The 139,147-nt window shown below is 44.0% G+C and overlaps 6 protein-coding genes and 1 long non-coding RNA gene across 13 annotated transcripts; 4 read left to right on the top strand and 3 right to left on the bottom strand.

The window, feature by feature from the left end:
- Positions 1 to 10,125: 10,125 nt before the first annotated feature.
- Positions 10,126 to 26,518, bottom strand: capn12 (calpain 12). Its single transcript, XM_023813649.2, has 20 exons — positions 26,124 to 26,518; positions 25,561 to 25,630; positions 24,474 to 24,592; positions 22,657 to 22,790; positions 21,386 to 21,557; positions 20,552 to 20,635; positions 19,790 to 19,875; positions 19,622 to 19,699; positions 18,587 to 18,765; positions 17,890 to 18,143; positions 17,134 to 17,342; positions 17,000 to 17,036; positions 16,501 to 16,575; positions 16,320 to 16,365; positions 15,717 to 15,778; positions 15,550 to 15,618; positions 12,126 to 12,204; positions 11,056 to 11,172; positions 10,847 to 10,899; positions 10,126 to 10,581 (listed from the first exon to the last, which is right to left on the bottom strand). The coding sequence occupies exons 1-20, from the start codon at positions 26,316 to 26,318 to the stop codon at positions 10,555 to 10,557; spliced, it is 2,145 nt and encodes a 714-aa protein (XP_023669417.1). The 5' UTR covers positions 26,319 to 26,518; the 3' UTR covers positions 10,126 to 10,554.
- Positions 26,519 to 30,727: 4,209 nt separating this feature from the next.
- znf296 (zinc finger protein 296) lies at positions 30,728 to 39,522 on the bottom strand. 2 transcript variants are annotated; one of them, XM_023813650.2, is made up of 3 exons: positions 39,048 to 39,522; positions 36,842 to 37,207; positions 30,728 to 34,028 (listed from the first exon to the last, which is right to left on the bottom strand). In XM_023813650.2, exons 1-3 carry the CDS (start codon positions 39,097 to 39,099, stop codon positions 32,560 to 32,562), a joined length of 1,887 nt encoding a protein of 628 aa, XP_023669418.1. In that variant the 5' UTR covers positions 39,100 to 39,522; the 3' UTR covers positions 30,728 to 32,559. The 2 variants fall into 2 exon arrangements, with proteins under 2 accessions (XP_023669418.1, XP_023669419.1); XM_023813651.2 differs by having other exon boundaries at positions 30,728 to 34,025.
- Positions 39,523 to 41,607: 2,085 nt separating this feature from the next.
- On the bottom strand, positions 41,608 to 53,520 carry clasrp (CLK4-associating serine/arginine rich protein). Its single transcript, XM_023813645.2, is given in 22 exon segments — positions 41,608 to 42,567; positions 43,029 to 43,053; positions 43,158 to 43,246; positions 43,353 to 43,399; positions 43,614 to 43,672; positions 44,041 to 44,101; positions 45,610 to 45,649; positions 45,738 to 45,822; positions 45,825 to 45,916; positions 46,975 to 47,268; positions 48,289 to 48,486; positions 48,639 to 48,680; positions 48,783 to 48,856; positions 49,014 to 49,092; positions 49,797 to 49,893; positions 50,005 to 50,144; positions 50,244 to 50,328; positions 50,433 to 50,512; positions 50,754 to 50,855; positions 51,069 to 51,166; positions 52,157 to 52,299; positions 53,399 to 53,520. Coding segments are annotated over 21 exon segments (1,929 nt in total). The 5' UTR covers positions 52,256 to 52,299; positions 53,399 to 53,520; the 3' UTR covers positions 41,608 to 42,524.
- Positions 53,521 to 57,515: 3,995 nt separating this feature from the next.
- On the top strand, positions 57,516 to 66,761 carry LOC111844897 (uncharacterized). The gene is made up of 10 exons (XM_023813790.2): positions 57,516 to 57,577; positions 57,656 to 57,675; positions 57,934 to 57,953; positions 59,493 to 59,571; positions 60,040 to 60,111; positions 63,108 to 63,218; positions 63,424 to 63,930; positions 64,042 to 64,193; positions 64,274 to 64,380; positions 65,011 to 66,761. Exons 3-10 carry the CDS (start codon positions 57,948 to 57,950, stop codon positions 65,177 to 65,179), a joined length of 1,203 nt encoding a protein of 400 aa, XP_023669558.2. The 5' UTR covers positions 57,516 to 57,577; positions 57,656 to 57,675; positions 57,934 to 57,947; the 3' UTR covers positions 65,180 to 66,761.
- A 4,960-nt stretch (positions 66,762 to 71,721) lies between these two features.
- Positions 71,722 to 115,958, top strand: LOC111844837 (uncharacterized). 2 transcript variants are annotated; one of them, XM_072701016.1, is made up of 7 exons: positions 71,722 to 71,894; positions 72,739 to 72,825; positions 76,672 to 76,779; positions 77,375 to 77,686; positions 77,783 to 77,934; positions 78,122 to 78,219; positions 114,153 to 115,958. In XM_072701016.1, exons 1-7 carry the CDS (start codon positions 71,837 to 71,839, stop codon positions 114,283 to 114,285), a joined length of 948 nt encoding a protein of 315 aa, XP_072557117.1. In that variant the 5' UTR covers positions 71,722 to 71,836; the 3' UTR covers positions 114,286 to 115,958. The 2 variants fall into 2 exon arrangements, with proteins under 2 accessions (XP_072557117.1, XP_072557116.1); XM_072701015.1 differs by lacking the exon at positions 114,153 to 115,958 and adding an exon at positions 80,019 to 81,367 and having other exon boundaries at positions 71,725 to 71,894.
- Positions 82,682 to 86,185, top strand: LOC140579181 (uncharacterized). The gene is made up of 2 exons (XR_011983345.1): positions 82,682 to 84,759; positions 85,816 to 86,185. It is a non-coding gene; the product is annotated as an uncharacterized lncRNA (long non-coding RNA).
- On the top strand, positions 88,657 to 135,404 carry LOC111848815 (uncharacterized). 5 transcript variants are annotated; one of them, XM_072701020.1, is made up of 8 exons: positions 88,657 to 88,760; positions 88,851 to 88,951; positions 89,887 to 89,970; positions 129,232 to 129,339; positions 129,943 to 130,254; positions 130,357 to 130,508; positions 130,696 to 130,793; positions 132,406 to 135,404. In XM_072701020.1, the coding sequence occupies exons 2-8, from the start codon at positions 88,894 to 88,896 to the stop codon at positions 132,539 to 132,541; spliced, it is 948 nt and encodes a 315-aa protein (XP_072557121.1). In that variant the 5' UTR covers positions 88,657 to 88,760; positions 88,851 to 88,893; the 3' UTR covers positions 132,542 to 135,404. The 5 variants fall into 5 exon arrangements, with proteins under 5 accessions (XP_072557121.1, XP_072557122.1, XP_072557120.1 ...); XM_072701021.1 differs by lacking the exons at positions 88,657 to 88,760; positions 129,232 to 129,339 and adding exons at positions 111,334 to 111,441; positions 112,031 to 112,066 and having other exon boundaries at positions 88,820 to 88,951; positions 129,979 to 130,254; XM_072701018.1 differs by lacking the exons at positions 88,657 to 88,760; positions 88,851 to 88,951; positions 89,887 to 89,970; positions 129,232 to 129,339 and adding exons at positions 95,217 to 96,633; positions 98,318 to 98,404; positions 111,334 to 111,441; positions 112,031 to 112,066 and having other exon boundaries at positions 129,979 to 130,254.
- Positions 135,405 to 139,147: the final 3,743 nt, after the last annotated feature.

Here is a 139,147-nt window from a genome sequence, read left to right as displayed (position 1 = left end):
CATTTTATATTGCATCAGCAGACAGACCATTTACACATTTTGTGACCTTGAATGCGCTTTGTATCGTTCTCTGCCACGTTTTGTAGGTGAGATGAAATACGAGAACTTGACGGTAGTAAACTATGGATACTCTCTTTAAAAAAAACGCATTCAGGGACACGCCTTTTTTGAGTCCCAGAGCATTCAGTGCTCGCTTCTGTGCAGTTTGATTCACTGCGTTACACTGGGCGTATCGATTCTTCATAAAACACTTGCTGAGGTAAATTTTGAAGAAAATACAAAAATATCAGTAATTGAAATCGCTTATTGTAATTGCTTAAAATATGTGTTTTACTGAAACATGTTTATTTGATGCGTATAGGCCTATAGCGAAGGGTAAACCCCTTATAATATAGGCTATTTCCGCGTTTCATCATTATAGTAACCAAACCTCCGCTGTTTGTCGCTGGTACTCATTTATTGTCGTTTATCATTGATCCATGCTAAAGTTTTTGATTAAAACTAACAATTAGATTGACAAACGTTTCATGTTATCGGAGCCGTGAATTAAAACTAACATCACCGTTATTGACTTGTTTCATTTATACGATAAGGAGAAAAACGTGTATTTTCAGGTGCGTTACAAATAGAATATAATATTGTTAAGGATCAATGTACCTTTTAAACTGTTAAACCTTTTGAATTATCGATGAATAGAATATCTCTAATAGTTTGAAATGAATTATGTTGATCCTTGACGGATTTCTTTGACATCGATATAGCGTAAAAGTTAACTGAAAGTAGCATATGTTTTTGTTTATGTCTATGTGTGTATCCATCCATCCATCCATCCATCCATCAATCCATTCATTTTCCATGCCCGCGTGTCATAAATGAAAATCATGTAGCCTAATCTGTACCTACTTTCTGGAGAATGTGCCACTGGAGAAAAATTGTAGATCTCGAAGAAAGAGCACAGGATTGTTTTTATTTTCAGCTGGATGTTTTACAAGAAATGTGCACGTAAACAGACTCTCGTGTATAGCGCTTCAACCTGGGCAGTGGGTTGGAATGACGGAAATAATAGCCAATGATGCTGTCAATATAGCATCATCCGCTTCCGAACTCCAACGGACAGATAGTGATTCATTGTTAAGTACTTCGTAGAGAATATGGCAGGTGGGAGGTGGAAAGGGGGCTGCAGATAGACAAATGCTGAACAACTTGGGTGGAAAAAAAATAAAAAAATAATTGAAATGCCGCGAAATGTCACTGGGAGGGGACCGTGTATTCGCGCGTGTAACAGCGCTAGGAGCGAGAGGGGGTAACAACAATTACTCAGCTAAGCAACGTCACCGACGGGGAACGTTCAGTCCTGTGTCAGTGTTCAATCGAGATGAGTAATCCGGATAGCCGATGTTCGTGAAAGATCGACGAGTGAGATCATAGCAGCCCAGCCGACTGTCTTGTGCCCCGTTAAACCGGTTGCCCAAACTCCACGCAGTGCAGCGCTGGCGAATAGTACGTCATGCCTCATGCAATGCCTTTCACACGACTACGGGACAAAACTGGGTCTGCAGCTGGGCATTTTGGGTCAGTGAGATAACATGCAAGTATGTTTAAATCTATTGGCCTAAAGTAACGGCCTAGTCCTGGTATATTCAAGTTCAGCGAGAATATTACTGTACGCCTTGTCATAAAAATCAACATTGCTACTTGTTACTCTTTGTCATCTAAATCCGCTCCTAAATAATCTAAAACCCCCCGAAAACGACAATGTAAGAACCCAGTATAGCTGTTCACATTAAACGAAATTAACAATACGTAAGCAACTAGGGAATTTGCTGTGTTGCTCTATTACTGCATTTTGTCGTGCTTTGGGTTAAACTAAACGTAATTAAACGCACGATGAATTCCGGAAGAAACATAAGTGAGCATGCATTCACCATTATTTAGTTGTTTAAAATACTGCTGAAAGTAATTTGAATACATGTACTAATATTATTAGAACTCATCCGAAAGCTTCGCCACTCGGCGCCATGTGATTTTATTCCAGCCCCTCTCTACCACAACGAGTCTGCATGTGTACACAACGTTGTGTTGCCATAGCGACGCCGTTACAAAACGCCTGACGTTAAGACGTTCGAGTTGGGTCTTTTTTTGTTTTTGTCACTTAGCAACCAGTTTCCGTAGTAACGGGCGCGGGGAGGGACACAAAGAGTTTGAGTGACAAGCGTAAGCGTTAGCGTTTGTCGAATCGTATACACAAACTAATCAGATAGTACCGCCAAAGGCACTTGGACAAACTCAGGTTTTACTGAAGTGTTGCAACAATTAACATGCTTGTGCCTAAAATTTGCAACGCCTGTGACCCCAAGAACAACAGGCTGGGAGACGATTTGGAGTATATTTCTTGCTGATAAGCTAAGCTAGCTAAAATAGCATTTCCGTTCTATACAGCTGTTACTTCTTCCGTTGTTTATAGCAATATATTTACTTTTAGTCTGTGAATAATGTGTAGTTTAACAAAGTTTATTGACATATGTTGTGTGCATGTATTCAGTTGTGTAGCACATATAAACAGTTCAGGAACGATAAGTTTTAATGCTGTGGTTCAGTGGTTAGTACTGTTGCCTCTGCGACCTGAGTTCGAGTCTCCGCAAGGGTTCCATGTTGTGTGGAGTTTGCATGTTCTCTCCGTGTCGTCGTGGGGTTTCCTCCGGGGACTCCGGTTTCCCCCCACTGTCCAAAAACATGGTAAGGCTAACCGGAGTTACTAAATTACCCGTGAGTGCCCTGCAATGGGTTGGCGCCCCGTACTGGGTTGTTCCCTGCCTTCCTCCCTTTGGCTCCGGACCTCCCGCGACGAAGCGGTTACAGAAAATGGATGCAAGTATAAATGCTGCAAGCTGACGGTATTTCATAGCTAAGACAAATGTTCACGCTTTAGTGATGCTATTTATGTATAGTGTGTGCCACTTAATTACAAATGCACACAGTACGGGAAATTTACAGATGATAATTAACCTTAAATGCATGTTTTTTTTTAACTGCGGAAGGAAAACTGCTCAACTTGGAAAGAAAAGTTAAACTCCATAAACATATTGTCCTCTAATCTCGTGGAAATGGGCCTGACATTGTTCTTTGTAAATTCCACTCTATATATATTTTCATTGTATACTAAATGCAAATCTATAATTCATTAAATCTATATTTGAACTACGCATGACTATTTAAATCCTTTCAAATGCAATGACGTAGATGTTAACGTAGGGTGTGATATTAGATTGCAAATAGATCTTGCCTTGCAGCAGTATGGATTAGTGTTAGGAATGCTTAACTGAAATCTATAGGATTGACATCCGATTTATTCTGAAAAAATGCTCTACCAAGAAATAAATGAAATATTAATAAACTAAGTAGTCATCTTAAAAGGGTGTTATTGCTGTATAAAAGGTGTGTGACAATTAAGCACCTGTGTTAATAGTGAGGAACCACAGCATAATGCCCCCCACCCCGCAGTCACAGGAAGACATGACTTTTTGCTGAGTTGTCAATCTTGTCGTGACCATGAGGAGAATTAGGCAAATCACATCCAGTTTATATGTGTTCTGTCCCAGTCCTGGCTCTATGCATCTTCTGTTTTGAGTTAGCACAGTCTGTGTCGTATGTGTGTATGTTTGCCCATGTACAATGAGCAAAACAGACTTGTCTCTTATTCAGTAAGATTTTCCATGGGTTGTGTTGGGGACTGGTTTGAATCTGGTGAGGGGTTGCATAAATAAAGTTTCTGATTTTCTGGTAGGCATGTATCTGTATGTGAGAAAAAACAGGAGAGTATAGGTATTAACAGGAACCATATAAAAACTACACAAGCCATGAATCCTCTGGGCTTTGCATCCGTTTCTTAAAGCAGCGTGAGAAGCTGCCTTCAGGAAAGTCTCACCCTCGTCACATGACCTGCCCCCACCCAAAACACAGCCTGGCCTACTTTTCCTGTCCAAATATTTGTAACCAGGCAACCAGTCTCGTTTTGCTGCAGCGCAGAGCTGTTGAGACTCTGTCTGCATACCCGGACTGTTGTGTTACATAACTATGTCAGTTTTCGGCACAATCCCAGCGTAACTAGTTGCTCTCTTGCACCTCTTCTGAGCGTTATGGTTCTTACACTTTGTCTTCACCTCCTTCAGTTTCTCAGACAGTTTAAGACAGGGCTGTGCAAAGTACCGCAATTCTAAGGTATACTGTCACGGCCAGGATCATGGGCACAATGACCACTGACTCGGCCCACACCAGCCTCACAAAACTCATGTCATTCGATACGCTGAGGTGGATCTCTGGTCTTGCTGTCCCCGATTTGCTTTTTGCCTGTGAACACAAGCTCAGATGTGGCCATATTGGCAAGACAGAAGTCTGCCATTTTTTCTTTTTGCCTAGGAAAATACAGAGGCATGTGTAACTTAAGAGAAATGCTATAGGAGTGGAAAAAAAAGAAAAAACAGTGTCTCCCTTCTCTGCAAATAGCCTTTAAGCTTACCGGTTTCAACCACTAACTGCTAGCTTTTCATTATGTTTTATGTCTGAATAAAACAGTAAAATGTATTTCTGTGTTCAGTGTACTCATTGTGTTATTACATTTCTTTACTGTTTTCATTTACGTTGGAATGGACATAAATTAATTTTCAGAGTCTGCAGTGCAGACAAATCAAAGCCTCATTACATTTACATTTTTTACATTTTAAGTTCTGAATACAAGCTGCATTCTACATAAATTTACCTGATACTTTTATCCAAAGTGACACCCTTGAGACAGAGGTCACAATTAATGTGTATTTTTTGGAATCTGAACCCACAATATTTGTGTCGTTAGCATAATGCTCTAGAGCTATAGGATTCTGCTGTTCTTTAAGTGGCCCGTTCTTGTCTGTGCTTTTGTCATCTTTGGTCTGCTGTCTGAGGGTGTCTGGTTGGGTCAGGGAAACACGCTGATCTGGCTGGAAACATCTGGGTTGGTGGAGAGCAACATGAGGTCATCGCTCCCTGTCTGTCTGTGTTATGCTTGGCTGCTGGACTTGGGGGGGGGGGAGGTGGGCTGTCTGCACAGCAGCAAATGAAAGGCAGGGTTTCCAGGTCACCATGCAGATTTTTGTTGTTTTGCGTTACTGGTTTTAGTGGGTCGCCACAAGCTCGGTAAACAAGAGAAGAATTCCACTGATTTGCTATGAATTATCTCACAGCTTGGTTCCTTGGGAGCTGAACTCCCAAGGAACGTACTGCTCATAACTGAGGCCTTAACTTGTCTGCTAGGTTCTAGAATCTTTCCAGAGTTTCATGCAGAATTTGATTTTTATTCAATAATCAGATATCCAACTTTCACTTTCTTAAATCATTGGTGTCTATCCTCAAGTGTTATTTGTTTAAGGTGCCAGGATAACATCTTACATGCCTTTTCAGGAAGTGTTATGTGCCGACCTTTTGTTTTTTAAGTATTTATTATAAGGGTGTGACACTTGGCTTGCGTTACTAGTGTAGTTAATGTAATAATAAGTCACAATGGAAAAGGGTGTTAGCTGGGAGTTCCTGAAATTTGCTGTTTCAATGTATCATAGTGCTCTTTGATGTTACACCTATTTTTTATGACGCAAAAGTGCCAAACTGCTATTATTCTGAATCTCAAAGCACAGGATAAGTAACTGTGCAAATTTCAATACTTGATTATCTTTCAATCCCCTCTTTTAGATGTAATTTAATCATATTATAATTAAAAGATTGGGATTCAAAGATAGTTTAAAAGAATAACTGGGAATGTAAAACTTATAGAAAAATAATGTCTATATATTAAATGCATTGTATTTATTTGTAGGCAGTTCTTGGTTTTAGATACTGACTGGAGGTAATGCCACACATTAGCATTGCTAATATTTTCATCATTTTCCAGGAATTAATGGAGCTTTTGCTGTGGATTGCGGTGTCGTTTCATTTAAGGGATTGCGATTAAATGCGCATATCCTCCCAAGCATCGCCATGCTTATCACTGGGTTTCAATGGATGGTTAGTATTCGGTAGCGCAATGTGACTCAGACAGCAGTAACCTCAAGCACGTCAAATGTATCCTACTTTCAGCTGGCCAGCTGCCAGGGAGGGAAGCACAACTTGAGAAGGGAGGGAAGGAAAGGGAGATAAGGAGTGGGCTGATGGAGCCAAACTGATTCCCCCCCCCCATCCCCGGTTCCCGTCGCATCTCTCACAGTGTCTCTGTTATGTAACAGCTATAAAAAGTGCTGTTTTTTTGATGGATTAAGAAGCGGCAGAGGAGGGGGAGCAGGTGGAAGAAGTGGACAGATATGTCACCGAACACGTCAGGTGAGACGAGCGTTTTTTTTAACGTTCTTTTTAACGTTTTTTTTTTTTTTTTCCCCGTCCCCCTCAGCTCGTCTTTTTCTTCCTGGCCTCCTCTTGCCTCCTTCCCGCTCTGCATCTACTTCAAAGTGAGGGTGCTCTCCTTCGGCGCGCCCTGGATGAGACAGCCATTGGCTTGCTAGCTGAACCAAAAAAAAAAACACAAAAAACATACATCAGCCAATGACAGAGAAGCCCAACCAAAGGAATGTTCTTAGAAAAGAACTTTCTAAGGCGCTATGATACGCACGGGGCAGGTAATACAGTATTTAAGGAATTTGTCTCAGTTTGTGTTTTATAGACTCGAGTAGAGCATCTCTTGTACCGAATACTGCGGTATTAAACTGAATTTAGTACAACAACGAATTGGAAATGTCAGTTATTTATGGACTATAATTGAGGAGCAAATTTCCAAAACAGTCCATTTTTTGTTGTTTTTGAGATGAGACCGCCAGTGACGTAAATTCAGACTTCATCATCATATGTTACAGCATCAGGAACCAAAACTCACTCAGCCGTCATGTAATCAAATGATGAACTTCTGTTACACATGAACAAGTCCACAGCAATTTCCTTGAGCATGTATCCCATAGACCAGGGGCGTTGGCAGAAATTCTGGGACCCCTGAGGAAATTTCACCTAGGGGGGAGCATTTTGGGGCCTGACAATGAATGAATATAACTTTGTATATATGCAACTTTAAATACCTTTCGAGTGGCGGACACATGGCGTGCAATAACTGTTGTTGCAATTAGCAACGACAGCTTCCAAACAACACTGAGTGCGTAGCATGAGCTAATCGTGCAGCCATGCGTTTGGTATGCAGCTAATAGGAAACCTGACTGTTGGTCATTAGAAGCCTAGACCAGCCATGACTTAAACATCTGAGCCAGGCTTGGATGGGATCATCATCGCACTCAGATGTAGTCGATAAAGAAATCAGGTCAAGAGGCCATATGCTAATGTTGTTGAGTTGACCCAGTCATTATATCCAGAAAAAATGTTTTGATATGTTCTTTTTTGTTCACTTAATTTGCTTTCAAAGAACCTGAGTATCTGACCAGTTCTTCAGCTGTAATAAAATAGTCATATTTCATTGATTCCCATGAAATATTGTCTTTTTGCCTCCCCCATCTTGTGCTCCATGAGACACATACAGGTGAGAGCAGGCTTGTAATGTAATGGTGGCATCAATCCACCAGCCCTGGGGATTTGAACTAATGACCTTTCAATAATGGACACAAGGCTTAACCCACTGAGCCACCCCCCCTCCCCGAATCAATAAATTTGCTAACATGCTTAATATATCGACACTATATTCCGAGAAAATATACTGTGGTAATTATTGAACTTAGTATGATCACTGGTGAAGCTTTCAGCTGTGCGTTATAGGCCTAGGTGACCCTCGTTGGCGCACAGAGCACCCCACAACCAGAAGCACGTCAACCCGGACTGGGCGACGATAAAAAATTTTGACCGATCCCCATCACTACAATTTTAACAGATTTTCAAAATGGGCCATGGCATTTTGTTTTTGAATATGGGATGATCCCGTAAAATATGGAACAAGTGGCAACTCTATGTTTAAAGTTGTATTAAACAGGGTTAGATGAGGCCCCGTTTTTAGCGGGGGCCTGGGTAAGCCTGTGCATCAAAGCACCCCGGGCCTAAACTAACGGGGGGGGGCACACATACCCAGGAGTGAGCGGCACAGCGTACATCCACATGTTATTTACGAAAAACGCTGTATTACGCCAACAGATGAACGACAGAGAAATAAAGGAGTCTAATAATTATACATAGTCGCCTATCTTAAAGCCACCTTAAAACCCGTTGGCAGTTCCTTGGATAGAAATATACTTTGTACGTTTAAAAGAAGTGGGCTGCAATCAGTACATCTTTAAATACATCCTCTGACGATACCTTGGTAGTATTGCGTGTATCAACATTGTGAGCCAGAACTAAATTTACATCTTGGCAGCGTTTTTACGTGCCGTGCCATCGCCATGGATGCATGACTTTCGCAGTACCCACCCTCCCCAGTACCTCCCCCCCACCCCAGCGCCTCCCCCATCCCCCCCCCCCACCGCCCGCCTCCGCCCCCACGTTACACATTACAACTCCAGCACTATTCCTGTGCCCACCCCCGCTATTACCGCACAGAAATACCAGCTGGGCTAAGAACAGACTCAGAGGGAGGCAGAGCAGCTAACCCGACAGAGGCAGAAGAGGGCTGGCAGGGCGGGGGGGGGGGCTGAGAATGTGGCAGAATGGAGGGGGAAGAAGGGGTAGGAGCAGAGAAGGATGGCAGAGAGGAGAAAGCCGACCGAGGTAAAAAATCCACAGGGTGTGAGTATAATTAGGAAAGCGAGTGGCATCGGCCAATGGTAGCGGGGTAAAATCCTATGCGGGGAAATGAAGTTACCCTATCAAACCTGAACTGGTTGCAGTAAATGGTTAAAGCAGGAAGCCTTTCAGTTTTTTCATTACATACGTCAAGAGCACAAAGCACAGGACGTGTCCTATAAGCCGTACGTGGGCCGGCTTTATGCCCCGGCCGTGTCATTAGTCACCTGCGGCGGGGCGTAATTGGCATCTGAGAGGAATAGGCTTCTCGGCCATCCTGCTGTATCGGTACCTCCCAGGGATCTGTGAGGCTAACTCTCCGAGAGGAGCAAGTATGGGGGGGGGGGGGGGTGGACAGCTGACTGCACAGTACAGTTCGAGGAGATTAAACTTGAGCGGGGAAAAAATAACATAAAAACAGGTAAAAACAGGATACGAGGTTGTATTGTGAAAGTACGTGATTTTCACGTGCAAAGTAATGGGATCGTTAAAGTACTTTCATTTTATACCCGTTATGAACTGTACCTATATAACCACATTTTTAACATTTCCAATGATTTCTTTTTGGGCGAAATGTGTTACTTCGTGCACAGACAGTCCTGCACATTCTGTGCTCTCCTTGGATTTTGGGGGAGGAGTGGAGAATGTCATACATTATGTCTGCGTTTTGTCCCAGAAGCATTTTAATCACTTTTTTTTAGATATATACTGCAGCCACATCATGCCAACGGCAGCCCATCGTGACCAGAGACTCGTCCGCCGCAGCGTGAATCTTATGCTGGGAGGGAGAGAGAGAGAGAGATACAGAGTGAGGGACGAATGATAGAGGGAGAGGCGGAGGAAAGGAATGTCGCCCTCTCGCACACGTACGTGCACATCTGCGCCCGTCTCCACTCCCCCCCCCGCCGCCTCGTGCTCCCACACTGCCTGTCCCGAGGCAGTTGGGCTGTTGCCGAGGGCAACCCACTTGCAGCCACCTAACGATGGAGAGGAAGTCATATGAGGAAACGATGCTATAAATAGGAACAGGAGCATATGTGTATGCATGTGTGAGAGCGAGGGGGAGAGAGAGAGAGAGAGAGAAGGCGGGAGGAAGAGTGGAAGTGTGAGATTGAGACAGTTACTAGAGTGTGACGGAGGAAGGGATGGAGGGAGGGAGGGAAGGGGAACATGGCGGAGGTGGGGGCCGCGGCGTTGTGACGCGGCGTGTGGCGTCAGCGTGATAAGAATAGAGACGTTGCGTGCAGTGCTTTTAATTCACGCTGTCACTCTCACCCTGATGGTGGCACACTGCATGCGCACGCATGTGTGTGTCTGTGTGTGTGCGTGAGAGCGTGTGCAGGCGCCCGCCTGTGCATTCTGGGAGATGGCATCCACGTGTGTATCTAAAAGAAAATCACGTTCTTAAAAGGATAGGAGTTTTATTTCAGCTTATTGAAGATCAGTTTATAAAAGATTACAGATTTCAGGGCATTAAAAGGGCATGAAAAGGACAAAGGAGGATTACACTGAAACAGTATTCATCTACATATGATCTAATAATGCTAATAAAAATGTGGGAAAGTAGAAAAACCCAGAATATCATTGTCAGCCACTCATCTAAATAAACTAATTGCAATTCTATCTACAAAGTGCATCTTTTGATCTATGCAATTCCTTTAATGAATCCAAAGCCTGCCAAGCTGGTATTTATGCATGATTGCAAAAAACCAAATACTGTATGAGAAATTAAGGAGGAAAACAGGGGATTTGAAGGAGAGCAGAGTGAGAGGAAGCCCTGATGACATCACAGTCCTCGCTCCTGGTATTACTCTGGCACCCGGGTCCATCTCACACTGTCAGGAACTTTAGCAGCCACTGAAAAAAAGGCAGATTTCGTGACATTCGACGGTTGTTTAAATGGCTGTGTTTATAGTAAGCAGAATAAAAACATATTTATTTAACAAAATGTGCAATATTTGTATATATGCATGATGGAGAGAAGGATGAGGTCTCATTGGAAGGGAGAGAGGGGAGAGTGGTGGATGACCGCAAGAGAGGAGGGTAAAGCGGGGGGGTGGCGGGCAGGTGAGGGTGATCGGAAGGAACCGGCGGGAGGGGACACGGGAGCGAGTGGACTCACCGCGTTGATGCCACGCTGCCTCACCTCCTGGCTCCTCTCTGACTCATACAGCGCTGCAAGAGAAGGAGACGCAGCGGAGGAGGCTAGCACAATTAGCAGGCCGGGCACATCACGACATGGCGGTGCCCTTTACAGTGCCCGCCCGTCAGGCCGCCGGGCCGGGGGGGGGGCTGGGGCACGTTAACAAGGCGAATCGTACACAGGCTTACCGAAGAGTACGCGCAGCCGCGCCACGCAGGAGATGAAGCCATAGAAGGGCAGCTGGGTCAGGCCGGCGCCGACCCGCTCCCACAGAACCTCTTGGACCGCCCTGCTGCACTGTAGACCTGGAGGGGGGGGAGGGGGGGGAGGAAGCAAGAAATTAAAGACACGGAGGACCATTAGCCAACCGGACATATTTTGATCGATCAGATCAGTAACGATAGTGGAAAGGGGTTAATCTGCTCTTGAACGGGGCTGAAGTTACAATGATTCCAGGGGCCACTGACTGAGGGAAACTTTGGAATGTAATTTGATTAGGGGCCCAATATGATGTGGCTTTATGGGGGCCCAAAATCTGTTGCGGCACCCTTGCTCGTAAAAACATCTCAGGGACCAACTTAGCCGATGACCAGGTGCCAAACAGATGTGATACCTCAGCTTATCCCCCTCCCTCTGACCACCCCCCCCCCCCCCCCCTCGGACCCTGTGCGCTAGAGTTCTGGGGCTCCCCCCTGATTCACTGGACACAGCAGTCCCATTCTTCCGCAGTGACAGCATGCCTGATCACACGTTTGCACGCCCGCATGGTGCACGCCTGTACTGCTGCTCACATGCAAAAGTGCACTCTTGTGTCTGAGTGGAGATGTGACCTCGTGCGCATGCCTATCCTTATGGGGACACAATGTCCCCATAACGTGATAAATGTCCGTTTTTTTTCCCTTATGGGGACCAGGAAACTGTGTGTGTGTATGTGTGTTGGACTGTGTGTGCAAACTTGTACAGCGGAAACGCGCGGAACAGGCCCTGGAGGACCAGATGGTGCACGGTTTTCCAGCTGAGCCATTACTGGCTGCCAGTTCAGTAAAGGAATAGCAGACCTGCTCTGAATATATACATGGATAAATCTGTAAGGATTCATATTAAAGCTGAGGGTAAGTAATGAAACAAATCAACACTGTGTGCACCCCCACCCCCACCCCCCACCCGGGAGCTCCTCCCCGCCCGAGAATCGTCCCGGTAAACAGATCTGGGTACCGGTGGCTACCCTACTGAGGCGGGAGAGTGGGGTTTCAGTCACCGGCAGCTTGGAGACTGAGGCTCAGGTCAAAGGGGCTCATTGTTCCGGAAGAGTCCTCGTCGTACTTGAGGAAGATGGACTAAAGAAATAGAGAGAGAGATGCAATTTATAAGTAGCTAGATGCGAAGTGAATGAGTAGAGAGAAAACAAGAATGGGAATCTGAGCTATGAATAAGAACAGTTTGTTATATCTGAAAACAAGCTTCACTGGATGATTTACTGCCTGTCAGCTGTGTTTTATGAAATTTCTACGCATAGGATCCACTCATGGACAATTGATAGATACATGGACTGTGGAACAGAATGCAGTGATAAATGATCATGAAAAAATTACCTACAAATAATTTAAAGCAAACTGCTAGAACTTGATAAAAGCCTGAATTATATCCATCCAACCACCCATCCAATTTCTTGTCCTACTCAGGACTGCAGGGGTCTGGAGTCTATCCCAGAAGCTATGGGCGCAAGGCAGGGAATAACCCAGGATGGGGTGCCAAGCAGCCTGAACATATCTGTGCTTTAAAACAAAAATGTGATTTTTCGGCGAGACAAATGATACTGGTTACTCACTGAATGTGAATTAAAATCTAAAAATTGGATTTTCAGACTGTGCATTTAACGTTACATCATCGGCAGCATTAGCCAAATCGCCCCACTCCTGCCTTGAAATTATCCCCCCCCCCCATTCAGATTCATTCTGTGGTCCATGGATAAATAAGTATTAGATCACTGTGTATCCAGGTCAGGTTTGCAATGAGCCCATCCCAGGAAACACAGGGAAGACACGTCAAAGGGCACTGAAGCAGTGTCACCATATCCAGACAGCAATTCACCGAAACCGCATCGCTTTGGGCTACGAAAGCAAACTGAATTACTCAGAGGAAGGTCCCAGAGACACGGGGAACACGTGTTAACTCTACACACGCATAGCCAGGTGCAGAAATCCAATCCACAACCCTAGGGACCGTGAGGTCACGATGCCAGTCAGCGTGCCGCCCAGTCATTTAGAATGCCATGCGGCATTTTATACGTAAAGCAGTCACGTCTGTTTCACAGACGTATCACATTACCAAAGACAAATACACAGAGCACCAAAAAACAAGACAAAACAAAAATATCAAGGGTATACTAAAGTAAAGGGATTCATCTGTGCTGCAAAGACATCCTGGGCAAACTCAGTCAAAACAAGACTCCCCTCAACCATTTCATGGTTTCTGGTAACTTTATCATAGAAATGAGACTGCAACTAAATTATAGATCATACTCAAATACAGCATGCTGACCAAATGAAATTGCAAAGCTCTTTAATTTACAGGTTTTTTCAAACATAAAATTGACTGGAAAATTGGAAGACAATACTTTTGCTATAAGAGAAAAAGCACTGGATAAAGACCACAATCATACCCGTCTGCTGTCGCCGGTATATAAACACAGCAGGCCCTGTGTAGGTCTGTGTGTGGCTGTAGGCATGCGTGTCGTGTAAACTATGCATTTTGTCTTTTTGGGTGGCAGGGTGGCTGAGTGGGTAGCAGTATGGCATCCACGTCCAGTGTGTCTGTGTGCGTGGGTTTGCAGAGATCACATTTGGGGTCCAAAATGTCCCCAACGTGTGGTAAAACTTGAAACTTCATTACTTTTGGGAACATTTTTTCAGGTCTCCATTGGGATAAGCTCAAATTTACAAAAAAAAATCTGACTGCAGTCAAAAAAGTAAGTAAATGTAAAGTAAAAATGCCGAAAGTCTGGTTACTTATGTTTAAGGTTCAGGCTGGGTAGGACTTAAGGTTGTCATTGCTGGGATTAAGGTTTTTCCCCAAAAGAAATTAATGGAAGGTCCCGATTTAGATAGGTATGCCAACATGGGTGTGTGTTTGTCTGTGTGTGTGTATGGGTCAGATATACTTTACACATTATACATTACATTGTGAAGACCAAGAGTCCCCACAGTGAGATAAGAAACCTGTTATCTTGACGTTGTGGGTACCATTTTTTCGGTGCCCACAACGGGAATTTCAGTTTTATAAAAATCTGTGACTGCAATCACAGTATGAAGGCAGGAGGTTCATTAACATCAACAAATTGCCCCTAATGTACAAACGCGTTTTCTATAATGGACGGGCATCTAGGGCAATATTTCCCAATCCAGTTCTCAGACAGTTCATGTATTTGCTCCCTCCCAGGTCCTTACTGGGAACAAAAATGTGGACTATCTGGCAGGGAGCGAGAACTTGGACCGTTTGTGGGTCCCCGAGGACCGGACTGGGAAACACTACCCTGGGGGGTTCAGCCATCCTTGTGCCCCGTTCTTCCTGGGAGAGGCTCCACACACATTGTGACTGTACTGGATACACAATTATGCTAAACGGAAGGGCTATGGGTCATTAGTACAAAGACATGGTCATATTTTCTAAACCACCAGTCGCTTTGACTGAGCATCAAAGCTGGCTGCCCAAAATTACTATCAATTATTGTCATCTCATGAGGATGCCACCTGGTTGGCTCACATGGCAGCTGTTTGGGCATGTCTTACTGGGCAGAGGCCTCAGGGCAAAGTCTGGACTGGCTGGTGATGTTATAGCTTCCAGCTGTCTTGGGAATGCCTGGAGACCCCCCAGAAGGTTCTAGAAACTGCGGCCTGGTCTTATCCAATCAGTATGCGGCCACCTGGATCCTCACCAGAATAAGCGGTTTGACGACAGATGGATTGATGGCTGGATGGACGCGGCGTCTTAACATCTGACCTGCCGGCTTGTGTTTATCTTAGCGGAAGATTCCTTCCGCTTGTAAACGGGATATAAAATCACGCTTCGTAGATGGCCGGCCTTTGCCTGAGGCTGGATTTAGACCGAGCCTAAGGTTTCTGTTTTTTTGTCAGGTCAGCGGTAAGCCGGGGCGACTCGTGCGAAGCAGAACGCCCCCCCCTGGCCAGACCGCAGGTTTTTCTCTGGCAAGTCAGCAAGTCACTGAAGCGTGTCCGTTTATTGGCAGCGGAGGAGCCAGGGAGCCGAACTGCACAGGCGATGCAATTTCGACACTCTTGTAGGACTAGGATTTTTTTTTTTTTTGGGTTCATTTCCACCCCCCCACACAGTTTCAGCTGAAACGGCACTCCTCAGAAAGGCACACCCCTGCCAAGCCAAATCCTTCCTTTACATATCCTAGATCTACTGCGCATGCCACCCTCTGTCGCAGGACTCGAACCCGGTGCCAGATCGCATTCCGTCCCTCAATTACCACTTTAAATAAATAATCCATCGTTTCACTACCATCTCCGCGACATGCTCTCCCGACACTGCAGCTCCATTGTGATTAAGCTTAGTCATAACCCTGGCACAGACTTTCCTTAAGTTGATTTTAAGGATGATGATGGGGGGGGGGGATTTGCTGTGCAGGTACTGGCTGCATCCCCCGCATACACACGTACTTGCAGCTTGCGCAGCGAGGACAGGAGCTGCACGGTCTGTGGCAGCGTCAACCTGCTCCTCCCTCCGGTCTGACAGCAGGGGAGGTTAGGGAACAACAAACATCGGCGCAGGGAAGGACACGGGAAGGGGGACGGGGCGGCGGCTGGACGCCATGGGCGAAGGATACATCCTCTGCGAAAATGAGCTGCCTGCAGGTCTCCAGGGGGAGGTGGTAGTCCTTGTTGAGCACTGAGAGCGGTGCAGGGAAGGGAGGAGGAAGCCACAGCCAGAAAGGAGCAGCAAAGATCGCCCCAGGGACAGATTAGAAATTACCGTGTACTCAGGTGAAGTGCCTTCTGGTTAATGACGCGGAAGTAGGAGTGTTTCTCTGATTTAATAAATAGTTATGAATAATTAAAAAAACAAATTATGAACATAATACTACTACAAATTACAACTATTATTAACACTAATAATACTGTTAGCAATAATATTAATTGTAAGAATAGCAATTCATCATCGTCATCCATTTTTAACAATAGATCTGGATAAGTCAACACGCTGTTCTAGATATATTTTTAACTGAATCATGGACACAAAAATAAGCCCTCGACCACGTCACAGCTTTCTTGGCTCTCCCCTCGCTTTCCTAGAAGCGTGGCTCACCACACGGAACCGGACGCCTGTGGTCCACCTTGTGGCCAGTGTTGGTACTGAACTGCGCAGCACGTTAAGACGCAAGCACCGACTGAGCGGTGAAATCGCCCGCGTGGAAGAGCTGGTGTCTGACCTGAGTTCAACAACTTCATGAGCTCCAGCGCATCCAGCCGCTCATCCTATAAGGAAAGAAATGTAATATAAAATAAATGAGTATCGTATATGATATAAATGCGCACAGCGGTGTGAGGGTGGACCTTATAATAATGACATCATAGGAGTGAATGATTTTGACCAATGAACTGTGTACATACTGCCCCTGCTTCCTTGATGAACAGCTCCTCAACTCTCTTGTAATCATCTGCTGCCACAGGCTGTGACTGTACCACCTGTGACACACAGGCATGTTCCTTCACACACTCACATGGAGCATGACCACAGGTGGATAGTTCAGGTCCAGAACGTAAAAATCCAGACCAAGATTTTGTTTCAACCAACCAGCTGAGTACTCCGTGACTCTGTCTCTTTATACTCTATTGTTTGGTTGAAACAAAATCCTGGTCTGGATTTGCACTTTCTGGATCTGCTTTATTCTCCTATAAGCAAAACAGACCACTATCGTCCTACAGCAGCTGAAGCCAAAGTGAAGGATGCTCATGTTATTCTAAGGTAGCAGTCCTAAGATTTTGGAATTCATGAGAAAATGCAGAAGAATGAAACTGATAATATGGCTGCAACCATTTCCTTAACAGCCCATAATTCATGGCCCCACGTGCGTTATAGTGTAGAGCAACTCCGCCTGAGTATGCTCACCGTGTTGAAGTTGGAGGAGCAGGTGCTATCGAGGTCCCTGCAACGCAAAGTTATCGAACACAGCAGTCAGACATGGTTACAGGGTCCCATCCCAGTGCAGAACCCTCCCCCCCCGTTCATATCGCTGTTCGTACCCCAGCGTGTTTCCGCTCTTAGCGAACAGCCGCAGGAAAAAGTCTCCTGCCTGGTCGGGCCGGCTGGTGGAGACCACGACCACGTAGTTACCCGGGTTGAGGCGGACCTTGCGGCGAACACCCCGCACCGACTGGTACGACCCGGAGGAGGCCACCGGCTTCCTGGTGGAGAAAAATTTCTCATCCAGGGTACTGGGGTTGCCGTCCACCTGCGTGGATGGAGAAAGGGAGGGGGGTTCATGATGTGTGAGGAGCAGATGGAGCTAGGGAGGGACAAATTCATCATCAAAAAGAAGGATAGAAAAACAACGAACAAAATGAACGACTATCAAGCAGAATTATGGGATAGATGCACTTCTTGAATGTTTGCGTGGATGGAGATTGGGGGGGGAGGGGGGTTACGACACTATACAGGGACCCTTCAATATGCCAAAGTCAGGGGCATAAATTATAAGAGATGGAGGGATTGTAACCCCCCAATAATCAAAACCAGCCAATACACCCCCTGGACCTCCTTAAATGGATGGAGACCTCAACCCCCCCGGTGCTCAACCCAAAATGATGCCCTTGGCCAAACTGACATTTTATCAGGAGGCCCAGACTTTCTAGCCACGCCCCCTGGGCAGCAGGGTCGAGCTCATGTATTACTCTCTGACAAACTGTCCGGCAGTTTGCTATTCACTAAAGAATGAAAACAAGCAATAAAGCCACTGAGAGACGGCAGTGACAACGCAGCCAGTCTGTCTCCTCGCTCACTTGGTAAACGTGGAAAGCGACCTGGAGGAAATTGATCTTGTCTTTCTGCCTCCTGTTTTTCTGCAGCACCTCTGCCACCATGGTGCATTTCATTGTTTTCTCCTTTGGTTTCGGGGTCTCCTGGCCCGTCGGTTTCACACCTCCCTTGGCATCCGTGTCACCCCCGCCGCCGTTGACGGGGCTCTCGTCCTCGTCCTCGTAGTCGTCAAGCTCCGAGAGGACGAGCCTGAACTGTGGGTTCCTCCAAAAGGAGCCTGAGATAGACGGAGGAAGGCTTTGTGGCTTGCAAGCAACCTGCCTTGGCTATTAACCCCTACCCAGCCCTAACCTTAACTGTAAGTAACCAAACAAAATGGCATTTTTAGTTTTTTTGATTGCATTCATAGATCTTTGTGGGGGCCTGAAAAATTGTCCCCATAATGGCAAAATATGGCCACAGTGTTACCTGCTGATTGACCGTGTCGCCACTTAAATCTGTGATCATTCTGGGAGCATTTTAACTGCAAAATGGCTGAATAGAGGGAGTATACAAAGGGCCTGATTAGTAAGTGCTTCTGAGTTTGCCTTACTCATGTGTTACTTTGCCTGGGTGTGAGTATGTAGTCAGCAAATCCTCCCCTTCACTTTTAAATCTTTACTAAAAATTGTGAAATCATATGCACGAATAAGCATGTAAGTCACAGAAGCACACGCTTACGGGGGAATTTGGAACTGCCCCCCGCGGTACAGCCAGGGACCCAGGAGCCCTGGTAGGAGGTGATGGTCCAGGTGGAAGACAGGGGCTCCTGTCCTATTTCCTCCTCGGAGAGGCAGTCCGGGCTCACGCTGCACAGCTCCACGGAGTCGAAGAGCGATCTGAAGTCCTCCACGCTGATCCTGCACGCAGAAGAACAGCCACACAGTGTCCTGCTATTTGCTCTCATCTCATTACTGTTTGCGACTATCTATCAATTTGAATTTATTGTACATTGTTTAAAAAAAAAATCACAATATGCAAGTTCATTATTATTATTACAGTCATGCTTGGCTTAAGGACAGGAATACGTTCTGAGAAATGCACCATTAGGCAACTTTGTTGTTGTGGGAACATTATAGAGTGTACTTACACAAACCTAGATGATATAGCCTAATACACACTATAGCCTAAGTAATGATAAAAGGTACAGTATAGTAAATACATAAATCAGTAACATAGTTATCATTATAAAGTATTGTGTACTGTACATAATCGTTGTAGGGTTGTTAACATCAGCATCACCACAAACGGGTGAGTAATGCATTGCGGTACGACAGCTATGATGCCACTAGGTGATAAGAATTTTTCTGCTCTGCTGTAATCTTAAGAGACCACTGTTGCATATGCTTGACCGGAACGACATTACGTGGTGCATAACTGTATGATTATCAAATCAGTTGTATCTCCAGCAAAATATCATCAACTAGATTTTAATTATTTTACAGATGCTTCTATGCAGAGTGGCATACATGTAATGCATTTTTGGGAAAGCAGGGATAAACACTGTAACAGCTGGGTCCTTACGGTCCTTCAAGGATCCAACAGCGAAATCACTCTGCTGACCCTGGGATTTGAGTCCGCGACCTTCTGATTACAGGCACAGTGCCCTAACCTCACACTATCACATTGGTCCTTTGCAAATAGACTTGGATATTAATCTGTATGTGTTATGTGTGTGTGTGTGTGTGTGTGTGTGTGTGTGTTGGGATAACTCACCAAAACTCGCCGTCCTCTGCCTTGATCAGCTGAATTCGCTTCTTTTCAGCACTGTCCACATCGTTCCAGTTCTTACACCTGTGGGAGGGACACAGACCCCCAGAGCCCAATGCTGCAATCGTTTGGCACGGACAGCCATCGACGAGCCCCGCGGGGCGATGCTCGTACTTATCGCTCCAGGGCCCGGAATACTCCACGAATCCCCAGGGGTTCCTCAGCCGCAGGAGAAGCACTTCGCCCGACTTCTTCTGCACCTGCAGACACACACAAACATGCGTACGCACCCACGCGATTCGCATGACGCAGCTCTACAGCCTCCATTCATACCGAGGATATAAAGCAGAGAGTGTCAGACAGAGTGTGCGAATGGCAAAGTGTGATGTCTGTAACACTCCGGGGTCAGTGTGCCTGCACCAGTGTCACGATAGTTTTCATTCATTCATTTAGTTTTTGTTTTAATATGAATTTCAATTTTCATTTGAAATTCAGTTCTGTGTTTGATAGTTTTCAGTGTGGCTATATTAGTACTTATTTGAAAGATATATTTCTATTTAGTTTTTTATATATTGTATTTTCAGTTTAAGTTATTAATTTATTTTAGGGAAAGAAAGATGTGGAGATATTTTATGTTTTTGATCTTTAGAGAATCCAACATGAAGACAGAGTGCGAACGATCTACTAAAATCCTCAAAACGGGCAAAACATATTCTAAGTATCACTAATGGTCATTAAAGATAAAAAAAATTACTTTCGGTTAGTTTTGGAAGTAATATATATATAGTTTTTGTTTAGTTTTTAATTTTCATTTTCGTATCTGATTTTATTTCAGTTTGCTAAAACGCTTTCTTATGCTTTGAATTTGCGTTAATGATAACCCTGGTCTGGGGTGTGACTGTGCGACAGGGCGGCGTGCGGTCAGGCCTCACTCACCCGATCCGTGTTCGTGATCGCGTATGCGTGACCCTTCACCAGTCCCTGCACATTCACAGTCCCAATCTCCTGCAGATTAGCAGCCTGTAGACAGAAGAAATAAGTTCAGGAAGTTTCAGGCAATGGACCAGAAGGATCTGTTAGCTACTGCTAACAGGGAACCGCATGAGCGTGTCTGTCAGTGTGTGCGTGGTGTGATATGAAGCAGGTATGTTTTAACAGCAGGGAGAGAGATGGGTTAACGTATATGTGAGACGGGGGTAGGGGGTGAATGCTCCCGGGAAGGGACGGGGTCCAGGGACAAGCCCAACCATGCACAGGTAATCAAATATTAATCCTTCATCACCATCATCTTCATACCATTTCCCCTCATGAGGGTTGCGGTGGCAGAATGGCAGCCAGGCCGGATCAGACCTCCCTGTTCAAAGCGACAGATTCTGGGGGATCCCCCGGATAATTCCATGCTCAATTATTAATTTTTAAGCACATAAAGCAGCTGTTTTCTTTAAGGAAGAATGGGGGGGGCGAGTAAAGCAGAAGCTATGCTGCTTTCCTGCCAGCTTGTCTTTGGTTAGATCCTGAGAGATGTTTGCTCACCACTATATCCTGAAGGCGAAAATAAAACATCCCTTCCTCACTGGCTGGGGTTACGGGTTTAGCTCAGCTGACTGGCAACCCTGGGATTCAAACCAACAACCTTCTGATTACAGGCACAGTGGTCTAAGCCATTACCCACATACCACCGATTTCACATCTACAAAAAGAGGGGAAAACACAGAGGTGTGCATTATTTGTGCGAGCCGGACGGAGGACTGCGTGCACACGTGTGCGAACCTGTATGAAACAGCTCAGCAGGGTGCCGCGGGACAGCGAGGCGGTGAGGATCTTCCACAGCCCCGTGGGGGTGCGAGACTTCACAGGAATAGCGCGAGCAATGCCCCCCGTGAAATCCTCCATGCCTTCGGAAATATTGCCCCCTTTCAGGCTGCCGTAGCATCCAATCATTCTGTAAGGGGTGGAGGCGGGAGATTGGGCAACTCAGGTGCATGGGGGGAGGAACGAACTTGAACAAAGGGGGCATATAAAGCGCAGGGGGCATAAATTCATTTCTGTTTGCTTTTGAAAAACTCAGATATAACCTTCTGCCTCATGTTTTTCTTCTACATTGCCAAAGCCTGCTCTCCTCTTCATACACGTTTTTGCTGTGTGATACATGCTGACATTTGGCTAAAGTTCCCAATGACATTAATTAACGGCCTTAAACAGTGACTCTCAACTAGTTTAACCTCAGGACTCACATTATTCCTCAGTCATTAAGTCTTTTGTTTGTGTTTATTTGCTTGCTTATTTGTTTCACTAAAAATGGTGGGGGGGGGGGTGGGGGTGGCGGGTGTATTGGCAGTACAACAAATAATTTCTGATAATTTAGGGGACGACGCTGCACATCGGAGATGACTGCAGAAGTCCGACATTACAAAAAATGTTACGTTTTTTTTTTGACCACACAATCCATGACCCAGTGGAAATGGTTCTGCGAACCACTTTCAGGTCGTGACTTACTGGTTGAGAATCACTGGTCTAAAATACAGTGGAATGATAGATATCAAATGAAAACACTCAATGAGTAACAAGTATTGTTTGCCATATCATTTTTAAAATAAAGGGATATAATCCTGGCTTTTATTAATAAAGTTTTATCGGTTTGCATTAAATAATTTGTAGGTGATTTTTTCGTGACACACACACACACACATGCACGCACACACACACACACACACACGCACACACACACAAAGCACACACACACGGCTTTGTAATATTTTTGTGGGGACTCTCCATTCATTTCTATGGGGAAAACTCTAATCACAACATGACGACCTTAACCCCTACCCAGCCCTAACCTTAACCATAAGTAACCAAATAAAATACAAGCCTTTTGGCATTTTTAGTTTTTTTGATTGTACTCACAGATCTTTGTGGGGACCTGAACAATAGTCCCCACAATGTCAAAATAACAGGTATTTATCATATTGTGGGGAACATTTGGTCCCCACAATGTAATATAAACCTAATCCACACACACACACACACACACACACACTGACTTGGCATAAGCTTTCTCCACCAGGGCGCTCCAGAACTCATTGAGGGTCCGGGAGTGGTTGAAGAGCAGACGACCACTGCGGACAGGGAGCAGGTCATCCACCACCACCTCCACCCACTCGCCATACTGCCAGAACTGCAGGGGGGAGACAAAGGAGGTGAGAACGCCAGGGGGAGAGGGAGGAGGGTCGGGGTGGACGAACGCGTAGGAGACGCACATGCGCGGGGCGGCAGTGAAGCGGGAGGACGATGAATCAAGAGGGTGGAGGTGGGGAAGTGTGTGATGTCACAGGAATAAAAAAAAACAACAAAAAATGAGTGAGCGAGCGAGTGAGCGTGGAGGACAGTAGATGTCACTGTGACCCGGTTTGTGCATCTATGTCATAGGAGCCCCCCACGAGCGAATGAGTCTGCTTTGTCTGCGTGTTTGCGGGGGCTGTTGGCAGGACTAGCCAATAAAGCCCCGCTCCTGCAACACAGATGGTTCGTAGGGGCAAGCCCGGACCGGTCGATCGGCGGGGCCAGCCAGGGAGCGCATTCACGGTCCTGGGCAGCAGCGACTTGCCTGGATGGCAAAGACAAACCCCCCCCTCTCCTGTCAGACGAGCCTCCTATCTCGCTCGTCTCATCTCCAGCCCAAGACTAAACCCAACAGTTTGCTTTCATGTAAAGTCATGCCACACATACTTTAGTAACTGCCATTACTACGGACAAAATCATCTACCAGGATACCATTAAGTTACACCCCATCACCACTTAATAAAATGTACACTGTGCCTTTTTATTTTTTTTTTTACACATTGTCTTCAAATTAACTTATACAAAACCTTAGCATGGTATATAACAAAGAGTGTGAATTTTAATTCACCCCATAAGAATATTTATGTCATTGTTTAAAAAAAACAGGTTTACTTGAAAAAAAATAGGAGAGATTCCAGGAAAGACCTTATTAAGCACATTTTATTGTTTTTGAACGTTCTCTAGTGGGTCTTTGATCAGAGAGAATAAATTATATTACATCATTCAGTATTGTGAAATTTTTCCATGAAGCCATGTCTCGAAATACTACATTGTTTATTCAATGTTTATTCAGTTAAACTAGGACAACAAATAATTTTTTAAAAATGCCTTCAATGTTCAGTGTTTGGATCTGGGCTAAAATGCTATCCTTAAATTTTTGGTTGGCCATCATTTCAGCCATAGGACATTCCTACAGTTAAGAGGGCAGCTTGAGGAAGCATATCAAGGTTGTGCTCCAGCATTCGATGGCCTTCCCTGGAGCGTTATGGTCTGCTGGTGGAGAATTATATTGGAAGTGGAGGCAGCTTGTGAAAATGGGAAGTGACAGTTAGAGGTCTGGAGTTGGTACCAGCTGGGGATGGGAGTCAACTGCTCAGAGAGAGCAAATGCTAATTTGGGGGCTCTTCTCATTAGTGCCTGGAGAATGGCGCCAGTCCAGGAGGGTAATTACACAGTGGACTTGCTGAATGCATCCAGTCTGGTTCTCATCCACATCTGTTTTCTGGTGCCTCTTCCGTCTTGGTGTCCACTTTCATTTTAACTCTCCCTCAATCCCTCTGACTGGCATATCACTTCCACATTAAAACACCTTGACATATTCCTCCTATCCCCTGCCTGACATAGCCCACATTTACATAACATTACCGTTAATGTGACCTGATCATTTAAATGTTTTTATTGGGAAAAAAATATAGAGAAATAAAGGTAAAGACTGTAAGTGTAGCCTTAAGGTAAGCGACGGCTTTGATATGATTTGTGGAGAAACACACGGATTGGCTAAGTGGACCCCCAAACCTACCTTGAAATGGAAGATTCCGGCATAGGATTCGCTCAAGCTTTGTTCGGAGGGAACCACCTTTGCGAAAAGGGTGGGGTGCATGGTTAGGCTAGACAGGGCAGCCAGTAGCCAACAGTTACCTGCAGTGTATAAATAATGGGGAAGGGAGGGATCGAAGAAAAAAAAAACAGTTATGGACAACATGGGGAATGTTTACAGACGATCAGAAGCTTGTATCTCTGTAAATGCCATTCTCCTATATGAACATCTGTTCCAGCTGGCCTGTCACAGCTGTAAATGACTTCCATCATGTAATGACAGATATATGCCTATACCATGTTTTATTTATACCTGACATCGGTTACACGTAGACCAAGGTACTTTAATATATAGTTGCGCTGTTGCACCATCTTTTGCAAAATTATTTACAATGTTGCATTCCTGAAGGCTATTAAATCTTCATCAGCGGTGTGTTTTTGTAATCGCACGTATACATAAAGCAATTCTTTTAATCTTTCTTTTAATCTGTGAAATTTGTGTCCGGAGGCTCTTGTATTCACATGTGGGTAGGCATGTCCTTTTTATGGGCGTGCATGTGTGTTTACGTCTTTCCGCTCGTGTTTGTCCAAATCCCCCAGAGGGCTTTAATGCTGCTTTACGATGCTGCCTGATCACACTCCAGCGCTCAGCGGGGGTCCGCACTGTTTGCTAGTTATTGGTAACATACGCTGGCGAGCGCGCGCTCAGGGCACCATCGCGAGCTGTGAAAACGCAGCAGATCAGGATGCGCTCCTCCTTTCTCAAAAACAGATGCTACGCCTCGACGAATAACAAGCAGAGGAGAGCTGTATAAAAGGCCTTTACGATCCTCCGGGAAACGTTCGCGTCTGTTGCTCAGCGGAGGGTGAAGCTGGGCATCCAGAAGGGAACAGGGTTAAGTGTGGAAGTGTCGCAACAAAGATGTCTGGGAACTGAGCCAGAGGGGATCCTCAGTTGGTTGCTCTTTCTCTTGGGAGCAGTTTGTTTATCAAGGTGCAGCACGTTTTCCTACGGCCATATCGCGGCTGGGCAAGCCGTGCAGGTCCAGGCACGGTTGCATTAGACTCACCCAGTTGGCCTTGGCAGATGTCTGTTGTGCCTGTGGTGTCTTCAATGAAAACAGCATCCTTGTTGATGTCCTGCGTATAAGCAGGGACGATTTGATAATTGCAGTTGAGTCAAAACACACTTAAGTACATCGAAGTAATATTTAAGCAGTTCTACTAGCAGTAAGACAACATAAAATGTTCATTTAAGATTAACAACCCCACGCAGAGACCCCCTTACTCTCTTCTTCAAAGACACTAAATTTGTAAAGTGAATCCAGCTGTATGTTTCAAATTCCTCAGTGTTCCCTCAGTGCCTTTGTGTTTCACGAGTCCATCTGCTTTCCTGTTGCATCAGTTCATCATCGAATCACACACAGAAAAACAACAGTCAGCCTGCACTTTTATAATATGGAATATGTAAGGCGTCCAACAGACACCCGTAGATTACTGTCGAAATTGCTTTTAAAATGTGCACATTCAGCTTTTCCCACACTGACTGCATGCATTCCAAGCACCCAAGAATTAGATCCGCTTACAGCATGTGATACATGGCATTACATAGCATCATCAATGCGGACGGTACCTTGGGTCGCATCCATTTCACTGCGTTCTTCGGGTCGGGGTCAGCCGGCAATCCGATGGAGCTCTGATCCGCCGCAAACAGCGGGTCGGAGAACAGAGTGCCGGACTTCATGCACTCATCTCGTAGGGACTCATAGTCCTGGTTCCGAAACTTCAAGGGGTTGAAGTTGGAGCCTTCAGCCTTATTACACTCCATGGCACTCGCACTTTTCAAATAGGTTTAATAAGTGAAGGCTACTGCTGTCAGTATAGAGGAAACTGTGTGTCTGACAGGAGTGAATCTACTGCGCCGGAGTATCGTACCCTAATGCAGTGACTGAAGAAGCCCGGTGCTTTAAGTTAGGCGATATTAGGGAGCCTCTTAACTAGAACCAGCCCGCAAAGGAATGCATGCCCCATGGGCGGGGTACTGGGTAAAAGAAAAACGCCTTGCCAAATAACTAATCACCCAACTTCGTTTACTGTTTTTCACTGTTTAAACGGAATACGTTTTATTGATTTGTTATGTACGACGACGTAGTCTATAGATTTCACCTGCGTTCCAACTAATTCATACAGCTGCAAAATGTGTAAACATAAATCATGCAACGTCTTTTTGTGGTTTAAAATCAGTAGCGCCACACTTTTATTCAGCTGTTGCAAAACTTCCCTTGCCAGCCCGTCTTTAAGTGTCAGGTTAAGTAAGATAAATGTGTTCTAGGTGAGAAATGTGTCAAGTGTCAAACTCAGAACTGGGTCCCATACTAATCACGTGCCACTAGGCGGCGCTCTATCTCCATTACAAGGTCATTACATACAGTCCGGCAATTGAAATTTGAACATCGCTTATTAGAGCGTCCAGTGTTTTGTTTTTGTTTCGTAAGATCAACGGCTAAATACATTTTCTCACATATCCTTTTACATCATTATTAACACATTTATACGACGTCAGGAGCATTATTCAAACACGAGCAATGTAATAGTAAAGAGTAAAATCGTAATGTTCCCGAAAATACAAGTTAAAAACATAAACATAGTCTGATACTGTCAAATTATATATTATGATAAAGCATAAAATGACAGCAATTTTGCTCCACCTATTCTTTAGATGATTTCGTACTTGCACCTCTGTCTATAGTGGTAGGTCTATAATTATTTGTAAACATTTACCTAAATAAAATAAGCCTGTCTGCACAGCATAACTCGTTTTCTTTAGACACAAAATATTGAGATGTCAGTCATTAAGTCCATTTCGCCTTCATATTCAATAGTTTCTACTTTATACATAGCCATAAGAAAGCGCAATACAGCTAAGCAAAAGAATTAAACTACAGATTAAAATAAGGATCCTTGTTAAAATCCATTATATTGCACACCATTCTTCCCCACGGACCTTTGTGCTCCCGGATTAAATTCGGAATTGTGAGGGTGGGGTTGAGAAAAAGGGCCGACGATCCGCCCCAAACACTGTCCCCCCCCTACACCTTCTGCCCTGTGATCCGACGACCCCTGCGCCAGACAAAGCCGCTAATCAGGGCGTAATTAGCGCGGCCCCGAGCCCAGGCTGAAGCAGAAGGACGCGGCTCCCGGAAAGCTCGCGCACGTGGGAGGGGTCCTGAAGGTGCACAGGGGGTTAGAATATGACTCTCCATACCAAACATGCACTTTCTGCGCAACACTGCAAAGCCACATCCTTACTTTAAATTCAAACTCATTTACATGTACATGCAATATAATGACATATTTTATTACGTAAAACGTATTTTAAAGGGAACTAAAACACAGTTTAAAATAAACGAACATTTATATGTCATAATCTATCCCGAAAAAAGTTACAGAAAATCGATAGATGGTTGGATGAATAGCTCAACTTCTCAAGTGTTTTACACACCATTTTCACTGACAGTGGGTCCATCTATAGACTGAAATACGGGCTCCTTACACCTTGTACAAACACCTCACAGAATCTCCTGGCCTCTTTGACAGTCAGGCCGGCTGGCCGGAGGGGTTCAGGTGTCAGACAGGCCTGTGAGCAGTATTGTGCTAGGCCAGTTATTCTCGTTCCTCATTAGCCGGAAGCCTTGACCTATGTACGACCAGTTGGCCGCAGGCCAGCACTAGTGTGAGGGTCACCAGGTGCAAGGCGCTATATAACAGTAAGAGCCGTCAGTTTCAGAATACCGGTTCCTGTTTAGGTTACTTCGATCAGGTGGCAGTCACGGGGAAAAGGTAATTATGCAGAAACGTTTTCACTGACGGTTTGGGTAGGAAGCTAGAAAAGAGGCAGATGATAGATTTCTCCAATGGAGGTTTCAGTCAAAGAGTACAAACAGCTTTGTGGTTTTCTAACGTCTGTCCAGAGCACCCACTATCCACCCTGTATCTGACCAAATTTTCCTAATTTCCTAATGGAAGAAGAAGACCAGGCATGTTTGATACAGTAGAATACTAGCGAAGGACAATATACAAGACAGCTCCTAATGAATCGGTGACCAAACATGCTAATTCAATACTGCCATACAATGGCAAGTCACTGCAACTACAAATTTAATCAAAACTGAGTTATGACTGAAATCGGCTCTGTTTTATCTTGTGACAAAATATCATAGTTCAGCTATGCTTTGTTTGGAAGAAAAAGCTATGATTGGCCAACCTACCACACATACAGGTGGACAGTCAAAAGCATTTCAGAAGTTTTTGTATCAGTTTCAGTGTCGGTAAGTATAGTTGCTGTGTTTTGCCTTCGTAGGGCAGATTAGCGTACATAGAAACACCAGTGTTACTGATATAGAATCGGTGCCTTTGATGGCTTAGCTGTTAGCATTAGCCCCGGTCGCTTCCCCTCCCACTCTCCAAGAGAAATCCTCTTTTCAGTTCCAATTATCACCTGCCAGTCTGGTTGGGGATGTGAGCCCAGGCTGCTGTGGCTGTCGGCACAACACATCCGACAGAGAGAAAGAGAGAGAGAGAGAGAGAGAAAGAGAGAGACTGAGCGAGAACGAGCAAAGCCGCAGGCAGGCATCACAGAGCCGGCCTGCAGACGTGCAGGCAGGCCTTGCACACACATCCACAGGGGCAGCGCACCGACCTGCCACGCTCAGCACGTCACCTCTCCTACTTGCAAGCCTCCATTTTACCAACCACATGGGCCAGCTCTGCTGTCACACTTTACACCATCACAAATACTCGGGGACTGTGTGCCATTGGGTCACAGCGCTTCAGGCGACCGAGAACAACGACAGCAAACAGGACGGTTATGAAATACCTGTCATCCAGACTGAATTACAGATAGCTGCTCTGAGGGGGAGCTTTGTGAGATGAAAGAAATTTTACAGATGCTTTTGGGCACACTCTAACACATGCTGATTTTTGTCAACACAAATTAGCATCCCAGATTGCTTAATGTTCATGCTTCATTTTCTGGGTACACAGATCCAGGGTTTATTTTCAGGACTCTTGTTCGTTGAATTACTTGCAGGAACGGGTCAGATTGGTAATTCTAGGGCTCAGGTTTCATGTACCGGGGGTGGGGGTGGTGTACAGTCTGTGCGAATGTTGGAAGTGGGGGTGTAAGCATTTAACAAGGAATGTTGACTGTAGATGTCATTTTCAAATGCTCTTTCTAGTTATGTAGTATAATTAGCTGGAAAACTTTAAGGGGAAATGTTTGTTTTTGCAGCATTACATTGTAGGACAACGCTGTCTTTTTCCCCCCCCCATTGGTGAGATTATTTCCGGGTGACTTGCACAGCGACAGCGTCACTGTCTACAAAAAGTGTCCTGCCTTCGCCACAAGATCTACTCACCTCACCCCAGATGAACAAAAGGCCTCTGTGCCAGTGTGATATGGCCGTCATGTCTCAAAGTCCACGAACCGCCGGGGGGGGGCTTGGGGCACAGCGTGGTCAGATGATTATATCACTGCAGAGCACGACAGCGCCCAGCCCGATAAGCAGAGGGCCACCATTGGTCGGCCGCAAATGCCACTGGTTTGGGAAGATCTGCGGAAGGTGTGGAACTGGAGAAAGGGGACAATCGGCTGGGAACTCACCCACCTGCCTGAGGCTATTATATTCTATATCATGTTACCTTATATAACTTCCACACGGCAACCAAATGGTGTAGCATTTTGTTTTGAGTCCACTAGAGGCCCAAATGTTTCCTTGGGCGTCAAAGCATAAAAAATAACTTTCTTTAATTTAAGTATAATGACGAATAGTGACACAGGGATGTTTGTGTGAAGTGGCTGGGGGTACGGTGAGGTCACATATGGTCCTCCCTCACCCCCACCCTGTTGAAAGCTCATTAAACAAGCCTGCTGTTAACGAGGCATCGAGAACATAGAGCTTCAAACTCATTAGAGGGGGCGGGGCCTGGTCCAGAGTTGCTGGCACAAGGTTTTGTGTTCTCCAACAATGGAGTCAGCAATTAGCACTATTACCCCCCCCCCCCCCCCCACTCACCCCACACGCAGTGCCTCACACATACCCGGCAGCAGCACCACCCTCTCACCTCCACCTTACACTTGTGTCACGAGTTCTAAGATATTCTAAGCTCACCTTCCCTTTGAGGTGCATATACACAAAGACCCTCAGAGCAAAGGAACGGGGGTGTGGGGGGGGGGGTTGCACTTATACGTTTCGCTAGATCTGGATTAAGATCAGAAACGGCTTACTGCGCGGGTGGGATTCCTCCGACACGGGAGCAACATTAAACATTCATAAGCTGAAAGTTAATTACAGCCCAGGTGAGCGGGACTCCACGCTCCGTTTTCTGAATGAACGTGACAAACAGGCTGCGACACGCCTCACCTTCGCCGCACGACCCGGCAGAAAGACGACACGTCTCCCTTTTGTTGATCTCTTTTCTTTCTTTTTTTTTTTTTTTTTTTTTTTAATAGTCCTGCTCACGTTTACATCAGTAACAGTATAGAGTCAGTGTACAAGCAAGCTGCCCTCTGCCCGCAGGACAGGGCTCGGCCGCTGGGCAGCTGTCGGGGAGAGTACAGGAGGCAGCCAGCAGACAGAGGCATAAAAGGAACCACAATAATGACAGGAATGACGACAAAAAGGCTCTCCTTGTACCTAGTCTACAATGCACTGGTCCCTGAATAAGCCAATTAATCAATTAAGCTGGTCACAAGCACACACTTTTTCCATAAATGCTCTATGCCCCAAAAACAGGGCTTCAGAAAAAAAAAAACTCCCTGCCATCAGTGTACAATTTCAATTCAATACAAGAGAAAAAAAAAAACAATATTACTTTTCCCTGCATACACAGAACATTAAACAGACACAGAAGTGCTCATATATCAGAACCAGGAAGCTCTTTGGCTCACCAGCACCTACTAGAACTTTCTGCCCTGACTTTTCACAACAGTTCAGCACTTCGTCAACTACGGTCACTCAAAGTGCCCATATACAAGTAAAAAAAAAATTCACATGTGGGTAAATATATATATATATATATATTTTATAATAATATATTTTTCCCATTCAGCAAAACATGCGTAAGTGTTCAAGCACTTCATTAAGTACATGTGTGTCTGTGTGTGTGATTGTGTATATTTTATATATATATACACAAAAAACCCCTCACAAATACAAAATTCACCCGTTTCTTATTTTCTTGGATAGTACAAACAGCAATTTGTCGATGCATAGAAAGGCAATAGAAGACGAAGTAGAGATAAAAAAGCATGAAAAACATAAATTAGAGGAGAGCGTCCTGAGGCCATTCAAAGTCAGTCTACTGTGCTTGCAAACCGACAATCAACTGTGAATTTCAATTTAATTCCCCGCCCCCCCGTGCAAAGGTTCAAGCTTCTGTCCCGGAAACTACACCATTCCACTGGGCTCTTTGCCACAGACGGTGGCCCACGTTTGCAGGGCTGTGTCTGTGAGGAGGGTCTCTGAATGTCACCATGGAGAAAAATAATGGAAACGGGCCACACTCTACAGGGTCACGGTAGCCGTAATCAAGTTGGCTGGTTACCCAAAATGCATCGCATTCCTCCATGATTCTGGAGGTACGTCACTGGTAGTCCTCTCCAGTCACAGGGTTCCAGTCCAGACAGGTCAGTTCACCCCCCCCCCCCCCCCCAGTACATGTATGAGGTCAGCCCTTTGCGGGGTAATTGTTAGTTTGCTGACTGCATCCTCCTGTGGATCGAGGACTTGGGGCATCCGGATTGTTGTCAGGATGGTACGGATGTCGCCGAGGTCTTAGGTCAAAGGTGCTTCTGTGCCAAACACCACGATGCTTGAAAATGGGGGTGGGGGTGTCCTGACTGGCCACATGACAAGTGCTTAGCAGAAGTGTGTGTGCTGGTGTTCTTGCTGGTATCAGGTTATTGCTACTGGGATGGGTGGTAACCATCAGTCGGCTCTGCCGGAGAGGCCAGGGGCATGGAGCGACCCCTCCCCCCCCACCTCAGGCTCTGCCGGACAGCGAGGTCCTCAGACGGAGGCTGTGGCACGCTCTACGGCGTCATCCCCGGCGACCACTGAGGTATCTTCTCGCTTGCACGTCTCGGCGTAGTCGTCGGCAACGAGGCGCATCTCGGAGTAGGCGGCGACGCCGGGCTCCAGGGCGGCGTCGCCGTCGGCCTTGTGGGTGCCCACGTCGGCGTGGCTCAGGCCGTGAGCCTTCTTCAGGTGCTTCTCCAGCGTGGCGTAGACGGTGAACGGCACACTGCAGAACTGGCAGAAGAAGGGGGCACGCGTGCCGCGGGCGCCGTGCGTCTTCATGTGCCGCGTCAGCTTGCTGCTCTGGGCACAGGCGTAGTTACAGAGGCCGCAGTGGTAAGGCCGCTCGCCCGTGTGGCTGCGCCGGTGCACCGTCAGGTTGCTGCTGTTGCGGAAGCGCTTGCCGCAGTACTCGCAGGCCTCCTCTCGCTTCTTCCTCCCCCCAGCCGCCACCAGCACGGTGGGGCCCCGCATGTTCTCCCCCTCCCGCTGCCAATCCCGCACCACAGCAGCCTGTCCGGTCTGCCACTCCGCTTCCCGGTCGCTCTCCCACTCTCGGGGCCGCTCGTCCCGCTCCCGCCGCTTGGGGCTGCAGTCACCGCTGGCGATGCCGCTCTCGCCGCTGCCTCCGGTCTCCCCGCTCTCTAGGGAGCCATCGGACGGGCTGCCGCAGGGCGAAGCCTGCTGGGGCTCCCCAGGAGCCTCCGTCTCTCCATCGCCCCCATGTGGCTGGACCAGGCTTAGCAGGCTGCGCCCACCGGGGACCCTGCCGGGCTCTGGGCCCTGGGCCAGAGACACCAGCCCATGCTTCAGGTGCTCCGCGGCGTCCCGGGCTGCCATGATAGATGCCTCGCCCAGGGCATCCTGACCCCTCGACTTGATGTCCCGCTCGTCCCCGGGTCCCTCCTCTGCCGCTCCCTGCCGGTGGGTCCGCATGTGCCGGGCCAGCTCACCGCTCTGGGAGAAGGCCTGCTCACACAGGCCACAGCGGTAAGGCCGCTCGCTGGCGTGCGTGCGCCGGTGCGCCGACAGGCTGCGCAGCGACTGGAAGCGCTGGCCGCACAGTTCGCAGGCCTGCAAAGTCTGCTGGCGGAGGGGCTGCGGGAAAGGCGAGGCGGCGGGCGGCGACGGAGAGGGCGACAGGACCACGCCCCCGGTGGTGCCCTCGGCCAGCTCGCGGAGGCGCACCGAGAAGTTAAGGGCCTGGAGGTCCTGGCCGGACGAGGGGGAGGTGGCCACACCGATGGGGAGACGGAAGGAGGTGGGCGCAAAAGCGGAGGCCAGGGTGGAGCTAAGGTGCCGTGGGTCCAGCGTTGCTACGTCGGGGGGCTTCAGCCAGTCGGCGTCCTCCTGGTAGATGCTGAGGGCGTGGCCGTGCTGGGCATGCTGCAGGAGCGCCCAGGCACTGTGGAGGACGGCCTCACACACCTGGCAGGTGAAGCTCGAAGGCTCCTCGTCTGCTGTGCACAAACACAAACACCGGGGGGAGGGAGGCCGTCAGACAAACACAGAGCTCTCAGGTGACAGCCAGGGGGGGCACTCTAACTTTACCATGCTCATTACCACAAAAAGGTGCGAATTGAAGATTAATCTTATTACATCCGGTGAACCACAAAGTTTACATCTGGTTGAAACATCAGGTAAGTAAGACCCTCTTGAAACTGTCAAACGTCTGTACCGGGGGGGGGGGGGGGGGGGGGGGGGTTTATTTAAGGTGTCCCTGTGTTTATGGATCAAAGCAGTGGATGATAAGACAGGAGAGTGGGGGGTGGATGGATACTCAAATACATCTGGAGATATTTTTAAACGTCGTTAGCTTTGTCGTCCTTTTTTTTTTTCTTCCTTCCAGCCACTCGCCAATTAAAGCTGCAAATTGCTAATTAGTGGAACGGAGAAAACGAAGGCTTTATGCAAATCAGGCCTGAGTCAGCCCCCTTGACAAATGAGCTCTTTCCGCATAAACCGAAATATGAAGAGAAAAAAAAAATTCAACTAAATTGAGATGGGGCAAAAAAAAAAACACTTTTTTGTTGGGTTCAAAGCGAGAATGGTATAAGCCTCTTATGTTTCGTAAAGTCAAAATCCTTCTGTCTTTTATTGGGGGGGGGGGGGGGTGTGTGGATTAAAAATGGGAGAGTCTTCCACTCGGCCTGGAGTGAAATAAAATCCCTGAAAGCAGTAGTGAGGACACGTCATGAAGGATGGAGGGAAGACAAAAGAGAACAGGAGGGAAAAAAAAATACAAAATGCTTAACAGGTTGAGAAACGCTACAAAATACCCCCCCATTCCCATCCCAGTGATGGGAACTCCCACCCTTGTACAACCTCCTCTCTCACCCTTGGGGGTGGGGGTGGTGAGGGGGGGTGCTTTGTCTCTGTATCCTGGGGTGAAATACAATACCTAGCTGGCTTCTCTCTTTTTGTCTCTCTCTCTGTAAGGATTCCCATTTGGCCTGAGGATGCACTTGAATATTAAGCAGCGGCAATAACTGCTAATTAAAAATGCAGATTGGCTGTGAGCTCTAACGAGTCGCCTCTCCCCCGGGAATGGGGCAGCGGGGGGTGGGGGGGGGGGGAATGGAAGGGAACCCTGTAATACATTCTTTTAAATATGAAATAAAAGCAGAAAGGAAGTGGGTGGACAGACAAACGTTGGCGGACGGTTTGTCTCGCGACTTTCTACCTGTTTCTGAAGGGACACTTTTTGCGTGAAACATGTTTCAGATTGACTGCATCTTTTGCTTTTAAAATTCAGCTCGGGTCCCTCACAGTCATTTCTGAACACACTGGCACAAATGCACGGGCCCATCATCCAGGAGATGGTCACATTTTCTGGGCAAAAAAAAAATAAAGAATCATTTCACTGAAAAACTAGATTCGTTTTGTTTTGGGTTTTTTTTTTTTTTTTTGCCTAAGCTGGAAAATAAAAATGTAAACAAGAGAGAGGACTGAGAGGCGATATCTCGCCTTGGTCCGCGCTCCGCCACGTTCGTACAGCCGGGGTGTTTGAGAGAACGAAAGATAGGGCACTGAGCGCCGAGGGCCAGACCGCACGAGTTCACGAGCCGAGGGTGACGGAAACGAGAAGCGGGGCAAGGGAGGGACTGAGAGAGAGACGGGAGGCTGTGGACTGACAGAAGCAGAGGGCGTGACGGAGAGCAGCCGCACTTCAGTGGGGCTCGGGGAACATTACACAAAGGAAGGAAGTGCGACCATGTGCGGGAGCGCGCGCACGGGAGTGTGCATGTGCACGTGTGCCAGTGCAGCCAGGCGTGCTGGTGAGCGGGGAGACCTGCACACGTACGGGTGTTTAAGACCCGCTCCCCTGCTCTGCACATGGCCACCGGTTCTTTGGGTGCATTTTCTGCATGTCTCGCCTCGCTGGTTTGAAAATACCTCCTCCCCATATCTTGAAAGTGTCACTGCAAAGTCAAGCTGCAAGTTTGACACCTGCGCAGTGCGGGCAGGCCTACGCAGGGCAGGCGAGAAACGGCTGGGACTCGTGGTGGCGGTGGGTTGGGGGTTAGATGGACACCGGTTTGGTTCGCCCCCCCCCCCCAGCCCAGCACATGCCCGCTCATGGACAGCTGGCGGGGGCCTGCAACAGGAACTGCAGGTCCATAACTCAGAGCGCCTACAAACAACACCTAGATGACCTATTTTTTTTTTTGTTTTTTTTTGCCCTCCCCTCATGAATTACAGCTGAGCTACACTGCGCGTTTTTAAAAACCCAAGATTTTTTAAGCACTCGAACCCCCCCCCCAGGACAGGAATGCTACAGACGACAGCCTCTGGTTTATTAGAAGAACCCTGGGCCAGCAAAAGAAATCAAATTTGAATTTTATTTGTCACATACCGATCATTCGCAGTATGACTAGCAGTGAAAATTTGTGGAAATTAATGGTACATGTGACTTGGAAGGTACCATTCTGCATTTGGCGGGGGGGGGGATTGGCAGGCTGAGCATGGTGTCCTGCCTGTGCAGTGTTTACCTGGCCACTTCACCTGAGAGACTGAGTCAAGGAGATGAGGGTGAGCTCAGGTGCTTGGGAGCGCCGGGAGCTTTGGGTCGGCCCTTCCCGCCCCCCACCGTCCCCCCCCTCCACCCCCAGGGCCATGGTGCAGGGCTGCCGGTCTATTCCACATAATTAGTGCCAACGTCTTTAACTCACAGAGGCATCACCGTCACAGCAACGCAGAGCTAATGAGTCGGACTGGGGGAAGTTCGTTAAACGGAGGGGGACAAAAACATTAATTAGGGGCCGACACTCACCTGCTCTGTGCTCGGCTTTCATGTAAAGATCCTCCCCCCGGCTCTGGTCCGTGGCCTTCCTCAGCTCCACGTAACCCGACTCGAGCCTCCCACTGGCCACCGGAGGGCCCCGCTGCAGCGAGCGACTGGCTGGGGAGGGCGGGGTATGGCCCTGGAGACCGGCCTGGCCCTGGCACACCGCCTCCACGCCGCAGCCGCCTTGCTTGTGCTGGATGAACGCGAGGATCTGAGCGAGCGGGAAGGCCTGTCCACACTGGCCACAGGTCAGGAGGTCACGGCCTCCTGCCTCCACCTGCGACACCCTCTCCAGCAGCAGCGGCCCGGCCACGGGCTCAGTGGGAGCGACGGTGCCCGGCTCACACGCATCTGCAGACGCACAGAAGAGGAAAACGCGTTTAAAGCCGTACGTCTTGGGAAGACAGATCAAAGACAGACGGACGACCGGCGCCGATGAAGAGCAAATATTTAGCTTGACATTTTTCTTTCTCTATTTTCTTTTTGTTTTGAACTGGGGAATTCAAAATGAGCAAGAAGCTTGGACAGCCTCTGTCAAAACACAAGAGCCCTGTTGCTTTCGGAAAACAACCTATTGGAAAATAATGAATTGCCTTCTGAAAATAACACATTTCTGACAGGCTTCAGTTAAACATTACCCCCCCCCCCCCCCCATCTATCTTTTGTCAGCAACCTCTGTCTGGTCAGCAAACACTGACCACTTCCTCTCACAAGCACCACTTCAACTGCTCCTGCTACTGCCAGTCTGTCGTTTAGGCAGGTGTCTTTGCTGCACAAATCTATCTCTGTCTTTCTCTCTCTCTCTCTCTTTTTCGCTCTCGCTCTCTCTCTCATGTACCAACAACAGCAGCATCTGTAAACATCAGGGTATGAACGACGACCATAATTTCATATGGCACACGTCAGATAATGAATGCTGAGATACAAAAAGGAGGACACACACAATGCAAGACTCCCTTCTAAAGTGATGACGCAAGACTGCCAAACCCAAGACCCCCGAACGGTTGATGGACAGCAGAATCCATATACATCACTGAATTATTAGGCTTTCATAATGCGATAACTGAACACGATCAGGACTGACTGATTTCATAAACGAGTTCTCTTTCAGCTGTCCTGCGTCCCAAGAAGACACCCTGGGACTAGATAGACGCCTGGTGATAACGTAGGGTCCCCACTCAGCGTTATCAGCGTTATCTGTCCTGAACAGGGGCCACCAGCAATATACCACTCGCTAGCTTTTGTTTTGTCATGAGAGCATGGTAAGAGTGAAGACTGGATACACCTGCCCCAGCAAAGTCATCAGTGCTGGAACAGGTACAGACAGTGCTGAAGAGGAAATATTTCACAAGTGGTTATTCAAAAATGTCACCTTTCCTGTTCGTATCATGCCTAGGGTTCGTGCAGCACCTCTACGAACAAGGCGCGGTCAGGACGTTTGTGGTCAGGGAGGCACAGGAGACGAAAAAACTTACAAAAAGAAATAAAAAAAAAACTGCTTAAGAACATTTCTGAATACGGGGAAATGAAAATAGCGGAGGTCATTTAACTTTGCCAGTGAGTGCAGAAAAAATATTCTACGAAGTATGCAGTCATTTCAGAGGGCATAAAAGATAGGGAAAACGAGGGGGGAGTAAAATTAATCGAGAGAAAGCGAAGGTATAAGCAAGTTCCCCCCCTCCTTCTGTCACAAGGACCGAGCGTCTCTAACACGCGGTCTGCGCCACATTCCTAAGAAGCGCTCCTGTCTTGTCAAAAAAGATAAATATAAAGACTTTTAACGTGGAAAAACGAAGCAGAACCTGCTTTACCGGCAAGATGCAATAAGGAAGTGCGGTGCCTTGTACCCTACGAGAGTCAGAAAATGTCGATGCGTAGCCTATATTGTTTTACAACCTCCAGCAGGTAGGACTAATAAACACATAACCGGGCAGAAAACAAGAACGACCTGTGCACGGCACCTAAGATGGTTTCTTAACAGTATATGTGTGACTGAAGTTTAACGTCAAGGTGCACCCAACCTGGACTTGGAGAAAAGTGAAATTACAAACTCAGCGGCCGGAGGGACAGTGGTGCCCTATTTAATCTGTTCGGCCAGTTGCAGAAGGGACGGAATAAAAGGCGGTATGATTTAAATGTACCAGTATTGCGATCAGCGATAAATAACGCGATCTTCTAATTTAACGCTTACCTTGAATTGCACTCAGGTGTTGCGGTCGGCTGCCGAGTTTACGTCGGGACATCCTGTTCGCAGCAAGGATCCAGGGGTCTCTGCTTTGCGCCCCCTCAAATATCTATATAATGATAAGATTTTGTGAGATGGCGAGAGAGATCGGAGTTGGGTGACTACTTCTCAGACACGGCCGACGCTGCAGTCCTCAGTCACAGACTGTGTTCAAGTTCAGGCTACGAGCCCCGCAGCGTATGAGGAGAAGGGGCTGGGGAGGCATAACAGCAGGCGCCGCCCGTTAGTGATCCTCCGACCCCGACCCCGCCCCCAGCCGCCTCATGCTTCGCTCCACACCGCTTCCGAAATGCGTGACATCCCCGGCACTGTTACACTCGGGATCGCCACCGTTTTATAATTTAATATGTAAAAACATTGTGTCGCCTCTCTTTTCATAAAAAAATACCGTGTGCTGTAATTAAAAGTGCAGTGATCGGGCACTGCTGCCTACCCTGTTTGAAGGATGTGGGTGAAGAGGAAGTGGGTTCAGCTATTGAGGACGCACAAGCCAGGTGTTCGTGTGGCCGGTTGATTCCGAAACTAAAGTTGCTTTTCGTTTTTGCCTTTCTAGACTAGTAGAGAGTTACATTTAAGCATACACACTGCGAAAGATGTTATACAGTTAATAATCATAATTAACAAATGAATCAAAATAATTAAATGTGTCTAAAACAAAATATACTACCAAATAAGTTTTTTTTGCATGTAAATACTTATATATTAGCAGATGTTTCCTCCATGAGTATAATGTTTGCTTCGAATTAGAGCTGTACTGTTTCAGATAATTGCAACTTTAATGGGGGGGGTTGGGGTAAGAGAAGAATTCAGCGCCGCCTGCCGACAAGATACTCCACGCCCGAAAACGTCTTTTTAGAGGCCAGTCGAGGAAGGAACAACTGGAAGACAACATTGATATCATGTTTCATTTGCCTCAGGAGGGAACTTGTCGAGGTAGATCAAACAGAAATCTGTGGTTCAGTTCTCAGCCGGTGAAGTTGCCAGTCTAGTATCTTACTGTGTTGCTTTCACAAAAGGATACGCAACCCTTTTGAAAAAGGTGGATGTTGACCGGTAATTTTGGTGTAGGATTAAACTGTGGCATGATTCTGTATTATCTGTGTGCAGTTATGTGTATCATGACACTGAATTGCCCATTCGAGCCGTTTTAAAATAGTCCGAATTTTTTCAGAGGACGTAGATGACCACGGCGTTGAAAGGGTGGACTGTTACACTATTCAGCTTCCCGGTGGCGCATGGTTATACTCCCAGGGTGGCACATAACGGGCACGACGCCAGGCATTACGTTTTCCGGCTGGACCACACAGTCATGTTGAGACATTGCCGGGTTGGCACAGCCAGTGAAACAAAGGTGGGGAACTGCAGCCTTTTGAACGGTTGTATCTTTTGAGTGACTTCTCAAGTATTAAATGATTTAAACCAGGAACACCGGCTGAGGCAACTTCTTATACGAACAATGAGGGAAACATTCAGGACGTTAAGTAGAAGAAAAACCAACACGCCCTGAACGCCCTGAAGAAATTGACTTTCCTAAACCTAGTGTAATGGAGCCTTCCTGTGTTATGGAGAACCGTGCAATGATTCTCACGTTTCATTTGGGGAAAGAAATACATTATTGGGTTTATTTTTCAGTTTCTAAGCTGGCAGGTACTCACACATACTCTCCATAAACATTGGTGAAGGTAGCACCCATTGCTGTGGGTGTCCAGAGCCGGGGTGCGACTCCCATCCTGGGGGTGTGTGGAGTTTCACATGTTCTTCCTGTCACTTGTGGTTTTCCCAGTTTCCTCTGACAGTCCAATGACAAGCATCTCCCGAAATTATTTGTGTTGTATGAGTGCGTTTGTGCCTCAGTCAATTGTCATCCAATCCAGGACATACCCCTGCCTTTGTGCCCTGTGATGAGCTTCCAGATCCTGATTAGAATAAGCCATTGGAAGACAGGGAATGAAGATAGAATATCGGAACCCACATCAGATTTCCCTCCAATGTACAGGTATATTGTCCTCATAGTACAGACTGGTATTCCCAATCTGTCAGCCATGGTTAATCTTGGATTATCACATGGAGATGTTCACATTGTTGAAAGGATGCAAGTAACCAATCCTGGAACCTATTGGTGGAGGGAAACAGGAGCCCTACTCCAGACACTGGCTTAAGCAGGTTTTATTTAAACAGAAGCAGCCAGAAATACGTTGAGGGCACTTGTTAAAGCAAATCACTTGAAATTAGCAGCATGAATTAAAGGATAAATATGTATACATTGTTGCACATTAATTATTGCAGTTTGTTTATAAACATATTAACACTTCATAGGAACTTGGGTGATATTAACTGGTGTTGCTTTTTTTTGGGGAGGGGGGGGGGGACCCTGTAATTTAGGCAATGTGGCTCTCCACGTCAAACGCCTTTTCACTGTATAGGGCTCAAGGCAGGGTGACCTCATACCCACATACACCAAGAGTGACCGCAGATTCACCAAAAAAAAAGACCCAGGTGTGCAGAGTATTATTCATATGCCTTTTATTTGGAACATCCCAGTAAGCAGAGTTATTTACCAATAACACAAAAAAATAACTTGCCTTTACAGTCACTAATAACAGGGCAGTATATACAGTTTAATTTGCCAGGGAGAGATTGAGTATGGAAAGAAAGATACTTAAAATCAAATTAGCACCTTTCATATTCATGGTAGTTCATCTGAAATCTGAGGGAATTTATTTACATGGGAGGACCATCTTTCCCGCCATCCCAGCTTGTCCTCCAGTGCCGTTAGACATCCACAGTCAGGCACAGACCAAAGCTACGTCACAAGATCCTCGTTTCATTTCTAAGCGTACATCATGTGGGGATGGCCAGTTCAGCATCTGTCACCAGGTCCCCGATGGAAGGGGACAGCCACCTGAATGCAACCAAGTTCTCGTACTCGGGATAATTTTGAACGTGATCTGGGATTACTTCCTTGTAATACCTCACAGGATTTGAATATAATCAAAATATCTGATTATATTTCCTCCAGCCTAATGCCGTGATCAACAAAAGAAAGATCATAATTTATTGTATCTATTGTAATTTTTTGTTTCCATATTTATAGCTCGCAGAAATACACTGCTGTTACAGACTCGCTCACCGCGCTTCGTTTTCTTGGCCGTTCTGTTGGTATAAAACTTCTCTCGGGGGTTCGCAGACGTGGTCGGATCACTGTCTCACCATCACTGTCTCACCATCACTGTCTCACCATCACTGTCTCACCATCACTGTCTCCATCTCAGAATCTGCTCAGTAGTCGGTTATGTGAAAATGACCTCCATTGGAGAAAAGACAAAAAAAAAAAAACCGCTGGGGGGGTGTGACGACCGCAGCCAAGAGGTCCGGCTAAGAGAAGATGTGGAGGAAGTGTTCTTCTGGGTGGGGGTTCATCTCTTAGTATCTGTAGTATGGACTGCGTGAGCGTGACCGAGATTTCCTGAAGGGAAAGGCATCATACTGTAATACCCACACAGAAACCTACAAAGTACAAATTGTCTTCTTATAAACATTCATTCCCTCCTGGAATTATCCAGAGCTGGCTAATGATATCACACTAGGCTTAATTGAAAACATTTTCATTTCATTTTCATTACAGGATGAAATACCCATGTTACCAACTGAAGCTTCCTTATACACAGAACCAGCAAGTCATTTACAAAAGGAAAGAAAGAAAAACCAACTTTGAATCCCACCAGCTGTGAATCCTGTGGTGTGACAATTTGGGGGCGGGTTTGCTGCGACAGCTCTCTCCCCAGCACACGGGGGGCTGTGTTCCTGTTCCCTGGCACTCTATCCGACACACCGTGAGACTCAGCCGGGGTGGAAGTGGCCCTGAGTGTCACGGAGGCCCCTGGGTGTCTGCGTGTGTGTGTGTGTGAGAGAGAAGTCTTTACATACCTTCTAGATGAGCCATGTTCCCGGCCTGGGTACAGAATAAAGATTTATTACTATTGTCAGGTCTCCGCACCTTATCACATGACGATGGTATCTTAAAACTCTAAAGCAGCGTGAAAAGTGGCTACTCACCATACTTGTAGGTGGGGGAGGGGGAGTGACTCTGCCTTCCATACTGCCTCTCCCATTCGTCCCTCTCCTTCTCCCTCCGCTCACGTTCCCTGGAACGGGCACCACCGCATCACCGCCGCCCCGGGACACAGCGACCTGCCCCAGTGCTACATCCCGCCAGCAAGGCCCTCGAGGTCAACCCGCGCGTGCACTTACTTCATGCGGATCTTGCGCGCCATGGCTCTCAGCTCGCCCTCCCGTTCCTGCAGTAGTGGGGGGGGGGGGGGCGGAAGGGTAGAGAAAGATAAGTGCAGAGCCGTGAGGAGAGCATGCACTAGAAAACTGTGGAAGGATCGTCTGCGGAGGAACAGGCAGCCTGCGATGTTGCCACGAGGAGGAGAGTGACCGGGACCGGGCCGCGTTTCTGTGCATGTGAGAGAACACGACCACGACCATGACCAGACCATGACCACGCACCTGCCGCTTGTGTTCCTGCTGCTGGATCTTCACCTGGGCTGCCTTCTTATCCGCCTTGGCTGAGGGCAGACAGGAAGGCGTCAGTCTCTCCAGAGTCAGACCCTGCTCCCAGTGCCCAGGGAGACCTCATCACCCCAGGCTGCATAACGAGGAAAGGTGCCTGGCCTACTGCCGCTCTGTGAGCGCTCTGCACAGCTACACTGGCGTTAGTCGCTCAAGTATTTATGCTTATATTCATAAGCGATCTGGTGTTAAGTGAGAGATGGACAATCTCATCCCACAGTAAACACATGCTGGGCTCTCCCAGCTAGACAGCTGTTCCCACTGCACGAAGTTGCGCGAGTGTGAAGCAGTGTAACATTGCATCAATCAGGGCTGAGGACTGAGCTTTCACTAGGGGTGTGTGTGTGTGTATGTGCATGCTCACATTGCTTGTTCAAAGCCTTCTGCATCCGGAGCTTCAGCTTCTCCTGGGGGGTCATCTTGGGCTGTAACAGACACAAGGCATGTCAGCACATGGTCAGGAATAAGATTCGGTGGGGCGGGGGGGGAGCTGGTGGTGGGGTGCGGCAAGGCTACTAACCGCCATCAGAGAGCAGTCTGAGCCACACCCGGGTTCATGAAACTACAGTGTGCTCTCAGAGAGGAGGACCACCACACACACACACACACACACGCACACACACACACACACACACACACACACACACGCACGCACGCACACACACACACACACACACACACACACACACACACAATCAGACAAAGAGACGCCTTTCCTAACAAAGCGGGCAGCTCAGAAGGCTGGACCGAGTCGAGTGAGTTAAGAAGCAGGGGGTGGAGGCTGGGGGGGCTCGGCTCAGACTGCTGAATGGGGGCATCCCCCCCCCCCCCCACGGCTTCCGTCCGAGGTGGGGGCTGCTTCTGCCGTTCAGGTACTGCCCGAATCCCAGGTGCTTGGGCGTGCAGTCATACTCGCATACAAGTTTGGTCAACATCAATCCCGCCCCTCTGATATCGTCTCTCCCGCCCGGAGCGACATCTCTGCTCGCCACGCTAGTCTGGGACAGGCGGGGATTTGCCAGAGCGGGCGGCGGCCATTTCACCGCTGTGGGGAACTACACTGTCTTCGCGCACCCCAGTCACACTCGCCCCAATCCAGAGTCTCCCTGCTGTCCATCACCCTGAACATAAACCCCCTCATAAATAATTAAATAAATAAAATGTAGGTTTCCGTCCTCCATCCGGTGTGACTGGTTTGCTGTTTGCTTGCTTCTGCCTGCCCTGACAAGCCTGCTGAAATTCCGTGACCACCCTCGCCCTGCAGCGCTACACCTGGGCCTCACTGTCCTTCTCTCTTTCTCTCTCTCTCTCTCTCTCTCTCCTCCGCCTGCTCACCTTGTTATCCAACACACAGCATGTGTGCCGTGACACGCCAAGGCTAAACAAACTCGAGGACAGACGTCCCGGACGACCCAGAGATCACAAAGAGACTCTTCCCTCCCCGAGGCCAGAACATGCTCTCTTGTGGTCAATACAACCCAACCCCCCCCCCCTCCCCGCCCCAACTACACACAAACAAAAAGCTACATAATACATGAATAAATGAATTTAACAGGAGCACGCAAATCCCACAGATGTATAACAAGCTGGGGGCCTCACCTCTCTCTACCACACAGACATTGTACAGATATACAGGCAAAGAAAAGCACAAACAGAAGAGGAGGGGGGGAAAAAATGCATCTTAATTCCTTGCGTCCAGTCAGCGACAGACAGGGCGCAGACATCCAGCCTCCGAGTGCATGTGTGTGTATACGTGTCACAAAGAGAATTAAGGCATTCGAGCTGGAAATGAACGTGTGCGTGGGGAAGGGGAGGGGCAGCCTCTGAGCAGGAAGGGGGCGGACTCCCTGGCCTGAGTGATGACCCTGTCAGCCTGTCAGATTTGAGGCGCGGACTTTAGCAACAAACACAGCCAGATCAAATTCTTACTGACTTTGGCAGCTCCCGTCTCTTTACCGGCAGGAATGTCAGGCCTAGAGGGAGAGGAGAAGCTCGGTCAGTCCGGCGGGGAATACCGTGCGACGGCTCTCGCCATTTTTGAAATTGGGGGGTGGGACTCACTTTCTTAGCTTGTCACAGAGAGCCACTGTGGCGGAAGCGGCGTGCCGGAGGGCGGGGGAGGGGGAGCGGCTGTGCGCGGGGGACAGGGGGGGCTGGCGCTGCTGCTGCCCCCGCGGCGAGAGCCGGCACTGCGGCCCTGCCGACGCAAACGGTCCCCGGTCCGAGAGCCCGAGCGAGACCTGGTGGGAACAGGAAAGGTGAGTTACGTCACGATCCCAGACAGCGGCCGGCGTGACGATAACAGCATTCACCATCATCACACCAACAGCGATACCACTCCCCCCTCCCCAACTTGCAGAGTGTGCTGTGTCTGTTTATATATGTAAAGCACTCCAGGGCAGTGATCTCCAACCTTACTAACAGTCAGAGCAACTTTTACAAGATAGCAAAAGTTGATAAGTAGGAGTCGGTATATTTTGCTGCCGGTATGGGGCCCCGTTAACTTCTCTTAAAGTGCCTGAAAGATCGACCTGTAGATGGTGATCGATTGGATGGTGACTGCGTGGTCTAGGGCAACTGGGAAGAGCCGTTGACCACATTATATTCATATTACACACACTGAGCTAAGCTGAATGAAGCATTGAACAGATTAATGATCAGAACAATGAGAAATAAGTCTCCAGTCGACCTGTCTGTAAGCCTGTAACTGTCAGTTTAACTGGTCTGTAAACCTAGAGTCTTTGTGTATGACTGGCACAAGTTAATGCACACACTGGATAAAAGTTACTGTCCATTAACACTAATTGTACTTTTACCGTACCAAGATCTGAACCAACAATTCTGAATAGCTGCGCTATCCACTGCCCTTTCAACAATATAAAGTTACGTTTCCCCCAAAGATCAAGTTCCCATATGTAATTCATACAAAATCAGTGGCTCAGCAGGGGGCGCTGTTGCCACACACCTTCAGGGTTGTGGGTTTGAATCCCATCCATGCTTTGTGTAGTTTGCATGTTCTCCCCCATGTCATGTAAGCTTCCTCCGACATCGCAAAGAAAAGGCAGACTGACTGGTGTGTCTAAATTTCCCATAATTCCCTGTATCCGGACCTTGCCCCCTACACTAGGGACAGGCCTGAGGGCCCCCGCAACCCTATACTGGTTAAGCAGTTGGAAGATAGATGGATAATGTTACAATTTAAGAAAAAAATACACAAATGAAAATTCCTCCTTCTCCTGACTGCTGCTTCCAGGGCGTCTCACCGCGGTATTCCCAGACGTGTGGGGTTCGCTCCTACCTGCTGCGCCTCCGGGCCACGTGACGCCGCCCTCTGTCAGTGGAGCGTGAGCGGGAACGCGATCGGGACCGGCCATGCCGCCGCCGGATCCCGCCGCCGCCCCGCCCCCGGGACCAGGAGTCGGAACGACGGGATCGGGAGCGGGAACGCGAGTATCTGGCGTCCCGGCCGCCGCGACGATGGGCGCGGCGCGACCGGCTGGACGAGCGGGACGACGAGCGCCGGGATGAAGAGCGGGAGGAGGAGGACGAGGAGGAGGAGGAAGAAGATGGGCTGGAAGAGGACCGGCGTCTGCTAAACAGAGACACACACACACATGGGGGACAGAGTCACTCATTGGGCCTCTTTCCTGAGAGGCGACGTTAATTAAGAGAGGTGTTCGTGATCAAACGAGCTTGTGTGTCTCCACGTAGAGACACTTAGGTCTGGAACCATTTGTTTTTTAAAAATCACGAAAAGATGATGGTGAAGGAAAAACTTCTGAAATCGGATCCCATAAATTCGCTTCTCAACCCGGTCCGCAGAGACCACCAGACGGTCCACGTTTTTGCTCCCTGGAATGTCTGCGAGGGACCTGGGAAGGAGTGAAACCATGGACTGTCTGGGGGTCCCCAAGGACCAGGTTGAGAAAAACTGCCATAAATGACTGTGTATTAATCCCACCCACACACACACACACACACACACACACACACACACACACACCCACACCCACACACCCCTCCAAATGAGGACCTTCCCCTCATTTCTATGGGAAAGACCCTAATCCCAATCAAGATGTCCTTAATCCCTACCCAGCCATAACCTGAACCACAAGTAACTAAAAATATAAGACTTCTGGCATTTTTAGTTTCTGATTGCATTCACAGATTTTCTTTTTGTGAAACTGAGGTTATCCAAATGGCAACCTGAAAAATGAAATTATGGTCCCCAAACATGTTCTATGCAACCCCCCCCCCACCACCACCACCACCACCAAACACACACTTCCTGCAGCACACAAACTGTCAGACAACCATGACACCATGGGGTTCAATCCCCTTATGAACTGAGCTTACAACGCATCTCTTCTAAAGTCACCAAAGTAAATGCTTTTTATGATCTGTTAAGCAGGCAATTCTGCTTGAGTGTTTTGCATAAATCAAACTGCAGGCCAAGGATCACATGGCGAGCTTAATTTTTTTTTCGTCCTCCTCCACCCCAACACCGTTAATTTCCCAAATATAATTCGCATCTCGACGGGGATAGGGGGAGGAAACGAGTGATTGACAGGAGGAGACGACCAATGAAAAGTAGGAGAGGAAAGTTACCGACCGGGAGCCCCTGCTATGACCTGCGGGGTGGTGGTGCTGAGAGTTGGGGGGGGCGTGGCTGGTGTGGGCGGCCGGCTGTGGCGGGGCAGGGGCGGCCCCCTCCTCGTCGCTACCCCCAAAGCTGGTGATGAAGGTGATCTTGTCGTGTCCCGGAGAGCGTGAGCGGGACCGGGACTCCGAGCTGGACTCTGACTGCGGGCTGCGGGGGTGACAGGAGACCGATTCACCTCCAGCTGAACTTTTATTACAATGCTGGTCGCGAGTAAATAAAATGCTCATACTTGGAGCATTTATCAGTCCATGAAAATACTATTTTAAGCAGTTACATACACAAATGACAAGATATCGTACCGTTTGTAGGGGTCGTAGGTTGGGCTGTCTCTCCTGGCATAGCTAAAATCAACACAGGAACAGTCAACATGGAGGAACCGCCCGCCCTCATCAACCTGATATGAGGGATCATGCTAGATATCAAATCTTCTAGGGAAGGGTTACCTGGGGGGGCTGATTTGTCTACCCTTAAGTCTCTTCTCCCTAAATTCCCTCCGTTGCCTGCGAGAACGTCGGCCCTATGAAAACGACGCCAAAACGACAAACTAATGATCTGTAGCATTAGTCAGAAATGAATAAAAAAAAATTATGAAAAACCGTGACAGACATGCAGCGACACACGGATCCTTATATGACTGACGGAGGTCTAGGGGGGGCGGAGCCTTCTCTCCTTACCGAGTACATGGCCTTCTCGGCCTCCAGCGCCTTGGCGTGTTTTATGGCTTCCACTTCCTCTTTGTCTTTCCTCAGCATCCTGCCGAGCAAAGGCACCGGTCAGCCCAGGCAGGCTCAAACGCTCTCCGAGATCGCTCGCAGATCGTGTGGCTTCTGCGTATCAGACTTCCGGACGTCTCAACGTTACCAACGAACCTGGCATTGGCAGCACTGCTCACTCGTGTAAAAATAAGTCGCCCGGCTGAAGGTTTCATTAACTGTGAATTCCTTAGGATACTTAGGTTTGCTCAGTGTATTGGGTTTAAAAAGATTAATTACAGTATAAGAAAATATCCAGAAAACAATTTCTTTTGAGAGCAAAATGAATAACCCACTACATAGTTACTTTATAAGTCACAGGAAAGAGAAAATTAACATTTCATAGAAATTTAGAACAAACTCAAAAAGGGCAAAGCTATGAAACAGAGACACTGCTGCTTTTAATGTAGTAACTCCAATATATAAAACCACCAAGTAGTTAAAAAGGCATTTAACAGCTAATTTAAAACCCCCCAAAAAAAAAAATCAGCTATTTCAATGAGAGGAAGATACACGTTATACCAAGTAATTATAAAAACCAATCTAAACAAAATAGATTAGCTTTATGCATGATATTCTGATGGCATGAACTAAATTTTAATACACTATTAGTAACTAAACCACTTAATTATTATGTTGCAAATCCTTGCTAGTTTGATCTGATTTGTGTTCCACCAATCGTAGGCGACGCAGAGACACGCCCACCTGACGAAGTCCCCCTCAGTCATTCCGTACGGCGTGGCCATCTTGTTCAGTTCCAGCACCTGCTCTTGGTTGAGCTCGTCTACATCCACCTCCACATCTGAAGTCGTGCAAAAACACCCACAGGTTAAGAATGAATGAGCTTTTAAGAATGAATGAGCACTAAAAGCCAGGGGTATTTGGCGGGGGGGCAGCCGGTCAGCCCGCTCACCGATGTCAGGGATGCCCTCATCCTCATCCGACTCGCTGTTCTCGGAGTCCTCATCTTCCCCTTTGTCAGACACCCTGCCTGCTTCTGTCACTGTGCTGTCCTCGTAGGTGTAGCCAATAGTTGCCTTCTTCTCCGAGAGTCTAGGGGTTTGAATATCATGCATTCGGTGACCTCATTCAGTAGATTACCACCATTTAGACGTTCCATTTGTATCGGATAGCAGTCAATGCTGGACTCACTTCTTTTTCTCTTCCTCGTTTGACCTCTGCAGGCCTCCGTACAGCTCGTCTACGTAGATCTGGTACAGGCACTGCTCCTCCGAAACTGCAAGACAAGCAAACACCTCTGGTTAGATTATGTAAACAAGTCATGCCTGAAAATTCATATCATCCCTTTATTTATATTTTTTAAAGAGCCATTAGACTTACTGCTAGCAAAGTCATTCTGCACAAGTCCTCTGTAGCGCTCATAGTTGCATTTCCTCTCTTCTGATTCCTGCTCTGCAGGGCTACAGACATAAAGCGTGTTGTTAGCAATGAGATGACGACAAAAAAACAAAACAAAAACAGTTAATCAATAAGCACTTATATATATAAAAAAAAAAAGATGACATCATCATATTTGATCACCGAACTGATCAGGAAAGCTGTGCCAAATATCCCCCTTGTAAGACGATTACTGCACCCAGGACACTTTTCCAAGAGCAAAATTCAAATTTTAATTGTAGTAACACCACATATTGTACATACACAGTGCTCAGCAGTGGAGGAGTATAGGTAGGGATGTAGTCCAGATGTGCCCTGACGTCGAACCTATCAATCATGTTGTTGGTGTCTCCTTGCCAAGGCATCCTGGACAGAGTCACAAGGTGGAAGATGATCCATTTTAATATATCTACAGTTCGTGTATAAAGTTGTGACCTCAGGGTTTATTTTAAAGCTGTGAAACGGGACACACTTGGACCACGCAGCCTTTAGCTTTAAGGAACACTAAACAAGGGCATCAACCTGGAAGCCTGCCACAGAGAAAAGCCCCTCAGAGGCCTGAGGCTCCTCTAAACTCACATGTTGACAGGACTTTCGGCAGCCAAAGCCACGGCGGAGTCCAAGTGGATCTTGTAGGCCCGGCCGTGGACTTGCAGAAACTGCGCCGGGTCTTTTTTCTGCAGGGTACAGGAATATATTTACACCCGATAACAGCATGTTCTGTCGCTCAAAGGCAGCGAGACTGCGGATCATCCGCTTACAAAAAAAAAAAAAAACACTGCAGGAAAAGAAATAACTAGTAAAATGAATGAGTGGCAGGGCCTAAATTCTACCTACTGCTCTCTACCAGCCTAATTATGCAGTTGGAGTGCCAAAATCCTGCCGGTATCCTCTGGGAATATGGCAGTAGATTGAACTTAATGAAAAGAAAAGATACTTCTGTATAAGTATAGGTAGAGGTACATTGGAATTCTTTGATTTTCACATACCCCATCTTGCTCTCCTTCTTGAGACAGACATTTATACAGAAGAGAGCAAAGTGATTTGAGCCGATGACCTGCCGATCACAGGCACACAGGCCTAACCCAGTCAGCTACACACCAACATCACTTTAATGGACTGAGTGCCTTAAATATTCCATAAGTTTGCACAGCACAAAGGCTGAAGTACACAGGTCACACGCGCACAGGCTGTAGGACACAGGTCACACGCGCACAGGCTGTAGGACACAGGTCACACGCGCACAGGTCACACGCGCACAGGCTGTAGGACACAGGTCACACGCGCACAGGCTGTAGGACACAGGTCACACGCGCACAGGCTGTAGGACACAGGTCACACGCGCACAGGCTGTAGGACACAGGTCACACGCGCACAGGCTGTAGGACACAGGTCACACGCGCACAGGCTGTAGGACACAGGTCACACGCGCACAGGCTGTAGGACACAGGTCACACGTGCACAGGCTGTAGGACACAGGTCACACGCGCACAGGCTGTAGGACACAGGTCACACGCGCACAGGCTGTAGGACACAGGTCACACGTGCACAGGCTGTAGGACACAGGTCACACGTGCACAGGCTGTAGGACACAGGTCACATGTGCACAGGCTGTAGGACACAGGTCACACGCACACAGGTGAAAAACTGGCAACAGCAGCACTTACAATCTTCTCGTAGTACTCGCGCCGGCGCTCGCCGCGGCGTTTGTAGTCCACCATCATGCCGCGCAGCTTGCGCTCGTGTTTACGAGCTTCCTGCCACATGACCGCTCCGCTGGGGGTGGGGGCGCGACGGGGCACGGTTGCTGCTGGGGGGGGTTGAGAAAAGCACCAAGTTAATGCAAAGACCAAATGTAATTCTTTGCACAGTCTTATTCCAGACTGTCCAGGTCTCTATACAGTTAAACGGCATGCATAGTCATTTGCATCAAGATACCACAACCTCAGATAGTTGAGCAGAATTCAGAAGGTGGAAAAAGACCTTTATCACTGCTCAACAATGACAACTTTTTAAATATTTAAACAAAAGGTACATTACAAGCACTGTATGCAAAAATAAACTAAATATAAGCACATGTATAGACTATAAACACAAGTAAATTTACCAATTGGTAGGGCATGTGTGCGCTATTAAAGCACTCAGAATACATAACCTGAAAATCGAAAGGATTCAAAATACATTCTTGCGCAACAACATAAGATTTACCCGATTCGTAATGCTCCCAATTATACGAATGGAATGAAACCTTGCATGCTTAAACAGCTTTCTAAAAACTCAAAATTAGGGTCAAACTAATTTTACTTGACAGTCACATTTATTAAAATATATATTTCATTTCACCCAAAAATTATGCCACACAACCGGAGGCCTAGCAGCCGAGGCTAAAGCCACCCCACATTCATTAGTTTTTGGTCACTGTTAGAAATACGCGTTTCCTCCGTTAGCTACATAATTGCGTTTTGCCTCATGAGTTTTAAGAAGTTATATCCGAAAGTCCTCGAAAGCATGTAACACCTGGAAAGCATAGGTAGGCAGGTCTGGATTTAACTATCTGGTCTGACCAGATGGCGATTAGCTAACGTCAGCCGGTTTGCTGGCTACCAAGTTTCGTTCTTAAATATTAGAAATAAGGTCAACAACTAATGGAGATGTGTAAGATTTTAAATGTTTTAGCATAAGAATGGTTTATCTATATAAATAATAACAGCAGTTAGGTACTCTAGATACTGAGCAACGTATTAATCTCTCGCTGGCTACCTAGCCAGCTACTTAGCTTTCGCTAGCTACCAATCAATCTTTATTTTCGTATATAAACACATAAAACTGCGCGGTTTCACAAAAAGAATTAATCAAAACTTATATAAACGTGTGTTCATAGTCTGGTCCTAAATAATAACAATGATTACCTTTTACGGGCAAACACTAAAGCAGTCGATTTACCAAAAATGTAGATTCAGGGAGACCTAACTACATGTCAGCCATAACATTCAAACTCCCAAACTCCTTCACAATCCCATCATGCCGTTTGTCCAAAAGGAAGCGGAATTAACGTCACCATTACGTTGTAGTTTTTAAATGAAGTAATTTTCCTTGTGTTAGATAGCCACATGATGGCGCCGTTGTCCTCACTGGTTACATGTAGGCCTGCACTTGCTTGAGAAGATGTACAAAAGCTCAGTTTTCTTTATTCACCTACGTGTATTGCACAGTGCCTGTACACATAATACTCCTGTCACTCTTCTGATCCAAATAAGGATTATTTTTTTTTGCTCAGGAGATATGTCTATTGTAAGTTACCACAAAAATACTTTTTTTTTTTTTTTTTTACCATGCTGTAATAAATAAATCATTGTGAAATCAGCAAAGAATATCCAGCTAGTCGTGAGGGTCTAAGTCTTGTCTCTCGTTTACCCTGATACAAACATGTACATTACCATTGTTATATAGAGCATATTATGGCTAATGCCAAGTAAGTCAAACTATGGCTTTTCATAGACATTGGGATGGTAATATGAGAAACAGATTCAAACTTGTTGTATGAAATCTGAATACATCAGCAGGGTCACTGTGGGGCAGGAACTGTGGGTGGTGCATGTTATTTTCAGATGTCATCTGTACACTCTATAATCCCCATAGGTTAAAACTGTCATGAACAGTCACTAACTGTACCATTCAGCATACCGTGATATTTCTCTTGCCAACATGATAATTCCTCAGGCACACGCCCCAGGGAAGAATGGGAGAGTTCAAAATGAATGTGTTTTTAATAACGAGTAAAAAGGAATTCCTTCTGTGAAAGCGCAGACAACAAACCAAACATAGCTGCCCTTTTAGCTTTGTCACCTGAAGCCATTATTGTCACGACGATGAAGTTAATAAGATCCACTTATTGTTAAAATGTTTTAATCCCTTTCCCACACAGCCATAGCAATGAGGTCTGCTTCCAAAAACACGACAGGCTGACATAACTGCAAAAAAAACACAGGTGAGGATATGACGCTGAACTTCCACTGCCTGCTTCTTTGGCTAAGCACACATGCACACAACCCAACCCATATTTCAATGAAGCATTACATTTGACAACAGACACTATTTATTTCGGACTGGAGCAAGATTGTATTGTTGAACTTTACTATCAGATTTATTGAAAGTTTTTCAACCTTAATGACTTTGGATTTTAAAAACTAATAGTAGTAGGTGTAGTTTGACAATAGGTGCTAAGTAAACATCTAACCAGCATGTGTTTATCTCCGTCAACACAGTTTCCACGATTCTTAAAAATAGTGATCTTATTTATACAGGCCTGGAAAAAATTAAGAGACCACTCTATATTTTTAAACAAACCTGCATTTTTAAATCCTGGTTTAATCGTGGTTCTGCTGGCAGAAGGCTACGATCATATCTACGCTAACATCCAGGTTAAAAATTTCTAAGACACACTTTCTAAGCAGTACACAAGAATAAGGTGAAGCTGGAGACACTGGAAATGACCGGAAACCAGTCAGGTAAAGGGCGGAAGAGATTTTATAATGCCAGAAATGACTATCAACTTATCCGACAGTTTCTCATGAATAGTGGTCAAGTGACCTTCAAGTGACTTTCAAGGAATGAGGAACATTAAGTGCAGGTGTGAAGTGCACTGCTAGGACTGATAAAATCAGGCTCCTAGAAGCAGGACTGAAGTCCCATAGAGCAAGGAAGAAGGCCTTCATTAACGTGAAACAGAGAAGAACCAGGCTGCAGTTTGCAAAAAAATATATTATTCACAGACGCACACCCATAAATTGAGAAATGACTGAAAGGAAAAATTGTGCTGTAGTCTCTTAATTTTTTCCACGGCTGTATATAGGGTAACCAGAGAAACCATGTGAGTAACGAAACTATGAGTTACTGCAGGTTTTACAAACTACTGTACAACTGAAAGACTCCTGGGTTTGGCTAATTAATTCAGTTCATCTTGTGCTTGGACTGGTTTGTTTTTAAAAGACCCATCCAGCTGTTTCACATTAACATTAGTGACACGTGCATGATTATAGGAGACTGACCAATCAGCACACAGCAAGAACTCACTCGGTGCTTAAGTGAACAAGAGATGGTATGTGGATGTACAGGTAGTTGAAAGACTCTGTTCCACTGACATTGAGCTGTTGATGGTGAAATGCAGACCTTTTTACCTTCCGAGGGAATCGCCAGAATCGGTCCACTGATGACGCAGTCAAAGCTGCTATTCAAAAGGTCGTCACTCACCTGGAGGGAAGAGACACATATCTGAGGATGCTGTTTATTGATCATAGCTCAGCATTCAGTACAGTTATCCCACAGAAACTGTGCAACAAGCTGGTCTCACTAGGACTGACATCCTCCCTCTGCAGCTGGGTGCTGAATTTCCTCACAGACAGACCCCAGTCAGTGAGAATTGGTAAACAGACATCAGGCATCAAGAACAATCAGCACAGGTTGCCCCCAAAGCTGTGTGCTGAGTCTGTTGCTTTACACCCTGAGCATCCATGACTGCGTGGCCTCACAGAACAACACGAGTATTTGCTGATGATACCACAGTCATAGGGCTGATCACCGGGGGGGAGGAGGGGGGGAGCAGAGACAGAATATAGGACAAAGGTGGCTGGACTTGTGGACTGGTGTCAGAAAAACTACCTGAATCAGACTCTTGAACACAGATAAAACCAAGGAGATGATCATCGACTTAAGGAAAAAGAATTTGCATCACACTCCTATTCATATCTGTGAGGCCGAAGTGGAGAGAGTGGAAATCTTCAAATTCCTTGGAACTTACATCAGTGAGGATCTGACTTGGACTCATAACACACAACAACTCATCAACCAGATGCACAAAATACTATACTTCCTGAAGAAGCTGAGGAAATTTGGTATGGCAACCAAAATCCAAACCAATTTCTACAGGGGTACAGTAGAGAGTGTCATCACCAGTTCTGTCACCGTATGGTATGGTAACTGTTCTGTGCAGGAGAGGAAAGCTCTCCAATGTGTAATTAAAACTGCACAGTACATTTCTGGAACAACCTTCCCCTCTCTGCAGGATATCTATAACAGTAGGGTAATCAAGAGGGCCCACAACATCATCAAAGACAATACACACCCCCAGCACATCGTGTTCACACCGCTCCCCTCAGGAAGACGCTACAGGAGCATAAAGTCACGCACCACAGAAAAGATTTTTTCCCTCAGGCAATCAGACTCTTGAACAATGCCAAAAGCTCAAGTTAATCTGACCATTAGGCCAACATTGGTGACGATAGGGAACAAAACTTCAGCCCCTCTGAAACTCAATACCACCCCCAAGGACACTGACTGAAAACTGAGGTGGATCCATCCTTACCATCAGTGACTTTCTTAGACGACAGTAGAAATGGTCTTTGAGGAATGGGAACTGTTAGAATGAAAATGTAAATTTCTTATCATATTAATTGTGTGAATGTAGGCAAATAGTTTATCAACTTTGACGTAGAGACCTGTTAGAACAGGACATCTTCTGTAACTCTGTAAGATTGTGAAAAAGGAACAATCACCCTGGGAGTGGAAATAGACTCTGTCGATACATCGAGGGGGCCCACTCTGAGGAATGCAAGGTCCTGTGTTTTAACCCCTTCGCAAGAAGCACAAACAGCAGTATAGCTTTAGGATACTCCCCATTGTAACCACTCCCCTCCTGTATAAATAAAGAAGCCAAGGGACTGCCCTGTGTGACACTGAACTGAGGCGCAGATATTGTCTGTTGCATCTAAGTGAGTGGGCACCCTTGCGCAAGTAAAATATTAGAAGTGTGCTGTCTCATTATTATTATTCCTGAGTCCTAGAAGTGCAAAGTGTGGAGTGAGAAGCCAGTACGCTTTCTCCACATAGGTATTGCAGGGGTCAAAGCTTCGGCGCTTTCCCCAACAGGAACCTTGCCACTTTCTGCCATAGTGCCAGTGAGAGTGTCCTCACAAAGAACAACTTCTTCCCCAAAGCCATTATGATTTCCAGCATCCGCACCTTCCCTAACAGTCATATCCGTTTTATATAAACGCATTTTATATCCGTCACTGCACTTCATCAGCCACAGAGTATGTATCATCCATTTGCACTTGTTTTGTTTTACAGTGTCTTGTTTAGATTTAACATTATCTAACGTTCTGTTTCAGGCTTTTGTTACTGAGTGAAGGTGAGTGACTAATGCAGCTGCAGCACATGGCCGATAAAGTTATTGAATTTTGAATCTGGTTCTGTGGGTGTGTAACTGAAGTTTTAACCACAAGCAATGGAAATGTGGTTACTTTACTTCTGCTTTCATAGTTGGTGAACCTAAGCTTTTTTTTTTTTTTTTTCCATTAGTTACTTTTATTTGATTCTTTATCAGCAAGTCAGATTAACATTAAGTCTAAATGTCAGCTAATGTAGTTTATTCTGCTGTAAATTTCAGGAGGAAACGTCAGGATGATGGTGAGTGTTTTGACTTCTCTAGAACATTGTTTAAAAATATATTTAAATTAACCCAATATATGATCATGAACTTGCTCGTGTTCTGTGACAGGAAATAGTTGAGTCTTCGTGCTGGTATTTATAAGATCATATCAGCTGTGCTCAGTTTCTGTCTGATGTTTTTGACTTACTGTAACTATTAACAATCAGCATGCATTTTCTACCAAACACCACTGCTAAATCAGGCACACGTATGTAACATTTTGGAGGTTTCAGCTTGACACGGTGTATTCAGCAAACAGACCTGGTTATATTGTAGAACCTTCACTTTCTGTTTGTCTTAAGCTTAAGTGAATATCTAGTATAGAACTGACACTACAGTTTATTTTATGTTTCATATATATTTTTTGACATGTTAACTAAAGACAAAAATATTGATGCCCACGCACTCTCTTCAAATAACTGACAATTTCTTCCAGAAACCTTGACATTAAAAGATCTTTTTATATCCACACACAATGCTGACGGAAAGTCTTCGGACACTTCCTTAATTCAGTAAAAATATTACAAATGTATTAGTTTTATAACAAATATCATTACTTTATTCATTTGTTTACAAATATATATCACGTTAGAAACAACCAGTAGTTTTAAGTAAAACGTTAATTTCAAATAGTAATAAATTGAAACCCAAATTATAGTTCTAAAAGAGCTGTTCTGAATTAAAAAGTTCATTGACAAGCAGTCGCATTGGGTGCTTTTCAATTAGCAACACCTTTGCAGTAACATAAAACACCAAACATTTGTGTTTCGTATCCCTTTGAGAGCCAATGACTACAGTTGCAATTACCAGCAAAATGGCAAGAACAGAACTGAAGGAGTCACTCAAAAAATTATGGCAATAGAAAAAATGTCTGTGTGGAAGATATGTGCAGATACGTTAAACATCGCTTGTCAATGGACTTTTGTGATGAAACAAATAAACGTGCAACATTATTACAGAATTAAACAAGCATCTCAAGACTTTCTATGAGCACTGCATGCATTTCTTTGGATTTGCAGTGAAACAAACAAAAAAGTAAATTATTAATTCTTAGGTCGTTGCACAAGAAATCTTAAAACGGCCCAGACAATATTATTGGCTCCTTCTATAAGTACTCATATTTCAAACAGGTCATTTTACTTTAGTTGAGAACAGAACTCACCCGTGGTGAATTGCAGGTGCCTGCAGTATTAACCTCAATTGTAGGAAATGTTATCAAGAAGTCTTGTAGCTTTTAAGTTTTTTATAGGTTTGTTTAAAATTCTTGAATTTAATTTTTGTCAGTTTTTTTTTTGTAATTTTTAATTGCATAGTACATTCTGCTAAGAGAGCTTAATTTCACTGTATACCCTGTGTACATATGACAAAGAAAACTCTTGAATTTAAGAGTTTTGAATCAAAATTCATCCATATTAACAGAGAAATAAAGAAATGTGGATTTTAACTGCAACTGCACTGCATAACAAAAGGCTGACAGAAAACTCTAATTCTGTCCCGCATGTTTGCCAGTACCACAGGGTGGGGACGTCGTCTATTCCCAGGTGAAATTCCCCGACCCTCTTCCCTTCCACAGTGCCTCCCAAGATGGGCAATCAGGTAAGAGTCAAGTGAAACTTTAATTTTAGAATTTTTACAACTGTTTTCACCAATGCTAGACTGATATAAAGAATGAAAGATAAAAGTGAAAGTGCCTTTCACTATGCAAACTGACTCCACGTACTAACCACCGCTCGAGAGAAGGGTATTTGATTTGCATAAGCATACACAGTTTAGATAAAGTTTGGTCAAACGTGGTATATCTAATAAATCTTGTTTGTAATATTTCCCTTTGAAGTGATATGTGTTAATATGCCAGAAAATTTGTTCTCCATTTGAAATAATCGCTTATTTAGCACAGAGTCACAATGAGACAATCCTGGCAAGCATGTGGCACAAGACAAGGATGCAAATTTCTCCTAAAATTGCTGCTCTGAGAGACGTAGGGATTTAACATTAGACATTTCCTGTGAATGTGCTTCTGTATGTTTGTTCATCATGAGCTTTCTGCCACATTTGTTCTTACAGTTCCGCAAGGTGAAGATGTCATCTATTCTCAAGTAACATTCCAACCTTCTCACCCTCCTGGGCTGCAAGCAGGTAAAGATAGATGCAATCTTAGAATTTTCACAACTGTAGTTACCAATGAAAGACAGACAGCCAAGAATAACAGATAAAAGTTAAAGTCTATTATATACTAATATGCTATATGAATCCTTATGTCAATAATTGAGTGAAAGGTCACTACAGTGAAGCAAATATTTTCATTGAATGAAAAACTGCTGATTTCACAAACTTAGGCTTGCAGCCTGTTTTTTTTTGTAAACAGAATTTTTGGAAAGCAACATAAACCAAAAGCATTTTCTCTTGGTCCTGAAAAGTGGCAGCATTTACTAGACCATCTCTCTTTGAAAATGACTTGAGTATTGAGTGAAAAATATTAAATACTAGAGTTAAGAACATAACTGCCTGAAGGACACTGGGTAACCGGCCTGACTCTGAGCTAAGAGCCCGAGCTTCACTCTCACCTCTATGTGTATACAGTGGTACCTCAGTTCTCGAACTCATGAGAACTCAAATTTCTTAAAAGTCGAACCAACCAGTTCGAAAAAAAAATTACCTAGAACTTGATCTGAATCTCAGAAGTCAAACCGTGAACGCCGACCTAAGATAACTTGTACGCGCGGAGAAATGAGTCACGCGGCACATCTCTCAGCGGAAACAAAGGGTAAAGCTTCAGTCTCAGCCTCACATGCGCTGTTATAGCACCATGCATGTTTACACTAACTGAATACATATACACTCACCTAAAGGATTATTAGGAGCACCATACTAATACGGTGTTTGACCCCCTTTCGCCTTCAGAACTGCCTTAATTCTACGTGGCATTGATTCAACAAGGTGCTGAAAGCATTCTTTAGAAATGTTGGCCCATATTGATAGGATAGCATCTTGCAGTTGATGGAGATTTGTGGGATGCACATCCAGGGCATGAAGCTCCCGTTCCACCACATCCCAAAGATGCTCTATTGGGTTGAGATCTGGTGACTGTGGGGGCCATTTTAGTACAGTGAACTCATTGTCATGTTCAAGAAACCAATTTGAAATGATTCGAGCTTTGTTACATGGTGCATTATCCTGCTGGAAGTAGCCATCAGAGGATGGGTACATGGTGGTCATAAAGGGATGGACATGGTCAGAAACAATGCTCAGGTAGGCCGTGGCATTTAAACGATGCCCAATTGGCACTAAGGGGCCTAAAGTGTGCCAAGAAAACATCCCCCACACCATTACACCACCACCACCAGCCTGCACAGTGGTATCAAGGCATGATGGATCCATGTTCTCATTCTTTTTAATGCAAATTCTGACTCTACCATTTGAATGTCTCAACAGAAATCGAGACTCATCAGACCAGGCAACATTTTTCCTGTCTTCAACTGTCCAATTTTGGTGAGCTTGTGGAAATTGTAGCCTCTTTTTCCTATTTGTAGTGGAGATGAGTGGTACCCGGTGGGGTCTTCTGCTGTTGTAGCCCATCCACCTCAAGGTTGTGCGTGTTGTGGCTTCACAAATGCTTTGCTGCATACCTCGGTTGTAACGAGTGGTTATTTCAGTCAAAGTTGCTCTGCTATCAGCTTGAATCAGTCGGCCCATTCTCCTCTGACCTCTAGCATCAACAAGGCATTTTCGCCCACAGGACTGCCGCATACTGGATGTTTTTCCCTTTGCACACCATTCTTTGTAAACCCTAGAAATGGTTGTGCGTGAAAATCCCAGTAACTGAGCAGATTGTGAAATACTCAGACCGGCCCGTCTGGCACCAACAACCATGCCACGCTCAAAATTGCTTAAATCACCTTTCTTTCCCATTCTGACATTCAGTTTGGAGTTCAGGAGATTGTCTTGACCAGGACCACACCCCTAAATGCATTGAAGCAACTGCCATGTGATTGGTTGATTAGATAATTGCATTAATGAGAAATTGAACAGGTATTCCTAATAAACCTTTAGGTGAGTGTATTTAGACAGCAAAAATACATTTAAACAATGATAGACAGTAACAGTAATTATTATATAATAAAATACATTTAAAAATAAAGACTTCTTATTCATTATTTTAATATGAATAATAAACCATTAATACGTTTAATTATAATAATATTGTTGTGCCAAGCGGGGACAGAACGGAGACAAAGGTGCAGACATCAGGGTATCGGGGAATACGGGGTTTAATTACAGGTAAGGCAGGCAAAACGCAGACGGACAATACAATGACCGGAGTGGGGAAACAAACTGAAACGCGGACGAAATACTAATGAAAACAACCAGAAACAGCTGATCACATGGGGATTCAACACGGGGTTAACGAGGGGGCGTGGCACACGGGAGGACGGACAATCGGGGCAGGACACATTGTTGGGATACATTTATTTTCTTACTTTACAAATGACTGTTTTGATGAATGTGCTTAGATGTGTTTAGTACAGTATATGCTCTTCTTGTTTTATCGGGTTCATTTTGTGTTTAAATGCTAAAAAAAAAAACATATTTAGGTGTAATTTTTTTGGGGCCGGGAACCAATTAATTGGTTTTCCATTATTTCTTATGGGGAAAATTCGATCACAACTCGAACTTTTTAGGATTTGATCCGGAGTTGTGAACGGATTAAATTTGAGTTCTGAGGTACCACTGTACAGTGAATCCATTTGTCAGAGGAGAGCAAGATGAGATGTGAAAAGAAGCATTCCAGTGCACCTGTACTCGTACACATACGAATAGAAAATAAAGCATCACTTCACTTTCAAGTTCCGCGTTCAAGTGGAATAATATCCTATAAAATGTAGCCCTGAAGTATTTTTTTGTACTGGGCCAGAGGTTGGTGCAGGTGATGCAGGTTAAGGAGCGTTCAATTTACGTCCAGCTACACAGCTGGCTGAAATAGTCAGCTACTGAAGACTCTCCCATTTTAAGACGCACTGACCCAAGGGAAATGTAGTCAAGGGAGTAAATGAGAGTAAATCTGTTGCTTTCTTGCTTGCGATGAGTTTACGATGAAATTTGATGCATTTCCAAATTTGTTTTCCCTGGAACAGAAACAGAATGGACAACAAAAAACAGCTACTCTAGGTACAGACTGTTTTCTCTGGGTCTAGGGCTGCTGTTTTTACTGCTATTCATTATCATCATATTCCTGAGTGTTCATGGTGAGTATCAACCATCATTTGTACCTATATGGACATATGACACGTTATTAGACTCTGTGTTCCTGCAGTGAGTTTAGTTCACCGTTGGTATCTGTCTGTGTAGAGAAATCCTGACACATTTTTTGCTGGCTGACCAGCTGACTAGCACTTGAAAATAAGTCTGTATTAATGCTTGCATTTCAACATATTTTCTAATTACATACAGTACATAGAGGAAATCAAACTTGGTCAATAATGGAAGATAATTTGAAGCAGCTCCGGACAAACTATAGCATCCTGGCTAAAGAGAACGACCAGATACAGAATAAATGTAGCATCCTGGCTAAAGAAAAGGACCGACTACAGGAAGATAACAGCTTCTTGTCTAAAGAGAAGGAACAGCTACAGGACAACTGCAATAATGACAAGGACCAACTAGAGAAAAAGTACAAAATGTTAGCTAATGACCAGGACCAACTGGAGAAAAAGTACAATATTCTGACTAATAGCAATAATTTGCTACAGAATAGATATGATACACTGATTTATAACAAGAGTCAGATACAGAATGAGTATAATATACTGTCTTTTAAAATGAATCAGCTACAGGGAAAATACAATAAACTGAGGGATGAGCTACAAGAAAATAATTCCACCCTGGGTGACTGCTCTCAGCAGAAATTCAACATTCTGTTAAATAAATTACCCTTCCTGAAAGAATACTGTAAACCAGGTAGGTGTAGCTACTCTTGGACTGATGTCCTTGGGCTGAAAATTTTGTCTTTTTGGAAATAAACTACTTTTTAATTAGATGTGACTCAATGTTGCTGACCTATCTTTGCAGGAAAAGCCTGCACTCCATGTCCCAAGGGATGGAACATATTCAATGATAAGTGTTATTATCAATTTCGAATTAAGAAAAATTGGGAAGAAAGTAAAACATACTGTAGTGAACATGGAGGTAATTTGGCGGTGATTGAGAGTCAAGAGGAACAGGTATGTGGGAGTAATTTCCATGAAATACTGGTTATATGAGTGATTAAGCTTGTGTATTTATGCTTGTGTCGTGTTTTCAGGAGTTTATTAAAACTTTCATAAAAGATGGGAATTCCTGGATTGGTCTGACTGATAGAGAACGAGAAGGATCCTGGCTTTGGGTGAATGGTGCTGAACTGAAGGAGAGGTGGGAGGGAATCTTGTCTGTTGCATGCAGGATGTCATGGTTTTCTTTTGGAGTGCAGAAAAGTTTATGCTGTAGTGAGAAAGGAGCAGAATTATGATGAGAGCTTCATGTTCCCGGGGACTAATTGTTCCTAGAACCCCATGATACATTTAGGGAACATGTGGCAGGGTCTGTATTTGTGGTCTTGGGGTATAACCCCTAACCCCGGGATCATGAGACCTATGAATGTAGAGCTGTCTCAAAAATTACAGAGGGGACAAGGAGTTGAGGGAATGTAGGGCTGTTTCATAGAAAATGTCAATGAGAAAATACAGGGAGGTGGGAATATAGAGTGGGCCCCCATGTAACAGCTAACATTCTGAAGAATGGTAACAATGGATACTGGAATATCTATGGCACAAGACAACAACAAAGTAACACGTTGATTCGAGATCAATAAAAAAAAACTGAACAGATGTGTTTTAATCCCAAAACAATTGAGATAATAATCCAAATTCCTTCAAAGCTGCTGAATTTTAACGGCAAAGGTTGTATATCTGAACTGCAATGCTGCTATCAGTGTAATCACTTGATAATTTCTCATTTGTTCCGGAGATTGTACTGTGATACTGTTATACTTTTATTTTCTAGTTTCTGGGCAATTGGAGAACCTAATGACAGGACTGAGCCTTGGATCCCCAGAAGAACTGCTGACTGCGTCTACTTCCAGGCAAAGGATGGTGTTTGGTTTGATGATGACTGTGACAAACAGTTAAACTCCCTTTGTGAATCTCAGGCACTTTCACTTTTTATCACATAAATCATTTATGGCGAGGATTTTTGAAAGGTACATTGTTCAAATCATATACGTTACATATACGCATTTCAATCATGTGCTTGCTATTTAGCAGTAATATTCCACATATTACAATTTATTTTCTGCTTTTTAATACCTTGATTCAGTGATGCAACAGGTCATATACATGCATAACATACAGCGGTGGAAAAATTAAGAGACCACTCTGTAGTTTTAAACAAATCTGCATTTTTAAATCCTGGTTTAATCCTGGTTCTGCTGGCTGAAGGCTACGCTGAGCAGCAGGTCACATCCAGGTTCAAAATTTCTAAGACAGCAGTACATAAGAGTAAGGTGAAGCAGGAGACACTGGGAATGACCATAAACCAGTCAGGCAAAGGGTAGAACCAACTTTCTAATGCCAGAGGTGACTGTTAACTTATTCGACAGTTTCTGATCATAGGATGACATCAAGTGACCTTCAAAAGGATTGGGAAACATTAAATGCAAGTGTGAAGTGCACTGCTAGGACTGGTCATATCAGGCTCCTAGAAGCAGGACTGAAATCCCATAAAGCAGGAATAAGCCCTTCATTAATGAGAAGCAGGGAAAAGCCAGGCTGCAGTTTGCAGAAAAATATATATTATTCACAGACACACATCCATAAATTGAGAAATGAGTGAAACAAAAAATTGTGCTGTGGTCTCTTAATTTTTTCCATGGCTGTATGTAATCTTTACATGTATAACATGTTTACTTTAGTTTTTTTATAAATGTTAAGGATAAAAATAGTCAGTAAATCACAAGATAGTCAAATAAGTCTCCTGAAAAACGTATCATAAATCATGAACTGCAAAACACCATGAAGAAAATCTGTCTTCACTCTGCCTCACTTTTTATTTTAACAATAATTCTTTCTTAGAAACAGGATCAGTCCTGATACATCTATCACCGAAGAAAAACTAGCTCATAATATCAAGGCAAAAGAATAAATTGAATCTTAAAGTTCAAATTCACTTTTTTGTCAATGTGTTTATTACATATTTGACGCTCAATTGGTTTAAACAAATCATAACCATATTCTGAATAAAACATGCTTTTATTTATAGTATTTGTAGTAGTCCTTCACTTACAATCCCAGAGTTCTTGGTTATATTTTCAAATTGGTTTAAATATGTATTAATTGGTCATTTTTTAACAAGAATCACCAATCAAAGAGTCTTTTCTGATAGCAAAATTGGAAACTCTGAAGTTTTCAAACCATGTGAAAAATGTAAAAGAAAGAAAATTGCATTTTAAAAGTCTTTATGTTTCATGAGAATTGTGTGTTTTTATGCCTTGTTGTGCTCTTTAATTGACTTTGAGCTTATTGATGGCCTGTGGGGGTAGTGATCACATACTGACCTGAAACAAGCCAGGTACGGTACAGTGGTTGTTTATTAAAAACGTTTTAGAAACAATGGCAAAGAGACCTAACTAAACGATGTGCAACCATAACGTGGAAAATCGATTATTCATGCCTGCATGCCATTGGCGGTGCTGTGGGTGATTTTTCCATCTGTACATCGATGTGTGAAGTGGGAATAAAAGAGTCGGTTGGCGTGTGCCTGTTGTCTCGCTCTGTGTGTTTGTTTTGTCTAAGTGTAAATATAAACTAACACTGTTATCTTCCACATGGCCACTACATCAGTTATTTTTCTATAAGGAGAATAATAAAGGACTAGCAACCTACACCAAGATGGCGACGCTGCTCCTGTCAACAAGGCCAATGTGAGGCTTGGTGCTGATGGAGCAGCTGTTAGCTGTGGTGGCCAGACTCAGGTGGAGCAACAAGCTAACAACCTACTACACAGTAGTGGCTTAGTTTCCCAGTTATTCATGCTTATATGAAGGCAATTCACTGCCTTGGTTTACATTTTATATGAAATTATTCAATATAAGCAGTGGAAATCATACATTCAGGCCAAATGCATCACAGACAATAGCCTATATGTGGTGTAATGTAACTTTAGTTACACTATATGGACAGAAGTATTGGGATACATCTCTTAATAAATGAATTCAAGTGTTTCATTCAGGCCCAATCAAGCACCTAGATGTACAGTCAGGTTTACAAACATTTGTGAAAGAATGGGTCATTCTGTAGAGCTCAGTGAATTCAAGTGTGGTACTGTCATAGGATGCCATTTTTGCAATAAGTCAGTTTCTGAAATTTCTTCCCTGCTAGATATTTCATGGGCAACTGTAAGTGGTATTAATACAAAGTGGAAGCATTTAAGAACAAAGGAAACTCAGCCATGAAGTGACAGAGCAGAACGGGGTCACTGAGTGCTGAGGCACATAGTGTGTAACAGTTGCCAATACTCTGTTGACGCTCCATTGATGCTCTGTGGACGAACTACAAGTAAAAACAAAATTATTATGATTATACTATGAAAAGTTCAAGCTACCAGGTATCCTTTTTATTCCACTCCCAGTATTTTACACTCAGTGGTGGAGCTACAATTTTTTACATGGGGTGGCCACTTGTATTTCAGGGGGTCCACACACACACGCACTGTACTCATAAAGTTGAAATAATAAATTAAGGAATTGAAAAGTTTTATTTGCAAAAAACATTAGCATAAAGAAAAAACAACCAAACAAAAAATACTGATGCAGCTGGAAGGGGCTCGATGACATCTTCTGTAAGCTCTGGCTCACTGTCTTGCTCAGAGCCAGAGGTCTCTGTGTCATCCTTTGATACATCTATTTACAACACAGTCCATTAGTTCTCATAGAATAGTGAAAACACACACACACACACACACACACACATTTTTGTGAATTGTGAGGACATTCAATAGGTTTCCATTGTTTATATACTCTACAAACTATTTTCTATTGCCGTAATCCAACCCTCACAGGGAACATTTAAAAATATTTATAAGCCTTTTGAAAAATGGGGGCATGGGCAATGTCCTCATAAGTCACCTTCTCCTGAAATACCTGTCATACTCATACCATTATACAAATGTGTATCCTGATATGTCACAAAGATGCACACACACACAAACACAATGAAAGTGTTTAGAAAACCCAAATCTATTTCATTACCAACATATAATTCAAAATATGAAAATATAATAATTTACTCATCATCTACTCACTTTGTTGTGAGTTAATAAGTAATGACAAGATTTGATTTTTTTAGTTGAACTTTCCTGAAGCTCAGCTTAAATTCTAACATTGTATGAAACATGTGATTGCCTGGTAGATGCTCTGACCTGCTGGTGGATCTGTAGTCTGACCACACTGACTCTGACTAGTCTCAGGTATGGAGCTGCTGTGGGATCCAGTGCAAAGGGTAGGGTCTGTTTAAACCTGATCTGCCTGTTTGTGCTTCTTTATAAAGAAGTCTGATATTTCGCCCTTTCTTTTCATGTTTAATTGACCCTGTGCAAAAATATTACAGTCTGGTTACATCTGATCCAGTTAGAGACATATTTATCCTAATTAAAAATATCCATTATCATACCTGCACATTAAAATCAGCAACCGATCTAAATAACATTATTCTGAAGAAAGTATATGAGCTGGCTATTCCATTTCAACTAAATTTAACTCACAAACAGCTAACCTAACATTACTTCCCCATATTAGCAAAATATCTGAGCATCGTAAATTAAATATAATAACTTACATACATGGTATGTGCATGTAATACTAGCACAGATGAAGTATAGCGTTAACTGTCTAAAGTGCGAATTGATCTCTCTAATCTCATTAAGTTAACTGATGTCGTCGGCGCCTCGTTAATTTACACAGCGGATAATAAACGTTACTCAGCAAACAAACCTTATAATAAACTATAAAACGTATTTCAAATATGATGTTTTATTATTCGTCTTACCTTGAAACCATGCTCTTGTCTTCGGCTCGTCTTTGATTTGAAAATAGCTTGAGCAGCGTTGCCGGCAAAATTCAAAAACTTCTTTAGACAAACGAGATGTCAATCAGCATCAGAAACTGCCAGCAGCAAATAAAATTTTGGGGTGGTTCCCGGGGTGGCCAATCGGATGTCAGGGGTGTCCAGTGCCACCTCGGACACCCCTCTGGCTCCCCCACTGTTTACACTTATATAAGTTTCTCAGCTGCTGAAAAGCCAATTTTCTCATAAAAAATTTTCTCATCTGAATATCTACCAGTGACTGCATTTGACCACTAGAGGGCAGGAGAGACAGCAGTCGACATATCTGACAAATTCCAGTGACAATATTATAATAAACTGCTCAAAAAATGAAAGGAACACTTTTTAATCAGAGTATAGATCAAGTCAATTAAACTTCTGGGATTTTGATCAGGTCAGTTAAGTAGCAGAGGGGGTTGTTAATCAGTTTCAGCTGCTTTGGTGTTAATGAAATTAACAACAGGTGCACTAGAGGGGCAATAATGAGACGACCCCCAAAACAGGAATGGTTTAACGGGTGGGGGCCAATGACATTTTTCCCCCTCGTCTTTTCTGACAGTTTCTTCACTAGTTTTGCATTTGGCTACAGTCAGTGTCACTACTAGTAGCATGAGGTGATACCTGGACCCTACAGAGGTTGCACAGGGAGTCCAACTCCTCCAGGATGGTGCATCAATACGTGTCATTGCCAGAAGGTTTGCTGTGTCTCCCAGCACAGTCTCAAGGGCATGGAGGAGATTCCAGGAGACAAGCAGTTACTCTAGGAGAGCTGGACAGGGCCGTAGAAGGTCCTTAACCCATCAGTAGGACTGGTATCTGCTCCTTTGTGCAAGGAGGAACAGGATGAGCACTGCCAGAGCTCTACAGAATGACCTCCAGCAGGCCACTGGTATGAATGTCTCTGACCAAACAATCAGAAACAGACTTCATGAGGGGGGCCTGATGCCCCGACACCCTCTAGTGGGCCCTGTGCTCACTGCCCAGGACCGTGGAGCTCGATTGGCATTTGCCAATGCCCGGCCTCTTATGGAAAGAGTATGCAGGTAGTTCCTGGAGGATGAAGGAATTGATACCATTGACTGGCCCCCACGCTCGCCTGACCTAAATCCAATAGAACACCTCTGGGACATTATGTTTCAGTCCATCCAACGCCACCAGGCTGCACCTCAGACTATCCAGGAGCTCAGTGATGCCCTGGTCCAGGTCTGGCAGGAGATCCCCCAGGACACCACTCATTAGGAGCTTGCTCTAACGTTGTTGGACATGCATACAAGCATGTGGGGGCCAGACAATCTACTGAGTATGATTTTGAGCGGCTGCAATGAAATTTCGGACTATGGACTAACCTGCCACATCATTTTATCACTTTGATTTTCATGGTGTCTTTGAATTCAGTCTCTGTATGTTGATAATTCTCATTACCATCAAACCATGTGGCATCCTTCCCTTCCTAACACATTACCCAGTCCATATCAGTGTAGATATCCAGCATGATTCTGCCCAATCAGCAGAAGGAGGTCCAGATGACATTCCTGGTGTGTGGAATCTACCAAACCCATACACCCCCCTCCAACCTGTGAAATGTACTAAGGGTGTGAACTATACCAAGGAGGGGGGGGCGCACCCAGATTATTTCTGGCTACCAGCCATCCTAGGGCCCCAAAAAGGTAGATAAGGCCCCATTCAGAGGAGGTCAAAGTAAACAATAATAAGTGGGGAACCTGCAGAAAGGAATAGCTACCTGCAAGCCGCTGGCATTTCATTCCTCAAATCACAGCATGAGCAAATCAGAGAGACCAGCAGAACCTTAACTGGACTGTGGTAATGCCTGGAGAAAAGCGCACAAGCCTGTAGTGACAGTTCATTTCCCATGCAGCACCACTCAGTCTGTGCGTGTATTTCCTGGTTGGCGTTTCTGGTGTCTTTTGTTGGAAGATTCCACAGTAAGTTTAACTGTCAATCACAGCTGCTTACTCTGTTGTGAATGTGCAGGAGAAATTGTCAGGAGTGTTACTAGTCAACTTTTCAGATTTTCATATACTGTAGCTACATCAAGAAACAAGTACACTGGAAATCAGAAATAGGATGATCTCTTTAGCAGGAAGGGGTGGAGTCTCATGGGGATAGTTTTTATTTATTGTAGTGAGTGATGGAAACACATCTGACAGCTCGCAGTTGAGACACTATGATTGAGGACACCTGTGTGAGTGGGGTGGGGGTTGAGGGATTCAAGGATGCAAGTGGGAGGTGTTGGGAGAGTTGGTGTGAGAGGAGTGGGAGTGAGCGGTTGATCAGGGGTGCAGCGTGTCGCAGACATTGACGCCTTGGCTGTAGGTGAAGATGGCAGGGGTAGATGGGTAGGCAGTGAGGGGGTCGCCTGTTAAATTAGAGTATAAAATTAGACTATAAAAAGGTGGTGGCAGAGTAATAACAATAGTGATTTGGGTAGTAAAGTTACTTTTGTGATATTAGGCCTCTTATTGGTTAACCAATACAAGATTGACGCAAAACACCACAATAGAAAAAAATCTGCAAGAGTATAAGACCCTGATTTGCAAATGAGTGTGTGTGTGTGTGTGTGTGTGTGATTGTAATTGAAAGCTAAACCACGACACTGGAAATTTTGTTTCTGTTACTTCTCCTTTTGTAGTTTCTGATTAGAAGTTTTTACATTTTCTTCTTCTCTTAGATACTTTGGTTTGACTATCAAGTCAGCAAGTCAGATTAACTAAATGTCAGCGACTGCCATTTATTCGGTTGTAAATTTAAAGAGAAAATGTCAGGATGATGGTGAGTATTTCAAGTTTTGTTTATAAAATATATTTTAAGATGGAATGTATTGAAAAAATATAACTTCCTTTCTGGTTTGTGACAGGAAATGGTGGTGTTGCTCATGGCCACTGGTTTTAGATCATTGTATTAAGTTCTATTTATGTTTTAGTGTAACTGTTAGCAGACTTTATGGATTTTATACCAAATGAAATTGGACATATTGACTGAAGATTCATCTTGAGGATGGAACCATGTATCAATGGGAATTCAGTTTAAAAAATGGTTTTGTTAGATGCCTTTTCATTTACAATGTGTAATATGAGACTGATATTGTAGGTTATATATAATATTTTACACATCCAATTTATTTGATGTTATGTAAATTCACATAACAAAGTGTAATATCACTGCAGAACAATCATATTTCATTTACATAAATATGCACATTGGAAAATACCATGTCATTAAATCTTTATAGTATTTGCTTTCAAAGTGAAATGTTACAAAGTGCCAGAATATCCATCAATCTTTAAACCCCGTGAGTATATTATAATATTTATATCTGAAATAAGAATTTGAGTTAGTCACTGCTTTGAGTGCATTAGATGTGCATAAGCACAGTTTAAATAAAGCCTGGTCAAAGGTAGTCAACAAGAGGAGAACTAACTAAATGTTCTCCGTAATATTTGCATTTGAAGGGATGTGTGTTACTAAAATCCAGCACAGGACACAAGGCAGAGATAAAATGTTCTGTTCAAATTGCTGCTCTGAGAGATGCAGGCTTCCAACTTCAGATATTTCCTGTAAGTATGTTTCTTGAGCTTTGCCAGCCATTAACACCCTGTCATGTATATTGTTGCAGCAGCACAGGGTGAAGATGTCGTCTACACCGAAATTAAATTCCCTGACTCTCTCTGCCCCCAAAATGTGTCTCGTGATGGGAAAGCTGGTAAGTAGCATGAACCATGTGAAAGAGTTTGCTGTTGTGTTTACACAATTATTGTCACCCTGGCTACATGGAAACATGGAAAAAAGTGATTTGTCAAGCTGAAAGTCATTTTTTTTCAAAGTTTAACATTCACTGCAAAACATAAAGCACACAAATACACCCATAAAGCACAATCTTTTAAAAAATGCCCCATATTAGCAATGGCAGTAAGTAAACTGATAAAATGATTCTTTTCATTTCAAATACTATTTCTTGTACACTGTTGTTTCATTCGTTTGCTCAGTGCAGTCTCTAACTGCATGATCTGTCAATCTGTCACTCATCATTTATCTGCAATACAGTGCCTTACAAAAGTACTGAACCCCCTTAAAATGATCAGATTTGCCTGAATTACAAATGATGCACAGATTCTTTCTGTCAGTGTTTTTATTACAAACTCATAGTCTCTCACAATAAACTTTCCAGTCGGTATCAATTATTTGTCACCATTTTTTAAAAAAGAAAATTAATATTTGAAAAATGCTGCTGGCATAAGTATTCAACCCCTGCGCTCTGGAAGCTCCACATGACAGAGAACAATGACACAGCTGGAAAACATCACCTCACTGAATTGTCCTCCACTTGGCCCCCACCCATCATAACCCCTGACTCCCCCCAGCTTAACTATCGAGACTGTAGAGTGTTAAAAAGAAGTTAGAATAATCTAATGTCATAGATTTAGAATGGGGCACCAAAAATATCCAAGAGGTTGGACATCTCAGTAAGACTGTTGGATCGATACTGAGAAAGTGGAGGCTTCACCACACCTGCCTAGACCAGCCCATCCTGAAGACTCAGCAACCACACAAAAAGGAGACTGGTGAGGGAAGCCAGAATAAGGCCTACAGTCACTCTGAAGGAGCTACGGAGTTCAGTGGCTGAGAGTGGAGTGAAGGTGCACCTGTCCAGCATGTCAAGAGCATACTGCATACACCATACTGCATACTGCATACACCATACTGCATACACCATACTGTATACTGTATACACCATACTGCATACACTATACTACATACACCATACTGTATACTGTATACACCATACTGCATACACTATACTACATACACCATACTGTATACTGCATACACCATACTGCATACACCATACTGCATACACCATACTGTATACTGTATACACCATACTGCATACACTATACTACATACACCATACTGCATACACCATACTGCATACTGCATACACCATACTGCATACACCATACTGTATACTGTATACACCATACTGCATACACTATACTACATACACCATACTGTATACTGTATACACCATACTGCATACACTATACTACATACACCATACTGTATACTGCATACACCATACTGCATACACCATACTGTATACTGTATACACCATACTGCATACACTATACTACATACACCATACTGTATACTGCATACACCATACTGCATACACCATACTGTATACTGTATACACCATACTGCATACACTATACTACATACACCATACTGTATACTGTATACACCATACTGCATACACTATACTACATACACCATACTGTATACTGCATACACCATACTGCATACACCATACTGCATACACCATACTGTATACTGCATACACCATACTGCATACACCATACTGCATACACCATACTGTATACTGTATACACCATACTGCATACACTATACTACATACACCATACTGTATACGTCGTTGGCGTCCTCAGTCTCGGAAGACTATGGAATTCTGCGTCCGGATAGGTTACTCCATGGCTTGATTGCAGCGTCTTTGGTGACTGTAGAGCCCAATTCTGGATGTACAGCTCCTGGTGCAGTTTTGGCAGATGAAGACGGTGTCTGGTTTCACTGAGGATTTCTCCACATTTTTTCTGCGTTCTCTCCTCTCTGCCCACTGTAGGTGTCGCTTTTGTTCGTAGCTGTTTACACCCGCCTTGACGGTTCGCCTCCACCCACTGCGATCTGCTGCTGCAGCTTCCCATGTTGTGGGGCTGATGTCGCAGGCTTCCATGTCACGCTTGCAGACGTCTTTATAGCGCAGTGCTGGCCTCCCCACTGGTCTGACGCCAGAGTCCAGTTCTCCGTAGAGGATGTCTTTGGGGAGCCGTCCATCGTCCATGCGATGAACATGGCCGAGCCAGCGAAGGCGGCGCTGAGTGAGCAGAGCATACATGCTGAGGATGCCAGACTTTTCCAGGACAACCGTGTTGGAAATGTGGTCCTGCCATGTGATCCCCAGTATCCTTCGCAGGCAGCGGAGATGGAACGTATTGAGTCTGTGTTCATGGCGGGCGTACAGGGTCCATGTCTCGCTGGCGTACAAGAGGATGCTGAGGACACAAGCCTGGTAAATACGGATCTTGGTGTTGATGGTCAGCATGGTGTTCTCCCACACCCGTTTGGTGAGGTGTGCCATTGTTCCAGCGGCCTTGCCGATCCGCTTGTCGATTTCAGTATCAAGTGATAGGTTGCTGCAAATGGTGGAACCCAGATAGATGAACTCCTCCACTACCTCCAGAGTGTGGTCACCAATGCAGATGCTGGGGGTGCTGCTGACATCCTGACTCATAATGTTGGTCTTCTTGAGGCTGATGGTAAGGCCGAAAGCACTGCTAGCATGAGCGAAGCGGTTAATGAGTCGCTGGAGGGCTTCCTCAGTGTGGGTTGCTAGCGCGGCGTCATCGGTGAACAGCAATTCCCGCAGGAGTATGTGACGCACCTTGGTCTTGGCACGCAGACGGGCTAGATTGAAAAGCTTCCCGTCTGTTCTTGTGTGGAGGTAGACGCCGTCGTCGCAGGAGTTGAAAGCGTAAGAGAATAGTAAAGAGAAGAAAATGCCGAAGAGTGTGGGAGCAAGGACGCAGCCCTGTTTTACCCCGTTGTTAATTGGGAAGGGGTCTGATGAAGAGCCGTCGTACTGTATTGTGCTCTGCATGCCCTCGTGAAAAGATGTGATCATCTTGAGTAGCTTCGGGGGCATCCAATCTTGGAGAGCAGTACGAAGAGCCCCTTTCTGCTGACAAGGTCAAAGGCTTTGGTCAGGTCGATAAAAGCGACGTAAAGCGGCTGATGCTGCTCTCGGCACTTCTCCTGCAGTTGTCGCATTGTGAAAATTATGTCCGCTGTCGATCTCCCAGCTCTAAAGCCACATTGTGACTCTGGGTAAACTCGCGCGGCGAGCATTTGAAGCCTGTTGAGAACCACTCTGGCGAAAGCCTTTCCAGCGATGCTCAGGAGAGAAATGCCCCTGTAGTTGTTACAGTCGCTGCGGTCGCCTTTGTTTTTATAAATGGTGATGATGTTGGCGTCGCGCATGTCCTGAGGGATGGTGCCCTCGTTCCAGCATTGACAGAGCAGTTCATGCAGACGGGTGAGCAAAGTGGTAGACTTGCCGGCCTTGTACACCTCGGAGGGTATGCCGTCTTTGCCTGGAGCTTTTCCGGAGGCTAGGGAGTCTATGGCTTTTTGTACTGCATACACTATACTGCATACACCATACTGTGTACTGCATACACCATACTGCATACTGTGTACCGCATACTGTGTACTGCCTAAGCGATACTGCATACACCATACTGCATATCCCTGTGTGACGTTGACGGGTCGTCCTTGGAGCGGTCCATGACAACAGATGAGACCAAGATGAAGATTTTTGGCCAACATCCAAAGGACTGTGTGTGGCACAAACATAACACAATCATTCAGGGATCCCACACCATTCATAGCGCCCCTGTCTGTTCATGCACCATTTTATACTTTTATATTCAGACAAAATCTTCATGTGGTTTAAATCTCTGTTCATTCCCATCAGGGGCAGAGAAACCTGGATCACACCCCCATCCCTACAGGCCGACTGCAGTGTGTCTGCTGCTGTTGTGTATTTTCCTAACCATCTGCATCATTGTCCTGAGTATCTGTTGTGAGTATGAATCACTTTTCATATCTATATCTAAGTGAAACACATTATTAGAATTTGTGTATCTACAGTGAGCATAATTCACAGCTTGGATAGTGTGTAATTTTGTGTAGAGTAAATGTTCATTTTCTAATAGGGTAAAAATTATCATTTTTAGAGCAGTGCAACACCGCACCCCCCACTGCTATATATGCTAATGGCCTCATACAGTAAGACTAGTAATACACTCCATCAGTTTAGATTTTTAAATAGCAGGTAGAAAAACTACTATTGCTTTAGTTTCAAAATGCTTATCATGTCAGTATAATATAAAGGCAGGCATTTCTGAAAACCCATATGACACTTAAAGAAAAACCTATTACATATACTGATGATTTTTAATAATATTTGAGGAGACTCTCCCAGAGGTGCCAAGTAGGACCACTATATTTTCAGAATTTGATATGTATGATCTGATTAATAAGATTATTTTTAAATTATTTTAATATTTCTCTAGGATTTACTAAATTAGAATACAATAACTCTTATTGGTCTCCAAGTGGGTGCTGTGTTGATTGTTACACTGTATGTTTTATGTCTCACTGTCATCCGGAAACAGTATATAGAGCCAACCGGAAATGCTCAGTGATGGAAGGGGACCTGCAGCAGCTCATGTTAAAGAACAGGAACCTGACTAAAGAGAAGGAACAAATACGGGAAGAAAGCAGCCAGATAGAGCAAAATCGCAGCTCCCTGATCAGTGACAATAACCAGCTGAAGGAAAACTATTCTGCCTTAACAACCTACAACAACGATTTACAGAAAAATTACAGCATCACAGCTAAACAAAAGGATGTGTTACAAAAAAACTACAAAGCTGTGTTAGATAAATCACACCACCTGACTTCATATTGTGACACCACTGAAATACGTAATATAGCCCTTATTACAAAATTTTTTCTTTGTTTTATTTGAAGCCATTCTTATTGCTATTTTGACAAAGAGTTTGTCTTCTCTGTCTTTGCAGAGAAACCATGCCGACCATGCCCACAGGACTGGGAGCTGTTCCAGTCCAGCTGTTACTTTATTTCTCAGGACCAGAAATCATGGATGGACAGTCGGATTGAATGTCTTAAGTTGGGAGCTGACCTGGTAATTATGGAGAGCAAAGAGGAACAAGTATGTACTGTCTGAGTGGCTGGTCATAGTGTAGATAGTGTAACTGCTCTCCTGTTGTTCACTCATGTGATCTGAAGGGTGGGTGATGCAGTACTTTTGTGTCGCTCTATTGCTTATGCTGAGATACAGTATGTGTCAGTGTGTCTCTCAGCAGAGCTGCATGAATCATTCACTGTCTTGTCTTCAGGACTTCATTAAGGGAAAAACAGATAATCACTGGATTGGACTGAAATATAATGCAGAGAAGAATGTTTGGATTTGGCTGGATGGCAGATCTCTGACAGGGTAAGGATTCATTCAGACACAGTATGTCGATTCCTTTGCAGAAAAAGAAACAACTTTCCGTTTCACTCTTGCTCATACATGGTTTATACCAGGGCTATTAAAATCACGGTCCTCAAGTTCTGAGCACTTCTGATCTTCCATCCATCCTTTACCTGTGATCCAGGTGTGAGGAGTACAGACACTCCCCACTTACTGACCGAGTTCCGTTCCTATGACCAGGTCATTACGCGAATTGCCCCCTTTCACATAACGTCAGGTAATTTCCGTTCTGACTAGAGGCAGGTTATCTTTATTTCTGGGTTACCCGAGCGCCGATCAGGACTATTGGAATACAAGAAAGTTCAATGCTAATCGAGTAAAAAAGGTAAAGCTGAGAATAGCTGAGAAGCTGGCTGGATGATGTATACACATCCTCTGGGGCAAAGTACTGACTATATATGTAGATGCTCCCATAAAGAATTTTTAAAGTTGGCCCCTGATCTCTTTTGATCGCCCTCACCCAAAGAGCACATATTTTTTCATCAACAGAGAGCCGCAATTTACCGGTATTTCAACCATACTGGGTTTGTGCCAACCATCTTTAGATATTGTTTTAATGTCACTTTGCACCACCTGTAGTGTACAGGGACGGATTACGGACCGGGCCAGCGGGGCCGCTGCCCAGGGGCCCTTGGGGTGCAGGGGGCCCGTGGGGCCCCTAGCCCAAAACAATTTGCAACGCTTATCAACAATGTATTTTCGTTTGTCTATTTTAGAGGGCCTACATTCTTTGATCCTCTGCCTACAAGGGCCCCTGACCCTATAGGGCCTCTGATGGAAACATGGAGGGAGGGCGTTTGGCTGCCAAGGGCCCTTGAATTGTGATGGTTGTGGTGGTGGTGCTGGTGGTGGTGGTGTGGGGGCCCTCGCGAACGTTTTGCCCAGGGGCCCACACAACCCATAATCCGTCCCTGGTAGTGTACTGTATACTGTAATAAACTGTGTACTGTTCCCGCTACGTGTTTTCTCCGTATGTGACAGGAGAAAATCTATGAGTGAAACTGTAATAAACCAAACACAGAAAAGACTTGGGAGATCTCTTATCTAGCAGAGCATGGTTACAACAAGCTGGCCGATAAGTGCTAACGTTAATCAACGTAATTACAAATAAATGATACGCTAACATATATAGGCATGTATTGCGAATTAGCATCACTGCAACCCAATGCACATTTCTGAACTAAAACAGTGCAAAGAAAATGTCATTTGTACATATTAACTAAGATATGAAGCAAGTAAAAAAGCCATTTTTTCGAAGACGTAAGAAAAGGACTCAGGAAAACTTTAACCTTGCGCACGTCCGTGCTTTACATGCTACTTGAGGTTCCCTATCCCACAACGCAAAGCATATGCATCAAACTAAAGGTGACGGATCGCGGCTTCAGTGTAAAATTATATAATTTATATAATTATAAATTACATTACGGTCCTCAGTCCGGGCACTAAACAGCTCGACCGGTACATGAGGAGTCGAGGTCCTGATCTGAAGAGCCCTGGTTTGCACTGTCAGTCCCCAATGACTATTTTTCTGGCCAATGGTTTATATATAGTCTGTACTTTTTAAGACATTTTCAACAACTTTTAAGACAGAATATAAATAACAAGAACTGATAATAATAATAATTTCCCCTGTCATTAAATTCATCCTGGATTAAGAAAAAGGTTAACAGAGAATCTAACAGGTGAGTTGCTGCTGCCTTGTTAGCAATAAGTTTTTAAAAACACTGTTTTATCACTTAGTCTCTTTCTTTCCGTTCTAGTTTCCCGAAGCCATATTACCGGAATGGATTCTGTGCTAGAATCCAAAGCTGGTATACATCATGGCAGGGTTGGACCTGCGGTACAGAGGCTGGATGGATCTGTGAGACTAGAGCGCTGCTCCTAAATCACCTCTGAACAGCATTAATGTCGAGGCCGACAAAAAGTAACCAGCCGGATCATGCCATGAAAAATCGCTTCCTTTCACAAGTAATCGTGTTAAGGTCTTTTAACAGTATGTGTATATAAAATGAAGAATAATAAATTAGATTCTTATTGTCAGTGAGTAGGAATTAAAAGCAGCAATGTCCCTTGTTCTTTCCAAAAAGTGTATTCCGTTACATTTATGCGATATATGCTTCTGTGTGGTTGTGATCAGCAGAGAGAGGCCAAGTGTTAATTTGGCCGTAGCTACGAGTTGCCACATGATGGTGCAGAATCTTCTCCAAAACTTAAGTAAAAATCATAAAACCAGCCCAGTATTTACATCCATTTTCAATAAAAAAAATGCTCAAGCCGCAGAAGCATGTAGATAATATTAACTATATCTATTATTTCAACTGATTGGTGTATTATTATTTTATATTTTGATGTCCAACCATACTCAGTAAATAGAGTGAATCAGGATTATCCAGCAGTTGAAGGAGATCTACAGAAGATCACGAAAGGGGTTTTCTTCTTTGATATTGCAACTCCAACCTATTACTGGTCTAATTCTGTGTGAAAATGTACCAAAGTTTAGAAAATCAGGGTCAAATCCTTTTCCGGAGTGATGTGTTGTCAACACCATAGCTGTTCATTGTTTGTGGCTGTTTGAGAGGATGTAGGGGGCAGTGGGATGTGGATTAACTAAAAAACACAATTTATCCATTACCAATGATTGGCTGAGGACAAATGGAGACAAGAAGGTCCAGTGGATTCAGTCTTCACCTGAGTGACGTCACTGAGTGCTGCCCAGTTGTATTATCATCTATGTCATCATCCCCTCATGGTGGAATGAGCTGCTGAACCACATCTGGTCATCAGACTCTCTCTCCACCTTCAAGAAACATCTCAAGTCTCATCTGTCCCAGGAATACCTCTGCTAGCTTAATACCACTCCATGTTTCCTGAATGCTCTCAATATTTGAATGAATAACTGAATAGTAGTTTTATTGGGCCCTTGCTTTGCTTGGAAAATGTTGTGTAGCTCCTGCCCCAATCCTGCTTACACTTGTTACCAGGCCTTCATTGGAAGCTCAGCCTAGTCACACTTATGCCTGTAGTTGACTCCTTGACAGCAACTATGTTTGTATGTTTGTAATATGCAATGAAGTATTACATATTAAAGAGCAACATTATAACATTATAACATGTTTTAAAGTGAAATTACTTTTGTTTTTATATATGGTAAAGATAAAAATGGTCAGTAAATCACATTCAATAAGACAGTTAAATGAGTCTCCCAAAAAAACCTATTATAATATCATGAAACGCAAAACACCATGAACAATATCTGTCTTCACTCTGCCTCACTTAGCAGGATATTATTAATAATTATTTCATAGAAACAGGTTCAGATTCAATGCATTCAAAAGCAACCTTATCCAAACAAGCCAAAAGAATAAATTTAACCATGCAGTTCAAATTCACATTTTTTTTTTGTCCAATTCCTTGTCCAAACCTTACTGTATTCAATTACGCAGTACAGCATTACACAGGAGTTAACACAGGCTAGCCATTGGCTGTTACAGGTGCAATGACTTAGTTGTAGACAGGGTGTGCATGTGGTCTAAGGAAGGAAGTAATATTATATAAACAACTAAAACAATAAGAACATGGAGACACGTTCCCCTAAATAACACAAATACAACCACTTTATACGATCCCTAATCATCAATCATATAACAGTACTACCATCTACTGGTTAACCTCGGTACATAGCGAATACATAACCGTAACACTACTACCCCCGCTTAATGTATTATCCCGTCTCTCCTAAACATTTCGTAGTCTAACGAGAACTGACAAAACAAATTTAACATACAAGATACACAATTACAACAACCAACGCAGAATACAGAGAATCTCCCTGCAATACACTCGGTAGCAGATCTCCTCAAAGTTACACGCTAACAACTTAGCGGCTGACCGCACTGCAATATTACAGCACCGAATGTAACCAGTCCAGGACCAGTCACTTACAGTTCGTCAGTGACACACAGTACTGCAGCCCTGAGTATGGTGAGTAACTGGCCAGGATCCCTCGGGGCTGGGTAGGATGATCCGGTGCGGCACAATCAGGGAACCACCGCTGAAAGAAGACGCTCCTGATGCTGATCGAAGTCTTTATATATGTTTCATGAGAATTGCGTGTTTTATGCCTTGTTGTGCTCTTTAATTGACTTTGAGCTTATTGATTGCCTGTGGGGGTAGTGATCACATACTGACCTAAAACAAGCCAGGTACGGTACTGTGGTTGTTTGTTAAAAAACTTTTCAGAAACAATGGCAAAGAGACCTAACTAAACGATGTGCCACCGTAACGTGGAAAATCGATTATTCATGCCTGTATGCCATTGGCGGTGCTGTGGATGATTTTTCAATCTGTACATCGATGTGTGAAGTGGGAATAAAAGAATCGGTTGGCCTGTGCCTGTTGTCTTCCTCCTTTGTCCCACATAGCAGACAGGTCTGGCCCAGATCTGGCGTCAAGCCGGCATTGCTGGCTGAGTTCTGGCATGGCAAGTGGTATGTCAACCAGATATGGGCCAGGTCTGGCAATGATGGCACTGTTTACATTATGGCATGCCAGATGTGGCCCGATTGTGGTTTGGTCTATGTGGCCCAGGCACATAGAAGACAGGTCTGGCCCAGATCTGGCGTCAAGCCGGCGCTGCACACTGAGTTCTGGTATAGCAAGTGGTATGTCAACCAGATATGGGCCAGGTCTGGCAATGATGGCACTGTTTACATTATGGCATGCCAGATGTGGCCCGATTGTGGTTTGGTCTATGTGGCCCAGGCACATAGAAGACAGGTCTGGCCCAGATCTGGCGTCAAGCCGGCGCTGCACACTGAGTTCTGGTATAGCAAGTGGTATGTCAACCAGATATGGGCCAGGTCTGGCAATGATGGCACTGTTTACATTATGGCATGCCAGATGTGGCCCGATTGTGGTTTGGTCTATGTGGCCCAGGCACATAGAAGACAGGTCTGGCCCAGATCTGGCGTCAAGCCGGCGCTGCACACTGAGTTCTGGTATAGCAAGTGGTATGTCAACCAGATATGGGCCAGGTCTGGCAATGATGGCACTGTTCCCAGTTACGCGCGGTGAGCGATTCTGGCTGACAGTCGGCATTTTTCATCTGGGCCAGAACCGTTCTGGGCACGGCGAGCGATTCTGGCTGACTGTCGCCATTTTCCGTGTGGGCCAGAACCGTTCTAAGCATGGCGAGCGATTCTGGCTAACAGTCGGCACTTTTTGTGTGGGCCAGAACCGTTCTAAGCACGGCGAGCGATTCTGGCTGACTGTCGGCATTTTCCGTGTGGGCCAGAACGGTTCTGAGCATGGTAAGGGATTCTGGCTGACAGTCGGCATTTTTCGTGTCGGACGACTTTGGCTGACAGTCATCCATTTCAGCATTGGTAACATGCTTTGTGCCGTACCTAGCCCTCACCTGCCGTAAAATTCTGGCCTGATGTCAGATAAATATTCCCAAAAAAATTCCAACCAGAACTAGTCTTAACATGGAAGATCATTCTGACTACAGTCTATATAGGAGGGGTCACCAACATGGTGCCCCCAAGGACCACATGAGTCACCCGCGGACCTGTTTTAAAAATACAGTAGCACAACTCACCATTGAGCAGTGTCTGAAATTTAATTTTATCCTGTTACTATTTTTCTTTAATTATGTTTGCATTTATATAGATTTGAAAATGGCAATATCTAAAAGAAAGCATTTAAAACATGTTTATTATACATGATTTAAGGAGAGTGTATCAAACTGGTAGCCCTTCGTATGGCTCAGTACCCGTGAAGTAGCTCCCAGTTTCAAAAAGGTTGGTGACCCCTGGTCTATGGCCTATATGAGAGTACCAGGTTCACATTTCACTATGTTGTATATGTAAATCTGCAAGATGTCACCTGGGTCTGCAAGATGTCATTCTGGGTCCCATACCTGACCCTCATCTGGCGTAAAATTATGGCTGAAGGGTCTGCTCTCAACTATATATTAAGCACTGTCTGTTTGGGATAAAACCTGTACTGAAGAGCACGAGAAACACAATAAAGAGCCAATGGCTGACATACAAAAAGACTCCAAGCTCCAGCTGCTGAAATAGTACAGTCCCACTGATATGATAATTTTTTTGTTTAACATTGGAAAACCATTAAAACTTATTTGATATTTTTTGTTAACTACGGTATATCGTCAATCATTATTTTTCATCTGACATGTTTACTTAAAAAAGGAAAAGTAAAAACAAATGAAAACATTAATTTATCTTCTCTAAAATCTTGTCTTTTAAAAATATAAACCCGTTTGGAATACTTTGTGTATAGGGCTTTTCTATTGACCGTTCGGTATTTGATCATCTACGCTGAACAACCAATCCTGAAATAAGTGGGCGTTAACGTTTCAGTTTAGACCAATCAATGTCCTTTAGACGTCACTGCAACTTCACCGGACTTTGAGGCTGTTGACGGCGTCGATCGACTTTAGATGGCTGATTCAGTTTGAATAATAACGAGCGAATTGTGGTAAGTGAAATATTTCAGTTACTTTTAAAGTTCCATTTAACCTTTTTAGTCAGAGATTTTAGCTTAAGATTCTGTCGGAACGGTATGTTGGGAATGATCGTTCATTTTAAAAAGTCGGTTCAAACAAGTCACACGCCTTGACATAATATTAAATACAGGGCTCTCGAGTTTAAATCAGATGTTTAACGTTAGATTACATCTGCAGAGCTCTCAAGTCTCACGTATTGTGTGTGGGACACACGCATTTAACACAACAATCTCCCACGCCAAACAACATTTCTCTGTCTGAGAAGTGATAAAGCTCGCGCCACAGCTAATCCAAACCTGCACCTTCTATTTTTTTCTTTTCATGGGGGACATGTCACTTCAGTCCACTGCTCCTTTGTTGCTGGTGATATCTGAAACTTGTTTGGTTAAAAATGAGCACCGCAAGTTCCAATGTACGACTTTGTGCATTTAATTCCTAGTGATGGAAATATATCCTTTATATATATATATATATATATATATATATATATATATATATATATATATATATATATATATATATATATATGCGTCTAATTGATCAATCGACAGATTTATCAGTTATGCATGATCATAAGTTGGTAAAGTTGTGTGTCATATTAAAGTCACAGTAAAAAAAAACAGGGATGAAATTCATATGGAACAATCATATATTCTGTGCAGTATTGGATATAGCAGCCTTCTGGACAGTTACAGTTCAGCAATGAGTGTTTTTTATGTCAGATCAGAACAGATATTACATTTCAGATTGCATACATATATGCATACAACTTTGACGTGTTGTGAATTAAATGGTGAAATTAACAACCCTGTTTAAATATTGTTTACTTGTTCATGATATTCTGTCATGGACATAATGATTCATATCTCCTTATTTGTGTACTACTGTATGTGTTTTGGAATTGTTTTATACTATAAATGTTGGGTGCTGTCTTGATCTTGATGGTATGATTTATGTTCTATGCCTTAGAAGCAGGTGGCATTAATAGTTTTGTGTTGTGTGTTGTGGCTGCAAAATTCCTTAACTAGGAGTGCAACGGACCAGGAGGCAGAGAAAAACATTCAAAGATGGCTTCAGTTGGCACCTGACAGGGATGGAGGAATGAAGGAACATGCAAAAAGGGCAAATGACACTTAATTCCATTGTTTGTGATGTATTTACTTGTTTTGTATTTGGATTTTTTTGTGTGTGTTTTTGACCACCCAAATTTCACATTTTATTAACCAGTTTTACAGGGCCATGTTCTTAGATATTTTGTATGTTGTGAAGTGCTTTAAACGCCTCATCTGTCTGTTGATGTTACAAAGTAAAGTGTAATTAAATATCAATCAGTGGTTTGTTGAAAAGCATTTATATGTTGTTTATAGTAAAAGTAAAAATAAACTTTATTGATATCAATTGTGTATCCATTGTGCTTTATGATGTCACTGGGCCTGTTATGGCCCAAATCAGGTAGAACCATGTCTGGGCCATCACTGGGCCTGTTATGGCCCAAATCAGAAAATCCATGTTGGGCCGTCACTGGGCCTGTTGTAGCCCAAATCAGGTAGAACCATGTCTGGGCCATCACTGGGCCTGTTATGGCCCAAATCAGAAAATCCATGTCTGGGCCGTCACTGGGCCTGTTATGGCCCAAATCAGGAAGAACCATGTCTGGGCCGTCACTGGGCCTGTTATGGCCCAAATCAGGAAGAACCATGTCTGGGCCGTCACTGGGCCTGTTATGGCCCAAATCAGGAAGAACCATGTCTGGGCCGTCACTGGGCCTGTTATGGCCCAAATCAGAAAATCCAGGTCTGGGCCGTCACAGGGCCGTCATTCTTTGCGGTATCTGGGCCAAAGGAAAATGAATAGTGTGGGCCAGATCTGGCCCAAAAGAATTTTGCTATCTGGGGTGTTTGTTTTGTCTAAGTGTAAATATAAACTAACACTGTTATCTTCCACATGGCCACTACATCAGTTCTTTTTCCTATAAGGAGGATAAAAAATGACTAGCAACCCACACCTAGATGATTTCATTCAGGCCCATTGCCACAGGTGTATAAAATCAAGCACCTAAACATGCCACCTTTGCGATAAGTCAGATTGTGAAACGTCTTCCCTGCTAGATATTCCATGGTCAACTGTAAGTGGTATTAATGCAAAGTGGAAGCATTTAAGAACAAAGGAAACTCAGCCATGAAGTGACAGAGCAGAACGGGGCCACTGAGCGCTGAGGCACATATTGTGTATCAGTTGCCAATATTCTATTGACGGTCCATTGATGCTCTGTGGACGAAGCAAAAATAGAAACAAAACTATTATGATTAAACTATAAAATGAAGTTCAAACTACCAGATATTCTTCTTATTCCACTCCCAGACTTTAACACTTACATAAGTTTCTCAGCTGCAGAAAAGCCAATTTTCTCATAGGTGCTGAATATCTACCAGTGACTGCATTTGACCACTAGAGGGCAGGAGAGACAGCAGTCAACATATCTGACAAATTCCAGGGACATAATGTTATAATACACTGCTCAAAAAATGAAAGGAACACTTTTTAATCAGAGCATAGATCAAGTCAATTAAACTTCTGGGATTTTGATCCGGTCAGTTAAGTAGCAGAGGGGGTTGTTAATCAGTATCAGCTGCTTTGGTGTTAATGAAATTAGCAACAGGTGCACTAGAGGGGCAACAATGAGACGACCCCCAAAACAGGAATGGTTTTACAGGTGGAGGCCAATGACATTTTTCCCTCCTCATTTTTTCTGACTGTTTTTTCACTAGTTTAGCATTTAGCTATGGTCAGTGTCACTACTGGTAGCATCAGGTGATACCTGGGGCAGCGTGTGGCTCAGTGGGTTAAGCCTATGTGCCTCTAATCAGAAAGTCACCGGTTCAAAGTCAGCCTCAGCATGTCTGCAGGTCTTTGAGTAAGGCCCTTAACCCCCAGCTTCCTGGGTGCTGCTATGGGTGGCTGCCCCTCACAGACAACTTACTCTACAAAATAGAGCAAGTCAAGGGAGGCCTAAAGACAATTTCAATAAAGCAATCGTTATTATTACGCACAGGTAGTACAACTCCTCCAGGATTGCACATGTGCCATTGTCAGAAGGTTTGCTGTGTCTCCCAACACAGTCTCAAGGGCATGGAGGAGATTCCAGGAGACAGGCAGTTACTCTAGGAGAGCTGGACAGGGCTGTAGAAGGTCCTTAACCCATCAGCAGGACCGGTATCTGCTCCTTTGTGCAAGGAGGAACAGGATGAGCCCTGCCAGAGCCCTACAGAATGACCTCCACTTTGATTTTCATGGTGTCTTTGAATTCAGCCTCTGTATGTTGATAACTTTCATTTCCATCAAACGATGTGGCATCCTTTCATTCCTAACACATTACCCAGTCCATATCAGTGTAGATATCCAGCATGATTCTGCCTAATTGGCAGAAGGAGGTGTGTGTGATCTACCAAGCCCATCCACCACCACCACCCCCAACCTGTGAAATCTACTAAGGGTGTAAACTATACCAAGGGGGGGGGGGGGCACCCAGATTATTTCTGGCTACCAGCCTGCCTAGGGCCCCAAAAAGGTAGATAAGGCCCCGTTCAGAGGAGTTCAAAGTAAACAATAACAGGTGGGGAACCTTCAGAACGGAATAGCTACCTGCAAGCCGCTGGCATATTCATCCTCAAAACACAGCATTAGCAAATCAGAGAGACCAACAGAACCTTAACTGAACTCTGGTAATGCCTGGAGAAAAGCGCACAACCCTAACCCTAACCCAAGTTCCTTCCCCTCGCAGCACCACTCAGTCTGTGCGTGTATTTCCTGGTTAGAGTTTCTGGTGTCTTTTGTTGGAAGATTCCACAGTAGCGACAGAGTAATAAGAATAGTGATTTGGGTAGTAAAGTTACTTTTGTGACATCAGGCCTCTTATTGGTTAACCAGTACTGGATTGACGCAAACAACCACAGTAGAAAAAAAATCCACAGGGGTATAAGACCATGATTTGCAAATGATGCTTCCGTTACTGCTCCTTTTGTAGTTGCTGATCAGAAGCTTTTACATTTTCTTCTTCTCTTAGATACTTTGGTTTGACTATCAAGTCAGCAAGTAAGATTAACTAAATGTCAATGGCTGCCATTTATTCTGTTGTAAATTCAAAGAGAAAATGTCAGGATGATGGTGAGTATTTCAAGTTTTGTTTATAAAAAATATTTTAAGATGAAATGTATTGAAAAGATATAACTTCCTTTCTGGTTTGTGACAGGAAATAGTGGTGTTGGTCATAGCCACTGGTTTTAGATCATTGTATCAAATTTGTATGTATCAAGTATGTATGTTTAGTGTAACTGTTTGCAGTCTTTATGGATTTTCTACCAAATGAAATTGGACATATTGACTGAAGATTAATCTTGAGGATGGAATTATGCAACAAGGGGAATTCAGTAAACAAAATGGTTTTATTAGATGCCTTTTCATTTGTCAAAGCTGAATTGAATGTGTAATATGAGACTGACACTGTAAGTTATATACCGTTTTACAAATTTATTTGATGTTATGTAAATTCACATGACAAAGTGTAATATCACTGCCTGAGAAGTTCACTACAGAACAATCATATTTCATTTACATAAATATGCACACTGGGGAAAAAACGTGTTATTAAATCTTTATAGTATTTGCTTTCAAAGTGATATGTTACAAAGTGTCAGAATATCCATCAATCTTCTAACATCGTGAGTATATTATAATATTTATATTTGAAATAAGAATTTGAGTTAGAGTCACTGCTTTGAGTGCATTCGATGTGCATAAGCACAGTTTAAATAAAGCCTGATCAAAGGTAGTCAACAAGAGGAGAACTAACTAAATGTTCTCTGTAATATTTGCATTTGAAGGGATATGTGTTACTAAAATCCAAAGTGTGTCAGAATATGTATCCATCTGAAATAATCATAAGGTCACACTGAGAGCACAGGACTCAAGGCAGGGATAAAATGTTCTGTTCAAATTGCTGCTCTGAGAGATGCAGGCTTCCAACTTCAGATATTTCCTGTAAGTATGTTTGTTGAGGTTTGCCGGCCATTTACACCCTGTCATGTATATTTTTGCTGCAGCACAGGGTGAAGATGTCGTCTACACCGAAATTAAACTCCCTGACTCTCTCTGCCCCCAAAACGTGTCTCGTGATGGGAAAGCTGGTAAGTAGCATGAACCATGTGAAAGAATTTGCTGTTGTGTTTTTACGATTAGTTTAGTTTAGTTTATTTATTTATTTGAACAGGGACAACGTACAAAATACATTAACCTCAAAAAAAGGAGAGATGCTTTGTACCAGGTTATAGCACTATTGCTAATTCACACCTGTAGTCCCTGGACCGGCTGGTGCTAAAAGTGTATAAAACTGTCAAAAATGCAAATTGAGACAGATCATTATAAAAACATTATCATATATATAATCCAATAACATACAACCACCATTTACATACAGTCATTCAGGTCATTTCAACTCCCAAACTTCAGTGCAAACTAAACTTTCACACATCAGCTCTATGAGAGCAGGTTTGGGTTGAGAGGAGCCATTGTTTTGATTATTGTCACCTTGGCTATGAAACATGGATGCAAAGAAAGATAGAGCTGAGAGTAATTTTTTTTGCAAAGTTTAACATTCACTGCACAACAAAGCACACAAATACACCCATAAAGTGCAATCTTTTAAAAAATGCCCCATATTAGCAATGGCGGTAAGTAAACTGATAAGTGATTCTTTTCATTTCAAATACTATTTCTTGTACACTGTTATTACATTCGTTTGCTCAGTGCAGTCTCTAACTGCATGATCTGTCAATCTGTCACTCATCATTTACAGTATCTGCAATACAGTGCCTTGCAAAAGTACTGAAACCCCTTAAAATGATTAGATTTGCCTGAATTACAAATGATGCACGGATTCTTTCTTTCAGTGTTTTTATTACAAACTCATAGTCTCTCACAATAAACTTTCCAGTCAGTATCAATTATTTGTCACCACTTTTTTTTTGTTCATTTTACAATTTACCCACAACTGATACAATATATGTGTTTTTCTTTTTCAACAAAAGTCACAAAACACTGAGCTGAAGTTTGTTAAACTTCTAGCAAATGACGCTATTCACTGTTTACACGAGAACAAAAATAAAGTGTCAAAGTGAGAATGGTTTCCGGACGTTGACGTCACTCGTGAGCAGTGTGATATGTAGGTATGTGCATATCGTTCAGTTTTTAAAGTCAACGTGTGCATGAGCCCTGCAAACACTGTGTGATGATACTGATTGGCTACTGTACATGGAAATTGGTGCCTTTTCCTTCACTCCACTGGTACTTGCAGCTTTGGGTCATACGGGTTGCAGCACTAAACCCAGACAAACTGCTGATTTTTGAAAAACCACCAGGACAGGGACCCAAATAGAGGAGGTGTCCGGGAAAACCTGGACATATAGTAACTGTAAGTGAAAGTCATTTATGCTGCTATGCTGTTTAATTCCTTATGTCAATCATTGAGTGAAATAAGCAGTGGAAATATAAGCAGTGGAAATCATACATTCAGGCCAAATACTTCACAGACAATAGCCTATATGTGGTGTAATGTAACTTTAGTTACACTATATGGACAGAAGTTTTAGGATACATCTCTTAATTAATGAATTCAAGTTATTCATTCAGGCCCATTGCCACAGGTGTATAAAATCCAGCACCTAGACATGCAGTCAGGTTTACAAACATTTGTGAAAGAATGGGTCATTCTGAAGAGCTCAGTGAATTCAAGCGTAGTACTGTCATAGGATGCCACCTTTGTGATTAGTCAGTTTGTGAAATTTCTTCCCTGCTAGATATTCCACAGTCAATTGTAAGTGTTATTAATACAAAGTGGAAGCATTTAGGAAAAACAGAAACTCAGCCATGAAGTGACAGAGCAGAACGGGGTCACTGAGTGCTGAGGCACATAGTGTGTAACAGTTGTCAATACTCTGTTAACACTTTGTTGACTCTCTGTTGACGAAGTAAAAGTAGAAACAAAACTATTATGATAACACTCAAGCTACCAGGTATTCTTTTTATTCTACTCCCAGTATGTAACACTTGCATAAGTTTCTCAGCCGCTGAAAAGCCAATTTCTCTCAGGGGCTGAATATCTACTAGTGACTGCATTTGAACACTAGAGGGCGTGAGAGACAGCAGTCGACATATCTGACAAATTCCAGTGACATAATGTTATAATATACTGCTCAAAAGATTAAAGAAACACTTTTTAATCATAGTATAGCATCAAGTCAATTAAACTTCTGGGATTTTGATCTGGTCAATTAAGTAGCAGAGGGGGTTGTTAATCAGTTTCAGCTATTTTGATGTTAATGAAATTAACAACAGGTGCACTAGAGGGGCAACAATGAGTCGACCCCCAAAACAGGAATGGTTTAACAGGTGGGGGCCAATGACATTTTTCCTCCTCGTCTTTTCTGACAGTTTCTTCACTAGTTTTGCATTTGGCTACAGTCAGTGTCACTACTGGTAGCATGAGGTGATACCTGGACCCTACAGAGGTTGCACAGGTAGTCCAACTCCTCCAGGATGGTGCATCAATACGTGTCATTGCCAGAAGGTTTGCTGTGTCTCCCTGCACAGTCTCAAGGGCATGGAGGAGATTCCAGGAGACAGGCAGTTACTCTAGGAGAGCTGGATATGGCTGTAGAAGGTCCTTAACCCATCAGTAGGACAAGTATCTACTCCTTTGTGCAAGGAGGAACAGGATGAGCACTGCCAGAGCTCTACAGAATGACCTCCAGCAGGCCACTGGTGTGAATGTCTCTGACCAAACGATCAGAAACAGACTTCATGACGGTGGCCTGAGGGCCCGACGCCCTCTAGTGGGCCCTGTGTTCACTGCCCGGCACCGCGGAGCTCGATTGGCATTTGCCATAGAATACCTGAATTGGCAGGTCCACCACTGGTGCCCTGTGCTTTTCACAGATGGGAGCAGGTTCACCCTGAGCACATGTGACAGACGTGAAAGGGTCTGGAGAAGCCATGGAGAACATTATGCTGCCCGTGACACTGTTCAGCATGACCGGTTTGGTGGGGGGTCAGTGATGGTCTGTGGAGGCATATCCATGGAGGGACACACAGACCTCTACAGGCTAGACAACAGCACCTTGACTGCCATTAGGTATCAGGATGAAATCCTTGGACCCATTGTCAGACCCTACGCTGGGGCAGTGGGTCCTGGGTTCCTCCTGGTGCATGACAATGCCCGGCCTCATGTGGCAAGAGTATGCAGGCAGTTCCTGGAGAATGAAGCAACTGATACCATTGACTGGCCCCCACATTGCCCTTGACCTAAATCCAATGGAACACCTCTGGGACATTATGTTTCAGTCCATCCAACGCTGCCAGGCTGCACCTCAGACTGTCCAGGAGCTCAGTGATGCCCTGGTCCAGATCTGGCAGGAAATCCACCAGGACACCACTCATTAGGAGCTTGCTCTAACATTGTTGGACATGCATACAAGCATGTGGGGGCCAGACAAACTACTGAGTACGATTTTGAGTGGCTGCAGTGAAATTTCTGTAAAATGGAAAATTTTCTGTAAAACTATATCCTGCCACATAATTTTTCCACTTTGATTTTCGTGGTGTCTTTGAATTCAGCCTCTGTAGGTTGATCATTTTCATCCTTCCCTTCCTAACACATTACCCAGACCATATCAGTATAGATATCCAGCATGATTCTGCCCAATCGGCAGAAGGAGGTGTGTGTGATCTACCAAGCCCATCCACCACCACCACCACCACCACCCCCCCCCCAACCTGTGAAAGCTACTAAGGGTGTAAACTATACGAAGGGGGGAGGGGGCACCCATAAATACTATTTCTGGCTACCAGCCAGCCTAGGGCCCCTACAAATTAGATTAGACCCCGTTCAGAGGAGCTTAAAGTAAACAATAATAAGTGGGGAACCTGCAGAAAGGAATAGCTACCTGCAAGCCGCTGGCATTTTATTCCTCAAATCACAGCATGAGCAAATTAGAGAGACCAGCAGAACCTTAACTGGATTGTGGTAATGCCTGGAGAAAAGCGCACAAGGCTGTAGTGACAGTTCCTTCCTCTTGCAGCAGCACTCAGTCTGTGCATATATTTCCTGGTTAGAGTTTCTGGTGTATTTTGTTTCCACAGTAAATTTAACTGCCAATCACAGCCGTTTATTCTGCTGTGAATTTGCAGGAGAAATTGTCAGGAGTGTTTCCTACGGTGGCCGAGAGAGCTCAACACGCTGCAACTTCAAGAAAACACATGCAAACATAAAAAAACACAACAAATTAAGAAAACGTCTCCATCAGTTTCACAACACAGGCGCTGCAAACACACGAACGCGCAGCAAACAAAAAAACGCGCTGCAAACACAAAAAACGTGCTGCAAACACAAAAAACGCGGTGCAAATACAAAAAACGTGCTGCAAACACAAAAAACGCGGTGCAAATACGAAAAACGTGCTGCAAACACAAAAAACGCGGTGCAAATACAAAAAACGTGCTGCAAACACAAAAAAAGCGCTGCAAATAGCAGGCACCACAACGGAAATGTTTCGGGGGGACCTCAAAAAGTGACGAACCCATCTGGGAGCTGATTATTTGTTCATATTACCTCTGGGCACAGTCTGGCATGACACCAGTGGCCTGTACTACGAAGCGAGGTTACTGGCTTATCGGGGTAACTTGTCGGATTTAAGGTAGTCTGGGCAAAATGTAAGTGAACGAATATGAAGTCCATTTAAACTGTGGTACCTTAAATCCGACAAGTTACCCCGATAAGCCAGTAACCCCACTTCGTAGTACAGGCCACCGGTCCTCACCTGCAGGTTTAGGGGCATTCTCCACGACAAAACTAACATTTCGCCCACATGAGCTACAAAATTTGTGCAAAGTTGGCCGCTGAAAGCCACAGAACGGACAATACATTTTGATCTGAAAAAACAAAATAAATAAATAAAAATAACAATGTTACCGATTTTAGCATGCTTTATTTGTATTCCGTTGTTCATTATTATTAAGGGGTCTGAATAAATTGTAAAATATATTTTTTTCCATCAATCTATAATGAATTTTGACCTGATTTTAACCATTAATGAAGCACTGCAGAATTTTGTCATTTATTTGCATATATATTTATTTAGATATTTATTGGCAATTAAATTAATAACGTTCCACAGTTAAGTGTGTGATTCGTCAGATTAGTCTAATAATATCCAAAAGACCAATGAATCGTATGATCAGGTTGTTAAAAAAAAAAACACCTTTTAGTTCACGCACAACACCTCTACTCTGACCAAAAGCCACTGAACAAATAATCAGCTCCCAGATGGGTTCGTCACTTTTTGAGGTCCCCCTGAAACATTTCCGTTGTGGTGCCTGCTATTTGCAGCGCTTTTTTTGTGTTTGCAGCACGTTTTTTGTATTTGCACCGCGTTTTTTGTGTTTGCAGCACGTTTTTTGTATTTGCACCGCGTTTTTTGTGTTTGCAGCACGTTTTTTGTATTTGCACCGCGTTTTTTGTGTTTGCAGCACGTTTTTTGTATTTGCACCGCGTTTTTTGTGTTTGCAGCGCGTTTTTTGTGTTTGCTGCGCGTTCGTGTGTTTGCAGCGCCTGTGTTGTGAAACTGATGGAGACGTTTTCTTAATTTGTTGTGTTTTTTTATGTTTGCATGTGTTTTCTTGAAGTTGCAGCGCGTTGAGCTCTCTCGGCCACCGTAGTTTCCAGCCGATTTTTCAGATCTTCGTATAGTTACATCAAGAAACAAGTACACTGGAAATCAGTAATAGCATGATCTCTTTAGCAGGAAGGGGTGGAGTCTCACGGGGATAGTTTTTATTTATTGTAGTGAGTGATGGAAATAGATTTGACAGCTCGCAGTTGAAAACAACGATTGAGGACACCTGTGTGAGTGGGGTGGGGGTTGAGGGATTGAAAGATGCAAGCGGGAGGTGTTGGGAGAGTCGGTGTGAGAGGAGTTGGAGTGAGAGGTTGATCAGGGGTGCAGCGTGTCGCAGACATTGACGCCTTGGCCGTATGTGAAGATGGCAGGGGTAGATGGGTAAGCAGTGAGGGATTGCCTGTTAAATTAGAGTATAAAATTAGACTATAAAATCCACAGAGTATAAAAAGGTGGTGGCAGAGTAATAACAATAGTGATTTTGGTAGTAAAGTTTGTTTTGTGACATTAGGTCTTTTATTGGTTAACCAGTACAGGATTGACGCAAAGAAACCACAAAAGAAAAAAATTCTGCAGGTATAAGACCATGATTTGCAGATGAGCTACACCGTCTGGTCTCAGGTCAGGTCAGGGATTATGAGCTGATGCAGCGCGTTGCCGCAGCCACCACACAGCGAAACTCCTCGGGACCCCGGCCAGCAACCCCCCACGCAGATACACGGTCCAGTCCCACCCTCCAGAGATGGCCATCCATCTGCTGCAGCCAGGTGTTACATAGGTGTCCCCTTGGCCTGGTCCAGCCACTTGGGTCCCCAGCAATGAGGATCCTGTGAGCCGGATCACCCTCAGGGAAACACGCCACATCTGGTCTGGCATCAATAAATACTTAATGTTACATGTTTACATGCATTGTCAGTGTGTGTGTGTGTTTGTAATTGAGAGCTAAACGCGGAAATTGACATTTCTGTTCTGTTACTTCTCCTTTCGTGATTACTCATCTGAAGCTTTTTTTCTTTTGAATACTTTGACTTCACTTTTTAAGAGCAAGTCAGGTTAGCTCAATGTTATCGATTGCTGTTTATTCTGTTGTAAATTCAAAAAGGGAATGTCAGGATGATTGTGAGTATTTCAAGTTTTGCTTATAAGACATATATTAGCATGAAATTTATTGAAAATATATAATTCCTTGTACTGTCTGTGACGAGAAATGGTGTCGACACAGCGATTTGTTTTAGCTCATTGTACTGAGTTGTATTTATGTTTTAGTGTAACTGTTAGCAGTCATTGTGGATTTTATACCAAATTAAATTGAAATTGGACATATTGATAGAAGGTTCATCTTGAGGATAGAACCACGTGACAAGGGGAATTCAGTAAAAAAAAAGGTTTTATTAGATGCCTTTTCATTTGTCTAAGCTGAATTGAATGTGTGATATAAGACTGACACTGCATGTTATATAATATTTGCACATTTATTTGATATGTTATCTAAATTTACATGAGAAAGAGAAATATCACTGCCTGAGTAGTTTACTACAGAAAAATCATTTTATATTTACATAAATATGCGCACTGTAAAGAACCCTGTCATTTAATCTGTATAGTATTTGCTTTCAAAATGACATGTTACAAAGTGACATCAATCTTCTAACCTGGTGAGCAGAGGCGTATGGACAGGACAGGCAAGGCAGGCAATTGGCTGAGGCCCCCAGCGAGGCTGATTATATGGGACATCACACCATTATTAGTGTATTCTGTTTTGAAAATAAGTGAAAATAAAAGAAATATGTTTATTAAATTCTCTTTCTAGATATTAATTTAGACTCCCCGCTAAAATAATGGTTACACATTTAACCATGGAGCCCCCATGGAGTTTTTTGCTTATGCCCTCCAGTGTCCCTAGAATCACTTCTGCTTGTGGGTATGTTAGAAAATTTATAATAGAAATATTTGAGTGCACTTGATGTGCATGAACCAGGGATAGGAACAAGTCGTTCCTTGGCGAGTTTGAGTCAAGTCTCAAGTCATTTGCCCTCAAGTCCAAGTCCAAGTCTTTTCATCATTTTTGCAGTCAAGTCACAAGTCACCAAATTTGTCAAATTTGTGGCTCGAATCAAGTCGAGTTGTGAGTCATGTAACTTGAGTCCTTACCTATGTCAGTTTTTTTACCTTTAGTGATTAAAAATTGCAGCAGCAAAAACCCACGACAGTAAGACGTAGGATCCGTTCTTTTTAGGCAGAGAGAGGTTGAATAGAGAGTCTCCACTCTTTCACAGTTGTCCTTACACCGTTTTTACATTCGTGAATATGCAGAAAGTGATGCATCTTTCCAACAAACTCTCAGGAGACCTTGCATTCAGCCAACTGAATATGGAGACAGCAGAGAATTAAAATAGACTGAAATTATAAAAATTAACATTATGGTATCCAGAGGGTAGACTATAACCTCAACGCTTCTCGAGTCATGGGGTCCAGTCAGGTCCAAGTCTCGAGTCATTTGTCCTCAAGTCCAAGTCGAGTCCAAGTGTTTCCATCAATTTTGCTGAGTCAAGTCACAAGTTATCAAATTTGTGACTTGAATCTGAGTTACGGTTGGCATCAGATTTCTACCCTGCTTGTACCACCTGGACTCTACTAAGGCCAATCTGAAATAGTCACAGGGTCACACTGAGACCGTCCCCGCAAGCATAGGACACAAGGCAGGGATAAAATGTTCTGTTAATGTCACTGCTTCGAGAGATATTTCCTGTATGTTTCTTGACCTTTGCCGGCCATTAATGTCATGTCATGTATATTTTTGCAGTACCACCTGGTGACGATGTCATCTATCCTGAGACTAAACTCCCTGACTCTCTCTGCCCCCAAAACGTGTCTCATGATGGGAAAGCTGGTAAGGGGTGTGACCCATGTGAAAGTTTGCTGCAGTGTTTTCACAGCAATCTGTCTGGTTTTTGTTTGTGAATATGCAGTGTATGTATGCCCACAGAATTATTTCCAGCAGGATCCAATTTTACAAAATGGTTAAAACAAAAAGCTAACTGTCACTTTAGGTTTAAGATGTGCTAAAGCACTGCTGTCATAGAAGATGGCTGGGTAGATATTCTAATACAAAAAACGAATCAGGACAAGGCTGTAAATCCTGGGTGTTCAGCCCCCAGCCCCCACCCCCCAGCATGTTCCAAGGGGCCCTGCCCACATCTGGGGCTCCTGAATCATTCAGGGATTCTTAAATCATTCAGGTAAAGACAGATACATTTATCATAGAATTTTCAGAACTATAGACACCAACGAATTGTCATATTACAAAACACTGAGCTGAAGTTTGTCAAACTTCAAGCAAACGACGCTATTTACTGTTCACACGAGAACAAAAATAAAGTGTCAAAGTGAGAATGGTTTCCGGACGTTGACGTCACTCGTGAGCAGTGTGATATGTAGGTATGTGCATATCGTTCAGTTTTTAAAGTCACCGTGTGCATGAGCCCTGCAAACACTGTGTGATGATACTGAGTGGCTGCTGTACATGGAAATTGGTGCCTTTTCCTTCCCTCCACTGGTACTTGCAGCTTTGGGTCATACGGGTTGCAGCACTAAACCCAGACAAACCGCTGATTTTTGAAAAACCACCAGGACAGGGACCCAAATAGAGGAGGTGTCCGGGAAAACCTGGACATATAGTAACTGTAAGTGAAAGTCATTCATGCTGTTATGCTGTTTAATTCCTTATGTCAATCATTGAGTGAAAGGTCACTACAGTGAAGCAAATATTGTCATTAAATGAAAAACTGCAGATTTCACAAACTTACACTTGCAGTTGTGTCTTTTATAAATTGAATTTTTGGAAAGCAACATAAACCAAAGGCATTTTCTCTTGGTCCTGAAAAGTGGCAGCATTTACTAGGCCATCTCTCTTTGAACATCCATCCACTTTCCAAACCGCTTATACTTCTGGGACGTGGGGAGTCCGGAGCCTATCCTGGAAGCTACAGACACGAGGCGGGAAACAACCCAGGACAGGGGTCCAGCCCATCGCAGGGCACACTGACACACCATTCACACCTATGGGGAATTCAGTAATGCCAATTAGCCTCAGCATGTCTTTAGACTGTGGGGGGAAAACCAGAAAAACACAGGAGAACATGCAAACTCCACACATATGCAACCTAGGCGGAGACTTGAATCTAAGACCCAGAGGTGTGAGGCAACAGTGCTAACCACTGCACCCCCCCCTCTTTGAACATCACTTTAGTATTGTGGGAAACATTGGGGCAGCGTGTGGCTCAGTGGGCTAAGCCTGTGTGCCTGTAATCACAAGGCCGCCGGTTCAAACCTAGCCTCAGTACATCTGTGGGTCCTTGAGCAAGACCCTTAACCCCCAGCTCCCTGGGCGCCCCAACAGGTGGCTGCCCTTCGCAGACAACTTACTCTACAAAAGAGCAAGTTGAGGGAGGCGTAAAAAACAATTTCCCCACAGGGATCAATAAAGTATCAATTATTATTATTATAGAAAATACTAGAGTTAAGAACATAACTGCCTGAAGGACACTGGGTAACCGACCTGACTCTGAGCTCAGAGCCCGAGCTTCACTCTCACCTCTACGTGTATGTTTCCATGTCTCTGAGGAGAGCAAGATGAGATGTGAAAAGAAGCATTCCAGTGTACCTGAGGGAGAATACTAGGCACTTAGGGCGGAGCTTAGTGGGGGCTATGATGATGTCACAGTCGGGGGTGTTTGATTGACAGCATCTCTGACACTATTTCCTGCGACCACCCAGCGGATGCAATGATCCCCCCCAAAAAAGATATCAAAACAAACCATTTAAAAAACACCACAAAAAAAGACGTCACACATCGTGTCGCAAACCAAGAGCCCCCAGTTACTCCTTGTTTATGTTAAGTTTGCCACGTAGCCTCCTTAGTGTGAGAAAAACAATCATTGCGTTCAATGCTGTTCACGCAGAGGTCAGCTTTATAGCAAAACGGTTTCAGTCGTCTTTAAAAGAATAAAAAAACATTATCTGTATTTGTTAATGTTTTATTTTAAATACGTTTTAAGAAATAAAAACTTTATCAGAATGGATTTAAAGTGGCTTAGTTTCCCAGTTGTTCATGCTTATATGAAGGCAATTCACTGCCATGATTTATATTTTATATTTTTCAATATAAGCGGTGGAAATCATACATTCAGGCCAAATACTTCACAGACAATAGCCTATATGTGGTGTAATGTAACTTTAGTTACACTATATGGACAGAAGTATTGGGATACATCTCTTAATTAATGAATTCAAGTTATTCATTCAGGCCCATTGCCACAGGTGTATAAAATCCAACACCTAGACATGCAGTCAGGTTTACAAACATTTATGAAAGAATGGGTCATTCTGAAGAGCTCAGTGAATTCAAGCATAGTACTGACATAGGATGCCACCTTTGTGATAAGTCAGTTTGTGAAATTTCTTCCCTGCTAGATATTCCACAGTCAATTGTAAGTGTTATTAATACAAAGTGGAAGCATTTAGGAAAAACAGAAACTCAGCCATGAAGTGACAGAGCAGAACGGGGTCACTGAGTGCTGAGGCACATAGTGTGTAACAGTTGCCAATACTCTGTTGACGTTCTGGTGATGCTCTGTTGACGAAGTAAAAGTAGAAACAAAACTATTATGATTAAACTATGAAATGAAGTTCAAGCTACCAGATATTCTTCTTATTCCACTCCCAGTCTTTAACACTTACATAAGTTTCTCAGCCACTGAAAAGCCAATTTCTCACAGGGGCTGAATATCTACCAGTGACTGCATTTCACCACTAGAGGGCAGGAGAGACAGCAGTCGATGTATCTGACAAATTCCAGTGACAATGTTATAATACACTGCTCAAAAGATTAAAGAAACACTTTTTAATCATAGTATAACATCAAGTCAATTAAACTTCTTGGATTTTGATCTGGTGAGTTAAGTAGCAGAGGGAGTTGTTAATCAGTTTCAGCAGCTTTGGTGTTAATGGAATTAACAACAGGTGCACTAGAGGGGCAACAATGAGTCGACCCCCAAAACAGGAATGGTTTAACAGGTGAGGGCCAATGACATTTTTCCCCCTCGTCTTTTCTGACAGTTTCTTCACTAGTTTTGCATTTGGCTACAGTCAGTGTCACTACTGGTAGCATGAGGAGATACCTGGACCCTACAGAGGTTGCACAGGTAGTCCAACTCCTCCAGGATGGTGCATCAATACGTGTCATTGCCAGAAGGTTTGCTGTGTCTCCCTGCACAGTCTCAAGGGCATGGAGGAGATTCCAGGAGACAGGCAGTTACTCTAGGAGAGCTGGACAGGGCCGTAGAAGGTCCTTAACCCATCAGTAGGACTGGTATCTGCTCCTTTGTGCAAGGAGGAACAGGATGAGCACTGCCAGAGCCCTACAGAATGACCTCCAGCAGGCCACTGGTGTGAATGTCTCTGACCAAACGATCAGAAACAGACTTCATGAGGGTGGCCTGAGGGCCCGACGCCCTCTAGTGGGCCCTGTGTTCACTGCCCGGCACCGTGGACCTGACTGGCATTTGCCATAGAATACCAGAATAGGCAGGTCCACCACTGGCACCCTGTGCTTTTCACAGATGAGAGCAGGTTCACCATGAGCACATGTGACAGACATGAACGGGTCCAGAGAACCCGTGGAGAATGTTATGTCACTCATAATTTATCTGCAATACAGTGCCTTGCAAAAGTGTTGAACCCTCTTAAAATTATTAGATTTGCCTGAATTACAAATGATACATGGATTCTTTCTGTCAGTGTTTCTATTACAAACTCATAGTCTCTCACAATAAACTTTCCAGTCAGTATCAATTATTTGTCACCATTTTTTAGAAAAGAAAATTAATATTTGAAAAATGCTGCTGGCATAAGTATTCAACCCCTGCGCTCTGGAAGCTCCACATGACAGAGAACAATGACACAGCTGGACAACATCACCTCACCGAATTGTCCTCCACTTGGCCCCCACCCATCATAACCCCTGACTCCGCCCAGCTTCACTATCGAGACTGGAGAGTATTAAAAAGCAGTTAGAATAATCTAATGTCATAAATTTAGAATGGGGCACCAAAAATATCCAAGAGGTTGGACATCTCAGTAAGACTGTTGGATCGATACTGAGAAAGTGGAGGCTTCACCACACCTGCCTAGACCAGCCCATCCTGAAGACTCAGCAACCACACAAAAAGGAGACTGGTGAGGGAAGCCAGAATAAGGCCTACAGTCACTCTGAAGGAGCTACAGAGTTCAGTGGCTGTCAGTGGAGTGAAGGTGCACCTGTCCAGCAAGTCAAGAGCATACTGCATACACCATACAGTGTACTGCATACACCATACTGCATACACCATACTGTATACACCATACTGTGTACTGCATACACCATACTGCATACTGCAACAGTGAATTCAGCTGGTCTGTATGGGAGGCTGGCTAGAAAGAAGATAATACTGAAGAACAGCTATATGAATGCATGTCTAGAGTTTGCCAGAAGGTATGAGAGTGACCCAGCTAACATATTGGAGAAGGTTGGGTGGACAGATGAGACCAAGATGAAGATTTTTGGTCAAAATCCAAAGGACTGTGTGTGGCACAAACATCACAAGGCCCATGCCTCAGTGAACACCATCACTGCTGTCATGGAAGACGGCTAAAAATGGGAAGGCAAGAATTTTACAGGAGAGCAGTAATGCTGTGAGATCTCGCGAGAGCTGTGCGTAATCCAACATGGCAGCGTCCTACTAAAAAAAAAAACAAAACAAAACTTACTTCGATAGCCAACTTAACCAAGCCAAAATATTAATAATAGTATTTATAGTACTTTATCGGATAAATAAGTTCACTCATTTACATCCTGGACGAAGAAAGCTTGGAAGATTTACAGGATTACGTGGACGAGTGTTACGAACGACTCATCATGAAGAAGAACCAAGCGACTCCGTCCACGAAGAGAACACGCTCGGACTGTACCTCAAACAGCCCCTCAAGTAGCCCTTCATCGCCTGATAAGGAATACGGAGATATCCTAGAGTCCATTAACAACAAACTTTCCAGTTTTGACGCCCGACTGGCACTTGTAGAAATCCTACACAAGGAATTTCAAGCATTACGGGAATCTCTGGAGTACAGTCAACAACAGGTGGAATCGCTAGCATCTGAAAACAAGATTCTCAGAGACTCCGTAACATCCCTCACGGAAGGTATGGCGAAACTCTCCACAGAACATAAGCGCATGAAAGAGTCCCTGCTTGATATTCAAGCAAGAAGTATGCGGGACAATTTAGTGTTCGCCGGAATTCCGGAGCGCGCAGAGGAAGACGCAGAAGCTACCATCAGAAACTTCATGCAACAAGAACTTAAACTTCCTCGGGACACCGTCAACAACATCACGTTTCATCGGGTCCACCGCATAGGAGGGGTGAGGAAAGAAGCTCAGCGTCCAAGACCTATCGTGGCCAAGTTTGAACATTTCAAGCAAAAGGAACTGGTGAAAAGCCGAGGCAGGGAGCTCAGAGGAACGGACTTCAGCGTCAACGACCAATTTCCCAAAGAAATCCTGGATCGTCGCAGAATCCTGTTCCAGCTCAGGAAAAAATTCATTGCGGAGGGAGCCCGAGCTGTCATCGCGGTAGACAGACTGTATGTTAATGGACAACTATTTCGCGACCAGAACACCACTGCTTGGCTCTACTGAAACCACTTCCGACTAAGGTAACACGCATTTAACAAACTGACTTTAAAGTTTGGCAGTTAATACAGGTTTTTAGCGCACGCCGCACACTACACGGCTTTGTCTAAAGACTATTAAGGCTGGTTCACTTTATATCCCTTACTGTTCCTCAACCCCCTTGTTTAATGTCTCACTACAGTCGCAGTTGTTGTTGTTGTTGTTATTGTTATGGCCATCATTGTCAATTTGGTTGTTATGTTAATTGTTGCATATCGATATTGACGCTCAAAAATGTTTTATCTGGAAGCAGTCTACCAGATACTATATACCCACACCGACACGTAGGTAGTCACACACTCGCATGCATAGATGCCCACTCAAACATACACGCACCCCCTCATCTTAACATCACACATGTATGCATTCATACACTCACATATACACATGCCCACTCAAGCTCAGACAGATCTCCTCACCTTAATAACACACATGGAGGCATTCACACATTGATATTTGCACACACACTAATCCTGACTTATTCAGACTCATTCACACAGAGTCTTTCACATACACACACATCCATCCATTTTAACATTAGATTGCACTCAGGGGGTCTAAGTTAGGACAGCATGAATTCACTACGCTTTGTCACTTGGAACGTGCGTGGTATTGGCTCAATTGCTAAGAGACATAAAATCTTAGAATATCTAACAACATTACAGGCAGACATTGTCCTACTGCAGGAAACTCACTTAGCCAAAACAGGACAGTGTACATTAAATTCACCAGAATTTCCACACGTATACTTAGCTAGTTATAATTCAAAACAGAGAGGTGTAGCAATTTTAATCAACAAAAGAATATGTTTCAACTGTAAAGACACTATCGCAGACCCAGAAGGTAGATTCATAATTATTAAAATTTCAGCATATAACAAAGAGATATGTATTGCCAATATATACGGTCCAAATAGTGATGACTCCTCCTTCTTCCACCACCTTTTTGCTGAAATATCATCGCACTCAGACACAGAACTTATACTGGGAGGGGACTTCAACTTAGTACTTAACCCAGAATCTGACAGACGTAGTACAGCAGCTAGTTACCGTACTTGCCAATCATCTGAAACAGTAAAACAATATATGAAGGATTTCGGCCTATGCGATGTCTGGCGTACTTTTCACACCACGCTCAGAGAATACACGTTTTTCTCACCAGTCCATCATTCTTACTCCCGGATAGACTTTTTTCTTACGAGCAATACAGTTATGAAAGATATATCTGACACACAAATTCACCCTATAACAATCAGTGACCACGCACCTGTCACTATGACGGTCACTGTAAAAGTTAGTGCACCACCTTTTAAACGGTGGAGACTGAATACATCATTACTAACGGACTCAGAGTTTCTAGAAGTTATTAAAAAAGATTGGACAACATTTATTGAAACAAATGACCTGCCAGGTATCTCTGCGTGCATTCTCTGGGAGACAGCAAAGGCTGTAATACGAGGCAGAATAATTTCATATTCAGTACATAAAAAGAAGAAAGAAAAAGCACTCGAAACTGAACTAGAACAGAAAATTAAAACTTTGGAATCAGCACATGTTGCCTCCCAAGAAAAACACCTTCTCAATGACCTGAGAAAAAATAAAATTAAATTGCAAGAATTAAGAGACAAAAAAACTCAGTTTTACATACAGAGATTACGCTTGGACAATTTTGAACATAGTAATAAATCAAGTAAATTTTTAGCAAACCAACTAAAACAGAATAAGGAGAAGGCAGCAATCTCTTCAGTTACAGACCCCAATGGGAAGGCAACTCATAGCCTAGGAGAGATAAATAGGATATTTAGGGACTTCTATAAAAAATTATACTCACCTGATATTAATCCAACCAATTCTGAAATAGAAGAGTTCTTAAATAACATCGACCTACCAATATTAAATAATGAACAAATAACGGCATTAGAGTTACCTCTCTCAATAGTGGAACTTCATGATGCACTACAATGTATGCCTAACGGGAAAGCCCCAGGTCCAGATGGATTTCCAGCAGAATTCTACAAAACATTTTGGCCTCTGCTAGCACCACTCTTCCATAGAATGGTTATAGAAATTAAAGAAACTGGCAGCATCCCTCCAAATATGAATTGTGCAGACATTAACCTGCTCCTCAAACCTGACAAAGATCCTGCTCTCCCCTCTAGCTACCGACCAATATCACTTATAAATGCGGACCTTAAAATCATCAGCAAGGCACTGGCTAGTAGAATTGAAAAAGTGACACCTTATATAATACATCCAGATCAAACGGGTTTCATTAAAGGCAGACAGTCCACTAACAACATGAGGAGACTAATTGGCGTAATCGACTACTGCAACATTCAAAATAAGGAAGCCATAATCATGTCATTGGACGCAGAAAAGGCTTTTGACAGGGTCAACTGGAAATTTCTAATGGCAACCTTACTAAAATTTGGATTTCGTGAGAACTTCGTAACCTGGATTAAAATTTTATACAGTTCACCTAAAGCCTGTGTAAAAACGAATGATCAAATCTCCCCAAGCTTCACTCTCAGAAGGGGCACTAGGCAAGGTTGTCCACTTTCTCCATCACTATTTTCTATATTTATTGAACCATTGGCAGCAGCAATTCGGAATAATAATAATATCAAAGGTATTCAAACAGCAAGTATAACCCATAAAATTAGTCTTTATGCAGATGATGTATTACTTTTTCTTCAAAATACACAGGGTTCCCTCACGGAGACGATAAGACTTATAGATAAATTCTCCTCCATATCAGATTACTCTATTAATTGGAACAAGTCGACTACTCTTCCAATATCTTGTGACCTCCAGTCCAATCCAACTATCCCACTTCAATCTGGGAACATTAGATATCTGGGTATTAACATTTCTGCCAAGCTGTCAGATCTGACGCGATTAAATTATAGTCCGCTGCTTAAAAAGATAGAAGATGACCTTGCACGGTGGAACAATCTACCCACATCACTTCTGGGAAGAGTAGCTACAATCAAAATGATGATCCTACCAAAAATTAACTACATGTTCTCAATGGTTCCGAGTCAACCTCCGCGGACTTGGTTTAAATCATTGGACTCCTTAGTTTCAAAATATCTATGGAAATCCAAACCACCACGAATAAGTTTAAAAACTTTACAGAAATCCAAAAACTGTGGGGGTTTGGAGCTTCCCAATTTCTACAACTACTTTCTTGCCAATAGATTGATATATGTCCTAAAATGGACTACGCAAAATAACTTAGACCTTAACTGGTTGGATATTGAGCAAACTTTCTGTAATGATATTCGAGTCGAGGACCTGCCATTTATCAGTCATATACTTAAACGACATTGCTGTTTTAAGAGCATCAACATCAGCACGTCGCTGGCAGCCTGGTGGGAATTTCTTAGAATAAACCAAACTTCAGTGGTCCCATGCAAACTGACACCCATCTGGAACAACCCTGACATCCTGTTAAATAAAAAAGTGATAAACTTCCTGGCTTGGCATAATAAAGGAATCAAGCGCCTCGAACATATAATCCAAGACAATTGCATGATATCATTTGACAAAATTACAGAAACTTATAACATTGAGAAAAACAAATACTTAGAATATCTTCAACTTAAATCAATAATACACAATAGATGGTGCCGTAAGCAATTAGATCTGGAGCTTTCACCTAAAATAGCAAACTTCTTAATAACTCCAACTAAAAAACTACTGTCTAGGATTTACGTGCATCTAGCAGAATCTGATACAACGCTCTCACTCCCTACCCACAAATGGGAAAGGGATTTACTTATCAATCAAGACACTAACTTCTGGAGGCAAATTTGCTTGAATACCTTTCGAATGAATCGGAACTCCAACCTGCAGCTTTTACAATACAAAATTTTACACAGAACACACTACACAGGGCAGAGGATGTTCCAGATGGGTATCAGAGATACTGACATATGCCTAACTTGTAAGACGGATGCACCAGATAATTACCTGCATGCTTTCTGGTATTGCACACCGGTCAACGAATTCTGGCAAAGGATTTGTGAAGACTTATCGACACACCTAGGGCATCCCATCCCACCCTCCCCCTCACTCTGCCTGCTTGGGGACCTCACTGACACTAATATGGACATGAATAAATCTTGCATGCTTCTCACAGTACTAACCATTGCTAAGAAAACAATCCTTCTGAACTGGAAGTCAAAAGAGAATTTAAACATAAATCTGTTCAAAAATCTACTCTGGGATTATGTTTCCATGGAGAGGATGTCTGCCTGTAAGAAAAATCAATTGATCGATTTTGAAGACAGTTGGACTCCAATAATGAATTTTTTAACGTAATGTCGTCAGGGGTGGTGGGGCCTTGCCGTCACCGTCCCGGGTTGGGGGCTGGGGGTGGGGGGGCTGGGTTGTTGGGGTCCTCTGGTGTTTCTCTTGGCTGAGGGCGCGTGGTCAGTGTCTCTGGGTGGCCGCTGGCCTGGCCTGGTGGGGGCGGTGCGGGGGGTGGGGGGGTTCTGCCCCCGCGGGGTGGGTGGCGCGCTGGGGGGGGATCGGGGGGTGGGGCCTCTGGGTTCCGCCTGGGCCGCTGCGCTGGGGTGCGTGGGTTTGGGGGCGTGGGCTCTATCTGCTGGGGCCGCTGCTCCGGCTCCCGGGCGGGTGGTCGCCCGCATGCTGGGGGGCCTGGTCTGCCCGGGCCCGTTGCCTGGTGGGGACGGGTCGTTGTCTGCCGTTGGCGATTCCGGCGCGGGGCCCTCGGGCGCTGTGGGGTGGTTTGGGGGGGGCGGTGGGGGGAGCCTCTGCCTCGCCTGGGGGGGGCCTGGGGTGGCCGGGGGGCGGGGGTCACCCCGCCTGGCTGGTCCGGCTCCCCGTTTGCCGGGGGGGTCTGGGGTTGTCCCGTCCTTGGCCGCTAGCTGGGGTCTCATCGGGCGTGGTGGGGTGGGTCTCTCCCGGTCTGCGCCTGGGGGGGGGGGGGCGTTCCCTGCTGCTGGGCTGCCTGTGCCGCCCTTGGCCGTCCCTGCCGGCTGTGCGGGGTCAGGGATGGGGACTAATCGGGGCCAGTCGGGGATCTGGCCCCGGTGCCGGGGGGGGCCCACTCCTGGCACGCCCTTATTGCTCCCCTGGGTCCAACACCACATTTCACACAACACTAGGGCCTTGAGGGGCGGTGGGGAGGTGCGCCGAGACACTGCCCCTCAATTTTTACTTACATGTTAGACACCACATGACACTAGGGCTGAGGAGGTGGGTTGAGGCAGGTGGGGCTCTGCCGTCTGCCAGCGGTGGGGTGCCCATGCCTCAACTGCTCGCCCACTTTTTGCACCTTAGTCATATACGCAGTCCATATTACATTAGGGCCTTGGGGGTGCGGGGAGGGGGATGGGGGACTCTGCCATCTGCCAGTGGTGGGGCCCTCATACCCGAACTGCACCCACTAATTTTAATGCATAGTAGACATAAACACACAACTCTCTCACACATGTACATGCACACTTCACACCAACATGGGTCAGGGAGGGGATGGGGGCTGAGGGGCCCCCCCTAACTCTCTGTCTCTGGCCCTGTGCTGGTGGGGTGGCCCGCCGGGGGGAAGACCCATCATGGGGGGGTTCGGGTGGCCCTGGCGGGTATGGGCGGCCTCCTCTCTTGGGCTGCGGGCCGGGTGGTGCTTGGCTCTGCTGCGCCGTGGTGGGGCCCTGGCGGGCGGTCCAGGGAATCTTGGGACACTCTGGGCCCTGCTAGGCGGATTGGGGGGTTCGGTCTGGGCTGGGCGGGGTGTCTGCCGCTCCCCGGTCGCCGCGGGTCCGCTCCCGGGTGGGGGGGGGGCTCTTTGTATGGGCCCCCCTTGGATCATCCTGCAGTGTTGGGGGGGAGGCGTGCCGGGTCGCTGCGGTGGGCGGCGGCCCGTCCTCCCGGGGGACGGGCTGGGGGGGCTGGGGCTCCCCCGGTGTGTGGGGGGCCGTCCGCCGGGGGGTGGGCGGGGTGGTCCCGGTGGGTGGGGCCCTTCGGCCCTGGACCCGCCTGCCCCGGTGGGGTGGTTGCGGGTGGGGCTGGGGGGCTCGCCGCCCGTCCTCCCTCTGCGGGCCTCCCTGTGCGGGGGTTGGCGCCCCCTTAGTCCCTCGCGGGCTCCCTCTCGGGTTGGGCGGGTGGTTGTCTCTGGGATGCGTGGCTGTGGGCCCTTGTGCCGGAGGGGCAGTAGGGTGGCCTCGGTTGCCTGGTTCTCCTGCCTTCGCCTTGGGCCTGGGGGGGGGGGGGGGTGCTGCCGCCTCCCCTGACGGCATTAAATGCCAGCACATCCAATGACAAATCAGGTCACACCTACACTTGCACATGCATACAAGACTGGTTGAGCGATCAATATCATTATTATTATTACTTTTTAGGGTATGTTATAGATTTAGGAATTGAAATATACATATATAACGGTACGATTACGTGTGTGTATGCTACATATATATAATAACGATTTGTATTAATTATTATTAGTATCACTGATGTTGTTATAATTCTTGTTGTTTGATGAGTGTTATGTTTCTTATGGTTGTTTGTATTCTGTATTCCCCTATACTTCATTTTTTTTCCATCCCGCCTACATTATTAGTGTTATTATTTCTGTATACCTTTTTTTTTTTTTCTTTTCTCTCTCCCCCTCTCCCCATGGTGATTGATGTCTGTTATTGTTACGCTTGTTGTTTTTGTACCCCCCCTGTTTTTCTCCTTTTCCACGGTACTGGTGAGTTCGGAGCGGCCACAATCTTTACTCTTGAATGTAATGTAAAATAAAGTTGTCCTCCGAAGAGGGGGGGTGGTGGTGGGCAATAAAAAAAAAAAAAAAAAAAAAAAGAAGACGGCTGGCTGGATGTGCTAATCCAAAAAATCAGGACAAGTCTATCAATCCCGGATGCTCACCCCCAGCCCGGCATGTTCCAGGGACCCCTGCCCACATCTGGGGCTCCTGAATCATTCAGAGATTCCACACCATTCATGGCGCCCCTGTCTGTTCATGCACCATTTTATACTTTTATATTCAGGCAAAATCTTCATGTGGTTTAAATCTCTGTTCATTCCCATCAGGGGCAGAGAAACCTGGATCACACCCCCATCCCTACAGGCTGACTGTAGTGTGTCTGCTGCTGTTGTGTTTTTTCCTAACCATCTGCATCATTGTCCTGAGTATCTGTTGTGAGTATGAATCACTTTCCATTTTCTATATGTAAGTGAAACATATTATTAGAATTTGTGTATCTACAGTGAGCATAATTCACAGCTTGGATAGTGTGTTATTTTGTGTAGCGTAAATGTTCACTTTCTAATAGGGTAAAAATGATCATTTTTAGAGCAGTGCAACACTGCACCCCCCACTGCTATATATGCTAATGGCCTCATTAGAGTAAGACTAGTAATACACTGCATCAGTTTAGATTTTTAAATAGCAGGTAGAAAAACGACTATTGCTTTAGTTTCAAAATGATTGCTTATCATGTCAGTATAATATAAATGCAGGCATTTCTGAAACAACCATATGACACTTAAAGAAAAACCTATTACATATACTGATGATTTTTAATAATATTTGAGGAGACTCTCCCAGAGGTGCCAATTGGGTTCACTATATTTTCAGAATTTGACATGTATGATCTAATAAGATTTAAAAATGATTTTAAAATTTCTCTAGGTTTTAGTAAATTAGAATAGAAACTTTGCTCTCCAATTGGGTGCTGTATTGACTGGTACACTGTATGTTTTATGTCTCACTGTCATGCGGAAACAGTACATAGAGCCAACCGGAAATGCTCAGTGATGGAAGGTGAAATAGCCAGTGACAATAACCAGCTGAAGAAAAACTACAAAGCTGTGTTAGATAAATTACACCACCTGACTTCATATTGTGACACCACTGAAATACGTAATATAGCCCTTATTCCACAATCTTTTCTTTGTTTTATTTGACGGCATTTTATTGCACTTTTGACAAAGAGTTTGTCTTCTTTGTCTTTGCAGAGAAACCATGCCGACCGTGTCCACAGGACTGGGAGCTGTTCAACTACAGCTGCTACTTTATCTCCAAGGAGCAGAAATCATGGATGGACAGTCGGATTGAATGTCTTAAGTTGGGAGCAAACCTGGTAATTATGGAGAGCAATGAGGAACAAGTATGTACTGTTTCAGTGACTGGTCATAGTGTAGATAGTGTAACTGCTCTCCTGTTGTTCACTCATGTGATCTGAAGAGTGGGTGATGCAGTACTTTTGTGTCGGTCTATTGCTTATGCTGAGATACAGTATGTGTCAGTGTGTCTCTCAGCAGAGCTGCATGAATCATTCACTGTCTTGTCTTCAGGAATTCATTAATGGAAAAAAAGATGATTACTGGATTGGACTGAAATATAATACAAAGAAGAATGATTGGATTTGGCTGGATGGCAGATCTCTGAGAGGGTCAGGATTCATTCAGACACAGTATGTCGATTCCTTTACAGAAAAAGAAACAACTTTCCGTGTCACTCTTGGTCATTCATGGTTTATACCAGGGCTATTAAAATCACGATCCTCAAGGTCTGAGCACTTCTGATCTTCCATCCATCCAGGGACGGATTAAGGTGTACAGAGGCCCCTAGGCTACAGTAGTCTGTGGGCCCCCCAACCCCGCCCCCCTCCGCGCCAATGGGGGCCCCCTTGCAGGCTGGCACACATGGGGCCCCTAGGCTTAAGCCATATCTAGCCTGTGCGTTAATCGGCTTAATCGAATAGCTGAGAAGCTGGCTGGATGATGTATACACATCCTCTGGGGCAAAGTACTGACTACATATGTAGGTGCTCCCATGAAGAATTTTTAAAGTTGGCCCCTGATCTCTTTTGATCGCTGTCACTCAAAGAGCACATATTTTTTCATCCACAGAGAGCCGCAGTTTACCGGTATTTCAACCATACTGGGTTTGCGCCAACCATCTTCAGATACTGTGTTAATGTCACTTTGCACCACCTGTAGTGTATATTGTAATAAACAGTCTACTGTTCCCGCTGCGTGTTTTCTCCGTATGCGACAGGAGAAAATCTATGAGTGAAACTGTAATAAACCAAACACAGAAAAGACTTGGGAGATCTCTTACCTAGCAGAGCATAGTTACAACAAGCTGGCCGATAAGTGCTAACGTTAATCATCAACGGAATTACAAATAAATGATACGCTAACATATATGCATAGAAAATAAACCATTTGTACATATTAACTAAGATATGAAGTAAGTAAAAAAGCCATTTTTTCGAAGACGTAAGAAAAGGACCCAGGAAAACTTTACCCTTGCGCACGTCCGTGCTTTACACGCTACTTGAGGTTCCCTATCCCACAACGCAAAGCATATGCATCAAACTAAAGGCGACGGATCGCGGGTTCAGTGTAAAATTATATGGCGATTAAAAAAGGTCAATTACTGAAAACAATATACAACCTTTCTTCGCCGACCCAATAAATCAGAGACCAGAACAAGCAGAATATAATAGAAGCGCCGCGCTGACGTTCCCACGACCAAAGTGCTGGTACAGCGTACAATGGCGCTGGCCAGAGAGCTGGTCTTCGGTCCGGGAGCTAAACAGCTCGGCCGGAACATGAGGAGTCGAGGTCCAGATTTGAAGAGCCCTGGTTTGCACCGCCAGTCCCCAATAACTATTTTACTGGTCAATGTGTTATAGATAGTATATACTTTAAGATATTTTCAACAACTTTTAAGAATAGAAATAAAAATAACTGACAATAACCATTCTCACTGTCATTAAATTCTTCCTGTATTAAGAAAAATGTTAACAGAAAATCTAACAGGTGAGTTGCTGCTGCCTTGTTAGCAAAAGTTTTTAAAAACACTGTTATATCACTTGGTCTCTTTCTTTCTGTTCTAGTTTCCAGGAGCCGAGTCCACATGACCAAAAAGGATACTGTGCTAGAAGCGGGTCTACTTCATTGCAGCTTCAGGCTCAGACCTGCGGTACAGAGGCTGGATGGATCTGTGAGACTAGAGCGCTGCTCCTGTAATCACCTCTGAACAGCATTAATGTGGAGGCCGACAAAAAGTAACCAGCCGGATCATGCCATGAAAAATCGCTTCCTTTCACAAGTAAACGTGTTAAGGTCTTTTAGCAGTATGTGTATATAACATGAAGAATAAAAATGAAGATTCTTATTGTCAGTGAGTAGGAATTACTTGCCAAAAAGTGTATTCCGTTACATTTATGTGATATACGCTTGTGTGTGGTTGTGATCAGCAGAGAGAGGCCAAGTGTTAATTTGGCCGTAGCTACGAGTTGCCACAAGATGGTGCAGAATCTTCTCCAAAACTTTAGTAAAAATCATAAAATCAGCCCAGTATTTATATTCATTTTCAAAAAAAAAAAAAAATGCTCAAGCCGCAGAAGCAACACATGTAAATAATATTAACTATATCTATTATTTCAACTGATTGGTATATTTACTGTATTATTATTTTGTGCTTTGATGTCCGACCATACACAGTAAATAGAGTGAATCAGGATTATCCAGCAGTTGAAGGAGATCTACAGAAGATCACGAAGGGGGTTTTCTTCTTTGATATTGCAACTCCAACCTATTACTGGTTTAATTCCGTGTGAAAATGTACCAAAGTTTAGAAAATCAGGGTCAAATCCTTTTCCAGAGTGATGTGTTGTCAACACCATAGCTGTTCATTGTTTGTGGCTGTTTGGGAGGATGTAGGGGGCAGTGGGATGTGGATTAACTAAAAAACACAATTTATCCATTACCAATGATTGGCTGAGGACAAATGGAGACAAGAAGGTCCAGTGGATTCAGTCTTCACCTGAGTGACGTCACTGAGTGCTGCCCAGTTGTATTATCATCTATGTCATCATCCCCTCATGGTGGAATGAGCTGCTGAACCACATCTGGTCATCAGACTCTCTCTCCACCTTCAAGAAACATCTCAAGACTCATCTGTCCCAGGAATACCTCTGCTAGCTTAATACCACTCCATGCTCCCTGAATGCTCTCAATATTTGAATGAATAACTGAATAGTAGTTTTATTGGGCCCTTGCTTTGCTTGGAAAATGTTGTGTAGCTCCTGCCCCAATCCTGCTTACACTTGTTACCAGGCGTTCATTGGAAGCTCAGCTTAGTCACACTTATGCCTGTAGTTGACTCCTTGACAGCAACTATGTTTGTAATTCTATTCTCCTCATTTTTATATCGCTTTGGACAAAAGAGTCTGCTAAATGAAATTAATATAAATGTAATCTATCTTATATTGTGTTGACTCATGTTTAAGTGCTTCTAAATAAACAGGCATGCATATTGTGATAAAAATGTGATATATACACATTAATACTGACTTCTTAGCCTCTTTCCTACCCATAAGCTCCCAGTTGTTCTTTTTCAGGTTTAGTACAACTAACACTGGCTACTGCACCTAATCAAAATAACAGAAGCACTTCTAATAACAGCAAACACTGCAGGAAATATATCTGAAGCACTGAGTATAATGTTGATGTACGTATGATTCACCCATTCATTTTCAGCACATAGAGCGTAATTTGTAATTCCAATGTAATTGCACAAAATTTCGGAGTTCACTGTATCTGTGCATGTGTTTTGTAAAACCACACCAAATGATATAAATGGAGGTCTGTTGCTTCCGTTTTCACACTCAGTAAATCAGGATGTATCCTCCCTCCTTGGATTCTGTTTTTCATTTTATCTGATTTTATCAGAATAATTCATTTTGTTGTATTCAGTGAGCCGCTTTAAAAGCCAAAGCACAAGTCATTGTAAAACACAACTTTACTTGACCGTTACCTACTGTCATAAACACACACATTCAGTATCATCCAGCATCAGTTATAATAATGTAAGTCCTTCCACTTTATCGATTGCCCTCTATTACAAAGAACACTTTTCAACAAAGAGGGAAAATAAGTTTGCATGTAGTGAACCAATGAATTAATTGCCTTGTTATCCATTGTTGTAAACAGCAACATTATATTCGGTGTAATCCTTAAATGCAAATAAACCATCTAACCTTTCACAGAATTCTTAAAGTGTAAGGAATGCAGTCTTTAATATGTATTTCCATAGCAAGATGTTCAACATACAGTACCAGTCATGGAGTATGGACACACCGGCTTTCAGTCCATGTGTCTGTATTTTAGTTGTGTTATTTTACCTTATTGCAAAAGGCCTTAAGGCGATGAAGTATTACATATCAAAGAGCAAAATTATAACATTATAGCATGTTTTAAAGTGAAATTACTTTCGTTTTTATATATATGGTAAAGATAAAAATGGTCAGTAAATCACACTCAATAAGATAGTTAAATAAGTCATAATATCATGAAACGCAAAACACCATGAACCAAATCTGTCTTCACTCTTCCTCACTTAGCAGGATTTTATCAATAATTCTTTGATAGAAACAAGTTCAGATCCAATGCATTTATCGCTGAAATAAACAACCTTATTCAAAATAATAAATTGAACCATTCAGTTAAAATTCACATTTTATTGTGATTGTGTTTATTACATATATGACATTCAATTGGTTTGAACCATGAACATATTGTTAAACTTTTAGAAGCTAGGACTGTATGAGGAAGGTACCGGTAAGGTGGCACCTCTCTGGTGGCGTCGGTAAGAACACCAGGGAAGGCAGATGCAGTTCCAAACTTCACTGCATTCAATTACGCAGTACAGCATTACACTGGAGTTAACACAGGGTGTCCATTGGCTGTTACAGGTGCAATGACTTAGTTGTAGACAGGGTGTGCATGTGGTCTAAGGAAGGAAGTAATATTATATAAACAACTAAAACAATAAGAACATGCAAACACGTTCAGCTAAATAACACAAATACAGGAGATGCTCCTGATGCTGCTCCAAGTCTTTATGTTTCATGAGAATTGTGTGTTTTATGCCTGGTTGTGCTCTTTAATTGACTCTGAGCTTATTGATTGCCTGTGGGGGTAGTGGTCACATACTGACCTGAAACAAGCCAGGTACGGTACAGTGGTTGTTTATTTAAAAACTTTTCAGAAACAACGGCAAAGAGACCTAACTAAACGATGTGTAACGTGGAAAATCGATTATTCATGCCTGTATGCCATTGGCGGTGCTGTGGGTGATTTTTCCATCTGTACATCGATGTGTGAAGTGGGAATAAAAGAATCGGTTGGTGCGTGCCTGTTGTCTCGCTCTGTGTGTTTGTTTTGTCTAAGTGTAAATATAAACTCTAACACTGTTATCTACCACATGGCCACTACATCAGTTCATTTTCTATAAGGAGAATAATAAAGGACTAGCAACCCACACCTAGATGATTTCATTCAGGCCCATTGCCACAGGTGTATAAAATCAAGCACCTAGACATGCCACCTTTGCGATAAGTCAGATTGTGAAATTTCTTCCCTGCTAGATATTCCACGATCAACTGTAAGTGGTATTAATGCAAAGTGGAAGCATTTAAGAACAAAGGAAAATCAGCCATGAAGTGACAGAGCAGAACGGGGTCACTGAGCGCTGAGGCACATATTGTGTATCAGTTGCCAATATTCTATTGACGGTCCATCGATGCTCTGTGGACGAAGCAAAAATAGAAACAAAACTATTATGATTAAACTATAAAATGAAGTTCAAACTACCAGATATTCTTCTTATTCCACTCCTAGACTTTTACACTTACCTAACATTCTCAGCTGCTGAAAAAACAAATTTCTCATAGGTGCTGCATATCTACCACAGACTGCATTCGACCACTAGAGGGCGTGAGAGACAGCAGTGGACATATCTGATAAATTCCAGTGACATAATGTTATAATACACTACTCAAAAAATTAAAGGGACACATTTTAATCAGAGTATAGCATCAACTCAAATAAACTTCTGGGATTTTGATCTGGTCAGTTAAGTAGCAGAGGGGGTTGTTAATCAATTTCAGCTGCTTTGGTGTTAATGAAATTAACAACAGGTGCACTAGAGGGGCAACAATGAGACGGCCCCCAAAACAGGAATGGTTTAACAGGTGGGGGCCAATGACATTTTCCCCCTCGTCTTTTCTGACAGTTTCTTCACTAGTTTTGCATTTGGCTACAGTCAGTGTCACTACTGATAGCATGAGGTGATACCTGGACCCTACAGAGGTTGCACAGGTAGTCCAACTCCTCCAGGATGGTGCATCAATACGTGTCATTGCCAGAAGGTTTGTTGTTTCTCCCAGCACAGTCTCAAGGGCATGGAGGAGATTCCAGGAGACAGGCAGTTACTCTAGGAGAGCTGGACATGGCTGTAGAAGGTCCTTAACCCATCAGCAGGACCGGTATCTACTCCTTCGTGCAAGGAGGAACAGGATGAGCACTGCCAGAGCTCTACAGAATGACCTCCAGCAGGCCACTGGTGTGAATGTCTCTGACAAAACAATCAGAAACAGACTTCATGAGGGTGGCCTGAGGGCCCGACGTCCTCTAGTGGGCCCTGTGCTCACTGCCCGGCACCAGAATTGGCAGGTCCACCGCTGGCACCCTGTGCTTTTCACAGATGAAAGCAGGTTCACCCTGAGCACATGTGACAGACGTGAAAGGGTCTGGAGAAGCCATGGAGAACGTTATGCTGCCTGTAACATTGTTCAGCATGACCGGTTTGGTGGTGGGTCAGTGATGGTCTGGGAAGGCATAACCATGGAGGGACACACAGACCTCTAAAGGCTAGACAACGGCACCTTGACTGCCATTAGGTATCGGGATGAAGTCCTTGGACCCATTGTCACACCCTACGCTGGTGCAGTGGGTCCTGGGTTCCTCCTGGTGCATGACAATGCCCGGCCTCATGTGGCGAGAGTATGCAGGCAATTCCTGGAGGATGAAGGAACTGATACCATTGACTGGCCCCCACGCTCGCCTGACCTAAATCCAATAGAACACCTCTGGGACATTATGTTTCAGTCCATCCAACCCCGCCAGGCTGCACCTCAGACTGTCCAGGAGCTCAGTGATGCCCTGGTCCAGATCTGGCAGGAGATCCCTCAGGACACCACTCATTAGGAGCTTGCTCTAACGTTGTTGGACATGCATATAAGCATGTGGGGGCCAGACAAACTACTGAGTATTATTTTGAGCTGCAAATTTCAGTAAAATGAACTATGGACTAACCTGCCACATCATTTATCCACTTTGATTTCAGGGTGTCTTTGGATTCAGCCTCTGTAGGTTGATAATTCTCATTTCCATGAACCAATGTGGCATCCTTCCCTTCCTAACATTTTACCCAGTCCATATCAGTGTAGATATCCAGCATGATTCTGCCCAATCGGCAGAAGGAGGTGTGTGTGATCTACCAAGCCCATCCACCACCACCACCACCACCACCCCCCCCAACCTGTGAAAGCTACTAAGGGTGTAAACTATACGAAGGGGGGAGGGGGCACCCATAAATACTATTTCTGGCTACCAGCCAGCCTAGGGCCCCTACAAATTAGATAAGACCCCGTTCAGAGGAGCTTAAAGTAAACAATAATAAGTGGGGAACCTGCAGAAAGGAATAGCTACCTGCAAGCCGCTGGCATTTTATTCCTCAAATCACAGCATGAGCAAATCAGAGAGACCAGCAGAACCTTAACTGGATTGTGGTAATGCCTGGAGAAAAGCGCACAAGCCTGTAGTAACAGTTCCTTCCCCTTGCAGCACCACTCAGTCTGTGCGTGTATTTCCTGGTTAGAGTTTCTGACGTCTTTTGTTTCCACAGTAAATTTAACTGCCAATCACAGCCGTTTACTCTGCTGTGAATTTGCAGGAGAAATTGTCAGGAGTGTTTCCAGCCGATTTTTCAGATTTTCATATAGCTACATCAAGAAACAAGTACACTGAAAATCAGTAATAGCATGATCTCTTTAGCAGGAAGGGGTGGAGTCTCACGGGGATAGTTTTTATTTATTGTAGTGAGTGATGGAAATAGATTTGACAGCTCGCAGTTGAAAACAACGATTGAGGACACCTGTGTGAGTGGGGTGGGGGTTGAGGGATTGAAAGATGCAAGCGGGAGGTGTTGGGAGAGTCGGTGTGAGAGGAGTTGGAGTGAGAGGTTGATCAGGGGTGCAGCGTGTCGCAGACATTGACGCCTTGGCCGTATGTGAAGATGGCAGGGGTAGATGGGTAAGCAGTGAGGGATTGCCTGTTAAATTAGAGTATAAAATTAGACTATAAAATCCACAGAGTATAAAAAGGTGGTGGCAGAGTAATAACAATAGTGATTTTGGTAGTAAAGTTTGTTTTGTGACATTAGGCCTCTTATTGGTTAACCAGTACAGGATTGAGGCAAAGAAACCACAGAAGAAAAAATTTCTGCAGGGGTATAAGACCATGATTTGCAGATGAGCTACACCGTCTGGTCTCAGGTCAGGTCAGGGATTATGAGCTGATGCAGCGCGTTGCCGCAGCCACCACACAGCGAAACTCCTCGGGACCCCGGCCAGCAACCCCCCACGCAGATACACGGTCCAGTCCCACCCTCCAGAGATGGCCATCCATCTGCTGCAGCCAGGTGTTACATAGGTGTCCCCTTGGCCTGGTCCAGCCACTTGGGTCCCCAGCAATGAGGATCCTGTGAGCCGGATCACCCTCAGGGAAACACGCCACATCTGGTCTGGCATCAATAAATACTTAATGTTACATGTTTACATGCATTGTCAGTGTGTGTGTGTGTTTGTAATTGAGAGCTAAACGCGGAAATTGACATTTCTGTTCTGTTACTTCTCCTTTCGTGATTACTCATCTGAAGCTTTTTTTCTTTTGAATACTTTGACTTCACTTTTTAAGAGCAAGTCAGGTTAGCTCAATGTTATCGATTGCTGTTTATTCTGTTGTAAATTCAAAAAGGGAATGTCAGGATGATTGTGAGTATTTCAAGTTTTGCTTATAAGACATATACCGTATTAGCATGAAATTTATTGAAAGTGTATAATTCCTTGTACTGTCTGTGACGGGAAATGGTGTCGACACAGCGATTTGTTTTAGCTCATTGTACTGAGTTGTATTTATGTTTTAGTGTAACTGTTAGCAGTCATTATGGATTTTATAATAAGTTAAATTGAAATTGGACATATTGATAGAAGGTTCGTCTTGAGGATGGAACTACGTGACAAGGGGAATTCAGTAAAAAACGTTTTTATTAGATGCCTTCTCATTTGTCTAAGCTGAATTGAATGTGTGATATAAGACGGACACCGCATGATATATAATGTTTACACATTTATTTGATATGTTATCTAAATTTACATGAGAAAGTGTAATATCACTGCCTGAGTAGTTTACTACAGAAAAATCATTTTATATTTACATAAATATGCGCACTGTAAAGAACCCTGTCATTTAATCTGTATAGTATTTGCTTTCAAAATGACATGTTACAAAGTGACATCAATCTTCTAACCTGGTGAGCAGAGGCGTATGGACAGGACAGGCAAGGCAGGCAATTGGCTGAGGCCCCCAGCGAGGCTGATTATATGGGACATCACACCATTATTAGTGTATTCTGTTTTGAAAATAAGTGAAAATTAAAGAAATATGTTTATTAAATTCTCTTTCTAGATATTAATTTAGACTCCCCGCTAAAATAATGGTTACACATTTAACCATGGAGCCCCCATGGAGTTTTTTGCTTATGCCCCCAGTGTCTCTAGAATCACTTCTGCTTGTGGGTATGTTAGAAAATTTATATCAGAAATATTTGAGTGCACTTGATGCGCATGAACCAGGGATAGGAACAAGTCGTTCCTTGGCAAGTTTGAGTCAAGTCTCAAGTCATTTGCCATCATGTCCAAGTCCAAGTCTTTTCATCATTTTTGCAGTCAAGTCACAGGTCACCAAATTTGTCAAATTTGTGACTCGAATCAAGTCGAGTTGTGAGTCATGTAACTTGAGTCCTTACCTATGTCAGTGTTTTTACCTTTAATGATTTAAAATTGCAGCAGCAAAAACCCACGACAGTAAGACGTAGGATACGTTCTTTTTAGGCAGAGAGAGGTTGAATAAAGAGTCTCCACTCTTTCACAGTTGTCCTTACACCGTTTTTACATTCGTGAATATGCAGAAAGTGATGCATCTTTCCAACAAACTCTCAGGAGACCTTGCATTCAGCCAACTGAATATGGAGACAGCAGAGAATTAAAATAGACTGAAATTATGAAATTAACATTATGGTATCCAGAGGGTAGACTATAACCTCAACGCTTCTCGAGTCATGGGGTCCAGTCAGGTCCAAGTCTCAAGTCTTTTGTCCTCAAGTCCAAGTTGAGTCCAAGTGTTTCCATCAATTTTGCTGAGTCAAGTCACAAGTTATCAAATTTGTGACTTGAGTCTGAGTTACGGTTGACCTCAGATTTCTACCCTGCTTGTACCACCTGGACTCTACTAAGGCCTATCTGAAATAGTCACAGGGTCACACTGAGACCGTCCCTGCAAGCATAGGACACAAGGCAGGGATAAAATGTTCTGTTAATGTCACTGCTTCGAGAGATATTTCCTGTATGTTTCTTGACCTTTGCCGGCCATTAATGTCATGTCATGTATATTTTTGCAGTACCAGCTGGTGACGATGTCATCTATCCTGAGACTAAACTCCCTGACTCTCTCTGCCCCCAAAACGTGTCTCATGATGGGAAAGCTGGTAAGGGGTGTGACCCATGTGAAAGTCTGCTGTAGTGTTTTCACAGGAACCTGTGTGGTTTTTGTTTGTGATCATGCAGTGTATGTATGCCCACAGAATTATTTCCAGCAGGACCCAAGTTTACAAAATGGTTAAAACAAAAAGCTAACTGTCACTTTAGGTTTAAGATGTGCTAAAGCACTGCTGTCATAGAAGATGGCTGGGTAGATATTCTAATACAAAAAACGAATCAGGACAAGGCTGTAAATCCTGGGTGCTCACCCCCCACCCCCAGCCTCCACCCCCAGCCCGGCATGTTCCAAGGGGCCCTGCCCACATCTGGGGCTCCTAAATCATTCAGAGATTCTTAAATCATTCAGGTAAAGACAGATACATTTATCATAGAATTTTCAGAACTATAGACACCAACGAATTGTCATATTACAAAACACTGAGCTGAAGTTTGTCCAACTTCAAGCAAACGACGCTATTTACTGTTTACACGAGAACAAAAATAAAGTGTCAAAGTGAGAATGGTTTCCGGACGTTGACGTCACTCGTGAGCAGTGTGATATGTAGGAATGTGCATATCGTTCAGTTTTTAAAGTCACCGTGTGCATGAGCCCTGCAAACACTGTGTGATGATACTGAGTGGCTGCTGTACATGGAAATTGGTGCCTTTTCCTTCCCTCCACTGGTACTTGCAGCTTTGGGTCATACGGGTTGCAGCACTAAACCCAGACAAACCGCTGATTTTTGAAAAACCACCCGGACAGGGACCCAAATAGAGGAGGTGTCCGGGAAAACCTGGACATATAGTAACTGTAAGTGAAAGTCATTCATGCTGTTATGCTGTTTAATTCTTTATGTCAATCATTGAGTGAAAGGTCACTACAGTGAAGCAAATATTGTCATTAAATGAAAAACTGCTGATTTCACAAACTTAGACTTAGTAGTGTTTCTTATAAATTGAATTTTTGGAAACCAACATAAACCAAAGGCATTTTCTCTTGGTCCTGAAAAGTGGCAGCATTTACTAGGCCATCTCTCTTTGAACATCCATCCACTTTCCAAACCGCTTATACTTCTGGGACGTGGGGAGTCCGGAGCCTATCCTGGAAGCTACAGACACGAGGCGGGAAACAACCCAGGACAGGGGTCCAGCCCATCGCAGGGCACACTGACACACCATTCACACCTATGGGGAATTCAGTAATGCCAATTAGCCTCAGCATGTCTTTAGACTGTGGGGGGAAACCGGAGTACCTGGAGGAAACCCCACGACGACACGGGGAGAACATGCAAACTCCACACACATGCAACCCAGGCGGAGACTTGAATCTAAGACCCAGAGGTGTGAGGCAACAGTGCTAACCACTGCACCCCCCCCTCTTTGAACATCACTTTAGTATTGTGGGAAACATTGGGGCAGCGTGTGGCTCAGTGGGCTAAGCCTGTGTGCCTGTAATCACAAGGCCGCCGGTTCAAACCTAGCCTCAGTACATCTGTGGGTCCTTGAGCAAGACCCTTAACCCCCAGCTCCCTGGGCGCCCCAACAGGTGGCTGCCCTTCGCAGACAACTTACTCTACAAAAGAGCAAGTTGAGGGAGGCGTAAAAAACAATTTCCCCACGGGGATCAATAAAGTATCAATTATTATTATTATTATTATAGAAAATACTAGAGTTAAGAACATAACTGCCTGAAGGACACTGGGTAACCGACCTGACTCTGAGCTCGGAGCCCGAGCTTCACTCTCACCTCTATGTGTATGTTTCCATGTCTCTGAGGAGAGCAAGATGAGATGTGAAAAGAAGCATTCCAGTGTACCTGAGGGAGAATACTAGGCACTTAGGGCGGAGCTTAGTGGGGGCTCTGATGATGTCACAGTCGGGGGTGTTTGATTGACAGCATCTCTGACACTATTTCCTGCGACCACCCAGCAGATGCAATGATCCCCCCCAAAAAAGATATCAAAACAAACCATTTAAAAAAACACCACAAAAAAAGAAGTCACACATCATGTCACAAACCAAGAGCCCCCAATTACTCCTTGTTTATGTTAAGTTTGCCACGTAGCCTCCTTAGTGTGAGAAAAACAATCATTGCGTTCAATGCTGTTCACACAGAGGTCAGCTTTATAGCAAAACGGTTTCAGTCGTCTTTAAAAGAATAAAAATACATTATCTATATTTGTTAATGTTTTATTTTAAAAACGTTTTAAGAAATAAAAACTTTAGCAGAATGGATTTAAAGTGGCTTAGTTTCCCAGTTGTTCATGCTTATATGAAGGCAATTCACTGCTTTGGTTTACATTTTATACAAAATTTTTCAATATAAGCAGTGAAAATCATACATTCAGGCCAAATGCTTCACAGACAATAGCATATATGTGATGTAATGTAACTTTAGTTACACTATATGGACAGAAGTATCGGGACACACCTCTTAAGAAATGAATTCAAGTGTTTCATTCAGGCCCATTGCCACAGGTGTATAAAATCCAGCACCTAGACATGCAGTCAGGTTTACAAACATTTGTGAAAGAATGGGTCATTCTGTAGAGCTCAGTGAATTCAAGCATGGTACTGTCATATGATGCCACTTTTGTGATGTCAGTTTCTGAAATTTCTTCTCTGCTAGATATTCCACAGTCAACTGTAAGTGGTATTAATACAAAGTGGAAGCATTTAGGAAAAACAAAAACTCAGTCATGACGTGACAGAGCAGAACGGGGTCACTGAGTGCTGAGGCACATAGTGTGTAACAGTTGTCAATACTCTGTTGACGCTCCATTGATGCTCTGTGGACGAAGCAAAAATAGAAACAAAACTATTATGATAACACTCAAGGTACCAGGTATTTTTTTTATTCCACTCCCAGTCTTTAACACTTACATAAGTTTCTCAGCCGCTGAAAAGCCAATTTCTCACAGGGGCTGAAGATCTACCAGGGACTGCATTTCACCACTAGAGGGCATGAGAGACAGCAGTCGACATATCTGACAAATTCCAGTGATAATGTTATAATATACTGCTCAAAAGATTAAAGAAACACTTTTTAATCAGAGTATAGCATCAAGTCAATTAAACTTCTGGGATTTTGATCTGGTCAGTTAAGTAGCAGAGGGGGTTGTTAATCAGTTTCAGCTATTGTGATGTTAATGAAATTAACAACAGGTGCACCTAAGGGCAACAATGAGACGACCTCCAAAACAGGAATGGTTTAACAGGTGGGGGCCAATGACATTTTTCCCCCTCATCTTTTCTGACAGTTTCTTCACTAGTTTTGCATTTGGTTACAGTCAGTGTCACTACTGCTAGCATGAGGTGATACCTGGACCCTACAGAGGTTGCACAGGTAGTCCAACTCCTCCAGGATGGTGCATCAATACGTGTCATTGCCAGAAGGTTTGCTGTGTCTCCCAGCACAGTCTCAAGGGCATGGAGGAGATTCCAGGAGACAGGCAGTTACTCTAGGAGAGCTGGACAGGGCCGTAGAAGGTCCTTAACCCATCAGCAGGACCGGTATCTGCTCCTTCGTGCAAGGAGGAACAGGATGAGCACTGCCAGAGCCCTACAGAATGACCTCCAGCAGGCCACTGGTGTGAATGTCTCTGACCAAACAATCAGAAACAGACTTCATGAGGGTGGCCTGAGGGTCTGACGTCCTCTAATGGGCCCTGTGCTCACTGCCTGGCACCGTGGAGCTCGATTGGCATTTGCCATAGAATACCAGAATTGGCAGGTCCACCACTGGCGCCTTGTGCTTTTCACAGATGGGAGCAGGTTCACCATGAGCACATGTGACAGACGTGAAAGAGTCTGGAGAAGCCGTGGAGAATGTTATGTCACTCATCATTTATCTGCAATACAGTGCCTTGCAAAAGTACTGAACCCCCTTAAAATGATCAGATTTGCCTGAATTACAAATGATGCACAGATTCTTTCTGTCAGTGTTTTTATTACAAACTCATAGTCTCTCACAATAAACTTTCCAGTCAGTATCAATTATTTGTCACCATTTTTTAGAAAAGAAAATTAATATTTGAAAAATGCTGCTGGCATAAGTATTCAACCCCTGAGCTCTGGAAGCTCCACATGACAGAGAACAATGACACAGCTGGTAAACATCACCTCACTGAATTGTCCTCCACTTGTCCTCCACCCATCATAACCCCTGACTCCCCCCAGCTTCACTATCAAGACTGGAGAGTATTAAAAAGCAGTTAGAATAATCTAATGTCATAAATTTAGAATTGGGCACCAAAAATATCCAAGACATCTCAGTAAGACTGTTGGATCGATACTGAGAAAGTGGAGGCTTCACCACACCTGCCTAGACCAGCCCATCCTGAAGACTCAGCAACCACACAAAAAGGAGACTGGTGAGGGAAGCCAGAATAAGGCCTACAGTCACTCTGACGGAGCTACAGAGTTCAGTGACTGAGAGAGGAGTGAAGATGCACCTGTCCAGCAAGTCAAGAGCATACTGCATACACCATACTGTATACTGCATACACCATACTGTATACACCATACTGCATACACCATACTGTATACTGCATACACCATACTGTATACACCATACTGCATACACCATACTGTATACTGCATACACCATACTGCATACACCATACTGTATACTGCATACACCATACTGCATACACCATACTGTATACTGCATACACCATACTGTATACTGCATACACCATACTGCATACACACAAAGAACAGAACTCTCTGCCGGTGGTGGATGTGAGGTGGGCAAATGAACTAAATCACTTCTTCAACAGGTTTGATTCATCTGCCCCTGCCTTTTCACCCATACTGCCCTCCCTGATGCAGTCCCCAACATCTGCTACTGACACCCCCACCCCCATCTCTGTTCCACCTCAGACATTTCACACCTCCTCTAAACTTCACACCACTTCCACACTCTCTGCTCCTGCCCCCCAACCACGGCATCCAGCACATGGCTCCAGCTTGACTATTTCAGCCATCCAGGTTAGGAGTTTACTGAGGAGGATGAAAGCCAGGAAGGCAGTGGGTCCAGATGGCATCAGCTCAAGGGTTGTTAAGTTCTGTGTGGATCAACTGTGTGGGGTAATGGTGCACATCTTTAACCTGAGCCTGAGGGTGGGGAGAGTACCACAGCTCTGGAAAACCTTGTGTGGTACCAGTGCCGAAGACATCGAAAGGACTTCAACAGCTACAGGCCGGTGGCTCTGACATCCCACCTGATGAAGACCCTGGAGTGGCTGGTCCTTGCGCAGCTTCAGCCCCTGGTGAGCTCATCACTGGACCCACTTCAGTTTGCCTACCAGCCTGGCATTGGGGTAGATGATGCTGTCATCCACCTCCTACGTCGTTCCCTCTCTCACCTGGAGACCACTGGGAGCACTGTGAGAATCATGTTCTCCAGTGCCTTCAGCACCATCCTACCCATAATCCTGATGGACAAGCTGGAGTACACAGGAGTGGACCATCACCTCGCCACATGGATCCTGGACTACCTCACTAACCGACCACAGTATGTGAGAACTCAGGGTCGTCTGTAGTATGGGGACCGTGCAAGGGACGGTTCTGGCCACCATCTACACTGCAGATTTCTCCTATAACTCCACCAACTGCTTCTCGCAAAAGTTCTCAGATGACTCTGCAGTAGTCGGCCTCATCACTGATGGGGACGACAAGGAGTATAGAGAACTGACCCGGGACTTTGTGCACTGGTGCCAGCAGAACCACCTCCAGATCGACACTGGAAAAACCAAGGAGCTGCTGGTAGACTTTGGCAGGTGCAAACATCCTCCACTGCAACCACTGAACATCCAGGGAATGGACATCGAGGCTGTGGAGAGCTACAAGTACCTTGGTGTTCATCTGAACAACAAACTGGACTGGACCCATAACACAGATGCACTTTACAAAAAAGGGCAGAGCAGGCATATACTGCAGCAGTGAATACAGCTGGTCTGTATGGGAGGCTGGCTAGAAAGAAGATAATACTCAAGAAGAGCTACATGAATGCATGTCTAAATTTTGCCAGAAGGTATGAAAGTGACCCAACTAACATATTGGAAAATGCTGGGTGGACAGATGTGCTAATCCAAAAAAATAAATCAGGACAAGACTATCAATCCTGGGTGCTCACCCCCAGCCCCCAGCCCGGCATGTTCCAGGGACCCCTGCCCACATCTGGGGCTCCTGAATCATTCAGGGATTCCACACCATTCATGGTGCCCCTGTCTGTTCATGCACCATTTTATACTTTATATTCAGGCAGAATCTTCATGTGGTTTAAATCTCTGTTCATTCCCATCAGGGGCAGAGAAACCTGGATCACACCCCCATCCCTACAGGCCGACTGCAGTGTGTCTGCTGCTGTTGTGTTTTTTCCTAACCATTTGCATCATTGTCCTGAGTATCTGTTGTGAGTATGAATCACTTTTCATATATATATGTAAGTGAAACACATTATTATAATTTGTGTATCTACAGTGAGCATAATTAACAGTTTGGATAGTGTGTAATTTTGTGTAGTGTAAATGTTCACTTTCTAATAGGGTAAAAATTATAATTTTTAGAGCAGTGCAACACTGCACCCCCCACTGGTATATATGCTAATGGCCTCATTAGAGCCAGACGAGTAATACACTCCATCAGTTTAGATTTTTAAATAGCAGGTAGAAAAACTACTATTGCTTTAGTTTCAAAATGCTTGCTTATCATGTCAGTATAATATAAATGCAGGCATTTCTGAAAACCCATATGGCACTTAAAAAAAAACCTATTACATATACTGATGATTTTTAATAACATTTGAGGAGACTCTCCCACAGGTGCCAAGTGGGTTCACTATATTTTCAGAATTTGATATGTATGATCTGATTAATAAGATTATTTTAAAATTATTTTAATATTTCTAGGTTCATCAGGTTTTACTAAATTAGAATAGAATAACTTTGCTCTCCAAGTAGGTGCTGTGTTGATTGTTACACTGTATGTTTTATGTCTCACTGTCATCCGGAAACAGTACATAGAGCCAACTGGAAATGCTCAGTGATGGAAGGAGACCTGCAGCAGCTCTCGTCAAAGAACAGGAACCTGACTGAAGAGAAGGAACAAATACAGGAAGAAAGCAGCCAGATAGAGCAAAATTGTAGCTCCCTGGCCAGTGACAATAACCAGCTGAAGGAAAACTACACCGTCTTAACAAACTACAACAACCATTTAGAGGAAATCTACAGCATCACAGCTAAACAAAAGGATGTGTTTCAAAACAACTATGAAGCCCTGATAAACAAATCACAGCACCTGAGATTGTTCTGTGACACCACTGATATGCGTAATATAGCTGTTATTCCACATTTTTTCATTTTTAAGGCATTTTTTTTTATTGCATTTTCTCCTTTTATTGCATTTTTGACAAAGAGCTCTGTCTTTGCAGAGAAACCATGCCGACCGTGTCCACAGGGCTGGGAGCCGTTCAACTCCAGCTGCTACTTTATCTCCAAGGACCAGAAATCATGGAAGGACAGTCGGATTGAATGTCTTAAGTTGGGAGCTGACCTGGTAATTATGGAGAGCAACGAGGAACAAGTATGTACTGTCTGAGTGGCTGGTCATAGTGTAGATAGTGTAACTGCTCTCCTGCTGTTCACTCATGTGATCTGAAGAGTGGGTGATGCAGTAGTTTTGTGTCGCTCTATTTATTATGCTGAGATACAGTATGTGTCAGTGTGTCTCTCAGCAGAACTGCATGAATCATTCACTGTCTTGTCTTCAGGGCTTCTTTAAGGGAAAAACAGATGATTACTGGATTGGACTGACATATTATACAAAGACGAGTGATTGGATTTGGCTGGATGGCAGATCTCTGACAGGGTAAGGATTCATTCAGACACAGTATGTCGATTCCTTTACAGAAAAAGAAACAACTTTCCATATCACTCTTGCTCATACATGGTTTATACCAGGGCTATTAAAATCACGATCCTCAAGGTCTGAGCACTTCTGATTTTCCATCCATCCTTTACCTGTGATCCAGGTGTGAGGAGTACAGACACTCCCCACTTACTGACCGAGTTCCGTTCCTATCACCTATCACGCGAATTGGCCCCTTTCACATAACGTCAGGTAATTTCCGTTCTGACTAGAGGCAGGTTATCTTTATTTCCGGGTTACCCGAGCGCCGCCCAGGACCATTGGAATATAAGAAAGCTCAACGCTAATCAAGTAAAAAAGGTAAAGCTGAGAATAGCTGAGAAGCTGGCTGGATGATGTATACACATCCTCTGAGGCAAAGTACTGACTATATATGTAGATGCTCCCATGAAGAATTTTTAAAGTTGGCCCCTGATCTCTTTTGATCACCCTCACCCAAAGAGCACATATTTTTTCATCCACAGAGAGCCGCAGTTTACCGGTATTTCAACCATACTGGGTTTGCGCCAACCATCTTTAGATATTGTTTTAATCTCACTTTGCACCACCTGTAGTGTATATTGTAATAAACAGTGTAATGTTCCCGCTACGTGTTTTCTCCATATGTGGCAGGAGAAAATCTATGAGTGAAACTGTAATAAACCAAACACAGAAAAGACTTGGGAGATCTCTTACCTAGCAGAGCATGGTTACAACAAGCTGGCCGATAAGTGCTAACGTTAATCATCAACGGAATTACAAATAGATGATATGCTAACATATATAGGCATGTATGGCAAATGAGCATCACTGCAATCCATTGAAACACTGATAGCGTCCTTTTGCACATTACTGAAATAAAACAGGGCATAGAAAATAAGCCATTTGTACATATTAACTAAGATATGAAGCAAGTAAAAAAGCCACTTTTCCGAAGACGTAAGAAAAGGACCCAGGAAAACTTTAACCTTGCGCACGTCCGTGCTTTACATGCTACTTGAGGTTCCCTATCCCACAACGCAAAGCATATGCATCAAACTATAAAGGCGACGGATCGCGGGTTCAGTGTAAAATTATATGGCAATTAAAAAAGGTCAATTACTGAAAACAATATACAACCTTCCTTCGCCGACCCAAATAAATCAGAGACCAGAACAAGCAGAATATAATAGAAGCGCCGCGCTGACGTTCCCACGACCAAAGTGCTGGTACAGCGTACAACGGCGCTGACCAGAGAGCTGGTCCTCAGTCCGGGAGCTAAACAGCTCGGCCGGAACATGAGGAGTCGAGGTCCAGAATTGAAGAGCCCTGGTTTGCACCGTCAGTCCCCAATGATTATTTTTCTGGCCAATGGGTTATATATAGTCTGTACTTTTAAAGATATTTTCAACAACTTTTAAGACAGAATATAAATAACAAGAACTGATAATAACTATTTCCCCTGTCATTAAATTCTTCCTGGATTAAGAAAAACGTTAACAGAAAATCTAACAGGTGAGTTGCTGCTGCCTTGTTAGCAATTAGTTATTTAAAAACACTGTTATATCACTCGGTCTCTGTCTTTCTGTTCTAGTTTCCAGAAGCTGAGTCCACATTACCTGGATGAAAACTGTGCTAGAAGCTGGCGTACTTCATGGGAGGCTTGGACCTGCGACACAAAGGCTCGATGGATCTGTGAGACTAGAGCGTTGCTCCTAAATCACCTCTGAACAGCATTAATGTGGAGGCTGACAAAAAGTAACCAGCCGGATCATGCCATGAAAAATCGCTTCCTTTCACAAGTAATCGTGTTAAGGTCTTTTAACAGTATGTGTATATAAAATTAAGAATAAAAAAGAAGATTCTTATTGTCAGTGAGTAGGAATTAAAAGCAGCAATGTCCCTTCTTCTTGCCAAAAAGTGTATTCCGTTACATTTATGCGATATACGCTTGTGTGTGGTTATGATCAGCAGAGAGAGGCCAAGTGTTAATTTGGCCGTAGCTACGAGTTGTCACGCGATGGTGCAGAATCTTCTCCAAAACTTAAGTAAAAATCATAAAACCAGCCCAGTATTAATTTTCAATAAAGAAAAATGCTCAAGCCGCAGAAGCAATACATGTAAATAATATTAACTATATCTATTATTTCAACTGATTGGTGTATTTACTGTATTATTATTTTATGTTTTGATGTCCAACCATACACAGTAAATAGAGTGAATCAGGATTATCCAGCAGTTGAAGGTGATCTACAGAAGATCATGAAGGGGGTTTTCTTCTTTGATATTGCAACTCCAACCTATTACTGGTTTAATTCCATGTGAAAATGTACCAAAGTTTAGAAAATCAGGGTCAAATCCTTTTCCGGAGTGATGTGTTGTCAACACCATAGCTGTTCATTGTTTGTGGCTGTTTGGGAGGATGTAGGGGGCAGTGGGATGTAGATCAACTAAAAAACACAATTTATCCATTACCAATGATTGGCTATGGACAAATGGAGACAAGAAGGTCCAGTGGATTCAGTCTTCACCTGAGTGACATCACTGAGTGCTGCCCAGTTGTATTATCATCTATTTCATCATCTCCTAATGGTGGAATGAGCTGCTGAACCACATCTGGTCATCAGACTCCCTCTCCACCTTCAAGAAACATCTCAAGACTCATCTGCCCCGAGGAATACCTCTGCTAGCTTAATACCACTCCATGCTCCCTGAATGCTCTTAGTATTTGAATGAATAACTGAATAGTAGTTTTATTGGGCCCTTGCTTTGCTTGGAAAATGTTGTGTAGCTCCTGCCCCAATCCTGCTTACACTTACCAGGCGTTCATTGAAAGCTCAGCCTAGTCACACTTATGCCTGTAGTTGACTCCTTGACAGCAACTACGTTTGTGATTCTATTCTCCTCATTTTTGCATCGCTTTGGACAAAAGAGTCTGCTAAATTAAATTACCGTAAATGTAATCTATCTTATATTGTATTGACTCATGTATAAGTACTTCTAAATAAACACGCATGCATATTGTGATGAAAATGTGATATATACACATTAATACTGACTTCTTATTCTCTTTCCTACCCATGAGCTCCTAGTTCTTCTTTTTCAGGTTTAGTACAACTAACACTGGCTACTGCCCCGAATCAAAATAACAAACACAAGGGAAGCACTTCTAATGACAGCAAATACCACAGGAAATATTTCTGAAGCACTGATTCTAATGTTGATGTACGTATAATTCACCCATTCATTTTCAGCACATAGAGCGTAATTTGTAATTCTAATGTAATTGCACAATACCTTGGGTGCAGGACTCACATCTAAGCTAATGGCCAAGCTAGGGATCCTGCGGAGGGCAGACACTTATACACACAGATAACCAGGACTTAACGAGAGACATGTTTGAGTGATTGACACATTAGGGAGGAATAGGATGACCAGCAGCATCTACTGGCCAAACAGGAACATGACAGGGACAGATCCTGACACCCCAACAGACCTGAGGGAGTTTCCACGAATTCTGGGCACAAATTGGTGACTTTTCTGTTATGCCATGATCCAACTCATCCAAAAACAGCTGTATAGGGTTTGGGCGGGGGATTGTGGGGGCCAGGTCATCTGTCACAGCACACCATCTCGTTCCTTGTTCACAAGATAATACTCACTATGTCACCTCAAGGTGTGCTAATGGGCAATATGTTCTTGAAAAAGAAAAGATTTTCAGTCTGTGTTTTTGGACTTGGTCCTGGAGTGGATGGTTGAGATTGTGAATAGGGTGCAGCTGCCTTCCTGGGGGTGCAACGTGCTGAGCTGAGTACACCAGCCAGTCCAGAATGAACATCCAGTGGGGGCCAGTCTGTGTTCCTCCACAGGACTCTTCGCAGCAGTAGCCAGGACTGGTGACCCACATGGACACATGGCTCCTAGGGGGCTTCCAAGGAGAAAGGAGACTATGGAATATTATTTAGCATTTCATAACGCATAGAGAATGTAATCATTAGGACTCTTTTAAAAAGCTGATGTACACTGTGTAGAGACTGACCTTGTAATCTTTAGAGAAGGCAGAGCAATTACTGCTGTGCACAATGTGATAAGAAACAAATATGAATGAGCACCTTGTGTTGGCTTAGAAGTTTCTGTATCTGTTAGCCATTTTGTTAGCCTCTAGTGTATGAATATGTACTTTATTAGTGCTGCAGCTTATCACTATGTAGAAGGACATATACCTGGCCAGACAATCTGCAACAAGCAGAAGCTGCCAAGGTTTGCTACTGAAGGAAGGGATTCGCCTGAGTTCACCAATCACGGCTGGGCATTTAAAAAACTGAGTAGAGATGGTCACGTCACCCTTATGTTCAGCCGAGGCACCAAACAGTAAAAGAGATGATTGACAAAACTTATCATATAGGGGTGTGGATTAAGGGAGAAAACAACGATGGTGAATGGTTGAGGGAATGATGATGCTTAAGTGGCGAGGTATTGTTACACAATGAGAAAATGTATAAAAATTGGTGTAAAACAGTAATGGACACACTTTAAGTGTCCGGCCTTGGTTGTAACTTCATTGTGGCAATAAAGACTGAATTTGGATCTACACCAGCGGCTTCTGACTTCTGATTTGGCGGAGAAGGAAAAACCACAACAAGACCCCCCCCCCCCCCCCCCAGTTAGATTCAGAAACTGTGTCTTCAGGGTCAAGGACTTGGGGGGGGGGGGGGGAGGTTAATGTAGTGTGTTTGGGAATTGTTTTTTATACATGTCTTATATGGGTTTTATTTTGAGTTGTTGAGTTGGGGAATGCATGCTGGGTGGGGCAGAAAGGTGGGGGGACTCCCACCCCTTCCAGTGTGTGTGTGGGAGGAGTGTGAGAGGAGCGTGAAAGTAGAGAGAGAGAATTGGTGGTAGGGATGGCGATGCCACTGATTTTCGTGTCAATCTGATATGATCCAATACTCAGAATTCAGACACTTTATTGCCAGTATATACTAACATACCAGAATTGTTTATGGTCCAGGACAGGACAAAATCACAACATATATGGAGAAATGCTTCACAGAATATATATGTGTAAACCAGGCATACAACAGAAATTACAAATCAACAGGGGACAAATTTACAGAACACACAGTTCTAGAAGTATCAATAAATAACAATAAATACAAATTATAAATAAAATGATACAATGTATCCCTCCGGAGGAGGTGGCTGGAGGGAGGGAAGTCTGGGCATCCCTGCTTACACTGTTGCCCTCACAACCAGGACCAGGGTACGTGATGGAAGATGGATGGATGGATGGACTACCATGTGCAAGAATGACTGCAAGTGAAATGGAAACCTGCATGCGGGGGTCAATGTGCAAGTTCCGCCAATGCAGAATAAAATGCAAAGAAAAATATCCAGCAGTTGTTCATTGTTGTAGTGAAAATTAAACCAATAGAGCAAGTAGACCATGGATGTAAAATGTCAGACAATGGAATAGACCCTTAGTGACTGGGTTTCACCTGGGTGATGGGATTCCTGAGGTATTAGGTGAGATTATTTAGGAGCTGGATGGTTGCATGAAAGAAGCTGTGGAAATGGCATGAGGTCCAGGTCATGATGCACTTGTACCTTCTCTGTGACGGCAGTAATTCTCAAGCTCTCCTCTTTGCCCTGGCAGTGAACAGGTCTTTTAGCGTTCGTTGCTGACAGCAGAGGTGGAACATTCAGGTCCTGAAAGTACAAATCCAGACCAAGGTTTTATTTAAACCAACTAGCTGAGTATAAAGAGTCACAGTCACAGAATTTGAAATTGATTGGTTGAAATCAGTTGAGTACTCTGGAAACAAAGAAAATAATTGCCAAAAAAGTGTTTGAGTATGTGTGTGGGGTGGAGGATCGTCATCGATCAGTATGGAAACTTACGAGAAATAAGTACGTTAGTTTAAGTTATGAAGCAGGAGTCCTGCAACCAAGATCTTTAGGCTGTTAGAAACATGACTGAGACACAAAATGTTTTTATTCAGGATGTGCCCTTTTAAATCCATGTTTTCAATAAAATAAAATTGTTGCATATTGTCACGTCCCGCTCCGTACGATCCCGATGTGTGCCACGCCCCCCTCATTACCTCGTGTTCTTCCCTGATGGATCTCACCTGTTGCTCGTTTCCCTCAGCTTGTCTAGTGTATTTAGTCCTTGTCAGAGTCAGTCATCCCCAGATCAGTCATTGTTATGTTACGTGTCGTTGCTTCCTGTTTGCCCTCGTCCTTATTAAAAGTCCTGTTTCCCCGAACCTCCGGCTCCGTGCGCTTGCTTACCCGCTCGCTCACCCGTGGATCGTGACACATATGTAAAGACTAAATAAATTATAATCATGCAATGATATTACTTCAGTAGTATTTCAATCCTGATTTAAATGTATTTGTTTCAAGAATGAATAACGCAATAGATGTTTCCTAACCATTATACCGTTGAGTGGGGTATTCCACAAAGCAGAATTTCCCAGTTAGCTGGGTAACTTCAGATAAACGTGAAAACTGTCCAATACATTTGGCTTGTCAGGCTATTGAAGAAATCATGCTTTGTGGAATATATTAGCTGATCACCATCATAGCCTATGTAATATGCAATGCAAATAAATAATTTTGCTATTTTTTTTTACTTATCAACTGATTACAATACTACATATACAAGTAAAAACCCTTCACAAAACCTAACTTACATACAGTATAACTGTATACAATAAAGCAGCAAAGTCACTGAACATTTTTTTCAATTAATAAAATTCTACAGTTTTACCTGCCTCAATGGGGAAACTATTGAGTGGCCCATCACAGGCTACATAGGTCAAGCTAAGGTGTTGGACTCTGTTCTGTGCATGCCCACGCTTATTTATCAGATGGCTGCACTTTCAAACTTTGGCCCAGTTTTACAGTTTTGTGCAGCTCAGAGAGCTTTGAATTTTGATACAGTCCTGATGCCCTTTAATACTGATGTGCGAGGTCCTGGTTCACACTGGCTTCTTGCTGCAGCAGATTTCACAGAACGGGAAATTTGCATATTCAATTCAGTCCACAGTTCTGAAATGCCAAGAACCACAAGCTCAACTGTCCTGAAAGTTGTGGCGTGCATTTACAGAGCAGCTGGAGAAAATTTTCCGGCAGAAAAAGATTCCAGTGAGCCAACAGATAGCAGTGATTACGTTAATTATAGTGAAAGTCGTCCTACAAAATAACCCTCCTCTTCTCCTCTCTCGTCTCCCTCACACCATCCACGATTCTTTTCAAAGGTAAAGCGCAGGTTAATTTGTTTTATGTATTTTTACTTTATATTTTGTATTAATAATTTTTATATGAATATTTTTGAGTTGTGGAACGGACCATATGAGTTTCCATTATTTCTAATGGGAAAATTCGCTTTGATATACGAGTGCTTTGGATTACAAGCTTGTTTCCGGAACGAATTATGCGCGTAAACCAAGGTACCACTGTATTTATAAATGAAGATAACAAAACAGTCAATTAGCATGTTTATTTAGAACATGATAGTAATAAATAATAGCAGACAGATTTTGAGGATCCCTGTGGGGAATGACAGCAAACTTGACTGTGAAGTGTAGCTACCAGTTGTGGCACCTATAGGGAGCTGGGGGTCACAGGCCTTGCTCAAGGGCCCCCACATGCGCTGGCACTGGGCTTGAATGGGTGACCTTTGAACCATGAGTAGAGAGGCTTAGAGGCTTAGCTCACACAACCACATGCTCAGGGGTATGGAACATAAGCTAACACAAAAACACTGTTTACAGAGTTTTGGCAGCGTCATCGTCCAGAGGTAGCAGCATGTAGCTCAGAGGGTTAAACCTCTGTGCCAAAGACTGCCAGTTCAAGCCCAACCAGCACTTGGGCTCTGTGTTTGTACCCCTGGGCATTGCAAAGGGTGAAGCCTTAGCATGCTAAACTCAAATTTTAAAGTCTTTGCACATATGAAAGATAAATCTTAAGAAAAGAGTATAGGTTGGTACAACTTTTGTTGTTAGCAATTCTTAGTGTGTACAACTAAGTTTTTATAGACAAAAAATCATCTAAAAATGTATCTAAAAAAATTACTCAGCATAACAATAGGTGGTTTTCTTGAAAACTTAAAAGTTTGAGTTGCCTTCAAAACTCAAGTGCAATAAGTTGGCCTTCAAATTTTGTCTTAACTGTATGTTTTTTTACAGTGTACAGATCGACGCAGTAACTGACTACACGGAAACAGTATGCTACATAAAATGCAAATAAAAACAAATCACAAACGGTACATTACAGATTATTTCAAAATCACAGAAATTTGGAACCTTACCTACCTATAAACACACAAA

This window comes from Paramormyrops kingsleyae, chromosome 17 (genome assembly GCF_048594095.1).
Source record: "Paramormyrops kingsleyae isolate MSU_618 chromosome 17, PKINGS_0.4, whole genome shotgun sequence".
Taxonomy (NCBI): Eukaryota; Metazoa; Chordata; class Actinopteri; order Osteoglossiformes; family Mormyridae; genus Paramormyrops; species Paramormyrops kingsleyae.
The sequence above is the reverse complement of the archived record's forward strand: the minus strand, read 5'-3'. Positions and strand labels throughout refer to the sequence as shown.

Bases quoted from the DNA above. Each gene is read 5' to 3' on its own strand.
- znf296 (XM_023813650.2), bottom strand. From the start codon at position 39,099: ATGTCCCGACGTAAACTCGGCAGCCGACCGCAACACCTGAGTGCAATT. The intron at 37,208-39,047 runs GTAAGCGTTAAA...GTGCGTCTGCAG, and splicing joins ACACCTGAGTGCAATTCAAG to ATGCGTGTGAGCCGGGCACC. The intron at 34,029-36,841 runs GTGAGTGTCGGC...GTTTGTGCACAG, and splicing joins GAAAGCCGAGCACAGAGCAG to CAGACGAGGAGCCTTCGAGC.
- capn12 (XM_023813649.2), bottom strand. From the start codon at position 26,318: ATGGAGTGTAATAAGGCTGAAGGCTCCAACTTCAACCCCTTGAAGTTT. The intron at 25,631-26,123 runs GTACCGTCCGCA...GCTTATACGCAG, and splicing joins TGAAATGGATGCGACCCAAG to GACATCAACAAGGATGCTGT. The intron at 19,700-19,789 runs GTACGAGCATCG...TCCCTCCCACAG, and splicing joins TCCGGGCCCTGGAGCGATAA to GTGTAAGAACTGGAACGATG.
- LOC111844837 (XM_072701015.1), top strand. From the start codon at position 71,837: ATGTCAGCGACTGCCATTTATTCGGTTGTAAATTTAAAGAGAAAATGT. The intron at 71,895-72,738 runs GTGAGTATTTCA...ATATTGTTGCAG, and splicing joins GAGAAAATGTCAGGATGATG to CAGCACAGGGTGAAGATGTC. The intron at 77,935-78,121 runs GTATGTACTGTC...TCTTGTCTTCAG, and splicing joins TGGAGAGCAAAGAGGAACAA to GACTTCATTAAGGGAAAAAC.
- LOC111844897 (XM_023813790.2), top strand. The intron at 59,572-60,039 runs GTAAGAGTCAAG...TTGTTCTTACAG, and splicing joins CTCCCAAGATGGGCAATCAG to TTCCGCAAGGTGAAGATGTC. The intron at 64,381-65,010 runs GTGGGAGGGAAT...TTTATTTTCTAG, and splicing joins GGTGCTGAACTGAAGGAGAG to TTTCTGGGCAATTGGAGAAC.
- LOC111848815 (XM_072701018.1), top strand. From the start codon at position 96,576: ATGTTATCGATTGCTGTTTATTCTGTTGTAAATTCAAAAAGGGAATGT. The intron at 96,634-98,317 runs GTGAGTATTTCA...ATATTTTTGCAG, and splicing joins AAGGGAATGTCAGGATGATT to TACCACCTGGTGACGATGTC. The intron at 130,255-130,356 runs GTAATATAGCTG...CTGTCTTTGCAG, and splicing joins CTGTGACACCACTGATATGC to AGAAACCATGCCGACCGTGT.